The 144,179-nt window shown below is 41.7% G+C and overlaps 2 protein-coding genes and 2 non-coding genes across 5 annotated transcripts; all 4 read right to left on the bottom strand.

The window, feature by feature from the left end:
- Positions 1–14,889: 14,889 nt before the first annotated feature.
- On the bottom strand, positions 14,890–43,613 carry EDN3 (endothelin 3). The gene is made up of 5 exons (XM_029070097.2): positions 42,858–43,613; positions 41,179–41,491; positions 19,758–19,931; positions 17,326–17,413; positions 14,890–16,300 (listed from the first exon to the last, which is right to left on the bottom strand). Exons 1-4 carry the CDS (start codon positions 42,907–42,909, stop codon positions 17,353–17,355), a joined length of 600 nt encoding a protein of 199 aa, XP_028925930.1. The 5' UTR covers positions 42,910–43,613; the 3' UTR covers positions 14,890–16,300; positions 17,326–17,352.
- LOC114813952 lies at positions 31,705–31,842 on the bottom strand. Its single transcript, XR_003761696.1, has one exon. It is a non-coding gene; the product is annotated as a small nucleolar RNA SNORA7 (small nucleolar RNA).
- A 31,187-nt stretch (positions 43,614–74,800) lies between the features above and the next one.
- ZNF831 (zinc finger protein 831) lies at positions 74,801–134,334 on the bottom strand. 2 transcript variants are annotated; one of them, XM_029071155.1, is made up of 6 exons: positions 134,150–134,334; positions 99,355–103,438; positions 97,756–97,880; positions 87,852–88,024; positions 80,337–80,503; positions 74,801–79,626 (listed from the first exon to the last, which is right to left on the bottom strand). In XM_029071155.1, exons 2-6 carry the CDS (start codon positions 103,399–103,401, stop codon positions 78,790–78,792), a joined length of 5,349 nt encoding a protein of 1,782 aa, XP_028926988.1. In that variant the 5' UTR covers positions 103,402–103,438; positions 134,150–134,334; the 3' UTR covers positions 74,801–78,789. The 2 variants fall into 2 exon arrangements, with proteins under 2 accessions (XP_028926988.1, XP_028926989.1); XM_029071156.2 differs by lacking the exon at positions 134,150–134,334 and adding an exon at positions 118,311–118,620.
- Positions 122,682–122,819, bottom strand: LOC114814123. The gene has a single exon (XR_003761860.1). It is a non-coding gene; the product is annotated as a small nucleolar RNA SNORA7 (small nucleolar RNA).
- Positions 134,335–144,179: the final 9,845 nt, after the last annotated feature.

The raw sequence follows: 144,179 nt of genomic DNA, 5'->3' as shown, positions 1-144,179 counted from the left end.
TCTTCTGCTTCAATTGGACCACTGATTATTGCAGCTTTTTAACCTTAATCCTCCATTAGCTGTCATAGCTCCCAGTACTGAATAGAGTCACTTGGAGTGTTACTGAATCAAGAACAGTTGCTTATAGTTTGCAGAGATTTTACTTTATAAAATATTCTCAAAATCCTACTCCTCCAAATATCTTTACCTAAAGAAGCTTGTCACCACTGCAGACACAGTACATTTTATTTTTCGTTCATTTTTGCATCTCTTTATCATACATTTTTGCAACTTCCAGTAAAAGCCCAAATCTCTAGTAAGCATAAATATCCTAATTTTGCTATTGATTCAAAGTTATAAGATGTTGGCGAGGCTTCTTCTATTAGTGTAAGAGCACTGCATGATCCAGCAAGTTGTCTTGATTTCAAAAGCCTGCATCCAAAATGGGCCTCCAAAAATGCCAGCATTCCTAGGTCATGAAGCAACAAGCTTTCTGCTCGATCGTATAGGGCGAATAACTAAAAAAGTTACAATGTAATTTGTCTTCTTCCCTCACTACCTCTCACTTATTGAGGGATATTGGGGTTTGCAGATGGGCAGTCCAAATATTTCCTACCAAAAAATTAAAATTTTTAAAACTCACTTTGAATCACATCATAAAAGGACAATAGTTGGAACAGGTAGGTTAGTAAAATACAGATAAACTGATTTTAGTTATTCACAATTCACAGTTATTCACAACACAATCTGCTCAAACTTGTTTTTTTACATTCCCAAGACAAAGAATGTACATTTTGAAAAGCATGAAACTAACGAAGTATAAGCTTAAATTAAAAGATGGCAGCACTTGCATTTTAAGCATCAGCATGGGGATTTCGGTTGAAAGATCATCTTTGCCACTTGTATCCAGATGAAAAGCATATATCAGAAAAATTAGTTGTAGCCTCAGTTCAATTCATAAGTGCTTGTTATCCACTTCATTAAAACCATTATGAAATTATCAGAAGTTTTGTCACAAATCCCACAACTGAGTGAACTTGGAGATTAAATTCTCCTTCCTCCTTTTTGGTCTTTCTGCCTCCAGCTTGTCCCTTCTTCTGTCCATCCTATAAGATGATGCCTGGACAATCTTCCTAAATTGCCATTCAGAACACATCATTCCCTTTCTCCAAAACTTCCGGTGTTTGCCAGTTACTCTCCACTTCATGCAAAAACTCAATCAATGGTATTTATTGAGGGCTTACTATGTGCAGAGTACTGTATTAAGTGCGTGGGAGAGTCTAATATAGCAGAAATGTCCCCTGCCCATAATGAGCTTACAGTCTAGAGGGGGGAACTCCTGACCATTGGCCTACACCAGAAGTCACTTCCTTACCTCTCTGTTTCCTACTTCCTCTATCTACCACTCAGGTATAATTCTTCACTCTTTCCAAGATAATCTTCTAGTCATCTTCTAGTTTAAACTCTCCTGTCCCTGATGCACTGTATACATCCTTCCCCCTAAAAGGAACTCCTTTGGGTTATGGGTATTTGCTAATAAACCATGCCTAGCACAGTGTAAATTCCCATATGTAGGCCTTAGAATGAACCATAGAAAATGAGATTTGTCATCACTAATTGATTCAGCCAGAGCAGGAAAGTGGGTATTGGAACTTGATTGCCCATCTTCAGCCCTGAGGCATAAACTCAGAAAATAAAAAATCACCCAAACAATAGCCATTGATTCATTAATAAATTGAAGTTTACTATACCTACATGCAGTAGATGATACCTCAAATGAAGATGGGATCAGTAAGATTTTAAATAACATTCAAATACACTAAATACTTGCTACACAAAAATCTATATACTTTAAATGAATTAAAAGCCCCCGGGAAAAATACAGAATTCTAGGATCTAACACTAACGGATTATATCTATAAATCAATGAATGGTAATTATTGAGTGCTTACTATGTGCAGAGTATTGTGCTAAGTGCTTGGGAGAGTACAATACCCCAGAGTTAGCAGATACATTCCCTGTCCCAGGTAAGCTTACAGTCTAGAAAGGGGAGACAGACATTAATATCTCTTATGTGCTCAGAGGCTTCATCTATGTAATTTTTTATCATTTTAAAATGTAAAACTCAATCCCTTTTCATATGAATCTTGGATTTCCGGATTTCAGTTGAAGTATATACATACATGTGTTTATGAGACCCAGGCAAACATGCCAAAGGTGTACTGTGTAGATTTTTAAGATGAGGGAGAAACCGCTCTGTCCAATGTGGTGTAAGAGGATGCCCACCTAGATGTAACAGGATAAATATATGAACTTCAAAGTTTCCCTCCAGCCCAGTTTGTTACTGCTTCCATTGAACATTTGGCTTTCCTGGTATAGAAATGTTGTACCTGCTGGAACATCTACCATATCAAAATGAACGATTTGGAAACCAACAAAATACCTTAAATTGGGTCCTCTAAGAAAGAATTGGCTAATATATTTATATTCCTACTGACATTCAATTGTACACCTTACCTCCACTTGCTCTTTAAAATTTAGAAATCTCCTCAGGGTAGAACTTTATATTGAAGTTGCTGCTGATGGCCCAACAATAAATTCTGATTTTACTTTTCAGGGCCTTTTCCTTCCATTGTAACAAATAAAACAGCTGATATGGCATAAAAGTAATTGAAGAGGCTAATAAACACTGTGAAAAATATATGGGTAATGAATTTCTACCCCCAATCCTTAGGGTCCTGCTGCACTTAATGTAATGTTTGTGATCATCTCCTCTCTTCTGCATTTGGAATAAGGGAACATAACTAACATCCCTCTTTTCAGTAAATCTATCTAAACCCTTCTTGAACCCTAATGTTATGCCCTATTGTAGGTAGCCCATGAATCTATCCAAACCCTTTATGAATCTATTGATATTATTTGTCTACACAATTTCCTGTGGGAATAAATTCCATATGTTTACCATCCACTGTGGAAAGTATTTCCTTTCATTTATCTAGGACCTATCACCTTAGAGCTTCAGTGGGTGCCCTTAGACCTGGAGTTGTGAGATTTGGTAAGCAATAGTTTCGTGTTTGTCCTGATCATCCATGTCATGGTTTTGTAGACTTCTATTATGACCCCTCTGACTTCTTTTCAAGTTAATAAATTGGCATAAGCCACTACATCCCTCTAATTCTCTGAGTAACCCTTTTTTGAACATTTTTTAGTTATGCTATAATCCTTCCTACCTTGCATGCAATATTTAAACTGCAGACATCCCCTGATTTATTTGTTTTAGGGGTTAGATGGTGCCTTTACTCTGCTTTTAAAAACTTTCATGATGATGCTTCAACCTTTTGTTGACTTTCTGATGTTTGCTACATATTTAAGCAGTGATTTGAAGTAACCATCATTAATCCCTTCAAAATATCTTTCCTGATCCATGTCAAAAAGCACAGAGCCCATCATCTGAAGTTGTAGCTGGGATTTTCTTGCACTTGCTCAAATTGAAGCTCATCATAATAGTAATGATACTTGTTAAGCACTATGTGCCAAGCACTGTTCTAAGAACTTGGGTAGATACAAGTTAATCAGGTTGGACACAGTCCCTGTCCCTCACGAGGTTCACTGTCTTAATCCCCATTTTACACATGAGGTAACTTAGGCCCAGAGAAGTTAAGCGACTTGCCCAAGGTCATACAGCAGACAGGGATTGGAACCCAGATCCTTCTGACTCCCAGGCCCGAGCTCTGTCCACTATGCCATTTTCGGCTTTCTCATCCAGTCAATTGAGATTCTTGTGCAGCTTATCTGATCAGCACACTATTCACCATGAAGTCCTTAAGGACATCTGGTAACTTAGAGAAGCAGCGTGGCTCAGTGGAAAGAGCCCGGGCTTGGGAGTCAGAGGTCATGAGTTCGAATCCCGGCTCTGCCACTTGGCAGCTGTGTGACTGTGGGCAAGTCACTTAACTTCTCTGTGCCTCAGTTACCTCATCTGGAAAATGGGGATTACCTGTGAGCCTCACGTGGGACGACCTGATTACCCTGTATCTCCCCCAGTGCTTAGAACAGTGCTCGGCACATAGTAAGCGCTTTACAAATACCAACATTATTAACTTGGAAATTCTCCTACACAAGTATTTTTCCAGACCATTCATAAAAATTCTCTATAAAACTGGTCCTAGCACCAATCAATGAGTCCTTAGGCTACACCACAATGGACTGGCCAGTGATGTCAGAGTTGAAGGTGTGCTACTTGAATCTTTCTCCATCACCATCAGAGTTTGTCAGGGCTGAGGAGGCATCAAGGATTCTGAAAACTGGAGCCAGAGAATCAAGTATTGTTGTATGGTGATGACCATGTTCAAGTTCCTTTCACAGGAAGTCATGTTAATGAAGACTTTCATTATGGTTTGGCAATAATCCTGAAGAAGACCAAGGTTGTTATACTAATTACCGCCCAAGAAACCCTTTATTCAACCTAATATTTTCATCAGCAAAAAGGAGCCCAATAATTGCTACAGATTCTGCTCCCTAGACAATGCAATATCCAATGTTGTTAATGTAGGTATAAAAGTAAAAAGAGTATAAAAAAGGCCACTCGGTCTTTTAATGGAGCTTCAAGCTTTACATCAAGCTGAGTGTCAGTAAAGCTGAAGTAGTGTCCAAACCTCCTTGTAAGACTATGAGACTATAAAAGATACATCCTGTTTCTTGAGCTAGGGATATTAAAAGGAAATCTTAAAAAGCAAAAATAACCCCTGTTTGGGGGAAAGGAACTTCACACTTCATGTAGAAAAGAGTGTTGTCATATCCATCTTTTCAATCACATTTATATATGTGGATAGGGTCTCTCTGGCTGTGGTGTGATTTTTTGAAGGATTAAACCTTCCAGAAACACACAGTGGGGAGGATAGATATGATCTCTGCTATACATCAAATACAGGAGAAATGGAGGGAACACATTGACACCTCTAAACAGTGTTGATAAATTTTTTTAACGTGTTGTGGCACTATCAGTAGATCTAGTCTTTGGTAACTACTGAAAATATTTGGCTGCCCTGAAAAATGTATCATGATCCTTAAATAATTCAATGACGACATAACTGCTGCAGAATTGGAGGGGTCTTCGCATAGCCTTTTCCCATTACTAACAGAATTAACTGGGGCCATGTACTGAAACCAACCTTGTTCAGCCTACAGTATGCTGTCAGGATCGAGGATGTACAATTATGACATTTAAGCACTATAGGTCTAAAGAAACTTACAGAATAATCAGGAAAATAGGCAGAACAAGAATATAACAGGTGGTATTATGAATTTGGATAAAATAGCGGCATAAATAATTAAGATTGGGAGTGAAATGCATAAATTCAGAGGTTTGCCGTTTGGCGTGGATTGGGATAGTCAAAATTAATTATGGAAAAGTTTCTGAGGGAGAAAGGATTTCAAGAGGACTCTAAAGATGAGTAGAGCTTCTGTGGACTGGTGGACTTAAAGGTGGAGGAAGGGGATGAGCAAAGGTTTGGAGTGCCTTAAAGACTGCCTGGAACTCAAAACTGGGTCATGAAATGAGCACAGCTGATGAGCTTTGATTTTGCAAGATTCCCCATAATATGAAAGTGTGGGTCACTCAATGGTCGTTTCCAGCCATATCTACATACAAAACTAGCTTCTCTCTGTTAGTATTATTTTTGAAAATGAACAGTAACTATACATATAGATGACTGTATGACTGGAGAATATGGTCTACCTCCCTTGGCTCAAGGTGAATCATATTGATTAGTGTAAAGTTCATTTTATGACTCTTTTACTTTGCTCTTTGAAATAAATCTCTGTTATAGAAAATCTAGTATATTATAGAATGTCTGTTATTTAGTACCCAACTTTTCTGTGTTTGTGCTATTCTAATGGCTGCAGTCTTCATGTAGCCCACATTTAATTGATGGATTGAAGACCACCCAACAGAGTGTTCTCTGGGGCCCTTATTTATTATGATTGTTTATTTTTTCTTTTATTAGTTTGGGATTAGATAACTAACAGGGATCTAAGAGAGCTATAAAATTGTGCCTTGTGTCATGGATTCTTTCTGAGCTTAGTCATTTTAAAGTAGGGGCTGGAGTAAGGAATTTCAGTAAAGAATAAAAAGTTAACTCAGAAATTGAGGTTTTTTTCATACTTGAGAATTTTATTTATTTGGGAGTCCACTGGAGTCCATTTAAAAGTACGCTTGTTGATTTCTTGTGTCAACTAGTAAATGAGCTAGCCTGTCCAGTGAATTCCTTTGGCTTTTAAGAAAAAGATGCTAATGAATTTATTGTGCATTTAAGTAGTCAGTAACTATATTATAGGACTCTGGCCATTTAACTTTGCCTATTTTGTATTTTCTGATATTAACTCTTCCAATTTAGACAGTGACACCCCTAAATGGCAGGACTGGGGTCTCCGGAATACATTTTTAAAGTTTCATTTTCATAGGCACCACCTACACAAAGCAGAAGTAAGACATTAAAATATATAGGAGCAACCTAACCTTGTGAACCCTTTCTCTAGCTCTCTCCATCCATAATAAATATCTTCAGTCAAACAGAAACTCCCAAGAAGAAAGCCACAAATTTTTTTTTACCTTTTTTTTTTCCCCCTCAGTGGCGACTTGTGGGTGGAAATACTATGTTTGGAGTACGATAATAGTCTGGGTCTGGACATGAGTATGGAGTGAGTTAAAGGCACCGAGGGAAGAAAACATCAAAGAGGAATTTAAAGTATGATGAAGGAGAAAATTTCTATGGGCATTCTTGTTGAAGAAAAGAATGTGGCTCCAATCCTTTAGTCATTATAGTACCTACCCAACAGTCCTACACACCGGTCCCCCTCTTCCTAAGAGAAAGTTCTCTAGGAGTGACACCAGGCAGCTAGAATTTAGGCAAGACTGGGTATCAGCCCAAACTTGGATATCCGCCTCAATGCTGCTTTTCAATTTGGGGGAAGAAAAAAAACAAACAGGAAGGGTCTTCTCACATTTTCTGTGCTGGGCTCTTGTGTAGTAGCCCTGCTAATAATAATTATTGTGGTATTTATCACTTTATCAAACTCCCAGGGAAGTACAACCAAAGTACAAGATACATTCTCCTGCTACTGGCCGGGGGATACATGTGGTGCTTTGCTTAGAGGAGGGGAGCTAGTTCATGTAGCTGGTCTATTCTTTTCTTCAAACACTGTTTTAAAAAGTTTTACTTCTGATTCCAACAAAACACAAGAAAAATGCTCATTTCTTTGACATGCTTAAGGAAAAATCAGCCTCACTCACTCTCTTCAAGTATAAAAAAGACTGGCAAATTTAGAAGAACCCAAAGTGGCTTCTTTAAATTGAGGATGCCAAGAGGCAAACTTGAAAACCAAGACAGGCTATGTGCAGCAGGGATCTATCTTTACTTACAAACATTTCCTTCTATCAAGGACCACCATTTCACTAAATGTTTAGTGATACTCTTGTGACTTGTAAGGATCAATGTGCAGTACTTCTAAAAGTGTTATATTTGGTCTTAGGTCATTTAGTCATGAAGATTGCTGACTCAATTTAAGACAGGTTTATGCAAATTCACCTGTAGTATTGTAATCTTTAAAACTTTTAAAAGAAAATCTATAAACTAAAAATGGTTTTTTTCAAGTAGTTAGAAGATTTAACAGAATGTTGTTTTAAAATGGGATAAAGGGTCAAATTGATTAAGAAATTAACACAAAATGTATTAGATATAGGTATATAGGTATTGGCTAAATATAGGTATTTTAGCAATGCATTAATTGATGGGTAAGGAAAGTTTGGGTGTTTAAGGACATGAAGTAATAGATTTTGTTTAGCGCGTAACTTGGAGAATCTTAAAATGCTAGGCAGCTTGACCTCAAACTGACCCGTAACTTGATGATAAACTGGCACATGAAGGTGTTGAAAGCTTGTTTAAATCCTACGAAGTTAACACACTCCCTGTTTGAGGGAGACCCAGTGAAACAAAATACAGATTAGAAAGGCATGTTAAAGTTTTAGTTTCTGGGTGAACTTTGCCTTCTGCCCGCTCTGGGCACACGAACACAGCACAGAAACCCGATTAGGTTTGTGAATAAATTTTCCCAGGGTGGGGATTTCTAGAAATGCAACAGGCAACATAAACAATTTAAAGTTCTTCCGTTCTTCCCTGAGAAATGGTAAATGCATTAACTTCAACCGTATTTACCTGGATCTCCAAAGCAAAGCACTATTCCATAAGAAGCAAGGCTGTTTCACATCCGACCTTGCACTGCTCTTAGCCTTTTGATAGAATAAGTGACAGGGAAACAATGTAAAGCAGATGTAACAGATTATCCCTAACGATTAAAAAACAGACACCTTGCTTTCATTATGTCTTTCCATTGTATTGTCAGAGCTCTGTTGAGTGACTTTGGGTAGTTTACAACTGTGGCCATTATGATGCCACAGTTTCTGTGCCTAATTAGAAATTCTTGAAAGACATCTCCAGCATCAACAATAAGTCCTATTATTGATTTGCCAAAGAAACTGAAGGATCACGGTGGCCAAACTCTACTGAATATGGAAGCTGCAAAAGATTATCTTGAGAGTGCAATCTGTACTAAGCCCAGCCATTTTACATCTTTGGAGTTGGAGGTGACATATCATGCCCCTTCCACTTCTCTGGGCAATCATTTTCCCTCCCAGCCTCTCCTGACAAAACTCACAATTCTATGTTCACTAGCTTCGTTCCACTCTATTAGTTTTAGAATGATGAATGGACAAAGTTATTTTCAGAGTACAGCAGGGAGGGAGGTGAAGTTGGGAAGTCCATTTGTAGCTATGAATAGGGGAGAAACTAAATGAGAAACTATTAGCAAGCAGGCAAGAAACCTAACGGTTTGTGGCTTCAGAAGAAAGCACGTGGTTAAAATGTCACTGATTAGGCACCCTAGTGGAGTATTTTGCACTTTCTCTAGTGTTCATTCTCTCTCCCACTCTATCTGAAAAGGATTTCGTAGTCCTGGAGCATTCAGTAAAAGCTCATTCTCACTGGACAACCAGGAGCAAGAGTAGAAGAAACAGTGCCCCTAAATTCCTTCCTTGGATTTTCTTCCCTAATGTGTGAACTGTGGGCTGGACCCTCCTTTTGGGGACTTACAATCATTTTCTGAATCAGGAGGTTGCACTGGAATATTATACTATTCAGAGAATTTCCATCCATCAACACTTAACCACACATATGCCTGAATTGGAGGTCCTTATTTCAACCAGCAGGCTGCTGAAGAGGAAATCAATAATAATCCTGTGAGGGATTCACATATCCCTTAACCTCTTAAAAGTTCAAAGTTCACAAATGAAGCATTTTGGAATACCAAAATTACAGAAAAAAATTTTTGCTTAAGAATCAGGATCTGGTCATTCGTGAATCAGCTGAGTGAGATGGAAAGCTGGAGGATACTGATTTTTACTGGAAGCTTAGAAAATCTCCTATGTCTAGGCACCCAAGAGTAAGATGTTGTTTTGCTGTAAGATAAGGTCCCTCCTCACACAAATAAACCTTAACTCTCTGCTTGTCAACATTCCTCTCAAGTTATCTTTCAGCACCCAGTTCCTCATGAAAACTGATTTCAGATACTTTGTCTGTGAAACAGTTCCTGCTAAATTGATGCTCCATAAGCTTTCCCCAGTGACTCTTCCATATCCTGTTTTCATAGAGTTAATATTCTTTTATTCATTCGTTACACCTATGCACACAGCACTGTACCAGTACTTGGGAATATTCAAAGAAGGCAGGATACAAAGTACCAGTCACCAAGGAGTTCATGAAATAAGGGGAAAGAGGTACACCTAATGATGAATCCACAAAGATGGCCTTTTCTCAAACATTGGTATATCAGAGTGGCATCTTCTGTTTTCCTCATCTCCAATTAGGGAAACAGAAAAACATTAACATTTGTTTATAAAATGGGATGAAAATGTCATATAAAAGACTCATTTGGGGAGCAAGACTTGGGTAATCTCATGTTGGGAAGCACTGGAGAGATTTGGAGAGAGACCAAGGCCTCAATTCCCCCAGGCAGCCTGGCTTTAATGCCATTGAGAGGCCATGAACAAATTTAAGAGTCATTGTTGTTCTCCTTATTAATAATAACAATAATAATAATGGTATTTAAGCGCTTACTATGCACCAAGCACTGTACTAAGCACTGGGGTAGTTACAAGTAAATCTTTAATAGAGCTGAACTTCCATTTTGATGGTGTCTCCTCTGATGAGATCCTAGTATGTGTTATTTTGGAGCTGAAAGGGTCAATCTCCTTAACTTTTCTGTGCCTCAGTTTCTTCATGTGTAAAATGAGGATAAATCCTAGTCCTACTTTTATTGGGAGCCTCATGTGGACAAGGGCAAGTATCCAACCTAGTTGTCTTGTAGCTATCCCAGTGTTTAATACAGTTCTTGGGCCATAGTAAACACTTCATAAAGACCATAAATATTACTATAATTTTTTGATGTGACAACCATTGCACCATGTGCACATAAAGAGAGTACTTATTATTATTAAGGTATTGGTTAAGCACTTACTTTGCTTTACTTGTGTTTGTCACATGCAATATCTGTCATTTTCAAATATGCCTTTCTTTAACATAAACATATTGAAGAATCATTTCAAAAAGAGCACTACTTTCATCATTCGCAGATGTCAAGCAAATATGTCTGCTGCTTTGGTTTCTCAACTGTTATGCCACATTAGATGAGACTCTGCTTGATGATGTCTGTAAAATATTTGTTCTTCACTCCTTACTTGTAAATGCCCCCATTGCAGCTTGCCATGTAGCAATTCCTGGGTATCTGGCGATCATTCATTTAATATCTTGTGATCATTCATTTAATTCACTTGTCTGTTATTTAGTATATGACCCATTGTGGCTGCCCAATGTCAATCCTCCAAAGCACATAGTGAGCTTCCTGGTTGCTTCCTAATTTTTTTGTCTAACCATGTGTTGCTGTTCAGTATAGTATTAATGCTGGTGTTTATTAAGCATTTGTGTGCTGCCAGATGCTGGGATAGATGCATGATAGGATGGAAACTCCCTCTCCCACTATCTCACAATCTGAGAGGGAAAACAAGCATTTTATCCCCTTTTTATAGATGAGGAATTACAGATGAAATACAGACAGGTTAAGTGACTTGTCTAAGGTCACGGAGCAGACAAGTGACAGAACTGGGTAAGCCTATACTCTTTCCACTAGGCACATTGCCTCACTTATAGGATTTGATTGCAAAATTTCTAATCCTACTGTGGTGAGATCAGAGAGAGTGAAATAATATTCTTCAGACATAGTGTTTTTATCTTTATTTCAGCCATCACTGCTCCTTACTGCTATGTGATGAACCACATAGAGTATCAGGGACCAGAGAGAAGCAGTTTTGATTAGTGGGTAGAGCACCAGCCTAGGAGTCAGAAGAACCTGGGTTCTAATCGTGGGTCCACCACTTGTCTGCTGTGTGCCCTTGGGCAAGTCACTTCACTTCTCTGTGCCTCAGTTACTTTGCAAAATGGGGAATGACTGTGAGCCCCATGTTTAAATAGACTGTGTCCTCCTGATTATCTTGTATCTACCCCAGTGCTTAGTACAGTGCCTGGCACTAAGTAAGCACTTAACAAATACCATTAAAAAAAGAGCTCATAAGCAGGACTCACCAGACTACTATTATTATGTATACTTGGTGTTTTGAAGGCGCAGAGACTCTGATCTCAGAATGTTGGTTAGTGAAGGCCCAGTTGGAAGTTTTGTTTTTAAGATGTCAAGGCCTTTTTGTTAATTAACCCTGGGGCACAGAGATTTTCAGACTGAAAACCCATAATAACTAAATCCTTCTCACAAATGTTCTCTGTCTCATTTTGCTTCTTTTTACCCAGCAATACCATACAAAGTGTGGAAATCAGGCCTTCTAACAAAGTTAACAAGGATTCTATGGGTGGAGCAGGTGGTACCACCTGTGAGGGTCTCTAATTCCAGACCCACAGCTGCTACCCGGCTGCAGACACCCAAGACCCAGTTTTTTCAGATAATTTTCCCACTGTCTGATCTTTCAGTTCCCCTTGAGTCAAATTTCACAGCTTTCCACTCCTAATGTAACCGATTCCATTGGGAACCCATGTTATACTACTGTTCACTTCCAGAAACATTTTCTTTTCAACATTTCCTGATTTGTCACTCATATGGCGATCATAGGCCGCAGTGATTTCTGGTTGCCCCAGGCACCTTCAAATTGTTCTATCTTCCTCTTTTGTAACATTCACCAAAAGTACAAATCCAGCTGCCCTTTCATGTTGCCTGTAGTTTTACATCACTGTGGGTGAGTAAAAAATTTTCTGCAAACAGAGGTGAGACATTATTTACCCCTTCAAGAGACTTATTTACTAAACCTTTCTATTTTCAGGAGGTTTTTTTAAAATCCTCTGTGTGTCCTCTGCTTTCCAAAGCCCCGTGATAAAGCTGGTATGGATGTATAATGTCTTTGCCTATTGTCTGCATTGGCTGTAAACCTGCATTTTACATAGGTAGAAACGAAGTTGTAATTAGATGTTTGAAACTTCCACTACACCACCTTTTTGCAGAGCTTGTGTTGATGATTGTTGGTTTCTGCAAAAGCTGAAGAAATACAATATGCATTATTCAACGGTTCTAGCGCTTCAACTTTATTTGGGGGAAATCTTTCAGTGTCACCCTAATTCCATCAGACATTAAATATCTGTATAATTTTAAATGAAGTTAACAAAAAATCCATATTGCATAGTCCACTCATGTGTTGCAATGAGAGTATTTATGAAGAACATTTAGAGGAATTACTTTCTATAAATACTCAGTGAAATACTCCCCATTTGGTTGAAATCTCTTGAAAGAACTATTTTCTAACAGAGACAAATTTTGGGAATCTTTTTGCAACATGTTCAAATATTTTCTCATAAAATTATCCACACTTGGCAAACAGATGACCTGAGACCAACCCAACAAAATCAAGCCTGTTTATTCTGCTTACAGTTATGATTACTAATAATGACATTATATGTTTGTATGATATTTTAATGCTTGATCAAAAAAATTATTTGTTTCCAATATGTTCTGAGACTTGCAAAATATTTCATAAACATTAATCTACTATTCCTCAGGTGAAAGTAGGCTTGAGGTATAAATACAATTAAACATGCATGCATACAAAATAGATGTCCTTCATTTTCAGTGATGATGCTACTGAAAGTGAGATACTAACCATGTATATAGATGTAGCTGAAAAGATCTGTATGCAACTAACAATTCATTCCATATCAAGAGAAGTAAATATAATTCCTTGCTGTGCTGTTGCTTTTGAGACATGGAAGACTTTTGCTTTTTTGTGACTATCTCTTGGCATCTTAATATTCCTGTAGGCTTGGGAATCCTGCTTTCATCCATTTTTCTCCTTTGCCTTGTGCAGCAAAGCTGTTTGTACAGGGTGTTATTTCAATATTAGTGAACTAACTACCTCACAGTGTTAATCTCATTCTTCCATTTGATGTCGAAAATGGCTCATGGTGATAATGGTGAAACTGTTTGAGAGTTCAGAGGTGGTATTTTAGGGTGTCCCTGTGGAGAGAGCATGGGTTTAGGAATCAGGAAACCTGGGTTCTAATTCCAATTCTGCCACTTCCTTGACATGTGACTTTAGGCAAGTTTTTTAACTTCTCTGTCTCATTTTCTTTGTCTGTAAAATAGCGATGAAATACCTGTTCTCCCTCCCTTTTAAACTGATCCCCAAGTGAAACTGTCTGACCTGATTATTTTGCATCTATCCCAGAGCTTAGTAAAGTGCTTGGCACAAAGAAAGTGCTTAACAAATACCACAATTATTATTATTATTATTATATGATTCAACATTATAGTTGCTTTTAAAGCTACATCTTGACTCTATGTGAATGCTACACTTTCTAAAACACATCAGTTTCCCAAAGGCCATGCTGGCTTACTTGATTTGGGTTTCTAAAAATTTGGTTTTGATTTAGGACACTAGAAATATTCAGAATTCCTTTAAGAATTGGTCATATTCATGGATATTCCTGGCCTATTTGTGGCTCTGGGAATTTCTAGTAAAAAGGGAAAAAAATGTACAGACCACAGTAGATATCGCACTGTTTTTTCCAATCTCAATCCCCTTTGGATCAAGCACTCCAGGGGATTACCATTATGGATGCCCAACAGCTCTTCATACTTGAAATTCCTACTAATGTTGCTATGGGTGGCAAAGCAAACTCCAAATTGACGTTTGTCAATTCAGCTAGGCCAACAAAAGGTGTGGACTCCATTGCCACTCTGTGCTGTATTTTTGGTCAGAAATGTATATTGGTGAATTCAGCCACGTGATCAAACCATGAATGTGAGCAGGCTTCCTCATTCTCACTGTAAATTGTGGTCCTGAACCACGGATCAGTTAGAGGTTTTTTTCCCCTGCTGAAGATACAGGCCTAAGGTACAGGCAAAATTCTACTGAAATGAATCTGACTAAAGGTAAGTTAGGGAATTGTTCTATAGCTACTAAAGGACCTGGTCCATTTTACTATTAATTTTAACCAGTTGAAAGAAACTTCTTCACTGAGATTTTACCTAAACCATTCATATTAACTGGATTTGGAGCAAAAAGTTCTGAATTATTGGGGGAAAAGGATTTCACAGGGAGACACTTTTCATCTGATTCTGGATGTCTTTGAACAATTTCCTCTACTCTAATGATACTCCTCAATATCTTCCCCAAAAATGAATGATCAGCTGGATAAAACTCTGTAGATAACATATTTTTGGATATTTTTGTTGTATAGTTCACAGATCTGATTTTCTGAGTTTTATCTTTACAGATTTATTTCAAAGATTAATGGTCATGGAGCCTCTTTGTTCATATGCACAAATGATTTTTGATTAATTTTTATTTTGGATTCAAAACAAAAATAGTTTATTAAATATACAATGACTTTACCTTGAAAAAATCCACCAAAAGCAATTGAATAATGACGTTTTCACAATAAATACTTTGCTTCTTTAAAATGTACAAAATCCTGCCAGAAAACCCAAAACTTCTCAGTTTAACCATGATAATGATATTTACTTTTATAACTATAATAACTTATGAAATAATATACAATTTGGATAACAAAACTTCCTTTGTTTATCTTATTGAATTTATCATTCCTTGAGTCGGCCAGTACAAGCTCAAGTTCGGTTGTATTTATTCAGTGGAAGCAGGTAGTTTATTTTTTTATTTTTTGGTCTCAATGACAAAATACCTTCTGTTGCATAATTTATACTTTAAAATACTCACAGTGAAAGAATCCTGCATGAAGATCTCCGCGGGAATAGATTTGTTAATTCAGTGGCTTACAATCCTCATTTTTTAATTAAATAAATTTACATCATATACAAAGTGGGATTTTTTGGCTTTGATAGTTTCTCTCAAAAGATCCATGTTCATTCATGAAATCAAGATTTCAACAGCATCCTTAGGTCTATATGCTTCTCATAGCCAGTTTCTTGAGAGCATCAATGCTGTGTATTCTGTGTAATCTTCCAGTGGGAAAGTTTATTATTTATAGGGTATTTCTTTTAACCTCCAAAATCATCAGTTTCTTCCTTAAATACATTCTTTTTGTGGAAAACCAATAGCATAATCCTAGTTTTCTACTACTGCGAATTTCTAAATCGCAACTTTTCAGGCAGATAAACAGATAGCTAAATTGGGCAAATTACTGAATTGTTCAGTCAGTATACTGTTAGCTCACTACATTTTAAGATACAAATATCAGCCATATATTTTCTGCACAGATACTTGACATTTATTACAGTAAATGGATATTTGTTTACATTGACACATAATTAGTTGGATAGCTATTAATTCCCAATGTGAATTCATGTACAATACAAATTGTTTTCTAACCTGTCATACTTCTTCCAGCACAACTTCTTCCATGAAACCAGAGCTGAAGTTGTTATATCCTGGAAAGCACATCTGGCTATAGTTTACCAAATTGAAAAATATTGGTGTTTTAATTTACTTTTCTCTGGATTTTGATGTATTATCTAGACGATGAAATTTTGGCAGGCTTTCTGGTCCAAATGGTCAGAGCAGTTGGTGTTGAGGAACTGCTGATTCTTCACACCACTTCCCACACCTTCCAGGTGTCATTAATGGAAGCAAAACATAAATGCCAATGAGTAATCCATGGACAGACTGCTCTAAGCATTCTACATATCTTTTATGGAATATATAGTCTAGTTCCCATTGTCTTGACTTCAGTAAATAAACCTTGAAGAAACAAGAGACAAAAAAAATTAAAAAATGAAAGTTTTAAACGATGCTAATTGATTATTTTCTCCAAATGTGGGAGAAAATGTAGTGTGTCAGGAATATTACAGTAAAGCAGACATTTTGAACATTTTGCAATTCTATTCTTCAACTCAGTTTGATTCTGATTTTTGTACATCCAAAGTTAGATCTTGCTGTCTATCCCCAGCTATACAGGGTTGAGCCTCTTTGATTCTTGGAGGGGTGGCAGTTTCTGAAGTGTCAAGGGTTTTAATATTGTAAATACCTCCCCTGATGGTGTATGGAAAATCCCTCAGAATTACAGACACAATTAACATGCTTACCATGTGCAAAGCACTCTACTAAATGCTTGGGAGAGTACAACAGAGTAAGTAGATGATCCCTGCCTCAATAATTCCCTGAAATGCTCCCAAAAGAAACCCTTGTACTTCAAGCGTTTGATATTTGAAAGGAGACAGAAATTTGGAAAGGCTTTCTCCAAAGGAGGATCATTCACCCATTGTTTTATTTCACCCACCTAGTTCTGCTAAATCACTGATTCTTTCTACCTTGCCATAGGGCACTCATGACTTTTAGAAATATGGTTCTTAATTGTCTTTATTACCTGACACATCTTCCTGACTTTTTCCATTTCATGGACCAGATATATATTTTTTTTCCCCAGGAAGGAATGAGTATAGGTTTGAGCATGTTAAGACCAAAAAAAAAGCATAAACTTCTATAAGTAGGACAACTCCTCCACTCTCCATAATCCCCTTTCTTCTTTCCTCCCCCTCAAATCCTTTCCTTAAACAAATGAAATAAGAAACCTGGTACTAGAAACCATAAGCCAGTAAATTGTTATTCACTGGTTTATCTAAGGCTCCAGGTGCAACTGTTATAAGACTAGCCAAGCTTCTACTGAGGGTTCCTTATCTCAAGAAATCCATCAGTTATTTCTAAGAAGAATCAAATGAATTAAAAATGAAAAAAATGAATGAAAGATAAGCTTTTGGCCATTTCACCTTTTTATACCACTTAAGCTGTTAGACCTACTGCAACAGTGTCTTTTGGCTTTTCTTGTCTTGATGTTTCTCTCCCATCCTTGTATTTCTGTAAAGAGAGGATTGGTTTAATTAAAAACCTGTGTTTCAGTATGACATTTTTCTCTTGTGGCCATGGATCAATTGTGGTGAATTTTAGGTATCCAAATGAATACTTTCTTCCTTTCTGATAAATTGATTAGGTGAACTCTAAAATTATCTAGATTTCCATTTCTACTATTTGAACAAATAGGATAAGATTTTTGAGTCAAAACTGCATCTCTATCCTTCTGTCTTGATGAAGAGACAGTTACATTCAGAAAAGGGTACCCATTCAGCATATTGAACCAAACAATGATGGTTATGGTATTTAGCTTTTACTTTGCTAACTGCTGGGTTATAGGAGATTATCAAATTGGACACAGTCTCTGGCCTACTCAGGGCTCACCATCTATTTTATCCCCACTTTACAGATGAGGAAATTGAGGTCTAGAGAGATTGTGACTTGCCCAAGATCCTATAGCAAAGCCAGTGTCACAGTTGGGACTAGAATCTGAATTTCCTCACTCCGAGTCCTGTGCTCTTTTGACTATCCCCACTTTGATTAAATATGAAAAAGAAGATTAAGGGGAAAAGAAGTAGAAAAAAGAAAAAAGGGAACAGAAGATTTTGTCAGAAGGATGACAAAGACCAGAAACAGGAGGAGGGAAAGGAGGAGTAGGAGGGAAGAGGAAAAGAAGGTAGTTACAAGGTGGGTGATAATCAAACACAGAAGTGGGCTATAGCTACGATCCTTCAGAAGCTTCATCCCTTGTCTCTGGAAATCCCACTGATCTAGCTGTGGTGAGCACAGGGACTCCTTGGGGGGAAGCATGAAGCACAGAAGGCATGTATGAGGGACAAAAAGCAACACTCTCCTGTTCCTCTTCACTGGACCTTCAGTGGCATCTGAGGTATAGCAGAAAATCAGTGTTGCCCAGAATTAAGCTCCATCTCCCTCTGAATTTTCCGTTGGCTAATTGTGCCATCCTCTAGATCACCCTTTCCTGTTCAATAAACAGGTATGGGGCAGGAGTACCAACTCTGTTGTATTGTACTCTCCCAAGCACTTACTACAGTGCTCTGCACATCAGTGCTCAATAAATACCAAGAACCATGACTACAGTGGGTTTCCTCATTTCATCCTAAAATGAGGCCAGGAAAGATGATCTCCAGTGTTTCCAAGAGACAAGATGGGGCCACAGACAGGATGTGGAGTTCATACCCTGGGCTAATGACCTCACAAATGCCTGGAACAAAGGAAGCCATCAGTTACCCACCACCTGGGTGATGGTAAAGGTGGAGTGGCAGCATTGTAATCTAAATCTTTTTCCATCCTTCCCTCCTCCCACTCAGGGAAAAGGTACCTAGATATAGATATATGAGGAACCCATGACAGTCTTGTCTATGAGGAATCCATGACAGACTTGGAAATAGACCCTGACTGTGATCTGGCAGATCACAAAGTAAGTGGCTGAAAGTGGCTACAGTTGGGTACATTACCTGGTGCTCACTACTATGGAATATCTCGCTGAACTAGAAAACATCACAAAACAGAGATGCTGGCAGGCCCATTTAATAGAAGATGAAGGCAAATCTCCAGTTAGCCAGGGGTGCTGTGTGACTTTGCCATGCCTCAGTAGTCCGGGGCCCATCTATTCCACCAGAAATTTAAACTTCAAGGATTCTCTGGAGACTCTTGAGTGCTGATGCCAGGACCAAGCATCAAACTCTTACTTTCACAGTGTTTAGGAGTGGGTAATGCCTTAGAGTAATGATTTCTAAGGCAAGCAATGCCCTCCTACATCTGAACCAGAATTCCAGAAGAAGGCTATTCTGGCAGTTTTATAGTCTCCTGAACTAGGATTTGTAATCACAGGATTTCATCCACCCTTCACTCCTAACTGCCCTAAGTTGCCAACTGTGGCCATTCAGGACTGCCTGTTGCCAGGTTCATGGGTGCCATGGCCAGTAGGGTGATTTCTGGGTCTAGACCACTGCTACCTTCTTATAATAAGAATGACAATAATAATAATAGCATTTAAGTATTTAATATTTGCTAAATACTGGTGGGAGAGATACAAGATAAAGTCAGACATCGACCCTGACTCTACCAGATGGGGTTTACAATCTAAATTAGAGGGAGAAGAGGTATTTCATCCCCATTTTACACATGAGGAAACTGGGGCACAGAAAAGGACTTATCTAAGGTCACATGGCAGACAAGAGGCAGAGCCAAAATTAGAACCCAGGTCCTCTGACTCCCAGGCCTGTGCTCTTTCCACTAAGCCATGCTGTTAAGATCCTAAAACAGTAAATTCATAACCCAAGCACTTGGTAACTTTGAAATAAATACAACTAAGGGAAAATCTTACCCTCTGATGTCCTGGATTCTTGTGCAAAAATGCATGCAGGGTTCATCATTTTTCTCCTCACAAGCACACCGAAACAATGGCCTTTCATAAGTCTGTGAACTGTGAAGCTGGCCTGTAGATCTTTTGCCTCTGAAATCTCCCCTGAAGTTGGAGAGCCCATATGGTACAGTCCGTCTGTAAATCATTAAAATAAAGATAACAATGTGTGTAAAGATACAGCTGTGGGTGTGTAGACACAAATATAGCCATCAAGCAAAAAGCAGAAAGTATTGCCAGTCCTAAAACAAGGTGGGTGGGGCAGAACCAAAGGGAAGTGAAAATTAGAATCACTGGAACTGCTCATTAACTCAGTACTAAATGGTAACCAAATGGCATGGAATGAAAACACTGGGAGAAGGTGGACGGATGGATTTTTGAAAGGTGGAGAGGGTTAAATGGCTGTATGTATGAATGCTTGTGTGTGTACACACACAGATTGTTTCATAAACTGAGAGAACATTGCAGACGGTGTCATTTTCCCATGCCTTATATCAGAAGGTGGTAAGTGCTTCAACATAGAAGAAGACTGTCAAGGTGTGAAGACTGTCAGGGTGTGAACGCAGCCTGCATCAAGTCCTTTTTGACAAATATCTTTTGAGACAGAAGTAAAAGTACCAAAAAAATACATGCATTATTTCACCCCTGATCTCTTCACTCTTCCTCTTCACAACTTTCTATAGATTCTTCTCTTCCTCCTTTCTTTCTAAAGCCTCTGCCTGGGGCTTTCACCTATTCTCCCTATGGAACTAGGGAAAAGTAATTAAGAGTAACTGGATAGGGCTGTTTCGCAGTTAGGGACACAAAAGAGGAGGTGAAACAAAAAGCACCTTAAAAACAATTGCAGTTGACAAGTCCACTGAACCCAGATGTGTTCTTTGCCCTTGAAGACCTGTGTAATGGCAGATTCATGCAGGTAAAATTCCTTCAAAATCTGAGACCTATAAGGCATTCTGATATTTGCTATTTAGTTTTTTTTGTTTTGGTTTTCAATATGGAAATGTGTTCTATTTTTTCGCTATTGGTTTGTGTTAAAGATGAAACATGCAATTATAGTAGATAAATATGTATATGAACCTCAAGGTCAACTATACTCACAGAGTAACAAATTATATAATCTTCTTTGTTGCAAATTGCTCAGTTAATAGGTGTCATGGATTTAGTACATGGCTGGGGAATGGATTAGAGAGTTTGAAGAAATCTAAGTAACCTCCTCCCATATCCCTTTACCCATTCCATTTGTACTATGTGTTGTGGGGGAGGGGTGGCAGAGAAGAAAGAGAGTGTGTATAATACAGAGAAATAGTAATTATAGTAATTTATTTAGCATTTATGTACCAAGCGTGCTGAGTAGATAGAGAATAATTAAATCCACCACAGTTCCTGCCCATCGAGGCTGACAATCTGAAAGGTAAGGTGTTTTATTCCCACATTCAACAGTTGGTGAAACTGAGACCCATAGAAGTCAAATAACTTGCCCTTAGTCACACTCCAGGTCAGTGGCAGAGCTAAGATTAGAACCCATTTATCCTGACTCCCAATCCAATGCTTTTTCCACTAGGCCATGCTGCCTAATGGAAATGAAGTGGACAAACTTGAAAGTTATTAATGCTTCAGCCACAGACATTCAAGCATAAGGAAAAAGAGCCATCCCAAACTTTCCAGTCAGAAAAATTTAAAACTACTTGGCTAATGGAAGCTGTGCTGTTACAACCTAAATTTGTAATAGATTGATAATAAATTTAAGATACCAGGACAGCTAAAAGCTATTCTCCAGAAAAACTTTTTCTCTTGCCCTAGACCTAAACTTTACCTGTTGAGCAATTCTATAAACCAAGACCTTTTTATCTGTCCCCTATATACTCATCCCCAAATTGAATCATACTGTAGCACAGGGAAGAGGATATTGTTCACCAATCTTTGGCCATAAAAAGAAGGTAGATAGCAAAACTGTCTATCCTTCAAATGCAGATCAATTACTGAAGCTATACTTCATGAAAAAAATCAAAACAAGGAAGGGAAAGAAAGAGTCCAAGAATTTTAAAAAATGAAGCCATTATGATGAGGTAATATCTTGCTAAAGTTGTGTTTTTTCCATAATGAACTCACATTAAATTTCTACATTTTGACATTAAAACTAAGCTGATTTTCTATATTCATTCATTCATTCAATAGTATTTATTGAGCGCTTACTATGTGCAGAACACTGTACTAAGCACTTGGAATGAACAAGTCGGCAACAGATATATTGCCAAGAAAGCATTATTCTATCAGCAACAGTGCAGATAAATTTTGAATGTTTAGTATAATTTAGAGGGGGAAGAGAGTAGATATGTAAAGAGAGAACTGGTGGAAACCCTTGAAGCCAATAAAACAAAAAACTGCACAGCTTTGGAACATACGGTTTCCACTAGCTATCTGATATCCTCCTACTTAAGGTGACATAAAGTACTTGGGCTGATCATAGTGACCAATTGGTGGAAACAGAACTTTGGACTCAAGACTTTTCTTTCTAATGCAGTTCCAAATTCAGTTCCAAGTTCAGGAGATGCAGCATGGCCTAGTAGATAAAGTCTGGAACTGGGAGTCAGAAGGACTTGGGTTCTAATCCTGGCTCTGCCACTTGTCTGTTGTGTGACTTTGGGCAAGTCACTTCACTTCTCTAGATTTCAATTCACTCATCTGTAAAATGGGGATTGAGTCTGTGAGCTCGACGGTAGGACATGGGTAGTGTCCAACCTGAATAGTATGTATCTACCCCGGCGCTCAGTACAGTGCCAGATATATTGTAAGTGCTTAAAAAATATGATAAAAATAAACAAGCAAACAACAAAACGTTAAAACTTTTACCAAGGAAATTTACTATCAGAAACACTGCTATAAAGAACTACATATCCCCTATGACAAATGCCTTGCTAATACCTTTAAATTTGCATTAGATGACATGTAATTGGTGAGAGTTGGATAGGAAGGAAAGCAGTGTCAATGACATGTGTAAATGATAATGAGTAGAATGGTGAGGAATCTAAGTGTCAATCCCCCCTGGGTTTCTGAGCAATATTATTATTATTATTATTATAATCACAATCATATTTGTTAATCAGTTACTTGGTTTCAAACACTGTTCTAAGCACCGGGGTAGATGCAAGTTAATCAAGTCATTGTCCCTTTAGGGGCTTACAGTCCAAGTAATATCTTCATTTTACAGATGAGGAAACTGAGGCACAGACAACTTTAAATGACTGGCCTAAGGGGGGTCAAACAGCAGGCAAGTGGCAGGGCCAGGATTAGAACCAAGATCCTTTAACTCCCATATCCGTGCTCTTTTCGTTAAGTCACACTGCTCCTCTAAACCTGGATTATGACTCAGAATTCCATGAAAGGAATAAATGGGAAAAAAAGAGTAGGCCTGAATATTATAAGGCAAAATACATAAGCATATAATTATTAACTACCTTTTAAGCATACAATTAACATCTGTATATTGCCTGTCCAATCAATCAGTGGTATTTGAGTGCTTACTATGTACAGAATACTGTACTAAGTGCTTGGGAGAGTACAGTACAAAAGAGTTGGTAGTTACATTCCTTGCCCACAGTGAGCTCTGCCCAGATGGGCACAAATTCAATTTGATGTTGATGATAATAGTGTCAGACCTTAGCTATTGAAAGTTTTAATAACTCATGATTTTCTTTACCCAGAGATCTCTTCAGTATATTTTAAATTTACAAAATCATGTGGTGAAGCCTTTTCTAACCATTCAAGGAGGCTTATTTTGAGAGGTCAATTTTGAAGCTAAGAAAACTACCCTCCCCCCTCCTCCCCCTGGCCCCAACTGTGAAATTGGAAAGCAATCCCAGAATTTTGCCTAAAAACTTAGACAGTTCCTCCAAAAGCAAGACTGAAAGTTACAGGGATAGTATTCTGGCTGATTACCAGCACTCCAGGATATAAGTCAGGTGCCCTTTGCTCCACTGCCACTCCCTAAAATCAAGGTTTTCATTTTCTTTCTCCCAGATACCAAATCCAGGCTAGTCATGTTGTATAATAATTAAACAAGAGCCTGCTATTGCCTTCTTCCTTTCCAGATGCAAATGCAGAAAAAGCCCAAGAGCTAGATGGGTGACAGCCAAAACAAATATGTGTGTTTTTTTCAATCAGGACTTGTGCCAGTCTAACCAACATGAGAGGCCAATCTTCACGGTTGAAATTTGGCAACTTGGCATAAAAGGGAGTAAGCCTCAACTCTCTTCAAGAGCTAATAACATGGAGAGAAGGAAGCCTTATCCAGATTCTCCACTGGTAGAACGTAAGAAGTGGGGAGGAGCTGACAGATAATTGCTGATCTGGGGAACTCATGCTTAATGACTGTCATTTTCAACCTTCTAAAAATTCCAACTCACTCCCAATTTTTATAACAAATTAGATAAGCATCAATTTGCCCCAAATAATTCACTGGTAACTGTCAGAGATAGAGTAAATGGATATGTCTTGCTCTGATGAATACATTAGTATTTATCTACTTTTTTTAGAAGAACTGAGATTTTCTAGGACATTAGATTCCCCCAGGTTTTTTGTCTCTTGGAAGTTATGTATGGAGTCAAGAAGTTATATGGACTGAGGTTCAAGAAGGTGTTGTTGAAACCATAGTCAAGAGGTCTATGATAGGTTACTAGAGGGGATATTGAGGAAGAAGTTAGAACTGTCATATAGTACATCCATACATATTAGGACAATAATAATAATAATAATGTTGGTATTTGTTAAGTGCTTACTATGTGCAGAGCACTGTTTTAAGCGCTGGGGTAGATACAGGGTAATCAGGTTGTCCCACTTGAGGCTCACAGTTAATCCCCAATTTACAGATGAGGTAACTGAGGCACGGAGAAGTTAAGTGACTTGCCCACGATGGATATCATGGTCAATAATCATACTGTTCCTTCAAGCATTCTATTTCCCTTGACATAGTACTGTACCTACAGATCACTGGTCTGATCCATAATAACATCGTTTTGTGTTTTATGGTCGTGGGTATTTATCGTGATCACCCTCGATTCATGTGGTATCTTAGAAGACTAATTCCTCCTTCTAGAACATATATCACTGGGTCTCCTGTCCATGAAGAAACCACAGTTTTGAAGCCTTGGTCAGGAAAGCTAACCTAAATTGGACAGGTATTAAGAGGCACATGCAGAGCATGAGCTTTACACCAGCCATTATTTCTAAGAGTAACCTAAGTTAGCTCAATAATATCGAGGTTTTATTAATAATAATGGTATTTGTTATGCTCTTACTATGTGCCAGGCACTGTACTAAATGCTTGGGGGAATAAAAGCAAATCGGGTTGGACACAGTCCCTGACCCATATTGGGCTCACAGTAACAATCCCCATTTTATAGATGAAGTAACCAAAGCACAGAGAAATAAAATGACTTCCCCAAAGTCACAGCAGACAAGTGGCAGATCTGGGATTATTAGAGCCTATTACTTTCTGACTCCCAAGCCCATGCTCTACCCACTAGACCATGCTGCTTCTCTAGAACTTGGGAACTTGGGTATTGGAGGGAAAAAGAATAAAGGCTCCACCACTAGGAGCCACAATACTGTGTGTTTAGTTTTTAAAGCGTACAGGAGACTTCACCTTATCACAGGTTTTAAAATGTCTTTTATGCTTTGGAAGGCCTAACCTTTTTTTAAAAAAAAATGAAATAGATCACATGGAGCTCACCTGGCTTAGGTCTTTTTGGGTCATGGTAGCACAATGCTAGAACTGGAAGGGCCTCTAAGTGAATATTTGGTCTACCCTCCTCTACCTCCTAGTTAGGTGAAAAAAGGCTGAAACCTCCATGCAGGTTTTTCCTCTCTTAAGGGTTCTCAGAGATAGGAATTCCACAACTTCCATAGGAAGCTCCTCACCATTGGCTTTAAGGTGCTCAATCACCTTGCTCTCTCCTACCTCGCCTTGCCACTCTCCTACTACAACTCAGCCTGCACGCTTTGTTCCTCTAATGCTCACCTTCTCACTGTACCTCGAGCCTTTTTATCTCACCACCGACCTCTCACCCATATCCTACCTCTGGTCTGGAACACCCTCCCTCCTCCTATCAGACAGACAATTTCTCTCCCCCACTTCAAAACCTTATTGAAGGCACATCTTCTCCAAGAAGCCTTCCCTGACTACGCTCTTCTTTCCTCTTCTCCCACTCCCTTCTGCGCCACTCTACCTTGCTTCTTCATTCAACCTCTCTCCCATCCCCACTCTATTGTGTGTGTGTGTGTATATATATATATAGTATATATCTGTAATTTATTTTTCTATTTATATTAAGGTCTCTCTCCTCTTCTAGACTGTGAGCTCATTGTGGGCAGGAATGTATCTGTTCTTATTTTGTACTCTCCCAAGCGCTTAGTACAGTGCTTTGCACACAGTAAGCGCTCAATAATATGGTTGAATGAATGAATGAAAGCTTATTTCAGTATTTTCTACCTTGACATATTAATATCAACATATGTGCCTAATATGAACAGAGCACTGTACTTAAATACTTGGAAGAGTTCAAAATCATTAGAAGACAGCATGATCCCTTCCCTCAAGGAGTTTGACATTCCAAGAAATTCTTCCTTAAGTCTAACCCAAATCGCTTACGTTTTAATTTGTCAGTTGGATGGATGTGGAAGCTTAACTGGTCAGCACATGCCTCACAAAAATCCTTCATATACTTGAAGGCAGTAACTCAAGCACACTTCAAACTTTTCTTCTCCAGTTCTTTCAGTTCTTCCTCACAGGATCTGTTTTCCATCATTTTGATTATTTTAGTCCTTCTCTTTTACTCACCTCCTATTTTCCCACATTATTCTTAAAAGGCAGTGACGACAGTGCTATAATGCATAGCAGAATGCTGCCAGAATACACACTGATCCTGGACAGCAGACTATCACAGTATTCCACCAGTTCCTATATTTAGGCAATGACCATTATAACAATATCTAGAGATGTTTCAACAAGTGTCCTGTGCCAGTACAATGCAATGTAGTGGGAGTAAAAGAATATTTTCCTTTAGCTTTACCTCTAGACCACCCTGCTAGAACACAGTTATGAGAAGCAGCATGGCCTAGTGGAAAAAGCATGGGCTTGGGAGTCAGAGGATCAAGATTCTAATCCTAGTTCTGCCAATTGCTCTGCCAATTTTTTGCTGTGTGACCTTGGGCAAGTCACTTAACTTCTCTGTGCCTGAGTTTCCTCAACTGTAAAATAAGAATCCAATTCCTGTTCTCTCTCCTACTTAAGACTGTGAGCCCCCATGAGGGACATGGACTGTGTCCAACCTAATTAATTTGTACCAATCCTAGCACTTAAAACAATGTTTGACACATAGTAAGTGCTTAGCAAGTACCAAAACACAAACAATTACTCTTTTATTGAGCTTTTTAGATATACTGAACAAGATGACACTCCAAAATGTACCACTGTCATCTCAAAAAAATAAAAGATTTGAGCTTACTGCTTCTTCTCATGCTGAAGAAGAGTTTGAAATCCCAAGAACACATAGGTTCCTTGAAGATGGGGATTTAGTCTACCAACTCTATTGTACTGTACTGTCCCAAGCACTTAGCATGATGCTCTACACACAGTAAGCACTCAATAAATACCATTCATTGATGGATTGGTGTTTCCATAACCTTAACATTGGTGTTAAAAGGAAAAGTGAAAAAAAAAACCTAAAGAGAAATACTTTTACAAGTTCCTTGCTGCAGAAAAAAAATTAGGCCAACAAAACTGTCTCATAAGCAATCTTTTATGGAAATCATCCACCTGGCCTCAGTGGCTTTTATTTCTGAAGAATAATAAAATAGGGTTAAGTAGGGAAGTCCCACTTGTCCCCAACTCTTGTTAATTTTCGTTCAAAGCGTAAACTTCTAAACTGATTTAATGCATCTTTAACTTATGCCATTTACCTGTTGCCCTACGGTTTCTATGAAAAGAGATTGGTTTCAGTCTTGTTTCTTATGGATGAAATATGCAATCCCTTTTCCATAGACTTCACTATTCTTACTGGCAGTATGAGCTGCAAGGTCGAGTGGTTCTGTCAGGTAAAATGGTCTTTTGTGACAATCTAGTTTATGAGAAGACCCTGAATTACCACATTCTGAAGCTAATTAGAGGTCACCAAGCTCAGATATTGCTAACATCTTTCACCATCACAAAATTCACTGAAGAAAATAACTCCAAACTTGATCTTTTTCTCAATCTATAATGTCAATCAAGCCCCTGTTGCCCTTCTAAGGCAATAAAGTCTATACTGAATAGCCCCCAAATAGCCAAATTATTTTGCTAGGAACTATTCCTATCAATAAAATATGTCTAAATATTTTATACTTTTAAACTAGGTCCCTCCCAGGATAGTTGACTAACAAATTCCCTACAAACTATTTATTCATATATTGTTGGAAAATATATAAAACACATGCACACTGGGTGGCAAAATTTGAGAAACAGGACAGGGAATATCAATGACACATGATCACTCCTAAAAATGCTTCTATCTTCTGATAAATTTTTAACATTCTATAGTTATCTTGAAAATAAATTTAAAACTGCCTGAAATATTTAAGCTTCTAGGAGAATGAATTAAAAAGTCAATTTTCCCTCTACTTGCTACAATTCAAATGCAGTCAAATAAATTAAGCTAATGTCTCCCACCTCAACCCCCAGTAACCTTTAAGAATTCCAGGTTGAAATCTAAGCATAAGTTCACTCTCTCTGGTATAACCTCATTATAACTTTATGTAGAGCTGCAGAAAGATGTAGCTCAAAATAGTTTCCAGCACTGGAAACAGAAAATTTAAGAAAAAAAAGAATGTATATGAAACAGTACACCTTACTACATAGAAAACACACATATCTCTGTGGCATTGTTGGATTAAAAGGCTGTGGAATTCCTTATTGAAAAAAAAATCTTTCAACAATCAAGATTGGTGACTGAAGTGCTTCCTATTCTGCTTATGTACACATATAAATGATAATAAAGGCACATTCTTTATCCCACTTTAATACAAAATTCTTAATTTTCTGTCATCTCTCTGGATATTAATCTTCAGGCACATACTTGATAAATTGACTGAACAAATGTTATAACTTCATATTTAAGGAGCAATATTTTCCCACTATTCCCATAAAATAAAACAAAAAAACCCCAAGCATTGAATTACAAAGGAAAACTTCTCTTTGGCTTTCTTCTTTGTAGAAATATAAGATTCCAGCTTCAATCTATTATTTTAGACCCAAATCTGACAGCATTTAGCCATCAACTCCAGAACAAAGGGAATTAAATGACCTGGTTTTGAATCCCCGTTCTTCCTCTTGCCTGCTGTGACTTCGGGCAAATCACTTAACTTCTCTGTGGCTCATCTGTAAAACTGGAATTTAATTTAGGATCCTTCATCCTTCTTAAGAGGGACTGTGTCCAACCTGATTATCTTGTATCTACCCCAGCACTTAGTAAAGGACTTGGTACATAGCAAACTGTTAACAAATAGCACTATTAGCAGCATTACATCATTCTTTACTGAGCAGTTAAGAGAAAGGGAGGCAAGGAATTGATGACTGAGGACAGCCTCAGTGACTTAGTCTCTGTCTCCAGCTTTCTGGTTGGCTCTAGATATCAATCTATTTCTGACTCAATAATTAGTAGTCTGGGGGGGGAGAGCAAGGAGATGGAGAGAAGGACAGTTCTCCTATCTGTCTCTTTCCATAGTTATTTATTGAAAAATCAACCCCCAACTCTATCCCATGCAAGACATAAAAGAAGTAATGATCCCTGCCTCAAGGCTTAGGAGTCATAAAAAGCCCTAAAATTATTTGGATAATATAAAAAACCTAAGGACATAAGATTCTTTATGTGCAAAACCACAGCAGAAGACAAAATAAAAATAAAGGTTTTAATCCCCGCTATGATGGCTCATTCTTGCCATGTGAGTGTTTCTGCACCATACTTTGATTTTGGGTTGTGCGTGTATGCTAGTTCTACTGAAACAACACGTGAGTTTTATGCCCTTACAAAAATACTGAAATAGACTCAAAATGTCTCAAGAATCTCTGAACAGAATAACTTCCCATAATTATTTCAACTCATTTATTTAGTTTAAGATCAATTTATCTAGCACCTGGGTGAATGTGGGGCTGTGAAGATCATCTGATTCAATTAGAGTTGTTTGGTTCCCCGGGGAGAGAGGATGTATTGCTTTTCCTTGTCTGGCATTTTGTGATAGTGTGTATCAGTCGCATGAGAGGAAAAGAAAACTGCCTGGTGCGGTTAAGAACAGTGGATCAAGTGAGCTGGAAGAGTTGTTTGTTTCCCAGTCCCTTTGTTTTAAAATTTCTATGAAACAGTCTGAACAAGGTTTGTCAGAATCCTCCATTTGATCTCAGAATTAAGGCAAAGTTTTTAGAGGCAACTTTCTTTCATCTAGTAGCAATCCAAATTCCCCTTTCAGGGTCACAGAGTTAGCTCTCTACAGTACAAGTTCTAAATAGAAATATGGCACTGAGCCAATATGATCTTTCTAGGCAGTCACACTGGGTGGCAACTCCTAGTAAATTGGGGGGCCTGAATGATGAGTCAATCAATGATTTTTATTAAGTGCTTATTGTGTGCAGAGAGTTGTACTATGCCCTTGGGAGAGTATGATAAAGTAGGCCTCTAAACTGTAAATTCCTTGTGGGCAGGAAGTGTGTCTACCAACTCTGTTGAATTTTAACCTAAGAAGTGCTTAGTACAGTGATCTGCACACAGTAAGTGCTCAATAAATACCATGATTGACAGGATCCCTGCTGTTAAGCAGCTTACAGCTAGCAGATGAAGTTTGGTGCATTCATTATGTGCAAAAATACTAAAGATCAATCTCTCACTCTAGACCGTAACCTCATTACGGGCAGGGAATATGTCTGCTAATGAAGCAGCATGGCATAGTGGATAGAGCACAGGCCTGGGAGTCAGAAGGTCTTGCGTTCTAATCCGGGCTCTGCCACTTGTCTGCTGTGCAACCTTGGGCAAGTCAATTCACTTCTTTGTAAACTGCCCCTCAGTTACTCATCCTGGGGATCGAGACTGTGAGCCCCACGTGGGACAGAGACTCTGTCCAACACAACCTTTTAGTATCCACCCCAGCGCTTAGCCTGGCATATAGTAAGTGCTTAAATACCATAATACTAATTATTATTAATCATTAATTCTGTTGTATTCGCCCATGTGCTTAGAACAGTGCTCTGCACTCAGTGTCAATAAATACCATTGATTGATTGATTTCATTGGTGGGGAAATAAACCTGGGGTAGCAATGGCCAATAAATAGCAAAAGGAATTTTATCATATTTTCTTTCTTTTTTTTCCAAACTGTTATGTAGGCCACCTGTTGTAGTACCCACTAAAGCAATCTGGCTTCTCCATATCCCCTTCCTTCTGCTCCACCCCAAGCACATCTTTGTGTTGGGGCGACCACAGGTAACCATCCAAACCAAAGTGTTCCTTTGAAGAAAACCTTCCAGTGTCTCCCCAGGTGTGCAGCCATGGCCTTGTGTCTCCAGGCTGGCAACAGTGACTATGACTTTATCTGATAATGAACTAGATAATAACTTCTTGTAGTAGCAATTGCTTACTATGTGCCAAGCACCATGCTAAGCACGGAGTCTTGTCTTTTGCTGTCGAGTCTTCTCTGACTCATAGTGATGCGATGGACACATCTCTCCCAGAACACCCCAACTCCATCTGCAATCATTATGGAAGATCCATAGAGTTTTCTTGGTCAAAATATGGAAGTGCTTTACCATTGCCTCCTTTCAGGCAAAGAATTTGAGTATTGCAAACCCCTTGACTCTCTCCCATGCCACTGTTGCCCAGCCCAGATGGATTTTGACTTGTAGCAGATTGCTTTCCACTCGCTAGCCACTGCCCAAGCTAGGAATGGAATGGGTAGGCTTCTGCTTGACTCTCCTTCTCATAGTCAAGACTGGTAGAGTACCAGAAACTCTCCAGGTGCGACCCTGGGAGAGGTGAGCACGGAGTAGATACCTGATAATCAGGTAGGACACAGTCCCTGTCCCACTTGAGGGTCATGATATAAGTATGAGGGAGAGTAGGTACTGAATCCCTATTTTATGCCTGTAAAGAGAAGATAAGTGACAGAGCCAGGATTAGAACCCTGGTCCTCTGACTCCCAAGCTCATGTTCTTTCCAGGCAGCCATGCTGAGGGCAATGTTTCTTATGTCAACTACCTCGTCCCATGTACTGCAAATATTATGGGATTCGCTACCACCTATGCCAGGCTGCAGGGGTACTCCTGTGTTCTGTGTCTAATTTTCTAACATTGTCTTTATCAACTTCAAAGGGATTTATCTAAACAACACAGGGAAAGCAGAAAATAAAAATGTATATTTAAAATATACTGTCCTGAGAATGAGCCTATATTTTAAAAGTGCTTCAAGTTTTGTTGAATATATTCTCTTCTGCATTAAAAAGGAATATATCTGATGTCATTCTGTCAAAAGCCCGAATACCTAGGTGACTGTGACAATGTGGACTCTATTTTCCCATTTCTATAACTTTAAAAGGCTGAATTTCATGCTGATAATAATAGTAATTATAGTATTGTTAAGTGTTTACTATGTGCCAGGGACATAAATGCTGGGGTAGATACAAGCAAATCAGGTTGGACATAGTCCCCTTCCCACGTGGGGCTCACAGTCTTAATTTCCATTTTACTGATGAGGGAACTGAGGCACAGTGAAGTGACTTGCCCAAGGTCATACAGCAGACACGATAGCCAAAAGAGGTTATGTTCCTTCCTCCCAAGTGATGAGCTTTTTTCCTAAAAGAAAAAAATTGGGCTCATTAAAAAGGGCCTATATTAGAAAGCTGATGATCTGAACCTGGGACAGCTGGATGACAAGTTATCCCCATCAAACACTGTGGGTAATTCACTAAGTTAAGTGTGAGTCTGGCCAAGATATTCAAATCCAGTTATTTTCATTCATCTAATCTTTTGATTCTCTGCCCCAAAACTGGTCCCAAGTGGCTGATCATCTTGACACTGAACTAAACAATAAACTTGTATTCATTAAAAATGTCATTTAGAACAAAATTAATAGGCTGAAGCCCAAAACATATTTGCAGGCCACCGTGAAACCACTCTGAGGTGCCATTTAGATAGCCTCATCTTGAAACAGTAAAAGTTTTATCCTAATAATTGTGGTATTTTAAGTGCTTACTATGTGCCAAGCGCTGTATTAAGCACTGGGGTAGATACAAGATAATTAAGAACCATGAGGAGAGAGAACAGATATTAAGAATCCCCATTTTGCAAATGAGGGAATGGAGGCACAGAGAGGATAAGTGACTTCCCCAAGGTCACACAGCAGAAATGTGGCAGAGCCAGGATTACAACCCAGGTCCTCTTAGTCCCAGCCCTGTGCTCTTTCCACTTAGCCCTGCTGCTCATGTTACTTTAATTCTGGGCTAACCCCTCTGCTTTAACTCACCCCCAAATAATTTATCTATTGTATTAAATTGCATGATGATGATGTTGATATTTATTAAATGCTTACTATGTGCAGAGCACTGTTCTAAGCGCTGGGGGAGATACAGGGTAATCAGGTTGTCCTACATGAGGCTCACAGTCTTAGGCCCCATTTTCCAGATGAGGTAACTGAGGCACAGAGAAGTTAAGTGACTTGCCCACAGTCACACAGCTGACAAGTGGCAGAGCTGGAATTCAAACCCATGACCTCTGACTCCCAAGCCCGGGCTCTTTCCACTGAACCACGCTGCTTCTCTAAGCGTGGAGAACTGACCCTAGTAATTCAGTGTAAAGTTGAAAGAAATGAACATACACAGGCCTTAATTGTTTTCAGTGGAAATTCCAGGGAATGCAGTGCAGATACCTCTGATAATGGGAACATGAAAAACTTAATAAATATCGACAGACACTAGACGGGGAACAAACACCTGAGGCTATAAAAAGATAAGGGGCAGGAAGAGACTGCTTTCAAGAACTGCCTTTTCCTTTTGCCACCACCAAACATTGCTGAGGCCCCTTCCAGAAACCATTTCCGTGATCGTCCTTACCTTCACCCATCTCATGGCCAGGCTGGAGCCTGAAGTAGACATTCTGAACTTTTTCTGTAGAAAAAGCTCACATTTCACATACACCCATGCACATGCCCCCAATTACTACAACAGGAAAGTGGCTTTGCAACTTTCCCACTTCTTGCACCTTCTTCCCAGCAGGCTTAAATCACTTTCAGAGAGCTCTTCTTGTCTGTAGGGTGGGATGAAATAAGTGAGGGGCTTTTTCTTCTTTTTTTTTCTTCTTTTTTATGTTTTGAACTGCTCAAAGCTGGCACTGTTTCTGGTTTTATTGAAATCTTGACTATTTCCCTAGGAGGATGCTGAAATGGTTTTGAATATTTTTAAAAGGATTATAGTCTGGGAGGGGCTTACGACAGAAGAGGGATGGGGATGAAAATAACAACAGAGAGACTAAAATGAAGATGCAGAGGCAGTGATAAAGAGAATGAAGTAATGCAGATCAGGAGGGGATAGTAGAAACAGTATAAGGAAAAGTAAAAGGGGAGAGGAAAGCAGGAGAGTGATAATATGGCAGAAGGGAAAAACTGAATGGAAGAAAGAAGAGCATAAGGAGTTGGAAAGAGAAGGTAAATGGAGATTGGATGAAAATGGGACCAGCTAGAGTAACTCTTCCAGAACACTAGGGGTTTAACTTTAATAGTTTAAAAGTTATTCACCTGGATTCCCCCCTATTTTGAAGGGAGTGCAAGTCCAAGTGTCTGTGGGCATAGAAAGTGTCCTAACATTACAGTAATAGTTTTTGGTGAGTGTTTCCAATCCTTTCACTCAATGCAGTACTGCATAACTGAACTTCTATCCCCTTCAAAGGTAGGGAGAGAAGTAAACACCAAGAACTGAGTGAACTAAACAAACACTAACTTTGATGACAACTCTACTCTCCCATATATTAGATTTTGAGGGAAGGAGAAAGGCTTAATGTTCTCCCAAGCATATTGACAAAGGAATAACCAACTACCCAGAAAACTGGCTTTTAGAAAGTTCTATTTAATTTCAAAATGTTTTCAACTCTAGCTAGTGATGCTTTTTCCACACTGATTCCCTTTGTTCTCATCTTTAAGTCAAAATAAAAAGGTAGATCAGATTTTAAAGAAAGTTATAAAATTTGCACTAGATCAGAGAAATTAAAACCTGGTGGGTTGATTTTCTACATCGACCAAGACAATTTGTAGAAGTGAGACAGGATTTCAAAGTGATCGCTGTTTTGTGTGTACGATCTTATCAATGTTATTAAAATAATTACTTCCTTTAGAGAGAGTTATCCGAACTGCGACCCTGGGGTCATTGGTAGCATAACAAAGATTTCAGGTGGCTCTCTCTGCCACTCCCTCAAGCATTCCCTAGTTTAAAGTCTTCAATTCTTTACCAAATACGTGGAATAAGATATTGGGAGCAACAGAAGGAAGAAATGAAAACAATAAGTGAGACGTTCAGGATGGTAGTTACACTTTTAACTGTATTGAATCAGTTATCTTTCTAGAGCATTTACTGTGTTCAGAGCACTGTACTATTTGGGAGAGTATGATACAATGGATCTGGTAGACATGGACCTGCCCCCAAGTAGTGTACAATCGAGTAGGGGAGACCTATATTAAAATAAATTACAAATAGGAGGAAAAACTTGAAAAATGTCCAGAAGTATATATGGCAGGGCCTATGGAATAGGGTGTGGCCCTCTAATTATTTCATGTGCCTGACTGTGACTATCAGGAAGATCCTAGTAGACATCATCATCACCATCATCACAATCACCATTACCGCTCTCCAGGGAGAGTTACTCCGAGAGAACAGGACTGAAAGAGTTTTTGTGCTAGAAAAATAGCACACGATTCTCAGAGTAATTATAGGTTATTGTATTTTAATGAAAAATTATATTTCTTTTTTTAAAAAAACCAACTTATGGTCCTAACGGCCTCCCTACCCATCTGTTTCTACTATTTCTCCTTTTCATATCTCTTTTCTACTCTTCTCTCTGGATCAGTGGGATGTGTTTAAGAGAAGCAGGGGGAGGCTTCAAGTCAGTAACGGTCACTTGGGTTCCCAACCAACGGTAGCACTGAGTTACAGCTGCTCATCTCCCACCCCCAGGCCAGGCCACCTGTTGGTAGGAAAGACATCCATCCTGGAGTCAACAAGGTGGATGCAGCAGCAGTGTGAAGGCTCCACACAATTTGAAACATTGGGAAGGCTGTGGCTAAAGGACTCAATGTTGTGAGGAGCGAGGAGCTCTGCTCCTCTAGCCACAGTGCCCTATTGCTTCTTTTGTTTCCTTTTTTAAAAAGATATATTTCTTTCTCCTTGTCTTTTAGTAGGAATCGTATTTATTAAGCACTTCCTGTGTGTAGAGCACTGGATTAAATTCTGGGAGAGAAGACACAGGTGGGAATTGATACAGTCCCTATCGTGTAGGGGGCTTGCAATGTAATCTTATGTTGTTTCTTTCCCTATACATCTGCTGCCAATTATTTTTTATGGTATTTATTGTTTATTATGTACCAGGCGCCGTACCAGGCAGTGGGGTAGAAACCAGATAATCAGATTGGACATAGTCCATGTCGATGTCCATGTCGCAAATGGGGCTCACAGTCTTAATTCCTATTTTACAGATGAGGTAACGGAGATACAGATAAGTTATTTGCTCAAGGTCACACAGCAGACGAGTGGCAGGGTTGGGATTAGAACCCCAGGCTTCTAGTTCTCAAACCCATACTCTTTCCCCTACTTTTGCTGTTTCTCTATTCAAATTTTGGATTGCTTCTCTATTCACTTAGTGGATTTTGACACCCTTTGGGGAATTAGTACCATATCTAATTCTCTTCTGTGTATATATGCTTAATACAGTGCTTTGCATGCAGTATAAATGCTTAGTAGATTATATCTGTTTCAACTTCATAGTACTTTCTTCAAAGAAGTCCACTCCACTAGTCTCCTTTAAAAATAAGCATGTGCTTAGTGACATATTCAACCTTTTAGTTCTGTATCTGCAACAAAAAAACATTTCCAAGCTAAAACCATGGAGGTTTTCAGAGGAGTTTCAGTGGCCATGGAAAATCTCAGCTACAGTTCCAAGAACTCTGCTCCCCTTCCTGGGCCTCTCTTGCTACCAGTAGAACTGGGATAAACAGGAAAGAGAGTCAGGGGATGAGTGAGAGACCTGATCAACAACTCGGGCTTCAGAGGAGCTACTCCTAACTGGAAATGTGGGCAGTGATCATGTCCATCAACCTTACTGTACTCACCCAATTGCTTAATGCAGTGCTCTGCCCACAGTAAGCACTCAAAAAATACAACTGATTGACTGAAAATGGTGCTGCACCCTGAAAATTCCACTACCATCCTCTGAATGGGTATCAGTGTCCTCAGGGAATCCACAAGCTGGTGAACCATCTGAATAACCATGGCTCGGACATTAGGGGTTGTCTGCTTCATCCGGGTGTAATGATGTTTCATAAAATGCAAGGCCCTGCTCTTGAGCCATTTCTACACTGTTATGCACCCTTGAGGGTGCTCAGTAAATTCCTTTTGACTGATTTGCTTCTACCAAATTACAGAGTAACATAACTCACGTCCATTAAAGAGGTAAATAACCTTAGCTGACCCTCTACCAAGGCAAAAAACGGTTAAGGGTTTAAATGAAAAAAGAAAAAACTGAACTGGGAATATGTAGAAAATGTTTGAGGAAAGTGAATTTCATCGCTAAACAGAAATACTTCATTTGATCTTACTACAGTTTTCTCCACCGACACAGAGTGGAGACAGAGACAGATACTGAGAGTTCTTGCACAGATCATCCAACTCAGCTAACTCTGACCAAGCTTTGGACATCAGAGTCTTAAATTCTTGCTCTGCCAACCTGAATCAATCAATTTAACTTTTCTCTGCCTCAGTGTGCCATCTTTAAAATAAACTTAATAATGTTTGTCACTTCCTTGCCCCATAGAAACTTGTCAAATGTGAAACTAAATTCATGGAGCTTTTATGTCAAAGGATCCTTTAAAAGTAGCTGCATGGAGAAACCCACTGGATTACCAACTCTAAAAACAGCATTATAAATCTTTTTTCACTCAATTTCTTCTCAATTGAATTTCACAATATTAATTAATTATTCTATGAAAATTTGGGAATCAGCAGAGGAGCTTGAGAGAGATGAAGGCTTTTTTGGTTCACAAGCCTTGAGTTTCCAAATCCCCCATGTTGCATTCATGGCCATGATTAATAGGATGATACAAGCAAAACTTCATCCTTTAATTCATAAATTTTCATTGGGGCACACAGACTACTGAGGGCACAGCCACCCCTTAGCTGTACAGCCATAAAGGCCAAAAAAAACACACAAAAAAACCAGAATACAGAAGATAACCTGAACACCAGGCAATCAGTAAGAAAGCAACCTTGCTAAGTATCCCCAGGCTTTGATTAATCTAAGAAGGGTTTTCTTTTATCATTTGTTTTGATTGCTGCTGTTTCTACTCACTCCATTCTGGAGTAGCTCATGTTTGTGTGTGTGTGTGTGTGTGTAGTGTACGCACATGTGCGCATGCACATATGAATGTAGGCAGGTGTAAAAGGCCAGTATATGAAAGGTTGGTATACAAAAGTACTAAGTGCTTAGTACAGTGCTCTGCACCAGTAAGTGCTCAATAAATGCCATCACTTGATAATTGCAGGTGATGTGGAGAGACCGAAGGGACACAGTTTCTAAGAAAAGTTGAAACTTTCTTCCCCAGTGGTTAGAACGTGGGACTGAGAATCAGGAAACCTGGGATCAGGTCGGCTCCTGTCAGTGATTTACTGTGGGACTTCGGCAGGTGACAACCTCTCTGAGCCATAAATTCCATTTCATAAAAATGGGATAAAAGGCATGCGGCTCCTTACCTCATAGGAATACCGTGAGAACCGATCAGAAAACTTTAAAGGGAAGGCACCCGTCAAATTCAAGTTCTTAATAAACAGGGTGTCTTGAAAACCACTGTGGGATTCCAGCCTAAGTGAGCCATTTCCACTCGGATTTCCAATTAGCTTGGATCATCCCCCTTGGCTGGAGTTATGTCCCCCAGTCCAACTCCACACACGGATGGTGGGGTCGTCTTTCAGAGAATTTAAAACGGCTCTGAGCTTCCTTGGGTCAAGAGCAGAGCAGGGGATGCCTACCCACCCCCTGGGGCTGGAGCTACATTTCGGAACTTCCTCTTTCTCAGAAAAGAAGCTCAGAGGGGGTGATCAGGTATCTAATCCCTCCTGCTCCACTGCATTTCAAGGAAGGGGGGTGGTAAATCTCACCCTCCTCCTGGGCCAGAAACAGCCAGATTAGGTTTCCCTTCTTCCACTACCGCTAATAATAGTAATGATAATGATGGTATTTGTTAAACGCTCACTGTGTACAAAGGACTGTTCTAAGCGCTGGAGGGGGGAGAGGGGATACAAGGTGATCAGGTTGTCCTACGTGGAGCTCAGTCTTCATCCCCATTTTACAGATCAGGTAACTGGGGCACAGAGAATAATAATAATAAGGATGGCATTTATTAAGCTCTTACTATGCGCAAAGCACTGTTCTAAGTGCTGGGGAGGATACAAGGTGATCAGGTTGTCCCACGTGAGGCTCACAGTCTTCATCCCCATTTTACAGATGAGGTAAACTGAGGCACAGAGAAGTGAAATGACTTGCCCAAAGTTACCCAGCTGACATGGGATTAGACCCCATGATCTCCGACTCCCAAGCCTGGGCTCTTTCCACTGAGCCATCGCTGCTTCTCCACTCCGGACTTCCCAAATAATGGGGGGGCTAGGGGGCGGGGGGAAGGGGACACCGTGGGTGAGGGACCCGCGCTTGGTCTGGAGAGAGCACCACCCCCCACCCCGTGCCAGGCGAGCAGGGGGTCGGAAAGGCTGGACCAGGGGCGCAGGTACCTGAGGAGGGAGGGAGGAAGAGGCCCCGAATGCAGTTTGGGTGGCAGGCTGGCATTAGCTGCTCACCTCCCTGACTGCAAAAGCTGCCCTCCCCACCCCCCCTCCGAGACACAGACACACACACAAAGAGACACACACACAGAGACACAGACATTCAAAGAGACACAGAACACCCAGAGACATAGACATACAGAGAGACACTGACACAGAGACACACAGACACACAGAGACACAGACACACAGAGACATAGACATACACAGAGACACTGACATACAGAGACACACAGACACAAACACACAGACACTGACATAGAGACACACAGACACAAACACACAGACACACACAGAGACATAGACATAGAGACACAAACACAAACACACAGACACACACAGAGACATAGACATAAACAGAGACACAGACACACACAGAGACATAGACATACAGAGAGACACAGACACACACAGAGACACAGACATACAGAGAGACACTGACACAGAGACGCACAGACACACACAGAGACACAGACACACAGAGACACAGACACACAGAGATATAGACATACACAGAGATATAGACATACACAGAGACACTGACATACACAGAGACACAGACACAAACACACAGACACACACAGAGACATAGACATACAGAGAGCCACAGACACTCACAGAGACACACAGACACACACAGAGACACAAAGACACAAAGACATAGACATACACAGAGACACTGACATACAGAGACACACAGACACAAACACACAGACACACACAGAGACATAGACATACACAGAGACACTGACATACAGAGACGCACAGACACAAACAGACACACCCAGAGACCTAGACATACACAGAGACACAGACACACACAGAGACCCAGACATACACAGAGACACAGACACTCACAGAGACACCCAGACACACCCAGAGATATAGACATACGCAGAGACCCTGACATACAAGGACACACAGACCCACACAGAGACATAGACATACACAGAGACACTGACATACAGAGACACACAGACCCACACAGAGACATAGACATACACAGAGACACTGACATACAGAGACGCGCGGACACAAACAGACACACCCAGAGACCTAGACATACACAGAGACACAGACACACACAGAGACCCAGACATACACAGAGACACAGACACTCACAGAGACACCCAGACACACCCAGAGATATAGACATACGCAGGGACCCTGACATACAGAGACACACAGAGCCACACAGAGACATAGCCATACACAGAGACACTGACACACAGACACACCCAGAGAAACGGCGACACAAGACATCCCAGGCCGGGGCTTGGACTCACTCTGGGGTGTTGATCCAGATGATGTCGAGATGGCAGTAGTAGACGCACTCCTTGTCCTTGTAGGTGTAGCAAGTGCAGCGCTTGGCCCTGGGCCGCGGCTCCGCCCCCGCGGGGTCCTCAACTTGCCGGGCCGGGCGGCCGGAGCCCCCGCCGCCCAGCGCTTCGCTCAGGGCTCCGCTCAGTGCTCCGGCCTCCGCCTCGCCGCCCAGCGCTTCGCTCAGGGCTCCGCTCAGTGCTCCGGCCTCCGCCTCGCCCTCCCGGTCTTCTCCGCCGCCGCCGCCGGGCTGGGGGCTCGGCCCCCCCGGCGAGAGCCCTGCAGGGCCGGGGACAGAAGGGGAGACCCTGCCATTTCAGGACCCGATTCCCCTGACCCCCTTTTTGCCCCTTTAATAATGATATTTGCCACGCGCTACGGGCCGAGCGCTGGGGGAGATGCCAGGTCATCGGCTTGTCCCACGTGGGGCTCCCCCTCCCAATTCCCATTTTACCGAGGAGGGGACGGAGCAGGCAAACGACTTGTCCCCAAGTCACACAGCTGAGCGGGGGCGGAGCCGGGATGGGAACCCACGAGCTCTGCCTCCCAAGCCCGGGCTGCCGCCACCAAGCCACGCTGCTTCCCTCTCTAACCCAACTCCCCCCAAACTTGCCCCAGTCGGCCAAGGGCCCCGGGCAGGCGCCAGGCTCCTTGGCGATTTAGTTCAGCGGCAGGGGTGGGGAAGGTCTCCGCCACCCAGCCCCCTCTCTCTCTCCCCAACCTCCTCTCCCCTCCCCCAACCCCCCCCCGCAAAAATCCCTAGCGTGAACCAGGCACAGCAGCTGTTTCGGCAGCCGAGCTGCTCTGCCCCCGCTCTACGCTGCTCTTCCCCGCTCTACGCTGCTCTGCCCCCCCATCTACGCTGCTCTGCCCCGCTCTACGCTGCTCTGCCCCCCATCTACGCTGCTCTGCCCCGCTCTACGCTGCTCTGCCCCCCATCTACGCTGCTCTGTCCCCCATCTTCGCTGCTCTGCCCCCCTCTACGCTGCTCTGCTCTACGCTGCTCTCCCCCCTCCCCCCACCATATGCTGCTCCGCTCTATGCTGCTCTGCTCCCCGCTCTACGCTGCTCCGCTCTACGCTGCTCCGCTCCCCCATCTACGCTGTTCTGTTCCGCTCTACGCTGCTCTGCTCCCCCAACTAGGCTGCTCTGCCCCGCTCTACGCTGCTCTGTCCCCCATCTTCGCTGTTCTGCCCCCCTCTACGCTGCTCTGCTCCCCGCTCTACGCTGCTCCGCTCTACGCTGCTCTGCCCCGCTCTACGCTGCCCCGCTCTACGCTGCTCCGCTCTACGCTGCTCTGCTCCCCCAACTAGGCTGCTCTGCCCCGCTCTACGCTGCTCTGCCCCGCTCTACGCTGCTCTGTCCCCCATCTTCGCTGCTGTGTCCCCCATCTTCGCTGCTCTGCCCCCCTCTACGCTGCTCTGCCCCGCTCTACGCTGCTCCGCTCCCCGCTCTACGCTGCTCTGCCCCGCTCTGCGCTCGTTGCCCCGCTCGGCTCTGCTGTGCGCCGTCGGTCCCCGCGCCGAACCCCGCTTCTCCTTTCGGGGACCCCCCCACCCCCACCCCGGCAGGACCGCCAGGACCCCCTCCTCCCCCGCCCCCTCTGTCCAGGGCGGAGAAAGGGGGAAACAGCCAAGCCTGTTACCTGCGGACGATGTCACCGTAAGTCCAAAGACGAACCAAAAGCCCAGCTCCATTAACACCAAATGAGGGGCTTGGGGCAGAGGGCTGGCGGCTGCGGGAAAATGGGCCGGCCTCCGGTCGGTCGGTCGGTCGGTCGATCGGTCGATCGGTCGGTCGGTCGGTCGGCAGCGGCGGAGCTGTGCACGGCTGCCTTGCGGCTCCAGATGTGGCCAGAGTCAGCCCCGGAAAGCGCCGGCCTTCGGGGCGCCCTCCGCCGAGAGCCAGCCCAGGAGGGAGCTGGACTTGTCATCGGGAGCCCGCAGGCTCCATTCCTCCCCGGCTGCTTCGCCTTCCTCTTCGCCTTTTCTGCCCCCCCGCCCCCGTCCTCTCCCCCAGGATGGGCTCTCAGAGAAGGGGATCCTCTGCTCTTAGAGGGCGGGGTGCCCGCCGACGCCTCCCTCCCTGATGGCAGCTGCCCTCGGCCTAGCGGGAGCCGGACGCTTTTCCAGGGTCCGGCATGGAGCGAGGCTAGTTCTGCACCCGGGAAAAAGGGGGCGGGGGGCAGAGGCAGCTGCCGGAAGGCCACACACACACACACACACTCACTCACTCACTCACTCCCTCCCACACTCACTCCCACACTCACACCCCCCACTCACTCACGACAACGACCGGTCCTGCCGCGTTCGACCATCACCGCTTCGCTCCGAATGGAAGCCTCCCCGTTCCCTGGGCCTACCAACGGGAGAAAGGTCAAAAGTGCTTCCCTTCAGGAGAGGAACTTCCCAACCGAAGGACGCATCTTGGTGGATGTCTGGAAAGCTTCACCCTGGAAAGGACGAGTTGGGATTACGCAACCCCTTTCGGTGGCGCTCAGAACACTCCACGCGCACCTTTGGGGTCGTCTCGGGACACAGACTGAGAGAAAGTGGACTCTGCTTATCATCAGCATCCTCAGTAATAACAATATTAATTGAGCCCCCTCCGTGATGGCGTTTACTAAGCACGGGCTACGTGCTAAATGCTACGGTTAGGAGATCAGACACAGTCCTTGTCCCGTTTGTCATCATTTTCGACAGTAGCAGCCTGAATCGAACCCCTACTTACTAGCATTTCCTAAGCACACACTATTAAGCACCGTGTTCCAAACGTTGTGGTTACCAGATTAGATGCGGAGCCGGGACCAGGCGAGCGAGGTTTTAGCTTCGTTTTAAAGATGAGGAAACTGAGTTCCAGAGAGGCCAAGTGATTGCCCAAGATTACAAAGGAGGCCAATGGCAGGGTGGGACTCAATCCTGAGTCTCTTGACTCGATCCTGTGCTTTTCCCACTAGATTCTCTTGCCAAAACACTGAAGGAGGCACTCAGGGAAATTCAGAAGAAGACTATGAATTCAGCATCTTACAATCTAAGAGACGTGTAAACAACATCAATCAGTCAATCGGCACACTCTGCTCCTTTAATGCCGACCTACTCTCTGCGCGTCAGTCCCAACTATCTCACTGCCGACCCCTTGCCCATATCGTCTCTCTGCCCTGGAACTCTCTCCTCCTTCATAACTGAGAGTCCACCACAATCTCCCTTCAAAGCCCTACTAAAATCACATCTTTTCCAAAGGATCTACCCTAACTAATCCTTTATTGCCCCTATTCTCTCTCTTATGCATTGTCTATGCACCTTGGCCTGTACCCCCTTAAGCATGTGATATTTGCCCCAGCCCCAGCCCCACTTATGTACATATCCTTATACTCTGCCATTTCTCCTATCTGTAATTTATTTTACTATATATGTCTCCTCTTCTAGAATGTAGAGGCCTTCCCAGACTAAGTACTTTATTTTTCCTATCTGCCCTCTCGTTCTACATCAGCTATGAATTAAGCTGTGTGCCCCTTAAGCACTTTGATACTCACCCCAGCCCCACAGTATTTATGGAGATATAATTATACTCTACTATTTTCTCTATCCCCAATCTCTCTTAAATGTCCATCTTCCCCTGTAAACTGTGAGCTCCTGGTGGGCTGGGGTCCAAGTGCTTAGTACAGTGCTCTGCACACAGTAAGCATTTAATAAATAGCTCTGATGGATTATTGAGTCCTTACGTAGTGAAGAGCACTCTTCTAAGCTCTTGGGAGAGTACAATACAGCAGAGTTGGTAGACAAGTTCCCTGCCCACAGTGAGTTTACATACTTGAGCTTACTAAGGAGTAAATAGAAACAATACCTCCTCTCAGAGAGCTTACAGACTAGTAGGGAAGAGAGACATTAAAATAAATTACACATAAGGGAAACAACCCACAACCCAGTATAAGGATATATATATTCAACCCCACAGCACTTACATACATATCCATAATTTAATAATAATAATGTTGGTATTTGTTAAGCGCTTACTATGTGCCGAGCACTGTTCTAAGCGCTGGGGTAGACACAGGGGAATCAGGTTGTCCCACGTGGGGCTCACAGTCTTAATCCTCATTTTACAGATGAGGTAACTGAGGCACCGAGAAGTTAAGTGACTTGCCTAAAGTCACACAGCTGACAAGTGGCCGAGCCGGGGTTCGAACCTATGACTTCTGACTCCAAAGCCCGTGCTCTTTCCACTGAGCCACACTGCTTCTCATTTATGATTCTATATTAATATCTTCTCCTCCTCTAGACTGTAAGCTCACTGTGTTTTGTGTCTGCTGGCTCTTTTACTGCACTCTCTGAAGGGCTTAGTACAGTGCTCTGTACCCAGTAAGTGCTCAATAAATATGATTGATTGATTGATTGATTGATTGATTATGTACATAAGTACTCTGTGAGGCAGAGTGGGATGAATGCCCAACCACTTGGGGATGGGGTTAAGTGCATGTGTGAGGCAGGAGAGAGGGAAAATAGGATTTGTGGGATGAGAGTTTAGGGAGATATTTTTGTAGGGTTTTGAAGATGGAGAGAGTGGTGATCTGTCAGGTACAAAAGGAGAGGAAGTTCCCAGCAGAAAGAAGGGTGTGAGCAAGGGGTCAAGATGGGTAAGGGGAGAGGAAAGGACACTGAGTAGGGATTGGAGGAGAGAAACATTTGGGTTGGGTTGTAGTGGGAGAGAAACAAGGATAAGTAAGTAGGAGAGAGCTGATTGAGTGACATTGAGGAGTTTCTGCTTGATGCATAGATGGATGGGCAACCACTGGAGAGTCTTGCACAGAATGATTTTTAGAAAAATGATCTAGGCAGCAGAGGGAAGAATGGACTGGAGAGGGAAGAGACTGGAGGCTGAGAGGACAGTGAGGTGACCGATGCAGTAATCAAGATGGGATATGACAAGTTCTTGAATCAGAGTGGTAACAATTTGGACAAAGAAGGAACAAAATCTAGAGGTGTTATGGAGATAGACTCATCAAGATCAGGTGATTGACTAGAATTACAGGTATGAAATACACAATTAGAGAAAGATAAAACAAACAGCCATGGAGCAAAATCAAGAATACAAAGAACATAAATATATACACAAGATTTACAAGGGTACCTATAAATATTTAGGGAGTTGTAGTGAATGGTTAAACTAGGGCAGTGAGATATTCTGGAAAAGGTTTCTTACAGGAAATGGCCTTTTTAATAGAGTTTTGAAAGATAGTTTGGTAGAGCTAAGTGATAAGGGCATTTTAGGTCAGGGAAATGATGGGTGTGCTGGTGTAGACGAATAGGTTTATATGGAGGATGGTGAAGAGGTTTCTTTGGGTGGAGCAGGAACAGAAGAAAATGACATCTAGGTTTTAGGGTGCAAACTGATGGAGTTCTATGAAACCCCGCAGTCAAGAACTTCAGTCTGATTCAATCAATTCATCATATCTATTGAGCTCTTACTGCTTACAGCACACTGTACTAAGTACTTGAGAGAGTACAGTATAACAGTTGATAGACACAACATTTCCTGTCCACAGCAAGCTTGCATTCAAGTGATGATGGAACCATGAAAGCCTTTGAGAACGTCTTGCAGAATAGACTGTTGGTTGTAATGACAGACTGGAGTGGGGAAGAGCTGGAGTTGAAGACCAGCAAGGAGGCTAATCCAGTTGGGAGATAAGAGCTAATATCAAAGTTGTGCTTTAGGCCCAGTAAAGAAAGGGATCATGAAACCCTGCTGAGGAAGAAGCTGCAGGATTTGGTGACCTAAAGGATGTGGAGAAATAAGCTATAGTAATAAAAAATGCCCTCATTCTCCAAGGCTATAAGCATTACACTGTGCAGCTCTGGAAAAGCTAGAGTTAAAGATTTAGGAGGGGAAGATGAGCAGTTCAGTTTTTACCATAAAATATTAACTTTGAAGTGTTGACAAGCAACCAGATGGGTCTGGGTTCCACAAATAGGAGGAAATATAAGAATGAAGACAAGGCAAGAGACATAGACTTCAGAGTCATTTTTCAGGGTATTTTTTAAGTGCTTACTATGTGCCAGGCATCAACCTGTGAGTGCTGGAGGAGATACAAGCTAATCGATATGGACACAGTCCACGTCCCACTTAGGGTCCACAGTCTTGATCCACATTTTGTAGATGAGAAGTTAAATGACTTGCCCAAGGTCACACAGCAGACAAGTGGTGGAGTCAGGATTAGAACATAGAGGGAGGGGGCATTTGAAATTGAGAGTGGATGAGCTCCACAATAGAGTGAATATTTATTAGGAACAGGAAAAACTCCAGAATTTAGGTAGGGCTTCAATTAAAGAGTGAGGAGAGAAGCCAGCCAAAGAGGAAGATAAGGAGCTGTCTGAGAGTAAGACAGAACCAATCTAGGATTGTGCCCTTGAAACCAAGGTGGAGATGATATTGACGGCAGCAAGGCGAATAAAAAAAATTAGCACAAAAATGAGTCCTTTGGATTTGACCAGCAGGAGTTTGAGAGGAGAGTTTCAACAAACTAGAGTGTAAAGCATGACCTTGATCATGTTCTTGAGAGGGGAGTTTTAGCATAGGCAGATGGCTACTTGGCAATTCTTGGTAAGAGATTTTACAATATTCAATCAATCGATGGTATTTATTAAGCACTTACTATGTGCAGAGCACCGTATTAAGCACTTGGGATAGTACAATATAATTATTGTTGGTAGACACATTCCCTGCCCACAATGCACTTACAGTCTATTATTCTTTGGTAACTTGTCCAGGTAATTGATAATCACATTCTTCTGTGGTAGGAGTTGATTTCCCCCTCCGCTGTTTCTAGTTTTCATTAATTTGGGAGGGTGGCTGACATGATTGGCACTGTGCGGTATATTTGGGATATAGAAGATGAATGCTTTATTGCCAAGGTACTTACTATCTCTTCTCAGCTTTCCCTTTCCTTGCCATTCTTTTCATCTTCTGCAAAATAGAAAACAGGGAGTAGCCCACACTGCATTCATAGCAACCGTCCAAGAATTAATGAAAAAAATGGGTAAAAGCGTCAGTCACTCGTATTATTGAGCACTTCCTGTGAGCAGGGCATTGTATTTAGACCTTGGAAGAGTACAATAGAAGAGACACAGTCTCTGCCCACAAGCATTCTATGCTCCTTAAGAGCTAGGAAGACAGCATTTTCTCTTCAAAGACATCATCAGTTGTAGGGTCTGCAGTATTGATATCAATGAACTAAAATCCATTTTAAGATGAATTTTGATAAAAAAAAAATACTGTATGCCTTAAAACTCATGATATGCCCACTCAGTGTGTGAGGTGTGTGTTTCAGAATACACAGCAACAATATATTTGAACTGGAGAGACACTAAAGGAAAGGGTATGACGAGTTTTCTTTCTAATTCGTTGAGATGCATTTTCTCCTTCAATGGATAATACTCATTTAAATAAATGAAAAAGAAGACAATAGATTCTAATTCCACATGTAATAACTAAAATCCTCCTGCAGTCATAAGGAAATTGCATAAGATCTAGCCCTACCCTTTTGTACGTTTGTATATGCGTCTATTGCTTCCATAGATTTTGCAGTTTAGCTGCATTAGTGATTAAAAACACTGAAAGACCTTAAGATTTTACTAATTCATATGGTTTGTCAAAAATTGTCAGAACTTTATGGATCTTTTTATTTATATTTATGAAGAGTAATTATCTTCTCAATCTGCAAACTTCTCTCCCTCCCATAATCTTTGGTGAAAGATCGCATTAAGAAATGGTCCATCACATTCTTTCCCTAGAAGCCATTAATTAATGGGATTCTTCTTTTTTTAAAGCCTCTAAATCATATTTCTGAGCCTCCTTAACTGTTTCCACTATTCACACAGCTGAAAAAGTAATCCGTGTCTCCGTGTAGTTATGTATTTCAGTCTCTCTCTTTTATTTTTTATCAGCTTTAGCCATGTCAGTAGTCGCCTTGTGGATTGTCCACGTTCTCGGATTCCAATTTGAAACAAAGCCCATGAGAATTTTTATTTTACTTTATCTTAGATAACTATCCCCTCATGTTTCCTCTTCACATGCATTATGACTCTTTTGAAGATTTTTTTCAACTTAATTTAGGGGATTTAAGTGGGAGTAATATAATACATTCTGTAGTTTTCCAGCATCTCAGCTGCAGTCTTATTGCAGGAAATGATCTTTTTTTTCAGATTATCATGGCTAGTACCTAAAGTGGGGCCATGGGGTGTTTCAAAGCTGATGACTAATTCTTTCTTAAACCAGTCTTAATGTGATGGCCCTGTCCCATCGAGGTGGCAGGGAGAAACATTAGAGAGGGAGCTGTTGCCATTTCAAATTGGGCCATAATAGAAGCCACTGTCAGAGAGAATTGTCCCAGAGGCATTAGGATGTAGAGAAGCAGGAGGATCTGGATGAGCCTAGACTGAAGGAATTCCAGCTCACTTGACCTAACCTCAGCTTCCCAAAGGCAGGATGTACAAGTTACCATATTAATTCAACACCCATTGGGTGCAATTTATTATACTAAACACACTTGAGTTTCTTCAGCCTCCCTGCCACTACTATCTGGGATTTTGCTAGACAGTTAATTCCTAGACATCCTAACAAATACAGGATTTTCTGATTACCAATCACCAACAGTACCGGGTTAATGCACAAGATAGCTGCATCTTGAAAAGAAGAACTTGATTTCAAAAATTTGTCTCAAACGTAACATCTTCTAACATCCTGAATTTGATTCAATCTAAGGCTCAAAGTAACATGTATTGATTGATTTTCATTTATCTCAGGGCAAGGTTTATGTGCAAGGGATAACTACACTTTTGGCCAAATAGATAGTCACATTCCCATGCACTCATTACTTAAAAGAAATCAGTCTAAGAGCAGGCCAAAGGGATACTAGCACTCTTCCACTTGTTTCGACAACATTTTTAATTTGCTATTGTGATCATTGTTTGTGAGGGAAATCCTGTAGGTGGTGCTTGTGCTCTCTCTGCTTTAGAAGGTGATTTAGGTACAATCAATCAATCAGTCAATGGTATTTGCCTGGGAGAGTACAATACAGTTGGTATACATGATCCCTACCTTCCAGGAACTTGCAGTCTAATGGATCCTCACTAGGAAAGTTGGGAATATTAAGAAGGTATTTCCCTACAGTTGGGATGAAGATGGATTATCCAGTAGGGCAGCTATCACTTTGTTCTTCCCTGAATCCTCTTGCCACAGTCAGAATCAAAATTTTGGGCTGAATGGACCAATAGGCTGCCCCAGGAATTGGCATTTCTTTCACTCTTATTTGAGATGAAAGTGAGCATGCCTGGAAAAGAGATGGGATTAGAAATTGCAGAAGAAACCAAATGCAAATTTTTGATGCTGTCTACAAGATGCCTTCAAGTAGTTCATACTTCAAGTCCCATACCTGGCAGGAATAAGAGACTGGATGAAAAAGGAGAGCAGTCCACCTTCTCTGGCCCCTGGAGAGCAGGTGAATGGGGAGGTCCCACCTTCCCCAGACTGGAGCAATGAGGAGCCTGAGGCTAGTCCCACCCCACAGAATGTTCCACACTTCTTCTTGCTTTGGGAATTGTCATTGCCTTTGCTGAATTTAGCCTGCCATTCTTTAGCTTTGGATCTGTCACTACATCTCCCCTCCTTCTTTCCCCTTCTACCTCTCCCCTTTGATTGGATTTAGGAGCATTTCTAAAGCAGTGTCCTTGTATTTCATCCCAGTGCCGAGAACAAGGTTTCACACATTATAGGTTTTTCCAAATATGCTTGATTCTCCAAATGAAATACCACAAACCCAATTTCTCCAAGTAGGAGTCTTTTCTTTTACAGTCTGTTTTGTAGAATTAGCCATTATTCAGTTGCTGCACTAATGTCTCCTTTCTTCCTCATCTCCTCAATAAGTTTTCATAAAAAGTTATAATAAATTTGTGAATGAGGTGCCTGACTACAAGAGGCAGGTATTCATCTTGGCATTCCTATATGGAATTTGGGCAAAGCAGCATAGCCTAGTGGATAGAGCACCGGCCTGGGAGTTGACCTAGAAGGACCTAGGTTTTACTTCTGGTTCCGCCACTTTTCTGGTGGGTGAACCTGGGCAAGTCACTTCACTTCTCTGTGTCTCAGTTACCTCATCTGTAAAATGGGGATTACGGTTGTGAGCCTCATTTGGGACAGGGACTGTGTCCAACCTGATTAAACTTTAAGTCCGTTGTGGGCAGAGATTGTCTCTCCTTATTGCCTTTACTGCATTTTCCAGATGCTTAGTTCAGTGCTCTGCACACAGTAAGCGCTCAATAAATACCATTGACTGATTATCTTATATCTACTCCACCACTTAGAACAGTAACTGGTACATAGTAAGGGCTTAACAAATACCATAAAAAACCTCCCATGATGTAGTTTTGAAAATCAGGCTACCTTTCTGTTTCCAGGGGTTATGTTGAATATTTTCAGCTTGTTTCTTATCTGGAAGAATTTGTGATCCTCATCTAATAATTACATTTCTTAGGGTTGTAGGAGAAAGGTAATGCCCTTGCATGAATTCTTCAGAGGTATGCATCTCTTCTCTCCACATCCCCAAGTCACCCTCACATCTGTGGAATTCCCTTTGAGGCCAGCATGGTTGAAGGAAGGAAAGAATAAATGTGACACATTTTGGGTCTGGATGAAAGTTTTCATAGTTTGAAACTGAATCTCTCAAACTTCTATTGCTAAGAAAAAGACACGCTCCTGCTTTACGGCAACTTCACAAAAATCTCCTTAATGAGGTCCATATTTTCTCATGTTCACTCATCTCACCTTAAGAGACCAGTGATTCCTTGTCAGCAAAAGGCAAGTTAAACAGAAACAGTAATATAATACTGTATATTTCAAAACTCATTGAGGGCAGGGCTTGGTGCCTTTTCTGAGATGTGGAGAAGGGTAACTAACTGTTGTTTGTGTTGCACAAAGAACACTGAAGCAGTAGTTCAGACACTGTGCATCTTTCTTATATTGCTAGTCTTATTAATATGGGGTTTGAACGAGAGATCATTCATTCCAGTGAAAATATTAATTTGAAGAGTACTAGATAGAGAATTAGAAGTACAGACTAGTCCTGTTCTACCCATGATTAGGTGTGTACTCTTCATTTAATACACACCTTGGATTTCCCAGCTGTGAACTGTTGGCCCAGCTCCTTACCTCATAGTGAGCTTCTAAGATAAATGAAATCCTTGAATGCTTTAAATGCTTTATAGCAAAAATGCAGGATATGATTATCACTATTAAATTTCTGTTACATGGACTGTTTCCTAAAAGACCGATAAAACTGTGAGAGTTGCAGTGAGTTTTTCTAGGTTCTGGAAGACTGTTTCCCCTTCAGGATGTTTCCTGCTTCAAGCTTAACCAACCAGCACGTATTTATATCTAATGAGCTAATGCCTCTGAAAACCATAGAGGAAACAGCTGTTCCACTCAAGGAGGATTTCCAACCATTCCCATACTTTCTGGCACTGAGCCAAAGCAAGGCAACTTGGGAAAAAATGAAAATGATTTGAGTGTGGAAAAGAATGAAGCCATGGCTCTCTGAGTTAATGTCATGCTCATTCCAAAGCTATTGGTGTATTTGTGTCACCATGGTGACCTTTAGCATCTAGGCCATATCAAGAGGTGCTGGAACTTGCCCAGGACTCATTCCTTGATTAGGAAGTTAGTCAGGACTTCCAAAGAGCTCTTGAACCAATTGCATAGGGGCTGTCCAAGAGGAGTGTCCAGCAAAGAATTCTGCCCTTTGATTTTTGTATTTAAGCTCCCATAACTGAAGTCTATAAATGCACTTCCACCTCAATTTTCTGGGCTTTGTAAGTTCCTTGTGGACAGGGAATGTGTCTACCAACTCTGTTGTGCTCTCCCAACCGCTTAATACAGTGGTCTGCACAGAGAGAGTGCTCATTAAATACCACGGATGGATTCAAAAACAAATCTACTTCAATTGTATGATAAATTCGGGCTAAAAAGTGTTTTGGGGACTGAATTTTCTGGGTGATTTGCATTTGTAGATCCAGTCTCTCACTGCAGACCTGCCTCCCGGGAGAGTAGTTCGCGCTTGAAGTGATTCCGAATCTCAAAGAACAATTATATCTATCTCCCTGCCTGCCTGAAATCGAAAAGCTAACATGACACCACCCTGAGGGCTTGGGGCGAGACCACCCATTCATCATTTGATGTAGACAGCAGATATTTGGCAGATTCCATTGGCTCATCTTTTAGGGATTCTCTGAGCACACCATCTTGGCTTCCTTTATTAAAATGTTCATTGAAATCATAGGATCCGTCTGGCCCCTACCTCAGATGTCTCTGAGTTCATTTGTGTAGGTGTAAGGTTGATTGCTCAAACTGCAGCTACATCACAGAGCCCTGCCCCCACCAGACAGTGGGAGAAGGAGTAGGCACAATAACTTGAAAGTCTTTTTTAAGTTTATTGGGTGCTCTGGGCCTTTGCAGCCTTGGCAATGAGATTGGAATTTGGCCAGGAGACAAACCGAAGGTAAATTATTAATTTGGCCAATTAAAAAAAACCATGCATATGTGCACGCATTCACACATACACACATACACTCACACAGAAATGAGATCTTTCTTAGTACTTGTATGTTTCTTGACTCATTCAGTCTCACAAGCAGATGGGTAAGATCAAGAATGCAAGAGCAAAACCAGGGTTCAGTGGGAAGAAGAGAACCAGGAGAGCATAGAACCTTGGAACCCCTAGTACCAAGAGACTGATGCACTTGCAGTGGAGGCTTTAGGGGTTCCCTGGGGAAAAAAAAAAGCAAACCAGTTTTATTAACAGTTGTGCTTTTCTATCTCTCTTTTCACCTAATCCTTCCCCTTCTGCTTTAAACTTTTGGCACATCTCCTAAAAAATGTTCATCCTCCTTAGAAATAAATATTCTATTCCTGGCATAGTGCCTGTTTCTAATTAGTGTCTCAGTGGGCTCTGAAGTGAGTATAACCTTTGCCATCTAGGTGTTCCCTGCCACACTTCACTTTGTGCTTCTTTCGCCATAAACATCTCCTATCACAGCCCAAACCCATCAGTCTAACAACAAACCTGACAGGTGTTTGTTTGGTGACCTTTATTCTCTCTTCCCCCTAATCCATCTCTCCACACTGAAGAAGCTTCCAGCGAAAAATAAATAGGGATCTCTTAACAAGCTTGTTCCGAGCTAACTGAAGACAAAAGGAAGTGACAAATGAACACCTTTACTTAAAGAGATTAGAAAGATGAATTGCAAAGATTTGTCCACACAAATGATTTGGAACTTTTGACCGTGGATTCACGGTACACGAATGCCTGTATGATCCAGAAGCCTCCTCATTTAAACTTCCCCCAATCCCTGGAGGACAACAGCTGCCTGCCTGTAGAATCTCCCACTGCTTTCTATCCTTCCGGGCATGCTGCTGAGCCTCTGTGGAGAAGCAGGGCTAGTGGTGGAGTTGCAGGCAGAGTATGCCTTTCACCTTTGGTCATGCCCACACTCTGGGACCTGGCCAGTTCTTCCCACCAGCACTGTGCTATTGGCTGCTGAACCCATCTTGGGCCCTTGTGGTGCAATAGTGGAGTATGCTCCCGTTCTGTTGAAAACCTGAGAAACAAGAGATGAAATTGCACATGGGACAGATAAGGTAAGAATGATGGCAGAAAAATATGTCACAGCTGTGTTGATTTTGTAAAAGACTGTGAGGCCTCTGCTGTTGTTCTAAATTTTATTTGTTGTTATATTTATGAAATGACTGCAGTCATCATCACGGGAGAAAAAAGATAAAGAAAAAGAAAGTGAATAAAGCACATTGGGAGTAAAAAGAAGGGAAGGAACCACCAAGAGTTGGAATTCAAGCAAAGCATTTGCCCCATCCCTCTACACTCTGCTTCCATTTTTTCTTTAAATCATGGCGAAATCTTCAGAAGGTTTCTCTAAGGGTATGACAAGTGGGAACCTGTCCAGATAGTCATGGATCAACATGTTTCCAATAGAATATCTTATTCTAGCTGAGAAGTTGAGCACACTGATCTTGAATTTTCCACAGACTCCACTTTTACCCCAAGTAAAAGTGATGTATTCGTCTTCTCACACAGCAGTTGAGACATTCTCATCCCACATCTTTGGAAGCAAAGTAATTATTGGGATTTGCTGGTAATAATTCCTGAATTCCATTCTTTTCTTTTTTCCTCTTTCTTTTTTACTATATAGCCAATTACATTTTTGTCCTCTGAACAATATTTATTCTACCCTCCTCATTCCAGATATTTTTGCCTGAAAGAAACATATCACTTAATAATTATATTGTTTAGAATTTTATTACAAAATTTTGTTATCAATAATTTGAAATATCAGTACTAAAGAATATGATTATTTAAATTTTGCAGTTTTAAACTCATTTAAATAGTATCTCTAAGCAGCTCCTCTCAGTTTCCCTTAGAAAATAGCATTACTTTTATTAATGGTATTTGTTAAGCACTAACTACGTGCCAGGCACTGTTCCGAGCACTGAGGTAGACACAAGCTAATCAAGTTGGACAGAATCAGTGTCCTACATGGGGCTCACATTCTTAATCTTCATTGTACAAATGAGGTAACTGAGGCACAGAGAAGTTAAGTGTCTTGCCTAAGGTTACATAATAGGCAAATGGCAGAGATGAGATTAGAACCTGGACCCCCAGGTTGTAATGTAATTGTAATGGGAAGTACAATTAAAACTCCAAGGGTGTGGTAAATTTGGCTAAAAATTCAACCCCTTCAGACTAATTCCACACTCACTCCCCAAAGTGGTTAGCAGTTTCCTAAGGTTCTCACATTTCCAGGATAAAGGAGACAAGAGGATGCATTTCAACCATAAAATCTAAACACCTCCATTTGTGATACAACTACTTTAGAAAAATCTGAGAGCAAACAAACATTTTGTTGGGTATGGTTCTAAATAAATAAGCATGGTGAAATTAAGTAAACTTCCACTCAGTTATGTCCCTTTATTAAAAAAAAATAACAAAAGGGAAAACTTCAGTTTAAAAATTTTAGAAACAAACTAGGGACAAATTGAAGCTGAAGTGTTCAAGGTGTCCAGTTGTTCAGTTAAACTCAAAGGAAAACCAATACAAAAGTGCTTTATATTCACAATTAATTCAGCATTTATTCGGGGGAGGTCATCAAATAATCTGAAGAACTATACTCTATTCAGCTTCATATGTTTGCAAAAGCTGCAACATGATTTCAGGTAAAATGCTTCTAAGATGACATAGTTTTACAGAAAAATATGATGAAGTGTGTAGACAGTCAGGAGTAAGAACTGGGTAGGTTGTGCTTTCATCCCAAACTCAAGAGAAGCAGTACGGCCTAATGGAAAGAGCACAGGCACGGAAGTCAGAGGACCTGGGTTCTATCCTGTCTCCAAATTTATCTGCTGAAGTAACTTAACTTCTCGTGCCTCTGTTTCCTCATCTGTAAAATAGAAAATAAGAGTGTGAGTCCCATGTGGAACAGGGGCTGTGCCCAACCTAACCATCTTGTATCTACCCTGGTGCTTAGTACAGTGTCTGGCACATAGGAAGGACGTAACAAATACCACCGTCATTATTCTTATTTCCTACATTGGTGTGACTACAACTGCTTTTATGAAAACTATATTATGTGTATATATAGATATAGATTTTCCTTTCAAGGTCAAAGATGAAACTACCAATGGTGAGATACTCTCAGTGAGTGTGTGGTTGGGAAAACTAGTATCTGTATGACTGACACCTTCCTAAGGTGTATTTACAGATGTCCCTTTCTCCACTATTTCATTCACAGCATGTTTACATTTCTTCCTTTGCTCTTGATCTTCCTAATTTCTAAACCTCAAGGAGGTCATCCTATTTCTGATTTCAGCATACCACATTGACATGTCTTCTGCTGTTGTCTCCTAAAAATCCACCCCTAGACTACATCATTTAAAGATTTTTTTCATTATACTTTTAAAGTTTTTGTTCTGTCCAACATTATCCAAGAATAGAGCCCATTTCAGCTCACAGTACAAAATCTGCTTGCATGTCCTGTTTGTTGTCAACCATTCTTCTCACAACCAGCACAGGTGAGGTTTACTGAGCATGAAAACTAAAATGAAAAACTGAAAATAGTGGAAAAATTTTCAATTGTCTTGTGCCTTTGATGAGTGCTGCAAACCTTTAATATTTCTGGCATTAAGCAAATTGGGACAATACCTTTATTCCTGCAAAGCTGCAGCTGCTAATTTTTTTAAAATGTTTAATCAATTACATTTATTGAGCTGTATACAATAAACAGTATACTGTACTAAGTGCTTGGGAAAGTACAATATAAAAAAGTTGGTAGACACGTTCCCTGTCCACAATGAGATTATAATCTAGAGGGGACATCATTTTTTGAGCATAACTGTTGTTTTTATGCATCAAGATACCTGCTTTTCCTACACAAGGAAAAAGGAGTCTGAAACACTCTGTCTTTTCCATTGTCTTTAGAGATTTATTCTTCCATCATTTACCATTCTTTTGGATGCTAAATTTTTCTTAAAAAATAGATTTAGCTGGCAACTAATTTGAATACTTCTATATGATATACAATGACAACTTTTAGATATGTTTAATTTTCTGTATACTTTGACAGTCAATGGAAGTATTGCTAATTGCACATTCCAAGCCTTTAAAGAGTTCCTGTACATTTAGGATCAAAAGTGAATGTTGGTTGCCAGGAGGAATCTTCATTTTTATTTTGTAGGTAAGGTGTAGAGGTTAATTTCAGGTTAAGGGAGGCTCAAGTGCTTACATGTTTCAATTGTTTTAGTGGATGATTAGACATTCCTGGAGGAAGCTAGCCTATGTCAATTAAGCCAAAGTGTAATTAGTCAGACTGTACAATTGAACTCTCACTGGAAATAAATGTTGGAGAAAAGGTGTCCAAAATGAAAAATGTCCTTCTTCCTGCAGCCAATTTCTAACAAGCCTACTTACTTAGCTACATCATTGAGTGTAGGATCTTCTCTGGGTAGGCTTCTTAGAAAGTCTAAAATCTATCACTGGAAAATCTCTGAAGCAAATCAGAAATCTGTAACTGTTTGGGTCTCAATTATCCCTAAATTAACCTCACCTACAAAATATAAAAGAAAAAAGTTTCCCTTTGATCTGATCCTATTTTTTTTACAGTAAATGAGAATTTATGTCAATGTCTCTAAGATTGCAGAATGATCTTGTCATTTCAATGAAATGGATTTAGAACAAAGTAATTAAGACTTTAGGATTGAAGTTATCAGGGTGTTAGTTCTTTCATATATGGATTGTGGTCGTGTAAGGGTTTTGGGGGTTTTTTGGATGAAGGTAAATTGCTAGGCACAGAAAGATCCCTTTGGGCGATTCAGCATCCTCATCAAAGGGTGATGGGGAGAAGAGACAGAGAATGAAGGGGAAATGAGGAAGAGAGAAAACTGTCCTTCCTATAATGAAGGCTTAATTGTGAAAATTTTAATTCAAGAAAATGGCTCTTTTAACTGTAATATTTCACTGGGATGCCTCTCTCACCTTGGTGCCTTTGTAGCCAAAGTTGTTGCCCCCTATAGTGATATTAGCATTATGACCAATTAGGCCAGAAATGGCAAATTCTCAATCTGTGTTCCTTTGCACTCTAAATGAGTATGTGTTCTGTCTTTTCTCTTGTGGCTATACTATATTACTATTGGATGCTCTGTTACATAACAACAGGATAAGAAGGATGTAGATGGTACTCTGCTAATCACTAATAGTATATAGTATAATCAATTTCTTCACCCAGACTATTTGTCCCAAAATCTTTGCAACTTTACCAAGGCTCATCCATCATTTACAGTGGGAGACTTCATCGCCTAAGAGGAGGCATGAAAGAAAATACATGTCTGACAGTCTTTTCCATATTTTAGACAAATAACATAGTTCTTTACCCTGCTTATGCATTTGTTGCATAGAGGGTCTGCTCCATTTTTAAGACTTACTATTGTCCTTCCCATCTCTGTGAAGCCTCCATTCAGAAAGAGAAAACTTTCTTCTGATTGTCGTATTTGTTAAGCACTTACTATGTATTGAGCACTATATTAAGCCTTGGGGAGATACAATATGATCAGGCTGACAGACTAAGAAGGAGGGAGAATGAGGATTAAAACCCCATTTTGCAGATGAGGGAACTGAGGCAGAGAGAAGTTAAGTGTCTTCGCCAAGGTCACACAGCAAGTGGCGGAGCCAGGATTAGAGTCCAAGATCTCTGACTCCCAGGACCATGTTCTTTCCTCTTGGCCATGCCGCTTCTCCACTAGGTCATTGCTGCCCTCTTCTCCCCCCCACACACACCCCTGAAGCAGGCTACTCTGTCTGCTGCAATGGGGTGCCAACAGTACATAACAATATCACATTTAACTCCTCACTGGAAAATTATTCCCACCCTCCTGAAGGCCGAGGGGCAGAGAAAGAAAATGGGTTGGTTAACTTCCCAAGGGACACATCAAGCATCACAGAGGCTGGGAAGTCTTGCACAATATTGGAGTTGCCCAAAGCCTCAAAAGGAGTAATTGATTTAGAGGAATGTTAAAACTACCTCCTCTGACCCTCTGTAAATCTTAGCTAAAACTTCATTCCGTCTGGAAGAATTGAAAAATGGTTCTAGGGGGAGCGTATATGTACTGACTAGGACAACAGGAAATAGTCTTAAGGCACCTTTATAATTGCAAAATCCAGAAACAACAACCTTTTCCTACTTCAGAAATTCAAAAAGCCCACAGCTGTATCCAATTATGAGACACGACCTTCCCACCTAACACCCCACATTCTCACACGTTTTCACTACTAACTTGAAAGACAACAGCAGCTCTTCAAACAAATTATATCTTCCAAACACTTACGTGATGAAGAAAACACAGGCTCTCGAAGGATCCTAGATTTGGTATTTGTTCACTCACTACTAGCTTCTCTCTTAATACTGACCCCAGAAAATGTGCTATGTGACCTCCACCAGACCCAATCCAGGCAGGTCCTGACTAAAATCCTAATCCTGTGGAGAGTACCAACTGGGATTAGAGTTGGTAGACATGTTCTATGCCCACGACGGGCTTACACTGTGCTCACTTTGTGTCTCACTGGAAACACCCCTGGTACAGAGAAGGCCCCTGCACTATAATCAATTCCTCTGCACAGGTTCTTCGTCCTGAGGCTCCTCTGTCATTCCTAATAGAAGATTCCTTCATCCATGTTTAAGAGAGGTTTGTCCATGAAAGGTGGGTTCCCTATATTCTGTTATTTCTGGAGTTCCCTTTGCCCTATTTATTCATACAGATGGTACTGCTCAACTAGTCCCTCTGTAATGAACAGTTATTTTCTCAAAATGTCTTTAGCTTTCTCCATCTGGGAACAACTAAGCAATTGCTCTGACTTATCAGTGCATCGTTTTCAGCACTATAATGTTAATGACCTCAAGAAATGAGCTTCTTGGGAAAGATTGTCTTGGAGATATATAACTGGTGACTTTCAATCTAGTCCAATCTTGTGTTTAGACTATTTTGAAAAGGAATCCCCTTTTGTGACATTAAATAATTTGCAAATAGCATTAAGTATTGATTTTATTAGGTCTTCTCTGGGCTCCCAAAGTCATTTTCTTAATTTATGTAATCTAGAACATTGTGCTGTTGAATTTGGGAGAAAGGAGCAATCACCAGGAGTTGCTGAGATGGCAACTATGACAGGCCCAGAAATAATTCATTAAAGAAATTCAATAGCAGATGGGTCAGAGCATGAACAGAATTCAGGAAAACTTTTAGAATTAGCAGAGACCCATGAACACAAATTCTTAGTCTTTACTTGTCATTTTTTTGTTTGTTTTCCTTTCCTGTCTCTTTCTTCCATGATTTTGCGTCTGCCACTGTCCTCCTTCGGCCTGGTACTCCTCTTACTGCACTCTCTTTGTCTCTTGTTTTAAGTGCATATATGTCTCTGTGTTCCTATGCTATTTATAAACTCATTCATTCATCCATTCAGGTGTATTCGTTGAGCCCTCACTGTGTGCAGAACACTGTACTAAGCGCTTGGGAGAGTACAATACAACAGTAAACAGATACATTCCATGCCCATGAGGGAATGAGCTTACAGTCTAGTGAAGGGGGAGACAGGAGTCAGGCTCCTGCTTGAAATTTCTGCCTCTTTATAAAAACACGTCGCTTTATGTCCCTGTATCTGTGTATGTCTCTCTCCACTCTCTTTTAAATTATTCATTCTTTCTTCCCGCTCACATATCTGCATTCTCTAACAGTGAGATATAGCAGTGAAATGTTGGAAGACCATTGCCCGGAAAGAACAGCGTCAGGGGCAGTATTCAGGACAGCAGTTACTCTTCTTGCAGTGTGGCCTAGTGAATAAGGTATGGGCCTGGGAAACAGAGGACCTGGGTTCTAATCCTGGCTCCTCCACTTGCCAGTTGTGTGACCTTAACTTCTCTGTACTTCACTTTCCTCAGCTGTAAAAAGAAAATTAAATACCTGTTCTCATTCCTACTTAGACTGTGAACCTCCTGTCCGATCTGATTAACTTGTATATTCCCCAGCACTTAGTACTTGCTTGACTTCTAGTAAGTGCTTAACAAGTGCCATAAAAAAGAAATATAATACCGGTTTCCTGCTCTGGAAAAGTCCACCAATATGAAAAATTTACAATGATTTAAAAGTATGCAAACTGACAAAGATAACAAGCACAAGATAACTCAAAAGCTAACCAATCAGACAATGGAATTTAAGTGCTTACTATTGTATTTGACCATCCCAAATGCTAAATTCAAAACTTTTACTCAACACTTGAGAGAGTAAAATACACTTAAGTTGGTAGACATCTTCTCTGCCCACCAGGAGCTCAGATATGTAATGCTGAGGGACTGAGAGTGGGATGAATATCAAGTGCTTACAGAGTACAGTCCATGTACATAGGTGATGCAGAATGGAGAAGAAGGAGGAGAAATGAGGGCTTAGCTGGGGAAGGATGCTTGGAGTTGTACTTTTAATCATTGGCCAGTGGTACTTATTAAGCACTTATTGTGTGTAGAACTCTGTAGTAAGCACTTGGGAGAGTATAGTACAACAGAATTGGTAGGCATGTTCTTTGACCACAGTGAGCTTAATGAGGTTTGAAGATGGGGAGAGTGGTGGTCTGTCACATATGAAGGAGGAGGGAGTTCCAGGCCAGAGGATGTGGGCAAGGGATCAGCAGTGAGAAAGATGAGATTGCCTGGCTGGAATGGGGGAAGGATTAAACTAAGGATTCCTCCAGAAGTGGGTGATTTCTTTTTTTTAAAGGCTCTGATATTGAATCAGGAGGTCAATCTAGGTGGAGGCACTAGCATGAGCAATAGACTGGAGGAGGCATAATTGAGTGGAAGGGTCAGGTAGGAGATTACTAGGGAGGGGTGAAAAAACCTAGCTGGAGTGTAGCAGGAGCAGATGGCTTGGGGATGGGGAACACAACTGGTGAGAACCTCGGGGTCAATGGCCAAGAGAGGTTATGATGTTGTCATGCCATCAGGATCATTTGCGTTACCTTTAAAAAATTTGAATCCTTTCAATCAATCATAAATCAGGGCCAAGAAGACCCATTTTGAGAAGGACTCAGATTTTTTTCCAAGTTTAAGGCACATCTGGTTTGAATTGTTTCAAAGAAGGATCATTTTTATGTTTTTCAATCTGGGGGCCAATAACACTGAATATTTTCTTTTACCCAATTATTTTTTTCTATCAATCTAGACCCCTAAATCCTCCTTGCTACAGTCTTGTCTGATCTTTCTTAAAATCATACAGGATGAGAGAAACAGGAAGTTTTCTCCTTCACTCACTGTTTACTTTTTCAGATCTGGTCAACCTTTTCAGAAAGTCTTATACACCTATTGATCTTTCCAAGTTCATTTGCTCCTTTCAGCCTTTAGCTCTGGTTGCATGTAACATGTTTCTATAACACCCACATCAACAGACTTACTTGAACTCTTTCATAAACTGAATAATATGCCTTTGAATGAAAATAAAAAACATTTTTGTCTTCCAGCAAATTCTGCCAAACTGCTCTGTAGTGGTCCAGTTTGGCAATAACAAAGAATGCTGAATGGCAAATCTTCAGCTCACCAAAACCACAGCTCTTTCTCCCACTGTGACTGCCTTCTTTGCACCCACAGAATTACTCAAGACATTAGAATTGCACAAAAATAATTTGTATATGCTGCTGAGTAATAATGAGTGGACTTGGTCACAGAGGCAAACAAAGGTTGAAGTTGTAGCTTTCTACAGATCAATGGGCTGTGTTGATTTAAAAGAGGCTGATATTATTTTTGTAGTTGTATATGGGATGTCTGATTTAGGTAGTATGGCTGCTGGAGGGATTTGTTCATTCATTCATTCATTTGATCATATTTATTAAGTGCTTACTGTGTGCAAAGCATTGTACTAAGCACTTGGGAGGTACAAAATAACAGTAAAGACACATTGCCTGCCCATAATGAGCTTACAATAAATTGATTATTGTGGTGCCTCGTTCAATGATTTCCTCAGAGAATGCTTGCATTACCCATCATACCTCGTAGCTTCTACAGTCTTTGTCACTGATTGCGCGAAGTCTCAGTAGAAATATTACAGTCAAAGGGGGAAGGCTCCATAAACCAGCCTCTTAGTCCCTTGAAATCAGGATTGATTCTCAAAGCAAACAACAACAGTGGGGAGCTCCCGCAGACTGTGGTAGGAGTAGAAGGAAACTGCCATTTTTTCATCACTGATGCCCTCGTATCGACTTCAGTTTTCAGGGGGTTCATTTCAGTCCCTTTCCATGGCACCATATCCTTTGTAAAATAGTAAGTCTCAAAATCTAACTGTCCTCCCCAAGAGACAAGGGCATTGCTCGAGTCTTCTGACCTCAGAGATCATTCGAACAGTTACTGTTGCCATCTGTGATGTTATCAGAAACATCGTTGTTCCTTCTAATTAGGGATGGTTGCACAAGCAGAGATAAAATCAAGCCAAATCTTGCTCAGAGCTCTACTAAGCATAGCCTAACTCTTGAGCCTTGAAAGACTCTGAAAGAATTTTTGGAGGTTTTTTTGTTTACCCACCCTTATTATTATAATTAAAATGCAAGTCCTTTGCTCTCTGAAGACATATCCAGTAGCTCAGGATTTAGAGTTGTCAGAGAGGGCCACCCAAATGCAAATTGAAATAAAATTCCCCCTTGGTGTGCAGTGAATAAACCAAATCTACTAAGGCAAAACACAATGATATTTGTCGACTAAGTCAAAGGAGAAGGTGTTGAAAAAGGATTGAGAATGCCAGAGTGCCAAGAGTTTTCATATCAAAAAGTCTGAGAAAATTACCTACCACACTGACTCCTTTTTGCATCACCTTTGTACTTATTCACCCCACAACACTTAGGTACAGATCCATAATTTATTTATATTAATAAATATAAAACAGGGAATGCTTCTACCAGCTTTGTTATATTGTACTCTCCCTTTTGTTTAGGACAGAGCTCTGCACACAGTAAGTGCTCAATTAATATGATTTATTGATTGATACTGAGTCACTGGGTCTAAGCCAGTTGAGTTACCATTGTTTCCCACAAATTTTCAGCCATCCTTTCGGTCTTACAGGGTCTGAGTTGTGATGTATTAGATAGGATGAGGCATCTGCCTTCTAGCAGTATTGAATCACTACTGCTCTGGAGGATAATTTCACCTTTTATCAAAACTTAGTTCCCCATTGCCTGATTTTTCTTTTTAGGGTTAGTCTGATTTCTTTCAGGTCCTCAACTTCTGGGTTTTTCCAATTTACTAGGTCATAATATATCTTCAAAACTAAACAATTTTTATTTCATTTTAAGCATAATAGCATTCCTGTAGTGAATTGGGTCTTTAAACATAATAATGATGGTATTTGTTAAGTTCTTACTATATGCCAAGCACTGCTTTAAGCGCTGGGATAGATACAAGGTTATCAGGTTGTCCATCTTAGGGCTCACAGTCTTAATCCCCATTTTACAGATGGGGTAACTGAGGCACAGAGAAGTTAAGTGACTCACCCAAAGTCACACAGCTGATAAGTGGCAGAGTGGGATTAGAACCCACGACCTCTGACTCCAAAACCCGTGCTCTCTCACTAAGCCACTTTGCTTCCCTTTACAGAGCAACCAGTCACTGCTCATTTACAGAACTGCTTTCTGGAGCTTACTTTAAGGGATGTAAGCTTTGGGGTTCTCCTGATTCCCCAATCTATTTTTTTCTGTATATAATTCTCTCTCTTTCTACTTTTTTCTCTCTTGCTCACATCCCCCACCCCCGCAACACACACACACACACACACACAAAAATCATTCAGTGCTTTCTTGTTAAAGAAAAACAATGCTAGCTCTCATGTCTGACCCTGGGATAACAAACCAGTGTATTTGTGCACCAGAGGAAGTCACAAGGGAGTTTTAACAGTGTAGATTTCCATTGAAAGCTCCTAGAGAACTGTTATTAATGGTGAATTACAGAAGAGTGAGAAGTCTGTTGTGGATATTCCTCCATGCTATGTAACTTTGCTTTAGGATATTTTGAAACAAACTTTGTTGTTCTGTTTATTCAGACCCTGAAATACCTGCTGCCTAAATTCTGGAATAATCAGTTGAGGCTACTATCCACCATCTTCCCTTTCTTTTGGAGGTTAAAAATAGCTCATGCATCTAAAATTTTTATTTCAGATAAATGACCAATCTATACTAAACAAAAGACCATTTGGAGAAAAAAAATACCCTAGTGTCAAATTTCTTAATAATGGAAATACTCAGGGGCTTGATCTCAACCCAGTTGGGGAGATAATAGAAGGTAGATTTTGTTAGTTACCTGTATCAGCTGAAAGCTTTTGGGATCCATCTAGCTTACTGCGATAATGGTATTTTAAGTTTCCTGATTGGCCCAGGGTGGGTTCTCCAAAATTGACACTTCCTGGGAGAAAGCATTTCTCAATTCTTACCAGTTCTCACTATTATTGACTAGTGGGCCAATTGTTCCCTGACATCAATCAGATTAAGAAAAGAAGTGGTCTTCACAATAAAGCCAGCTCTGAGCAGAGGACCAGGAGCAGGTGTGGGAAGACAATCAGAATAACTATAACTACCATGGACTCAGTGGCCAGTGAGACACTGCTTGACACAAGGGTTCAAGTTCAAGGGAATGGGCAACAGCTGTGGCAGCAGGGTAACGAGGGAGGTGGTGTGGGTAGGGGTCCTAAAAGAAGAAATCACAGCTACCTCTGTTTGCTTTTTCAAGAATCCCTCCCACTTCACCATTTTCTCCTCCCATCCTTGGGGTACTGAAGTGATTGACTACTATTATTGCTTTCTGTAAGTACAGGTATGTAAATGCATCTATGGCAAAAAAAAGGCCTTGTGACACTACTGCCTCTGTCCTTTATTATAATCCTGTTCTATCTGTGAGTATCTATTTTCTTCCTTTGCTTAGACAGAAGTGTCATTCATCTCCCACCATGTTAAGTAACATCTTCTCAGAGATTCTCTCGTATTACCAAAGCATCATGGCTTAGTAGAAAGAATGTGGAGTTGGAGACCTGGCATCTCCCACTTTACCTGCTGTATGACCTTGGACAAGTCGCTTTAATGTCTCTGGACCTCAGTTTCCTCATCTGTGAAAGGGGGATTAAATACCTGTTCTCTCTTTCCCTTACAATGTCAATCTCATGTGGGATAGGGACTGTGACCTGATTATGTTATATCTATGCCAGTTCTTAGTACAGTGATAACTAGCTATCACTGTTACTATTCTGTTTTGTAAACTGCTCAGGACTGCAGTAACAACCAGAGGGATTAGGGAGCAATACTTAAAAGGCAGGTAGAAATCCTTATCTGTCTTTATCAGTTTCAGGGTTTCCTGGCTAGGGTCTGAGGCAGAACTCATGGTCTAAGCTTCCACAGACAAGAATTTCTGTTTGGGGCAAAATGCTTTTTCACTTCAAGTTTCCTCATATGTAAGTTCTTGTTCCATTCAGACTTCTTCCAAATGTTAAGTTCCTACTAAATATATTTCTGGAAATTTAAAGCCCAAAGTGTACTTTGGCCTAAACTACTGATTTCAGGTTAAAAGATATTTTTGGTTCTCTCTGTGAGTGTGAGGAGCCTGGGTTTCAATTGTCCAGCTATTTCCACATTTTTGGATAATTTGGTTCCAAAATACTTGACCTCTATCCATTCATTTTAGGTCAGAAGTATCACTTTAGCTTGAAGAATTTTGATATTTGTAGTTCTGGGATATTCTGGTGAAGCATAGGGTTTTCAGTAGATTATCTAGATAACAGTAGTGTAAATGTAGAGTTATCTCTTGCAGTTCTGGGATATTCTGGTGCAGCATAAGTATTTCAGTGTATTCTAGATAGCATAATAGTATAGATTTAGAGTTTTTCTTGCAGTTCTGGTATATTCTGTTGAAGGGTAAGTATTCCAGCAGACTCTAGGTAGCATACTAGTGTAAATTTAGAGTTGTCTCTTGCCCCAGTGTCCTTCAATACATATTGTCTTCTGCCTGAAAGTCTAGCCTAAAGCACACTAACAAGTCACTTTGAAATATGCACATATGTAGTTGAAAACTACACTTTCTTCGCCTGCATATGAAATAGCTCACCAATGAACAGTGTGATTAATATTGGGCAAATTTGCACCTTCATTCTCTGTTTGCCTTTTTACAAATAATATTCTTGTGATCTTTAATTTTTACCAATGTAGTTATGAGCTTCAGAAAAAAAAATCTACAAAATTTCTATTCTTTCTTAAATGCTTCCCAGGTGAAAGCATGATGGAATTTAAATAATTATGAAAAAGCCCCATTCATCTTTTAATGACATAATCCTATCTTGCTGTTCTCTCCTTGAGTTTTTTTCCAACCTTTCAACTCTGTTGGTAACACTGGTGCAGAGTCTACTTGAAGGGCCCGCAGTTCTACTTTCTTTGCCACTTGTGAAAATTGACTCTTTAAAGCTCATCTGAGTTGATGATAATTTATAAGCTACCCTGCTGTGAAACATTTAGCTTTGGTTCAGCTGCATTGGCCAAGCCAGGTTCTAAGGCAGCTGCACAAACAAACCAACTTTATGGTACAAAGCTGAACCTCATGATTTACATAGTCAGCAGTTGTTTTTAAGATATTTAATGTTCATTTCCAACAATTATACTTAACTTAAGCTTATAAACTTCCCTCTCACACATTCAAAGGCTCAGTACCTTACATTTTCTAGAAATTATTCTTTACTCTCTATGTTACGCCCCATTTTAATTACAGCTATATAATGATATGCATAAAATAAAGCCAACTCATGCAGTATAAATTGCTTATGAAAGTAATTTAGGAACTCGGCACTTATTAAAGTCCTCCTCTGAATGTAGAAGAGGCCTTCTAGTTGTAGACTTTTCTCTATAACTGAAACTGAAAGGCTTCCGTGCTTGAAGAAGCATCTCCAGTAAAACGAGAGAGAAACAGAATGGTTCCCTATTGTGTGATACTATGTTACTAAGCCAAGAAACGGTACTAGTTCTCTGTAATATCCCTAGACAAAATTGGTACAGTTCCAAAGATTTTGTCCGCTACTCTAAAAAGGCCCCCACCTAAAATAATGAAGGATTAAAAACATTTTAAAGGCTCCCCTGATCATGACCAAAAAGATAAGCTACCATTCAGTCTACCAGTCTAAACAATGAATTTATCAACTAATAATGAGAGTGGCTAAACCAAATTTGATGAATGGGGGTGTAGAATTACTTCCTTAACAGGGGAAAAATTACCACAGTTCTCAGATTAATCCAAATCCAAAGAGAATTGAATTTTTATTTTTATACTCATCGCTCAATTGTATTTATTGAGCACTTACTCTGTGCAAAGCACTGTACTAAGAATTTGGGAGAGTACAATAGAACAACAAAAATACACATTCCCTGCCCACAGTGAGCTCAAAGTCTACTCAACTGATCCACTTTGGAAGAATGGCTATCAGATTAAGCAGGGGGTTGAGAATAATAAACCAGCATGAGTCTGTGGGAGCCCTTTGGCTTCTCATGGAGTCATACCAAGAGAAGTGGTTGAAAAGGAGCCACACTGCTGACAACAGAGTCGCAAGTCTTCTAGTGCACTTACCTCATGAGCACTGATGAAGTCTTAGTGGGCCCTTATAACATGCTGGGAATGTTTCCCCTTTACACATGAAAAAGCTAAACCCCTAAAATGGCTAAAGGACAAACTCAGGGTCATGGAATAAAATCTACAAACCTTAACTCACAGCTCTCTGATGAAACCAGCAGGAAATGTCTCCAACCCTAATCCCTCTCTGTTTTTCTTCCAAATGCAGAGACTGGAGGAGAAATTTGGCTATACAGTTCAGCCCTCTACCATCGCTTACCTATAATTACTAGAGTTCACTAAAGAAAGACTCACCCACATTGGATTTTTCATTGTTTTCTTCATGCAAAAAATTCATTAATTCTCATCTTGTGCCATAGATTTGTAATTGAAAACTTTAAATGCTTGGATTCTACAGGATTTGTAGTGGTGTCTCTTGCTATTATTTTTCTTCTTTACTTACTCTTGGGTTAGGTGCTACAATGCTCATATATCAACAGCATAACTGAATAAATTATGGGATTATTTAGGTGTAGTATATTTTTACTTCAGTGCCACAATGCTCATATAACAACAGCATAACTGAATAAATTATGGGATTATTTAGGTGTAGTACATTTTTATTTCAGTTTTAAATTTCTCAGTAATGGAGAAGAGGATTTTCTAGTACAAAATAGATAATTAGGGTATGCCAACTAATCATGATGACTTTCCTTAAAGAAGACATGCCTTTTTATGGTATATAAGTGCTTACTATATGCCAGGCCCTGTACTAAATCCTGGGTTAGCTATACGTAATCAGATTGGACACAGTCCATGTCCTACATGAGGCTCACAGCCTCAATTCCCATTTTACAGATGAGGTAAATGAGGCACAGAGGAGTCAAGTGACCTGTCCAAGGTCATCTGTACAAGGTAGCTGAGCTGGGATTAGAACTCAGTTCCTCCGACTCCCAGATCCATGCTCTTTCCACTAGGCCACCCTGCTTCACAGATTTAAAGGACTAAAACTTTCTACACACCAATTATTCTACTCACAGCCAGGAGAAGATAAAAGAATAGATCGCTAATTGGTCCCGGTCAAGTAGGCTAGGGCTAAAATATTATATACTTTTGTTTAAAATTTGGCAATTCTTGTATCATTGTTTACCATTCAAAGCTTAAAAATGGGCCCCACGTGACACTAAGGAGCCTGGGGACTCCTCCGCTGGCCTTCTGAGGCCTCAAAAATTTTAATGAAATGTAATATCCTACTTTTGAAGAAGGAAATCGTGAGGAGGAGCAAGATATAAATAATGAGTCTGCTATCTGGGTTGGGAGCCTTCAGGTAGGCTCCTTGTCTTTGCATGTATAATACAGCCTAAAATATGCTGTTGGAATTCAGTATCCAATTATATTTGTTATTGTTCAGTAATAATTGGGCTATTAATGTTAGTTCACTTTTTTGTGGTTTAAGCATCAGCTTATTCACCTGCATGAATTAGATATTGGGCCTGGGAATCGCCATGCTCAGTCAGCCAGAACACCTACTGAAGCCATTAGAAGGAAGTGGTGAAAGCAGAGTGGTCTCATCATTAAATCAGCCTTGTCATAAGACTCATAACCATTAATAACCTCTGCCCCATCCCCACACACACTGCCCATTTGTGGATGGGCAGGCCCATAAGAAAGACAGTGGTCCCAGAGAAGGCGAATGAGAGATGAATCCAGAAAATGGGGTGTAAGAGCTGAGTGTGACCAGGGGGAGGGAAAGAAGCAAGGAGAGAGACAGGTTTCAGCCAGGAGTACCATGAGAAGATGGGCTTCCATAAAAACAGCCAAGTAGCCAAGGGAAGAGTAAGGCTGAGGGGTTAAAAGAGTGGTATGGAAGAGTGCAAGGTGGGGAGGAAAGCAGAGATTAGCAATCAGTGAGACTGGTAGGAAAGTAAGTGGTGTGTGTATACTACATATATATGTGTATAATGACAGGTTAAAAACATTTTTAAGAGGTCCCCTCAACATGATCAAAGTAGACAAGCTATCACTTAGTCTACCAACCTGAGCAATGAACTTGTCTAATAGGGTGGCTAACGTAATCTGAAAGGGGGTACAGGCCTACCGACTCCTTTAAAGTAGGGAAAAAATTACCACAGTTCTATTGTGTGCAGAGCTCTGGACTATATATAGTTCTACTTTGTAGTCAGAAATGACACCATTCTCGGTGAAATTCACCTCTGAGCACATGTGTGTCTGAAAGGCAGATGCGAGACCCACAGTCCCAACCACATTATGCACACAAAAAGAGTGTGCTCAGTCGATATTTGCAGTGCCTAGTGCTGTTTACACTATTGCCTCCTGGTCTTTCTGCCTGTACTAATCCCTTGCTCAGGAGTCCTGCTCTTCTCTTGATAGCAGTACGTCAAGCTGGTCTATCTCTGGAAAATGACTACCAGTTCTTGACTAGGATGCAGCATTATCAGAGCTCTGTTGTCCTGTGTACTTAAAATCTTTCCTCTGTCCTCCTTGCTTTTCACATGGGCAATTTGTCAGCACTATGGTATCTAAGAGCAGACATCTTCTAAACAGGCATGAATCTCCTGGAATAGTCTGATTATTTGAGTTTGCCAAGTTCATTTATTCAATCGTATTTATTGAGCGCTTACTATGTGCAGAGCACTATACTAAGCGCTTGGAATAGACAATTTGGCAACAAATAGAGATAATCCCTGCCCAACAACAGGCTCACAGTCTAAACAAAATAGAGTGTGGATAAAAGAGAAGCAGCATGACCTAGTGGAAAGAGCCCAGGCCTAGGAGTCAGAGGACCTGGGTTCTATTCCTGGCTCCTTCACTCATCAGTTGCCTTACCTGGGCAAGTCACTTAAGTTCTCTATGCCTCAGTTTCTTCATTTGGAAAATGGAGAGTCAACACCTACTCTCCCTCCTATTTAGACTGTAAGCCCAATGGGAGACAGTAACTGTGAACATCCTGATTATCTTGGATCTATCGCAGTTCTTAGCACATGAATAAGTATTTCACAATGAAGATATTTTACTGAAATTGACTTGTAGAGCCTAATATCACCTTGAGTGTTCTAGGCCTACCATGAAATAAAAACATAAGGCAACAAGTTTTTCCTTAGGCTTCTGCCCAAACCTAGAGCAGAATTCCAGATGTTACGTTTCCTGAGAAAAAGCCCATTCATTTCCTTAAAGGAGAGCTTTCCTTCATGGGTGTCAAATGAAAAAAAAATCAGGTATTTAGGAATTTAACATGCAACGTAATAGCTCATGCTGATTGATCATGTGTGATGCAAGACCTCTAGGATGCATTTGGGAGATGATGCAGAATAGGCAGCTTTGGCAGTGGAAATTAAGTTCCCAGATGGCTTACGGCGAGAGTTATACATTTCTGGGCAAAGCTTACCACCTCAAAGCAGGCTGCAAAGAACTAGAAGACTTAGGACTTCCTTTCTGAGCTGCTGCTGCTGCTACGCTCTAGACCTCATTTGGTTGTAATCTACGAGGATGGAGGTATGCTCACTGCAAAGATGATGGAAATAGTTTGTAATATAACATGAAACCCTGAGCGCGCTTTCCTGATAGATCGTGTTACACACACTTTAAACAAAACACAAAGTATTCCCCAGGGTCCAGTGGGTTGTATGGTGGTGCTTGCTAGGGCCTGGAATGTTTTCACTAAAGTGCAAGGGTTGGCTGAAAATTGACCTGATTAACCTGCAACCCTACCCAGCACTCCAGCTCTACAGCTCTTGAGGATAAGGAGGAGATTCCAGCAATTGACAGGAATCAAAGCTGGGTTCTGAAAATATCTCCTAATAAAGGGGAAACTGCTGTATTTCTTAGACTTTTAGTTACTGACTAGAAAGTTTGACAGGTTTGTAAATACCTTTTATTCACCAGTGACTAACAAAAAGCTCCATTTTATCCACACCCCTTAAATTTTTAATATGTTCGGGTCTCCGAGTGGCTTCGAGGGGGCTGCCTGACAAGAAGAAAATGTGATTGCGGGGATGGAATTGGATTTAGATTATATGTGTTTGTGTGTGAAATACTTGTTCTCTTTCATTATTGAAACCACCGAGTAAACGCAGAGGAAATCCGAGTTATTCTTTCAAGCAGCTACACTTTTCCACTTTTTAAAGTTACACTATATAGGATATTGGAGATGTTAACGGAGCGGGCATTATCTCTAGTGATTTGAAGCAATATTTGTAGCTGTTGATAGTGCCCTCCTGTGGCTTCAAAGCTCAGGTTCGTTTAGGAATGTGAAATTCCACTTGTGTCATCGAGAGTGTACACTCTTCTCAGGGATTCATGGGGCAACAGCAACCAGGTGCAGAGCTCCACATCTGCCCCATCTCAGTCCCTATTGACATCAGCTACCTCTGCTTCCTTGCTTGCAAGGAACGTGACTACCAACTCTTTTGTTATTTTCTGTTGTTGTTGTTGTTGTTAAGTGCTTACTATGTGTGAAACACCGTTCTAAGCACCAGGGCAGATGCAAGTTAAATAGGTTGGACACAGTCCCTGTCCCACATGGGGCTCACAGTCTGAAGGTTGTATTGTTGTACTGTATTGAGCTCTACCTGTGCACAATAAGAGTTCAGTAAATACCACTGATTAACTGATTATGTATTATTTATATGTATATTTAACTGAATAGTCATTTTTATTCTAAATCCATTGCTTATATTTTGGTCTGTCATTCCTATAATCTCCGTGTGGACAAGGAATGTGTCGGGCTTCTGCAGCATAGTGGATAGAGCACAGGACTGGGAGTCGGAAGGTCATGGGTTCGAATACTGGATCCACCTCTTGTCTGCTGTGTGGCCTTGGACAAGTCACTTAACTTCCCTGGGCCTCAGTTATCGCAACTGTAAAATAGGGATTATTAAGACTTGAGCCCATGTGGAACATGGACTGTGTCCAACCTGATTTGCTTGTATCCACCCCAGCGCTTAGTATGGTTCCTTGCACATAGTAAGCACTTAAAAAATACCAGTTATTATTATTATTCAGTGCATTGCACTGTGTTTAATACATATCATCACTGTTATTACTGCCATTACCACCTAAGCCTCCCTGCTGCAAATCTCACCCCCTGGAAGCTTTTCTTGGTGACCCGATAATGACGGGACAATGCCTAGCTTGCTGGGAGTCTGTCACTTGACTCTGAACCAATACATAAATGACTTCTGGGGACAATGGGGCTGGATGTTCCTTCAGTCAGTCAATCCACCACAGTGCCTGACATACTGTGTACACAGCCCTCTACAAGGGGCTGGGAAGAGTGAAAAAGGTGAAGTTGGGGGTCGCTGAAAAAGGCATCTGATTAACAAAATTGCTGACTTTACTGGGCCTCAACCCTTAACAAGTCACTCAACTTCAGTAGCATTTTAATCTTCCATTTTATTTTTATCAAAACAGAATAATTTAACAATATAAAGAAAAGATAAAATTCCCATAATCTACAAAGAAGACATTTGCTTCCTTGTTGACATTAACAGAACGGTAGGTAATGTACGATATATGGCCCGTTCAGCTCATTTTCCAAGACCCCAGTTAACATACAATTAAGGCTGCTGCCTATTCTGCCTCCTTTTCTTCCAGTGATATAGCAATAATGCGACCGAATTTTAATGTATTTCTTGGGGTCAACACTAGATACTAAAGGGCGGGCTTTCACCCTACAGAAATCTACATATTATGCCAGCAAGAAAGGATGATGGGGGATGAAAATCTAGTAATTGACAATTTTTTCCAAGTCTCATGATAAATATTCCATAAGTTCAGATAAAGGCAATATGATCTTTGAAAATATATCTAGTGTCTCAAGGCATAGACTTCTCCCTCCCCAAAACTAAGGGAATTTACTGAACTCAGGCAAAGCCCAGGTTACAAACCATCTCTGGAGTTATAGCTGTATAGTTTAACATCTCAGCACTCCAGTGGATCACTATCAAAGATGCACTGCATGTCCAGATGAAGAAATGGTGGTCACTCTACCATCAACTAAAATTTGGGGATTAAGAGGTCTTTCATCAATTTTCAAGAAAACAAATAAATTTATAAAAATGACTGACAAAGATCCTGATGGAGAAGGGCGTTCAAAAGTGACAAGAAGTGAACCGAAGGAGTCGGTCCACCTCGAAGCACTTTATGAAGAAAAGAGAAAAGCCGTTGTTCCATCTAGATTGGAAAAATTCTTCACTAAAGTTGCAAGAGCAACTTTTTCAGCCTCCTGCAAAGATTCATAATTATACTTCAATTTCTCATTTAGTTATGCTTTGAATTACTTCAGTGAAGGTTAAACAATAGTTTAGTGATGTTCAATGTAACACTATATAGCACATAGAGGAATTTCATATTTCTCCAGAGGTTTTGGACCAGATCCAACATGTAATTCTATATGTCTGTAAGAAAAATGTCAGGCAAACATTTACTGCAGGAGCGAAAATATAGTAAGAACCAGAGATCTGTAAATAAACCATGTTCCATCCTGCTTTCAGTTATGCTGGGAGAGTTGAGAGCACTAAGACTAGTACCAGTGCCCATGACTGTAAAAACATGATACAGTCTACTTAAATTCAAAATGCTGGGCTCTATGCTGGTGACATAATTGTTCCTCTTCAACCACGGATGTGAATAATGGGATCTAAATTTTGGCAGTAGATCTCAAAGTCATACCTCTGCATCTTCACTGACACTCCAACACAAGCCTAAGTAAGTAGAGGTGGAGACAAACAGGTTAAGCGACTTCTTCAGTGTCCCACAGCTTATATTGACATAGCTGGGATTCAGCTCCCAGGCCTGTGAATTCTCCTTACTAGATTTCTGAGCTGTCTTATTTCCCTGGGCCTCATCCCAAACCATATTTACCGCTTCAAATATCTGAGAGATTACGTGGCTGCTGGTGATGAGCCATTCTTCATCTTAACTGGGAGAGAATAAGAGGAAATAAGTCTAAATTTCAACAAGACTTTAGGATAGCTATCAAAAAAGCTTCAAGGCTTGCAAGAGCCTCTAGACAATGACACAAGTCAACAAGGAAAATTTGGATTTTTTTTTAAGAGGAGAGGTATTCATCTCTCTGGGATGGTTTAGGGGTAGACAGGGAACTGGATGTCCTCTGAACAGCCCTCCTTTTTATACCTTGTAATTAAAGAGTGGCTTGTTGCCAAGGAGTTCGAAGTTCTTCAAAGCATAATCCTATACACTTTATCTGCTCAACCACATTCCTAAGGTGACTCTTATTATGGAAACCATAGGAGTTGGAGGCCTGTGCTCTTGCCTTTCACAGAAATAAACTGACTTTCTCTTCATCTTCTTTACAGTGAAAAATCAGCTGAAGTCATAAGACTAGTAATGTAAAAGATGTATATTTTATGGCCAAAAGCATTCCATTTATTCTGTTTCTACTGCTTGAGGCTTTCTACACTTAGAACATAAGCTCCTAATAGACATGAAACTTGTCTTGGGCTACCATTGCACTTATCTGGTGTTTAGTACAGTGCTGTGTATTCAAGAGACACTCGGTGACTACATTTACTTCTACAACTCCTCATGCTTATATGTAACTGGCCTTCCAGTTATAGTATATGCCTACTGAATGATTCTTGGCCTCACCATTCTTCCTTTTGCCAAGTGATCTACAGGCAGATAAATGAAACTAGACTTCGGGCATAAATTGTTGTTACCCTGAGCAAGTGGCTAGGTACAAGGTTCGTTTAGGGGAGAACAACAATGACTCCATATCCATTCTCAAATGGTTCTATCTGGCAACATGTGATTTGTAGTGTTCAGGTGGTCAACTTCAGTAATGAGCTTGCGCAGCATTATTCTGCTGGTAATTCCTCAAGGAAAAAAATTGGCAACTTTCTACTGGGTTATGTAGCTCTGTGGGAGCCTGGATGTGCTGTGATTCAAAGAGGACTCCAGATGCTGTGGCTTCCTCACTAAATTTACTTCCTAAAAATTGAACATTTCTTAAGCCCAGAGCTTTGGGGACCATTACCTTATAATAAAAAGTCATTTTTCCTCTGAAGTCCTTTGCTATATAAATACCATCTCATCAAAAGACCCTGCATACAAATTTCAAAATTGTACAAAACTAATACCAAAGGTAAATTTAAAAATTGTACTGTAGTACATAAGTGCAAACTCTTTTTAAATTTCTTTGCTATTTGAACAGGAATTCAGGGAGTGAGGTTAATCTGTGGATAACATTCATTTTGTCAACTGACATTTATTTCTCAGCTTTTCCATCCTTCAGAGGATCTCTGGCTAAGGGTAACAGTACCTTGGTACTGTTTGGCACTGTTCAAATTTGCCCAACACAAAAGAACTCATTTAGAATGATATGATACATAGGACAAAGAGACACCAAATCTAGAAAATAAAACTAATACGATCAAATTCCAATTAGTTTTGCCACCTCAGAACTTCTGGAAGAAGATACAAAAACTTTTCAGCTTTAACAGAGAGATTGCTGAAATGTAGCACTCACTGAAATTGCTTAAAGCATAATATGGTAAAAAAGAATCAGAGGAAAGACTGTTTTAAAAAAAAAAGTCATTACAGAGAACAATTCCATTAACTCCCAACACCCGAGCCCATGGAGTAGGGCTAGAAAATCAAAGTGTTTGATGGGTCTTAACAAAAAAGGCACCAGGCACAAAGCAGTGCATTCTTATGTCATATCACAAATAAGCATTGACTACTTGTGCAACATGTTAGAGAAAAGTCAGTATCTCACCACACCTTAGGCATTTGGAGAATATATACAAGTGCCATCAAACCGTTTAGAAATGACAGCCAAACCTGGATTATTTTTTTTCCATGGTCTCTGATGCCACTTTGGCTACTGCAAGCTAACTTGATTATCCAGACTACTCTGCCTACTTACAAACCACGTGCATTTCAGGAGAAGGTACTTGTTGAACACATCTTTAAAGTAAACCCTTAGTCTGTAAGGTGAGGAATCTGGTGAGGGTATTTTACTGGAAAGCAAATACACAGAACCCACTCTAGGGAAGCAGGAATTGTGAAAACTATAAAGGCAGGGAAAAAGGACCTGTAAAGAATTTTTATGCAGCTGGGAGCCAGCGGACAGCATATTTACAGTTGCCATTCAGCAACAACTTAATCCTTTTCCTGCTTTGCACAATGTTATTCATTGACAATAAAGTAGTCTAAGCCTTGCATTGGAAAGCTATAGTCCCTTAGGGAAAATGTTCCTAATGCTCCCTCTATTGACTTTTTTTTCCTGATCTGAACATACTTTCATGAAAAGAGATCAACTGATCCTCAATTCAGTGGCACTTAAACTGGGGGTGGGGCAGACTCTTTCACATATGGAAATCTCTTCCTGAAGAGCCCCTATATTTCTATAACCAACCGGTCTTCATCATCACTGCTTGTATCACTGTACTCCACACAAGATTGTTTCCTCATTCCCTCCAAACTCCTCTTTTTCATTGTCTTTGAAGGCATTCCAGCGATGTCTGTGGCTTCTGCTGGACCAAGATACCCCTGTTCTTTTTTTCCTTGACAATTTCCACTGTTGCTGCTTGAGAGCAAAACCATTCTGTCCATTTCTCCACTTTTGTAGGGGCGGGCGGGAGGAGAGTGTAGCATTGGCCTGACTTCCATGGGATAGAAACTCCTCACACCTGTACCTGAAGCTGGTGTCTCAAGTTGAGTCGTCTCATCTGTCCTCAATGAAGCTGAGTTTAAAATTCTGGTACCAGAAGCAGCATTCTCGATTGAAATCAGATTGGAATTGTCTTCTGCTGCAGGTGGCTTGTTTTTGACATTCAGTGCCAAAGTCTCCGAAGCAGCCAAACCTGGCCCCTGTACCGCTGGTTTCGGAAGGGCCAGTGTCCTTTCCCTTGCCCTCGTCTCTGAAGTGACAGGACTTGTGGTCCCCAAGTTTGCAACATCACGGTGATGAAATATCCCTTTAAAACCAGAAGGTGTGGGCACGGGAAAGGACCCCAAAGGAGTTGAGCAACTGCTGGGATTTGAGTCAATTAGGATATTTTTTGGAAAAGCCAGAGATTGAGTTACTACTGAGCAAATGTTGAGGACACTATCAGATTGGTGAGCGTTGCTCTCAGCTACTGCTAAGCAGGAGACTGTTTGCAGAGATAATCCTGAAGCTGCAGTAGTTTTTTGATAAAGGAGGTCACTACACTCAGAAGACTGAGAAATATCCTGGAAGAAATTTAGGAAGAAATGCAAAAATGTCACTTTTCTTTTTTTTGTTTAAAAATCAGATAATTTTGAAAATAAAATGGTAATGACTTCTTACACTACTCTAATTTCAGTGCTGGGTCTTTGGTATGCGCTTAGACAACTTAATTAACCAAATATTCTTATTGACTTGACAAAGCTGACCAACATTAATGACAGAAGAAACAAATGATCCCTTCAGCTGTTGAAATTAGCATGGCCTAGTGGATAGAGCATGGGCCTGGGAGTCAGAAGGTCATGGGTTCTAATCTGGGATCACCACTTGTCTGTTGTGTGACCCTGGGCAAGTCACTTTACTTCTCTGTGCCTCAATTACCTCAACTGTAAAATGGGGATGGAGACTGTGAGCCCCACATGAGACAGGAACTGTGTCCAACTCGATCTGCTTTATCCATCCAACCTAGGGCTTAGTACAGTACAGGACATATAGTAACTGCTTAACAAATACCATCACTAATTAATTATCTAGGTCATATTTATTTTCTATCTCACCTTGTTATCTGTTAAGTATTCAATTATCCAATGGGTTCTAAGCACTTCAGTATCTAGGTCACTTCCAAATACAAGTCAGTACATACCTTAATTCTTTTGTTCCTTAGGGTATTACTATGGCAATTAACTACATATCTTATAACCAGCAGGAAGAGGAAGCTCACAATTGAAATACCTACTTTCCCATTCAATTTGTCTTTCTCTCTTAAGTTTCTTGAATGTATACTGTGAAAAAAGGTTCCTGAGTTATTTCTGCAGTTCCTCTCTTCATCCTGACAATCATCACCCTGGCAATGGGAAATTTCAGAAGTTGCACAAGGTGGTGGCACTTCCTCTAAGCTTTGTCCTGAAAAACAAACAATTTGATATCAATATAAGTAGTCATCTTGTAAATTTCTCAGAATAGAATTGCTTTCTTCATAAAGATCTTTTTGCTAACTTCCATCACAAACTGCTTAACCAGCCAGTTTATTCCAACAGTCAACGGAATATACTTAGCACCAATTTTTTGCACATTGTACTAAACACATTGGAGAGTACAATAGCCCCAGAAGACAGAGTCCCCAACCTTAAGGAACTTACAATCTAGTAGGGGAGACAGCAGAAACAAAGAAATAAGGACATAATAGGTTAAAAAAGATTATGGAAAATTAAATCTGTGAATAAGTAGTTTATATAGAATGACAAATACCACAAATGTATATATAAATAAATGCCGAAGTGCTGAAAATGAGAATAAATACCTTCTAGCATTGGTCACTGTATAAACACAACTTGAGGACATTGGAATTAGAATAAGCTTTCTGGAGGAGATGGAATTTTTTGGAAGGCTTAAAGATGGGAAGAGTTGCAGTCTGGTAGATCTGGGGTGTGTGTTGGGGTGGGGAGGGACAGTGGGTGAGGGAAAGGAGTTTCAGGCAAGGGGGATGGTATGATGAAGGGGAGAGAGGCAGAAGAGACCAAATTAAGACAGGTGTGCTTGGAAGGAGTGAAGAGGGCAAGACTGGTAAGAAGGTGGTGAAGAGAACCAATACGTAAGAGGAATAAAACTAGAGGAGAGTCTTGAAGTCAATGGTAAGATTTCTATTTGATATGGTGGGAAATTGTCAGCCATTGGAGGGTTTTGAGGAGAGGAGAGGTGAGTACCAAATGACACTTTGTGAGGTTGACTTGAGATACAGCATGTAGTAAGATCTGGAGTGAGGAGAGGTTGGGAGACCAGTGAGGATGCTAATGGTGAGATGACAAAGGCTTGAAGTAGGGTGATAGATGTTTGGTTGGAGTGGAAAGAGCAGATCCAGGAAATATGTGGAGGAAAAATCAGCTGGATTTAGTGATTGACTGAATACAAGAGCTAAAAAACAAAACAAAACAAAAATTTGAAAGTTACACCAAGGCTATAGGTTTTGGAGGCAGGACGGCTGGTCATGTGGCAACGAAGATGGAAAAGTGAGGAGCAGAAGTGGGATTGGCAGAGGAAAAAGGGAAGTTCACTTTTAGACACGTTATTTTGCATTCCTATATAACAAACTTGGTCTATTAGGTTACAGTGTAACTTGGAGGCTTTCTGAATTATTTGTCTTCTCAGCATTTTTCCACCATCTCTAATGTCTCTCCTTATCCTGATCTTGTTTTCCTATTAAAGATTCTGGAAACATTTAAAATTCCAAATCTAAGACAGGGAAAGGAGTGCCTGTCTGCATCTCAAACTGTCAAAGGCACATGAGGTAGAATGAAAGAACCTAGGTAGAAAGACATAATACAGCTAAGCTTTAGATAACTATGGTGTCCAGGATTGGCAGGGATGCACTGAAAGAAAGCACGGTTTCTGAATCTCTCAGACACTGCCTGAGTTCAATGGAAGAACTGGGGTTTGGCAAAGTAAAGGTGAGAGGATAGAAGACAATACTTATTTTCCATTTTTTCAAATGGTACTGGATATTATTCTATTCAATCTCTTTCTAGCACCATCATCACCAATGGTCTTGATTAAGCACCTACTGAATGCAGAGCACTAAACTAAGTTCAGCTGAAGCAAGACATGTGATCACTGCCCTTCAGAAGTTTATCGTTTAATGGTGTGGTGATGTCAGACACTAATAAACCCATGGTTGATGCACTAACCTCTAGAAACATCAGGAGTACTGAAAAGAAGTGGAAGTATTTCTAGGTCTGCAACACCATCTCTAACTTGGAGAGATTGCTCCCAAGACCCATGCCACTCTTCTCGGTGTGTCCTCAACTTTGCAAGGAGCAAAGGCACCATGAGAAAGCTAGGAGAGTGAGAAAAGCCTTGGAACCCATAACCTTGGTACGCTTCGGATCCCGTCATGGACCCAGCTCCCTTCAAGAGTTTGGTAGATGCTATGTCCACTTCTCTCCGATCTCCACCAGAGTTCTCCACCACCATTTAAAATTTTTTGTGCCTGCATTTTGCCACTTAATCCTTCTTTGAAAAGAAAGTCCATCCTATTTTCATAAGTTTTTCATTGTATTTTGAATTTTTTATTTAACATTGCCACTATAGAACATTAGAATTGAATCTCTAAATATGGTTGAAGAGAATAAGCAAACTTCTTCAGCTTTGTAGAAGCCAAAAGAGAATACAGAAGTTACAGAGAGGGTGGTTATAAGAATCTAACCTTCCAGGCCTATTTTTTCAATCTGCATTTGCATGAAATAATAAAGAAAATAATTTAGGAAAATGTATTAATGATCATGAGTTTGTCAAAGTGATGTTGGTGGTATCAACTCTAGGAATGTTCCTCAGATCCTCGTAAAATGGGAATAGAACTCTGCACCTAGCCCCAGATGCACCTGCAATAATTGAATTATTACTGGTACTAATACTGACACGTTGCCCAGGACTCCAATTCATTGTACTTCAGAATTCAGTACAAGAAGGGTAACCATATCCTCCAAAACTGAAGGGGTTGTGAATCCCCACAGCTTCTAATATAGTGACTAGACTAGAAAACCATCTAGGATGATTTTACCTAATTGGCCTTTTTTATACATCTTTTTCCTTGAGTACATACCCTATGCTATATCTAAGACTCATTGTTGAACATTTTGGGAAAGCAATTGCCTTAATCCAGTATTCAGTCACACCAAAGGAGTTAGTTTCTACTGTTAGTCGTTTTCTTCTGCCTTTTCCATCATTTCTCCAGGATTTTAAAACCCAGGTTCATCTCTTGTTGGATTGCTGCTGTTGTTGTTTTGTTTTTGCTTTCCAATAGTTTTTGATGTTCACTTAGGAGCCTACCACCTAAGAACTTGCTTGTGAAACCTACAGAGTGACCTCTATTACATCAAAAAGATTATGATTTTTTGAAAACTGTCCAACAAGAAACAGATAATTCCCTTTGTGGCTATGTATATACCCAAATGCCAAGTCCTCATTTCAGCACCATGGTCAACACTATGTCAACATTCACCTGGATCACAAAAACACCACGTTTGTGGCATTACCAGCACAATTAGTTCTTCTATAGGGCAGGGGTTGCATTTTTGAGAACTCCACATTTAAAGAAACCCTTCAAACAACCCCATGTTTGACATCACTTACATGCACACAACCATTCCTTCCAATGCCCTAGATCCAGGTACATGTTGCCAGATAAATGTTCCCTAAATCTGCTGTGATGTTTGATCCAAAATGCACAGTGAAAACATATTATGGATGAACTGACCATCCCTGGGAAAATGATCAGCAAAACCATTTGTTTTCAGGTTCCAAGGAAAAGTCTCCAAATAGGCGTAAGTCAAAAGGGGCATCCCAGCACATGCTATTCCTGACCTGAACTCATTCTGGTTGCAGTGGTCAGACCACTTGTCTGGACACACAGCTGTTGTTTTTATTATAAATAACCCACTGATACTGTTTGCAGGTGCAGCTCAGAAACTAAACTCCCAATTCAGAAGTCCTTCCCTGTTGCTCTTGTGCTTACCTGTAACCATCCTTTAAAATCTCCATTTTACAGATGAGAAAATGATATGAAGACCCTGGATGATGTGAGCCTCCTTCACAAACCTGAATTCTGGAAATGTTTAGTCATTTATGGAGGTGCCTGCTCTTTCTCCCTTCCATACTCCTCAGGAGTATGACATGAAGGAAGACCAGACAACTCTCTTGTTTAGACTGCTCTGAACAGAACAGAAAGAACGTCTATGCATGTTAGCCAAGAGTCTAAAGCTCTGTGCCTCTAAAAAAAAGCCTGATGTTGTAGTGAGCCTTAGAGTGGAATCTGAAAGCAAAATGACCACCCAGAGGGGAACTCCTCCAGTCTTAATCTTAACCTCAGATCCTAGAAAACCTGACCTCTTCATGGGCATCTCCAGACTTGCCCAGTGAGAAAGTAGAGCATACCAGACAACCCTTAATGCCTCTTAGGTTGAATTGCTGATTAGCTTTAGGTTTGGGGAATAAAGACTTTATTTTTATTTCTAAGTTCCATATAAAAATTGTCAAGCAGAAGCTGGAGTTACTGTCTTTATCCCACAATAACTCCTCTGCTCTTCTGTTTGAGAATGACATCACTCTCAAAGCATCTGTTAATTAAAAAAATTATTTCCATGCCATCTGAGAAGCCCCGTGGAAAGTGGAAGATATTTTCCTCCATAGGCTATCTCTTTTTAATTCTTGAATAAATAGGAAGATCCTTTAAAGATTGTGTTGCTTGGCAATGGGGAAGAAGTCCGTTGTTGGGTCTCTTTCCTGGGCTCCAGCAGGCTGCTCCCAGATTTGGATTTCCAAATGTTTTAGTGAGTTCGGGATTCAAGGCACCAATAGGCTTTCCCTGCTTGTTGGGTAGAGGCTGTTTCTCAGATTGGGAGGCATCAGAACCACGAATCAAGTCAGTGGGAGACACTGGATCTGCTGTTGGGGCTAGCCCTGGTTCTGTCACTCACCAGCTAGCTGCAAGGCCATGGGAAATCATTTCACCTCTCAGTGTCTTGGTTTCCTCAGCTGTGTACATGGAAATAATTATTACTTCCTTTCCCTACCTCATAGTAATGTTGGCAAGATCAGTAGATCATTTTTGTAAAAACACTTTGGAATATAGAAGCAAGATTGTAATTCAAGAGGGAGATGATTATTAGTATGTTATATTATGCCAACAATCTTCTCAGAGTCGACCCTAAATTTTATTTGGCTGAATTTTATCCTGAGTTTCCTAGCTGCAGCCAACTCAGACCACCCAGAACAGCGACCTGGCCTTTTCTTTTCAACAGTTAGTGTATTCCGGTCAGTCATTGGTGTGACAAGCTCCCTCACTTACTTGCTCCCTTTTGGTCTACCCAGACCCCAGTGAGTCAAAATCTTTTGAGAAAGTTGTTTGCAAATTGGTGGAGGACAAAAGCTCATCTTCAAAGTTACTTTGAAGTTACAGCAGTTTGTCTTCCAGAGTACAGCACTTCTCCAGTGCCAATCTCCCAGCTGGGAAATATTGTTGTTGGCTACTGCTACGTAAGAGAAATCAAATTCTCCTTTGCCTTTGATTTTCTTTCCATATTTATCTTGATGTAATCTTTCACCTTCCTTCTGTGCTGTTTCCATCATGGCCTGGAACTTCTGACCTGCTGACTGGGTGACTCCCCGGACCCTGGGAAGGATCATTTACCACAGCAATGTTCCCTCTCCTTGCTCTGACACAACAGGATGGAATGGTCTGTGATTGATAGAAGCTGGGCCAGCACGTAAACTAGATCAGATGGCTCCACACCTGCCTTTCATTGGATATTTCCCAGCCTCTTCCTTACTGGTGGGGGGGAAGAGAGAAAAGGAGGGAGGAATGGTGCCTCTATCAACTGCATTCACTTTGAACAACCACTAGAATAACAAACATGAAAGCAGAGCCCTTCCCAACAGTTCATAAGTCGCAAGAAATTACAAATGAGAATCCTAAGACACATTACTTCGGGAAAATGCAGATGGTCAAAATGTGAACTACAGGCATTGATCTTGAGTCTGTCTGGTAGATCGTTATTTTTTAAATGTAATTTGTCCTCACAATTTGTTTTCCTTCACTAGGTTCTCTCATCACTCGCTGTACTCGCAACTCTACAGAAGACCCTCTGTACACATTTCAGCCTATTCTGTGCTTACATTTGAACTTAGATCTCAAAGTTTTGCGTTTGGAGGTTAAAGAAATGATGGTGTCCATTTTCTATCCTTTATAGCTTATGTGGATGGGTTTTGGCTGCTGTCCATGATGGAAGGTATCAGGGATTTCCTTGGCAACAAGGAGGAATAGCTGGCATGGATATTTATAGGAGAAAGTCCCTGGCATAGGAGGAAGAGAGAAAAACAGGATCCTGAAGACACCGGGCAGCTCTGTTCAGGTGCTTATGTGAAATGCCAAAAATGAAACTTTCTACTTCAAAATGCACTTGCCCCACCCACACAATTACTGTGGTGATAAGGAAATATTGACTAAAAATATGAAGGCCGGGTATTAAAAAGGGAAGAGGTTTTTGAAATTGTCAGATGCCGCGTATGTCACTGGCACAAATGTTTTGGGTACCACTTGTTTAAGGCCACTTGGAGCCAGGGGGTTGAAATTATGCTTCCCTCTCCCTTCCTTTCATGGTTCATTGTTAGAAACTGGGACAAGAGAAACCTGTAGAAAAGCATTCTGCCTTTTGTCTGTGCTTTCAGGTATCAGTCCCTAAAATACAGGCCTTGCCCATTGTTTTTCCCAATAGGACTGCCATTTGGTGTTTTGCTAGTGAACTCAAGGAAGGTGTCTTATTTATCTTCAATATTTGTGATCATTTCTGAATCACCGCATAAGTAGAATGTGGAAAATTTGGAAAATTCCCTGACACCACCTGGCATTTTAGGATTGGTAGTGTGTAACCTTCTCAGGCAATGTTAATTCCCAACCACTTCCAGCTCCTGTTTGAAAAACCCAATGAGTCAGACAGAGAAGCCCCAGACAGGTAATCTGAATTTAGATTTGATTAATTCTCAAACTCTATTGTATTTCCATATTGCAGATTTCTGTGGCCATTGGCACTGGGGATTTTAGAGGAAAATGTCTCAATAAGACCCCAGCTGCTACATCAAATTAATTCACAGAGATATTTGTTGAGCTACAAACAAAGTATCTGTAAAGCAGGAAGTTTCATTTGTCCTCTGCCCTTTTTTTTACTGCTCTACAAGTAAAGAGCTTGGAACATTCCTCAGGAATGTGGAGAGCATGCATTCTGTCTAGAGATAAATTCTGGGAGAAGGAGACAAGGGAGAGAAGGAAAAAGAGAAGGAGGAGGAAGGGAAGAAGGTGGGGAGAAATAGAAAAGGAAAGAGGAAAAAGAGGACGGGAAGGAGGAGCAATATATTGATGATGGAGGAAGGAGGAGAATTTAGCATGCAGTTACTAAGTACTGAAAAGTACTGTCAATGGAACCAGCCAGTCTGTACCTCTGTTTACTTGAAATATGCATACCAAGGCCTATGTCAGGGGTTGGGATTATTAGGCCCATTTCACAGAGTTGGGGAAAAGGAGCCCTCCAGCACAGAGAGGTGAAGGAGGTCTGGTGAATCAAGAATACACATGAGAGAACTGAGAGAAGCACTCAGTCCTGCCTCCATGATACATTGCTGACTAGGCTGAGTCCTTTATGCAGGATAAACATGGAAAATGGAGAGAAGAGCATTTCTACCTCTTGGCAGGTAATGGAGGAGTTACCTGACAGGCCACTCAGAGGAGGGTGGCAGTCCCTGCTCTGTCCAAGGCCATCCTGTGTATAGGGAAGACGGGGCTTTTTGGGGGCCTCAGGAGTTTTTCTTAGGGCAAAGTGCTGTTTGCGCTGTTTACTTATCTTCAGCTGAGCATGTCCCTGCAGCTGACCTCCTTTGGGCCTGTAGGAAAGAGAAGAAAGAAAGTAGGAAAGTTGGATTTTTTTTTGACGATCTTCTAGCCCACAATGTCTTCACAGCCTTCCTCATATATGTACCAAGAGACCTAGTCACAATCTATAAAAGGGCATGGAACACCAGTGGCCTAGCAAATAATATATCAATGTTGTTTATCTCATTTCACTTTTTACTAAATTTCATATTTTGCCCCAAGTCTGATTTATTTTAGGCTCTTGTTAGGTTGAAAGGGTTATTTCATCTTTGGGTGTATTGAGTACCCAGGGCAGAGGAGGTTTGGTCTCCCTTAGAACTAGCATCCTCCCTTCACTGTGCTCCTATTCAAGCATGTGCCTCATATCCCCCAAATTCTCACCTTCAAGGTGCTCTTACTTTAGGTTCTAAACTGGAGCCTGATCTAACATGATCCCATCTCCCTCCCTGCTAAGACATTCTGTGCTTTTTTTTAATGTTATTTGTTAAGCACTTATTATGGGTCGAACACCATTCTAAGTCCTGGAGTAAATAGACGTTCACTAGGTTGGACACAGTCCCTGTCCCGCATGGAGCTCACAGGCTAAGTAAGAAGAAGAACAGGTGAACTGAGGCACAGAGAAAGTGTTTTGCCCAAAGTCACACAGCAAGCTTTGGCAAAGGCAGGATTAGAAATCAGGTCTTCTGACTCCCAGGGCCATCCTCTTTTCACTAGGCCAAGCTGCTTCCTTGTTGATGCTTCATTTGGGCCCAAGGGACCCAAGTATGGAGTGATACTGGCAGAATTACCCTACTTCATTATCCTACACATGAACAAACATGACCAGCGGCCATGCGGTCCACCCTGACAGTTTCTTCTTCAGCAACAAAGAATGACATCCTCTGGAATCCGATGATTGCTATGATGCTTTCATTCTCAGTCCATTTGTGGCTTTACCAGTGCTAAAGAGAATGTAGAATTAGATATAATCCCCTAATCTTGCAATGAATTTGCCACATTTTAAATATACTTACCATTCACCATTCTTCTGAGTTCAGACTTAACTGGCCACAACAATTGGATATAAAGGCCACAACAAATGACATTTGTCAGTGATTAGCATCGCTTCAGGCATATTGATGCAGTAAAGATGGTCATGAGTCCTGTAGGAGAATTCGGCTCTAAGTGGCCATCACAAATTTCAAAGGAACAATTCATTCGTGCAAAGCACTGTACTAAACACTTGGGAGAGTACAATTTAACCACAGACACATTCCTGCCCACAAGGAGCTCACAGGCTAGAGGGGGAGACAGATATTAATATAAATAAATAAATTACAGACATATACACATGTGCTCTGGGGATGGGAGTGAGGATGAATGAAGGAGCAAGTACAAGCAACGCAGAAGGGAGTGGGAGGAGAGGAGAGGAAGCTTAGTCAGGGAAGGCTTCTTGGAGGAGATGTACCTTCCATAAGGTTTTGAAGGAGGGGACAGCAATTATCTGTCTGATATGAGGAGGGAGGGTGTTCCAGGCCAGAGGTAGGATGTGGGCGAGAGGTCGGCGGTGAGATAGACAAGATCAAGGTACAGTGAAAAGGTTAGTATTAAAGGAATGAAGTGTGCGGGCTGGGTTGTAGTAGGAAAGTAGCGAGGTGAGGTAGGAGCGGGCAAGGTGATTAAGTGCTTTAAACTATGGGTTTAAATCTAAACCCTGGGTTTTGAGAAGGCTCTGGGAATTTGGATGGCTGCTTCACAAATTGAAGCAGTGAGCAAATGGGGCCTCCTGCCATGGCTCATTCAGAGTGTGATTTCAAAGTACAGAGATTGGCGTAAACAAAAAAGGTGTGGCTTCATGGAAATGATGGTTTTATGTGGGGTCCAAGACCACCTTTGCCCCCTTTCAAATGAGACCTTGCAGGTGGTGAGAAAAGCTGGACAGCTGCAAGTGTGGTGCTGTTCTACTTTATAAAACCTGCCAAGCTACAAGCGCTATTACAGAGGCCTAGATAAGGAGGAAATTCCTTAACCTTCAGTTCCACCAAGTTTATACACTATTGCTTATGAGTTGTTGTGAAGTTGGCAGCAATCGTACGGACTTTGGCCTGCCTTAAGGATTTCCCTGTGGTTTTTGTGTTATTATTTTGCTGTCAGGATACTGTTACTGTAAGATAGCTGCTTAGTCTTCACCTCCTGGTGGAGCTTCCTTGTTACCAGAGACCATAGGGTAGAGGAACATGATACAGAAATAGTTTTCTTGTCCCATTCCCAACAACACTTTATCGTAACTGTGAGTCATGATGCCAGAAGGGGACAGGTCACTTGATGTCAATTTTTTCGAAGGGGAATCAACCTTTGGCCATTTTATAATCTGGCACCTCCTGCTTTTTGTGTACTCTTAGTGGCCTAAATTCTTATGCACTGAAATAAAACACTAAAATGTAATGACCCTAGGATAAGAGCACATCACTCCCAATACAATTTAGCATGCTTTAACTTTATTTCACTTTTCTTGCAAAAGGAAAAATTCAGATCAGAGGCACATGAGCCCTTTTACATCTTACGGTAGCCAGGATTTCTGACCTGAGAGACAAGTATGTCCAAGTCTTCCCCCTCCTTCTTCTTCTTCTTCTCACCCCACCCACTGCAGTAGAGAACCAGCTGATAGAAACTCTCTCTGGGATTCTCATCACATGCTGATGCAGGGAGAAGAATGGCTTCTCCACAGCACACAAGCAGTTGACTGTAGCTTCAAGGAATCACCCTGCACCTCCGGCTTTGATAGGAGGGGAGGCCAGGGTATGTCAGGGTTTCAGGACCGATCATGTAAACTTGGCCATCCAAATAGTAGTCAATGCTGTGTCCCCAACAGGAGTTTTGTTACTCCCACTGATAATTATGGCATTTTTAAAACTCTTACTATGTGCAAAGCGCTGTGGTAGATACAAGGTTAAGGGATCGGATGTAGTTCCTGTTCCACTTGAGGCACACAACCAATATTATTTCCATTTTACAGAGGAGGAAATTGAAAGCCAGAGAGATGTGCCCAAGATCATATAGTTGACAAGCAACTTGAGCTAGGTCTCCTGACTGCAATCTGGTGCTCGTTCCACAAACCCACTCTGCCTTCCCCCGGGGACCTCTTACTCCTGGGGAGTTGAGCCCACCTAAAGAGGAGGCAAGAGGAGTGTAGCAGAGAAAGCAGTATGGTGTAGCAGAAAGAGCACAGGCCCAGGAGTGACAAGATGTGGGTTCTAATCCCAGTTCTGCCACTTGCTGCTGTGTGACCTTGGGTGAATCACTTAACTTCCCTTTGCCTCAGTTTCCTCCACTGTAAAATGAGTATTTAATACCTGATCTTCCTCCTACTTAGACTGTGATCTCAGGTGGCACAGGGACTGTGTCCAACCTGATTAACTTGTATCTATCCAAGTGCTTAAAATGGTGCTTGACACATAGTAAGCACTTAACAAATACCATTTTTAAAAAAGGAAAGCTTTCTTGTCTTTATTCAGCCTGTCCAAATCTGACAGGAACCAAGCCCAAAAGGAAGATATAAGACTACCTCAGAAAAAGAAATCAGGTAAAGTTGGGGAAGTATCTTATCAATATTTCATTCTACCATTTTCATAGATTTGCAACCTGACCTTTAAATTATTATATGCCATCTGCTAAGGCACAGTGGAAGCCTCTTCCCGCTGTAAGGATTCTGTGATCTACAGTCTAATGGTTCTCACCTCAAAAGTTGCCCTCTTTTCACTTAATTTACTTAGTCCTACTATGATGTTGAAGAATTAAAAAGAACTGTGACTAACATGATTAACTCCATATTCCAAATTAATATCAACCTTATCAATATCTAGCAAGGAAATGGGTTAATAGATTCTCATTTATGGTGTTTTATTCTGACAACAGTTGCTCTTCTTTTCTCCTCCTCTTTCTTTACAGGTCACTTCATTTCTGCCATGCAACCTTCTTATTCTTCATTATTCATTTCATTAACAATTATTCAGCAAGTATCTCAGGATTTATCTCTATTTGCCTGTTTCATGGTTGGTCCAGCATTTTGTATACTTATAATAAATAATAATAATCCATCTCTGCACACAGTAAGTGCTTAATAAGTATGATTGATACTATGATCTAATGATTCCTTAATATAAAAATGTTATCTTACCTAGTACCTAGGGTTACTTAGACAACATAGGAAGAATTAAGTCATTGAATTTATTTTTCATTTGCTCTATCCCCTCCTGAGGCCTGACCCTGGAATTCTCATTTCTACCTTGATTTTTTCATGAGACTTTCTTATAGAAATATAACACCCATGAAAGTTTACTAAACTAGTGGACCAGAGAGAGGAGGAGGGAAATACTGCACTGATATTTCACTTCCTGAAAAAAACATAAAAATGTCTGGTAAACGGGAACTGAAAATGAACAAGTGAACTTCCATAAATGTATTTCTTGCTCAGAAAAAAGATAGTACAGTGTACAGTTATTCTGACCCTCCGATATCTCCACCATTGATATTTCAGCCTCTTCATATTGAAGGCTGTTTCCTGATCTGCTTACTGTTTTACAATAGACACGTTCTTGGTACTTTGATTAAATCAATCCTGGTTAAAAGCACCACCAATTGTCCAGAGTTTCTGCTCAATATGGAAGGGAATGGGCAGTCATTGGAGGTCTCTGAGGCCTGGGGAGACCTGTGCAGAATGATGTTTTAGAAAAGTGATCCGGACAGCAAAGTGAAGTATGGACTGGGAAATGGGAGATTGAAGAGAGAAGGTCTACAAGGAGGCTGATGGAGTAGTCAAGTCAGAATATGACAAGTGCCTGGACCAGCATTCAGAGAAAGGGGTGGATTCTGTAAATCTTATAGAGGATGAACTGACAGGATATGGTGTGACAGACTGAATATGGGTATTCAAAGAGAGTGAGGAGTCAAGGATAATACCAAGGATATGAGTTGAGAAGTTGGGGGGTGTTGGTTTTTCTCAGCTGTGATGGGAAGTTAGGTAAAGGAGAGAATTTGGGAAAAAGAGGAGGAGTTCAGTCTTGAGGATGATGAACTTGAGCTGCCAGTCCTGTCATCATGTAGAGATGTCCTGAAGGTAGAAGGAGATGAGAGAATGCAGAGAATGAGGGAAGTGGGGGCTAACGAGGTAGATTTGGGAGTCAGCTAAGAGAAGAAGTGGTAATTGAAGCCATGGAAGCAGGTGAGCTTCCATGATGCTTCTTCCATCACATTCCAACTCAGACTTCATTCTTCTCAAGGTAACCTACTCACTGTGCCTTGTTTTCATCTCTCCTGCTGCTGACCTCTTTCCTGCTCTTCTGCCTGGAACTCCCTCCCCATTCACAGCTATCAGACTACTCTCTTCCCCTCTTCAATGCCCTTCTGAAATCACATCTTCACTAGTGGGCCTTCCCTAGTTAATCTCTCATTCTCCCTCAATTGCCACTTGGCCACTTCCACATCACCTAAATAATACACACTCCTGCAACACTTATTTACATATCTTTATACTCTACTCCCTATAGACTCTCTTCTGGCCAACTCATTCCCCATCGACTCACTCCCTGACGGCCCACTCCCTTTTGAATCCCTCCCTGTCGGCTCACTCCCTGTCAGCTCACTCCGTCAGCTCATTCCCTGTCGACTCCTTCCCTGTCAACTCACTCCCACTCGAATCATTCCCTAATGGCCCACTCCTTGTTGACTCATCCCTGTCGGCTTACTCCCGGTTGGCTCCCTCCCGGTTGGCTCCCTCCCTGTCGGCCCATTCACTGTCGACGCGCTCCCTGTCGGCTCACTCCCCATCGACTCCCTCCCTGTCGGCTCACTTCCAGACGGCCCACTCCTCTTGACTCATTCCCTGTCCCAGTCGGCTCCTTCACTATCGACTTATTCTTTGTCAGTTCACTCCCAGTCGATTCATTCTCTGTCGCCTCACTCCCTGTCCACTTATTCTGTCGATCCCCTCCCTATTGACTCCCTCCACCCAACCCCCCTTCTCTAAGTCAGTTTTGTGCCTTCTATGTGTATCATTCAACAATAGTTTATGGGCTGGTTAAGCATTGATTCTGTATGAACTGTATCTGCTGATCAAAGATGGCTGGTGTGAGGAAATAATTCTCCCACTGTAGAGAGCCTGACTTTTTTTTAAGACTAGGCCTCATCTCTGGCCATGGAGACTGTTTCTGATGTTTTATAAGTCTGACAACAGAACCAAGTACATATAGATTCTCCAAACCTTCTTCCCTCAGGTGATGCCTTGACTCCTAAACTGTGAGCCCCAATGTGTCCTTTTATTGTTTATTGTTGTAGTGCTTTGTACAGTGCTCTGCCCAAGGTAAGCACTCAATAAATACACTTGACTGACAAGGACTATGTCCAATCTGCTTACACTGTATTTACCCCAGCACTTAGCACTTAACAAATACCATAATTATTATTATAAAAAGAAAAAGAGACAGCATAAGTTCATTAGGCAAGCAGTGTGGCTCAGTGGAAAGAGCTCAGGCTTCAGAGTCAGAGGTCATGGATTTGAATTCCGGCTCTGCCACTCGTCAGCTGTGTGACTATGGGCAAGTCACTTAACTTCTCTGTGCCTCAGTTACCTCATCTGTAAAATGGGAATTAATTGTGAGCCTCAGGTGGGACAACCTGATTACCCTGTATCTAGAACAGTGCTCTGCACATAGTAAGCGCTTAACAAATATCAACATTATTATTAAACAATGAAGCCAGGGTCTGATCCTTGTAGAACGGAGGTGATCCTGGATTGGTCAGCTCTATTTATCAGGCTGAAACTCCCCTCGCCATTCACCTCTGTTCCATTGCACTGTCCAATGGTAAACAACCATTAACAGAAACACTCTAAAAGCCCACATTGGCTCTATTTGTTCTGGGGCTCTCTACTCAGCAGCAGAGACATTGGAGAACAATCCACATGATTCCACAAGACTCAGAAATAAACTGGGGAAAAGATGACAATGAAAAATACTTATTGACTAGGCTAGGGCTAGTGACAAAGGTGAAAATAGAGACTGATAAAATCAGACTTGGCTTCAAATAGGAGGAGAAACTAATCGGTAGTGTTTAGTTGGCATGTACTACATATAGTGTATTGACCTAAGCACTGTGCTAGAGGTAAAAGGCCCAATCTTTGTACCCAGGGAGTTTAAAATCTAACATGGGTATCAACATACCTAGCATTCCTTGGAAGCAAACTGCTACCACATGAATGCAAGCACTTATCCTATCCCGCCTTGATTATTTTATCAGCCTCCTCGCTGACCTCCCTCTCTCCTGTCTCTCCCCACTCCAGTCTATACTCCACTCGGCTCCCCGGATCATTTTCCTTCAAAAATGTTCAGACCATGTTTTCCCATTCCTCAAGAAACTCCATTGGTTACCCACCCATTTCCTTAACAAACAAAAACTCCTCACTATCAGCTGTAAGGTATTCAATAACCTTGCCCCCTCCTAGCTCACCTCGCTGTTCTCCTACCACAATCCGGCCCTCACACTTTGCTCCTCTAAAGCTAACCTTCTCACTGTACTTCGATCTCGTCTACCTCACCACTGACCTCTGGCCCATATCCTACCTCTGGCCTGGAATGCCCTCCCTTCTCATATCAGACAGATAATTGCTTTCCCCCACTTCAAAGCCTTATTGGAGGCACATCTCCAAGAAGCCTTCCCTAACTAAGCCCTTCTCTCCTCTTCTCCCACTCTCTTCTTCATTGCTCTGACTTGCTCCCGTCATTCATCTTCCCTCCATCCCTGCAGCCCATATATATATAACTGTAATTTATTTATTTACATGTATTAATGTCTGTCTCCCCCTCTAGGCGGTGAGCTCGTTGTGGGCAGGGAATGTGTCTCTTTGTTGCTGTACTGTTCTCTCCCAAGCGCTTAGCACAGTGCTTTACACACAGTAAGCGCTCAATAAATATGACAATGAATTAACGAATAATGCTCCTTCCTATGTCCAGTTATTTTAGTTCTGGCTTCCCATCTAGGCTGTAAACTCCATAAGGACCTGGATCATGTCAGGAAAGAGGATGGCCTAGTGGATACAGCAAAGGCCTGGGAATCCAAATGATCTGGTTTCTAATCCCAGCTCCGCCACTTGTCTGCTATATGTGACTTTTGCAAATCATTTAACTTCTCTGTGCCTCAGTTACCTCATCTGTAAAATGGGGATTAAGAATGTGAGCCCCACATAGGATAGGGACTGTGTCCAACCTGATTAGCTTGAATCTCCCCCAACACTTAGAACAGTGCTTGGCATAAAGTAAGTGCTTAACAAACACCACTATTCTTATTATTATTATTACTACATACACTGCACTCTTCCAAGTGCATAATTTAGTGCTATGCACAAAGTAGGTGCTTAATAAATACAACTGATTAATTGGTTGGATGGTTCTCCAAGGCAGAAACAGTTCCTAGGAAAGGAAACAGAAGTTTTGACAGTTTTAGGGCTAGTGGATTCGTTCCAGAATGTCAACAGCCAGCACCTGCCCACACAGTAACATTCTGGTCTCACTTCAGTGGGATTCAATAATTACTAATTGTGACAATTGATTCCCCTATGTCAAGTATTTGCAGCTCAAGGTGGTTGGAATGTACAGTGAGATCCTATTCTTGGACTTAGAGGGGCTCTTCACTGACCCATTGCAATCACAATACTGCAGTCTTAAATCAAATGGAGCTGAGTAAAAAGATGTTTACCCATTCTCTGGATTTTCTTTAAGAGAGTATTTGTTCTTCGTGCCACAACCAGCCTCATAGACTTCGAAGTCTGTGTTTTGACTTCAGCTATTCTTCCCAACAGGAGCAGGTGTTTGAGACCCAAATTGGCCCTATAGACGACACCTACCACAAGCCAGGAAAAACAATAGACAAAGAAAGCTGAGTGATGCCAACTAATAATTTTCCTGGTCTTTGTAGTGGTGAAGCATTTTGTCAGCTGCCTAAAGAATGTGTCCCTCAAAGCAGCGACTTTCAAAGTATGATCTGTTCCTGAGGAAAGCCCACATTCCTAGCCTTTTGGAGAGGGGGGTGTGTGAAAAAAATAGCCTGGTTATAGCAGAAGGGTTTAAAACCCTTATCCATTCCATGGCTCCTACCCACTGCCCAGATTCCACACCAGCATTGATTTTGTCGGATCAAAACGGCCATACAGAAAGACTATAAGCACCAAAAGTTTGCAAACATCTGTCTCAAGGCAGGACAAATGGGCTTTTCCTTTTAAAATGCCAAAAGCACTCCCTGCATTTCACCCCACCCCCTTCCAAACACTGATCTGTGCTTTGAGGATTCAGGTCAGTTATTTCCTCTGGAAATCAAACACGGTCAAGGAAGCTTCCATAACAGTTCAGTGATACTTTACGAGATGCTATGTCACAGGTTGAAGTTCTGGTTCCTTTTCCTTTATATCGGGTACCATTCTGGGATAAACCGAAGAGGGGAGTTGGCTGTTGGCTGGAGGAAAGGAGTCTAGATGCAGGATCATCACTGTTTTTTAAATTAACCATTAAAACCTTGAGACCTTGGATTGAAAGCCTTTTTCTCCAGAGTGTGCCTTCCATCTTGTGAATCACTGATTCTGAGCATGGATATATTAACAGATTTTAGCTATGTTAAAATGAAAACTTCTGTGCCAAGTGAGGAAAGTGGAAATGGTGGAAGTGTATAAATGAGAACTAGAAACTTCATCATCACCATCAGCAACAGTTTTCCCTACCTTTTGGGACCGATCTTCAGTTTTTTCTGCTTGTTGCTCCTGCCAGATTGATTTGTGATCATTTTTCCCCTTCTGGAGGATGTTCCTTGTTTCTCTTCTTGTTCTGCAGCTAATGAACAGGCCTGCTGAAAGCATCAGTCATAATGTCAGCCTACTCTGTTCAAACCAGAGGAGTTCTCCTGACTTGAGTTGGAGAAATTAAACATAAGCTTAAATAAGACTAACAGCACCTTTGGCAAGGGGCAGCCAGTAATAGCAGCACGGGTCAAGCAAGGAGAAATGGCAGCTGATCCCACCCCCATTGAGCTTCACCCTGCCTCTATCACTGTGACCAAGCTCACTGTTCCTGCCCCAGCCATAGCTGTTATTAAGAGGTTCCCTCCAGGACTCTCCTTCACACCTCTCTGACTCAGATGTAAGCCCCAGGGGGACAGCCTGCAGTGGAGGCAGCTATACACATATCGGCAGCAGCGGGGAATTGGAGGGGATTCGGGAAGCTGTGTTTGGCTACCCTTTCTCTATAGTTACCTGCTACTGTTGCTGCTGCTGCTTCTGCTGTGATGGATGCCCTATTCTAACCTATCCACCACCACTGCCTCCATGGTGACCATCTCTATGGACATTTATCACTTAAGCTAAAAGTAGGACTTGAGGATCCCCATGGCCATCTTTTGAGCGGCCAGTGCTATCCTGACGTCTTATTTACAGACAAAACATTTAAACCCATCATACAATCTGGATACTCAAGGCACAGGAATGATCCATCACAGGCCTACTGGGTGGACTCTCTCTTCTCAACTCTGTGTCAAGTAAGCAACATCATACGATCCATCCCATATGGGTCCTGAGCACTGCTCTGGGACCTGCAGGGAGTTGGTTACACTCCACCACCCTAGAACACTGGAATTTCTTTATGAAATCCTCTCATAAGAATCCCAAATGGAAATTAAGTTACATGAAACAGTTTTCAGAAAGTATGGCCAACCTCCCAATAAACACTTCCTGAACAGTCCTCTCCCTGTTCCTGCTCACACTTCCTAATTGGTCTGAGAATACAAGAGGGTAAGTGGGGAAGCCAGATGGGTTGTTTTCCAAACCCTTCAATGCTAACAGTCATCCAGCCATTTGGGCAGAGGTTTGGGGCTCTTTGTTAGGGTCAGTCCTGAAAGCCTTGTCTGCTAGAGAATGAGATTCTGTTGCTTTATCAATCAATCAATGGTATTTACTGAGCATTTACTGTGTGCACAGCACTGTACTAAGCACTTGGGAGAGTATAACTTAACAGAGTTGGTACTCACATTCCCTGCCCAGAGTGAATGGAGGGCCATCTGCATAAACTCCCAAGATATGACCATAAGCCACCTGCATGTTAGGACTCCCTCTGCCTCCTCCCCAACCATTTGATTCCTTGCTCCAAAGAAGATTTTTCCACTGGCTTTTCACTCAAGGCTTTCACTTGCCCTGGAAGCCGCTGGAGAAACATGCTAACTTTCCAACCCCCTGGAATGAGACTGCCCCCTCACCTTCACGCTCCCTTTCTTTCAATTAAAATGCTTGCCTGAATAATTATACTCCCTAGGCCCAAGAAACAAGTGGTACCTTTTGTTTTGGCTGTCCCCAGGAAAGGGATGAAGCCAGGGTTTTCAGGCTTCCGCTCGTCAAGCTGTAGGTCACTGTCTTGGTCACATTTTTCATGTCGAGTAAAGAAAAGTCACATCTTGACCCCGAACCTTTTTCCTCTGGGTTATTGTGACAGATGTGCAGGGAGGAGTAAGCTGAGTAAGCTTTCTCCTTCTGCTCTGCAGGCAGAGGGAGGCTCCGGGAGAGACAACACCAGGTCAGCCTAGGCTCAGCACTTAAGGATGGGAAGGAGCCCTTTGCCTCTGAACTTCTTGGGTATCCTGAGTGTGGGATCAGACAGGTTTGGGGCTGTGCGGGGTGGCCTCCATGCTGAACAGTGATCGCATGACAGTAAAAAGTGCCAAAGGAATGGCAGCTGCTGGTATCTTCTGGTGACCTAACAGGATGCCGAAAGAGCTGGGAAGTCCAGGCTTGGCCATCTGAAGAATCCCTGTATCTCTCCCACCCCTGGCTCAGTTGATCAGCACTATCCCAAGATGACATCCCTTTTCCTGATGAGGACGTCACTAATACAGCAGTACTTCCTGAGTGAAGGTGGCTTAAGATCTTACTCTCACCTTTGATGTCGGTCGCTACGAAAAACCCGCTTGTGTACATGGAAGTGAAGGTTAATTTTTTCCCTGAGGTTTGCACAGAGCAGGTACTTCTCAGGGACGTCCTCTCAGTTATTCGTGTTTTATCGTCCACTCTACATTCACTGTCCATCTTATCCTGAGACCCCTTTGTCATCTCTTCTTTCCCTAAATGATTGTTGTTTTCCATGGTGGAGCCTGATCCTGGGGACAGACATGGTTTCAAAGCTTTCTGGGGTGAGGGACCGTCCCACTTTGGCCCCACTCCTCTATCTTGGCATTTCGCATCCAATTCTAATTCTCCGTGCCCTCTGCAGTCACCACAAAATCGCTTTTCTTGCTCTTTGCCTCGTACAACTGGTAATTCAGGGCAAGTCTTTTCTGGTGGTAATTTGAGGATATACTTTGGAGAAAGAGAGGTCCCTGATTCAGAAACCTGGGGTGGCATTGCAGGCAACATACTGCTTTCTGCTGGGGTCCCGGGACACTGCCCGACCACTGCATCTGCAGGTTTATGCAGAGTGAACCCAATGGGGTCTCTTTCCTCTGATGAGCCAAGCCTGGGTCCTGCAGCAAATGATGTTGAGTTGATGGTCGCTGAATCTGAAGTGTTAGCTCTCCCATCATCACCTCTCTCTCCCTGGTAAGGTTTCCCTCTCTCACATTCCGTGCCATCCATATGTCGAGTGGATTCATTGAATCTTTTGTCCCAGTTCCCCTCTTCTTTTTGAGCACTGTGTTTCCCAGATGGAGGGGAGTTAGCATCAGAATAACCATGTAGTGTTTCAGGGCCCTCGCTACATCCTTCACTCCTCCGAGTCTTCAAATCTATGGGGTTTTCTCTGCTCTGCATCTCTTCGACCTTGAGTTTTTTTCGCTCTGATGGTAACTTTTCAACCTCTTTCATGGATTTGCTAGCGCTGCACTTGTGAAGCCGAGGAATCATCTGTGCTCTCTGATGCTGCTCCTGGCTATCACCATCGTTACAGGGGATGCTCTCCAATTCCAAGGCAAGACTGAGAGAGTCTTGATTTGCAGCTGTTTCCTGAAGCTCGGGCTTCTGATTAGGCCTATGGTTTGGGGGCAATAAAGGGTTTGTGCTCTCCACATCTTTCCCCCGACTGGATGTAATGCAACAGTTCAGTGTAGAAGTGGCCGTGCTTTCTACTGAATGTGATGTTCCCATCACTTCTGCCAGAGTGTCTGATTCTGCTGGCAAGGAAACCACCTGAGATACCTGCTTAGCTGGAGGGTGGGAATCCACAGCTTTGCGTCCTCTGGGAGAAATGGCTGGTGGGGAGGAAATGGGGCTTCCACATGTGAAGCTCCTGCTGCTGCTGCCTCTTCGCTGCACCATCCCCTCTCCCCTTGCTGCCTCCTTTTGATCAGGAATCGAGTCTTTCATGTCTAGCACCAGGGTCTCCTTTTGCTTCAGTTTCTTGGTGTTTTGGCTGGTTTTGGCTTTCTGATAGATTTTCTTAAATGTGTCATCCCCATATATTTGCCACTTCTCCTGCGAGAACATCTTCAGCTTCCTTTGACTGCATTTTTTGCCCCCAGCTGCACATTTAGCTTGCAGCCCTTCCTCCGCAGGCTTTTTACTGTCATTCATCTCCTCAAGTGAGACCTGTTTGTCCACAACGTTAGTCTGGGGCAAGTCATCCACTGCCCCTTGACGGACGAGCATCCGCGGGTGGCTGTTGGGAAAATCCACTGTACGCAGAGCGTGGCTGGTGGCGAGGGGCAGCTTGGCTAAATAGGCGGCCTGGGCATTAGCCCGCTTCTCCTGCCAAGACTTTGTGCTCTCAATGAAGGGAAGAGAATTGCTCCTTGTGACGGGGACACAGTCTATGGTGGTGGAGAACTGAGTCGGGACTGAGTGAAAGAATATTGGCTTGGATTTGTCAAGGGGATTGTAGGTGGATTTGGCCGAGCAGAATGTGATGTTTTTCTTCCTGGTGGCATCAAGAGACCTGATGTCAAAATGAAAGGAGTCCTTGTACGTATAAGGCATTGGCAGGTCGATACTTCCCTGCTTTGAAAGGTTGGTTTTCCGGGGTCTCACGTTGTCTAGCTGTGTGTCATCCACCACTGCCTTATTGTGGGAAATCAACTTGGAGATGTGTTCTTCCAGGTTCTTCTTCTCTAGAGTTAATGTAGTTGCTTTCTCCCCAGGCTCCAGGTTAGAAATGTTGATCACCGGGCCCTTTGAAAGACTGGGTGGGGTTTCATTTTCAGCTTCCAGGCTGTGTTCAGACAGGCTGTTGAGGGGGCTGGAAGACAGCATCTGCTGCTCTATACTATCAGAGCGTGAGAGATAGCCAGAATCAGTACTCTCACACTTCTTTAGTTTACACTCTGAGGTTCTAAAGTCCCAGTGTTTGTCTGTGAGCGTTGCTTGCTGCCTTTGCAACTGCATGTGCTTGGTTGCTGTGGGGGATCTTTGCTCCTGCATCTTCCATCTCTGGTGCACATTTGCTGGTAGAAGTCCTGGTGAAGATGTGTTCTCAGGATTCAGGGTGGCCTCCCTGTCTAGGCCACTGAGAGTAGGCTCCTGACTATGAGAAAGCTCAGGTTTAGTCCCCATACCTTGGGATGTAAGAGAATGTAATGACTTCTGCCCAGGACTCTGAAGCATTCTTGCAGCGTCCAGTGAGGAAGAGCTCTCCAAAGCCTGATCTTCCATTCCCATCGCCTCTTTTTCACCAACACTACCATGTGACTTGAGAGTCTGCCCCGAGACTGGGTTTTCTGCTGTTTTTTCCATATCCTCCTGAAGGCCGCTGCCATTGCCATCTGATTCCAGGGACTGCCTGGCATTGTTGATATGCGTCTGGGTCCTCCGGTGTTTGTACAAGTTGCTCTGGGTCTTGAAAGCGATGCCACAGGTTGTGCAGGGAAACGGTCGTTCTCCTGTGTGAGAGCGGATGTGTTTTTCCAGGACACTTGGCTTCAGGCAGTCCCGCCCACAGTGCTTGCAAAGATATTTTCCTGCATTTTTTGACTTCCCTACAGTGGCTAGGGCTACATTGGAACACAAGCCACCCGGGGACAGAACTGGTAAACTCCCCACTATATTCACTGTCAAGGTCTGGCCCGGCTGGCTCTGAGAATGAGATGGGTCCATCTTCTCCGAATGCAGTAGGGGACTCAGGATTAAAGGGAAGTTGCTGCTTTCCAGGCTCAAGCCACTGCTGCTGGTGGTGACCACTTGGTGGCATGATTGAAAGCCCCCGGGCTGGATCGGGTGGAACAGAGGGATGGTGAGGGTCTTCAGGTATACGGTGGGAGGCAGACCTTGATCGGGCTGAACGATCGCAGAGGTCGGGTTCAGCTGGGGTGAGTGCTGCACGTTAGCAACTTGAAGGCAGGAGATGTGGACTGACGGATCTGTTCTCGGCGCTGCGGAACAGGCAGGCCGTCGGGCCTCCATCTCACATGGTTTGGGTCAGCTCCACGTGCAGAGTAATCTGTGGGACAAAAGCACAGAGTCATGAGGTGACTGGAGATTATTCTGCTTCCCCCACAAGCAGCTGCACAAATGACCATTAAACCACTATCACATCTGCTTTTCTTCGGAGAGAATCCCAACACACCTGACCTACTTTTCATAGAGGAGAATCACTTCCCTATCTCACTGCCTCTACAGTGGAGAGCAGCAGCTGCCTAAGAACAGCCCAGTCCCTCTATTCAGCTACATCAATCCGGAGTATCAAAATCTATTGCCATCCGAGGGAAGGAGTCTGAGCCATTCAAAGCTGCTCTGTAGTCCATCCATCAAACCGGCTGGAAAGTTGAAATTAAAGTAAAGTGAGGCTCAGAATCATATACTGAAGTTCTAGCCAAAGAACAGGCTCAGAAGAGGGAGAGGAGGGGTGGGAAAAAGGTCACATGTGCTCCAATATGTCACTGAACCTGAACATCATAGAGAACCTTTGATTAGCAAAAATGTCTCCCAGGCCTACTTCCACGTCTCTGGGATCAGGATCCTGGTATGTTTGGGGAGGTTTATAGCATATTTATCTAGGACTGACTCCACTGACATTTTCATTTTCCAGTTAAGGCAAACAAGGTGCAGTATGTTTGTGCAAGTTAAAAGATTCACAGGAAAGGTTCTAAGTAAATCTTAATCCAAGGTATGTTATTAATCTCACTCTGATAGCCTCTATTTTTCTATCACTCTACCTCAAAAACTAAAGGTGAAAAGAAAATAATCCTGGGTTAAATTTAAAAATGAAATGGTATGTTTCTAGAACTGACAAATGGAGATGTTAGATGATTATGCTATCTTGGATTTATTTAGCACTTTTCTTTTGACTAGGTCAAGTGCTTCCATTCTATTCCACTTCATTCCATGGTTGGGAAGAAGGGAGTTGGCAGGGATTATTAAAGCCATTTTATAAATAGGCAAATTGAGGCAAAAAGCAGTTAAGTGGCTTGATTCACATAGTAAACCAGTAGAGTACATGCAATTAGACTCTCCTTACTGACTCCAGAGATCTTTCAATGAGACTATACTTCGAATGACCATGAAGTGTGAGATTGTCAAGGTGGAAGTAGGAGGGTTAATGAATTCTTATTTTCAGTTTTTTTATCCCCCAGTGAAAATAACTAGTGAGGATTTAAATGGAGAAATGAGCACTTCCAGGCCACATATCATCTTTCAGTGGCCCCACCAAAATAGTAACTCAATTCCCACAACTGGGTTCTTTCAGTTGAAAATCCAATTTAATGTTTGAAATTTAGACTGAAAAATCCCTTGCAGTTTCACATGCCCGGACCTCCAATCAGCTCACTCAGGCGCTCACTCTCCAAAGTTTGGCTGCAGCACAAAGTAATGGTTGGGTTACAATTTAATCAGCACCTGCTACTTGTGAAGGCGTCTAGCACAGGCAGAGCATAACTGAAAAAGAAACCTGAGTAATTACAGACATGTTGATTCTAATAATCAGTTTTCTGCAGAAGTAAAAAAAAAAAAAAAGGCAATGCCTGGTTGGCGTTAACTTGGGCTCAACACACCTCAAAGATTAAGTACCACATTTAAGTATAAAGAAACCAAATTGAAAGGCTTTCAATTTAATAAATATTGGCCATTTAATAAATATTTTTGAGGATGATAAGACTGCACATAGGAGGTTTGAACTAAACAAATTTGGTAATGTGTCAAAGGAAACCACACATAAGAGAAAAAAATAAAACAAAGAATCCCCAGACTGGGAGATCTCAGCTTGACCAAGCATATAACTATGTGTTTGCAAAATTGGGGTAAAGTTCTACCCAATCACTTAATTTGCATGCACAAATTTCCAGGTCTATCTCCAGATGGCAGTTGAGATCACCTGACCATCATTTTCATTTTCATCTACCGCCCTCCCGGTCCCACCTCCGACTTCTTCAACCACCTTGACCCCTTTCTCACCTTCCTTCTCTCCTTCTCTCTGCCCACTCTGATCCTTGGAGACTTCAACATCCATACGGATGTACCCGATGACTCCTCTGCCGCCCGCCTGCTATCCCTCCTCGACTCTGCCGACCTCCTCCTCCACCATACCGCGCCCACTCACCGACTCGGTCACACCCTCGATCTCGTCATCTCCTACCGCTGCACTATCTCCTCACTCACCAACTCTGAAATCCCTCTCTCGGACCATAACCTTCTCACCTGCCTCATCTCTCACACTCCCTCCCCCTGCAAATCTTCGCTACTGCCCCACAGAGACCTCCGCTCTCTCGATCCCATCTGTCTTTCCAATAGCATCTCTCCTCACCTTGCCGCCCTGTCCTCTCTTCCCACTCTCGACGAGCGGGTCTCCGCTCTCAACTCCACCCTCTCTACTCATCTCGACTCTCTCGCCCCCCTTTCCCTCCGCTGCTCTCGCTCCACTAACCCACAGCCCTGGATCACCTCCTCCGTCCGCCTTCTACGCTCCTATGCCCGAGCTGCTGAGCGCTGCTGGCGAAAGTCCAAGCACCAAGCCGACCTCACACACTTCAAATTTATCCTTTCCTGCCTTAACTCTGCCCTCTCCTCCGCCAGGCAAAGCTTCTTCTCCTCCCTCATCGACACCCATGCCCGTCACCCCCCCCTGATTGTTCTGGACCTTTAACTCTCTCCTTAGGCCCCCTGTTCCTCCCCCTCCCCATCTCTCACCCCCAATGATCTGGCCACCTATTTCCTCACGAAAATCAACACGATCAGGTCTGAGCTCCCCAAAGTCACCCCTCCGCCTCTCCCCTCCCCCCCACCAACCCCCTCCCCTACTTTCCCATCCTTCCCTGCAGTATCCTCAGAGGAGATCTCCTCCCTCCTCGCAAGTGCCACCCCCTCCACCTGCACCTTGGACCCCATTCCCTCTCACCTTCTTAAAACCATCGCCCCTGCCCTCCTCCCTTTCTTAACTTCTATTTTTAACCGCTCAATCTCCAAGGGCTCCTTCCCCTCTGCCTTCAAACATGCCCACATCTCCCCCATCCTAAAAAAACCCGCTCTTGACCCCACTTCCCCCTCCAGTTATCGTCCTATCTCCCTACTACCCTTCCTTTCCAAAATCCTAGAACGAGTCGTCTACAATCGATGCCTAGAATTCCTTAACTCCCATTCTCTCCTAGACCCCCTCCAATCTGGCTTCCGTCCCCTCCACTCTACCGAGACTGCTCTCTCTAAGGTCACCCGTGACCTCCTTCTTGCCAAATCCAATGGCTCCTACTCCATTCTGATCCTCCTTGACCTCTCTGCTGCCTTTGACACTGTCGACCATCCCCTCCTCCTCCATACCTTATCTCACCTTGGCTTCACGGACTCTGTCCTCTCCTGGTTCTCCTCTTACCTCTCTGGCCGATCATTCTCGGTCTCCTACACTGGAGCCTCCTCCCCCTCCCATCCTTTAACTGTTGGAGTTCCTCAAGGGTCAGTTCTTGGCCCTCTTCTGTTCTCCATTTACACTCACTCCCTCGGTGAACTCATCCACTCTCACGGCTTTGACTACCATCTCTACGCAGATGACACGCAGATCTACATCTCCGCCCCTGTCCTCTCCCCCTCCCTTCAGGCTCGCATCTCCTCCTGCCTCCGGGACGTCTCCACCTGGATGTCGGCCCGCCACCTAAAACTCAACATGAGCAAGACTGAGCTCCTCATCTTCCCTCCCAAACCCGGTCCGCTCCCAGACTTCTCTATCACCGTGGATGGCACGACCATCCTTCCCGTCCTGCAGGCCCGCAATCTCGGTGTCATCCTTGACTCGTCCCTCTCGTTCACCCCACACATCCTATCCGTTACCAAGACCTGCCGGTTTCACCTCTACAATATCACCAAGATCCGCCCTTTCCTCTCCACCCAAACGGCTACCTTACTATTACGGGCTCTCGTTATATCCCGGCTAGACTACTGTGTCAGCCTTCTCTCTGACCTCCCTACCTCCTCTCTCGCCCCGCTCCGGTCTATTCTTCACTCCGCTGCCCGGCTCATCTTCCTGCAGAAACGATCTGGGCATGTCACTCCCCTTCTTAAACAACTCCAGTGGTTGCCTATCGACCTCCGCTCCAAACGAAAACTCCTCACTCTAGGCTTCGAGGCTCTCCATCACCTTGCTCCTTCCTACCTCTCCTCCCTTCTCTCTTTCTACCGCCCACCCCGCACGCTCCGCTCCTCCGCCGCCCACCTCCTCACCGTCCCTCGGTCTCGCCTATCCCGCCGTCGACCCCTGGGTCACGTCCTCCCGCGGTCCTGGAACGCCCTCCCTCCTCACCTCCGCCAAACTGATTCTCTTTCCCTCTTCAAAACCTTACTTAAAAATCACCTCCTCCAAGAGGCATTCCCAGACTGACCTCCTCTTCCCCCTCTACTCCCTCTGCCATTCCCCCTTTATGTCTCCGCAGCTAAAGCCTCATTTTCCCCTTTTCCCTCTGCTCCTCCACCTCTCCCTTCCCATCCCCACAGCACTGTACTTGTCCGCTCAACTGTATATATTTTCGTTACCCTATTTATTTTGTTAATGAATTGTACATCACCTTGATTCTATTTAGTTGCCATTGTTTTTACGAGATGTTCTTCCCCTTGACGCTGTTTAGTGCCATTGTTCTTGTCTGTCCGTCTCCCCCAATTAGACTGTAAGCCCGTCAAACGGCAGGGACTGTCTCTATCTGTTGCCGACTTGTTCATCCCAAGCACTTAGTACAGTGCTCTGCACATAGTAAGCGCTCAATAAATACTATTGAATGAATTTTCACCATAAGCATTTGTTGACCTCCATTACCTAAGCACTTAACTACTCACCACCTCCAGTAGTGTTCATTCAATAGTATTTATTGAGCGCTTACTATGTGCAGAGCACTGTACTAAGCGCTTGGGATGAACAAGTCGGCAACAGATAGAGACAGTCCCTGCCGTTTGACGGGCTTACAGTCTAATCGGGGGAGACGGACAGACAAGAACAATGGCACTAAACAGCGTCAAGGGGAAGAACATCTCGTAAAAACAATGGCAACTAAATAGAATCAAGGTGATGTACAATTCATTAACAAAATAAATAGGGTAACGAAAATATATACAGTTGAGCGGACGGGTACAGTGCTGTGGGGATGGGAAGGGAGAGGTGGAGGAGCAGAGGGAAAAGGGGAAAATGAGGCTTTAGCTGCGGAGAGGTAAAGGGGGGATGGCAGAGGGAGTAGAGGGGGAAGAGGAGCTCAGTCTGGGAAGGCCTCTTGGAGGAGGTGATTTTTAAGTAAGGTTTTGAAGAGGGAAAGAGAATCAGTTTGGCGGAGGTGAGGAGGGAGGGCGTTCCAGGACCGCGGGAGGACGTGACCCAGGGGTCGACGGCGGGATAGGCGAGACCGAGGGACGGCGAGGAGGTGGGCGGCAGAGGAGCGGAGCGTGCGGGGTGGGCGGTAGAAAGAGAGAAGGGAGGAGAGGTAGGAAGGAGCAAGGTGATGGAGAGCCTTGAAGCCTAGAGTGAGGAGTTTTTGTTTGGAGCGGAGGTCGATAGGCAACCACTGGAGTTGTTTAAGAAGGGGAGTGACATGCCCAGATCGTTTCTGCAGGAAGATGAGCCGGGCAGCGGAGTGAAGAATAGACCGGAGCGGGGCGAGAGAGGAGGAAGGGAGGTCAGAGAGAAGGCTGACACAGTAGTCTAGCCGGGATATAACGAGAGCCCGTAATAGTAAGGTAGCCGTTTGGGTGGAGAGGAAAGGGCGGATCTTGGCGATATTGTAGAGGTGAAACCGGCAGGTCTTGGTAACGGATAGGATGTGTGGGGTGAACGAGAGGGACGAGTCAAGGATGACACCGAGATTGCGGGCCTGCGGGACGGGAAGGATGGTCGTGCCATCCACGGTGATGGAGAAGTCTGGGAGCGGACCGGGCTTGGGAGGGAAGATGAGGAGCTCAGTCTTGCTCATGTTGAGTTTAGGTGGCGGGCAGACATCCAGGTGGAGACGTCCCGGAGGCAGGAGGAGATGCGAGCCTGAAGGGAGGGGGAGAGGACAGGGGCGGAGATGTAGATCTGCGTGTCATCTGCGTAGAGATGGTAGTCAAAGCCGTGAGAGCGAATGAGTTCACCGAGGGAGTGAGTGTAAATGGAGAACAGAAGAGGGCCAAGAACTGACCCTTGAGGAACTCCAACAGTTAAAGGATGGGAGGTGGAGGAGGCTCCAGCGTAGGAGACCGAGAATGATCGGCCAGAGAGGTAAGAGGAGAACCAGGAGAGGACAGAGTCCGTGAAGCCAAGGTGAGATAAGGTACGGAGGAGGAGGGGATGGTCGACAGTGTCAAAGGCAGCAGAGAGGTCAAGGAGGATCAGAATGGAGTAGGAGCCATTGGATTTGGCAAGAAGGAGGTCATGGGTGACCTTAGAGAGAGCAGTCTCGGTAGAGTGGAGGGGACGGAAGCCAGATTGGAGGGGGTCTAGGAGAGAATGGGAGTTAAGGAATTCTAGGCATCGATTGTAGACGACTCGTTCTAGGATTTTGGAAAGGAAGGGTAGTAGGGAGATAGGACGATAACTGGAGGGGGAAGTGGGGTCAAGAGCGGGTTTTTTTAGGATGGGGGAGACGTGGGCGTGTTTGAAGGCAGAGGGGAAGGAGCCCTTGGAGATTGAGTGGTTAAAAATAGAAGTTAAGGAAGGGAGGAGGGCAGGGGCGATGGTTTTAAGAAGGTGAGAGGGAATGGGGTCCGAGGCGCAGGTGGAGGGGGTGGCACTTGCGAGGAGGGAGGAGATCTCCTCTGAGGATACTGCAGGGAAGGATGGGAAAGTAGGGGAGGGGGTTGGTGGGGGGGAGGGGAGAGGCGGAGGGGTGACTTTGGGGAGCTCAGACCTGATCGTGTTGATTTTCGTGAGGAAATAGGTGGCCAGATCATTAGGGGTGAGAGATGGGGGAGGGGGAGGAACAGGGGGCCTAAGGAGAGAGTTAAAGGTCCAGAACAATCAGCGGGGGTGACGGGCATGGGTGTCGATGAGGGAGGAGAAGAAGCTTTGCCTGGCGGAGGAGAGGGCAGAGTTAAGGCAGGAAAGGATAAATTTGAAGTGTGTGAGGTCGGCTTGGTGCTTGGACTTTCGCCAGCGGCGCTCAGCAGCTCGAGCATAGGAGCGTAGGAGGCGGACGGAGGAGGTGATCCAGGGCTGTGGGTTAGTGGCGCGAGAGCGGCGGAGGGAAAGGGGGGCGAGAGAGTCGAGATGAGTAGTGAGGGTGGAGTTGAGAGCGGAGACCTGATCGTCGAGAGTGGGAAGAGAGGACAGGGCGGCAAGGTGAGGCGAGATGCTATTGGAAAGACGGATGGGATCGAGAGAGCGGAGGTCTCTGTGGGGCAGTAGCGAAGATTTGCAGGGGGAGGGAGTGTGAGAGATGAGGCAGGTGAGAAGGTTATGGTCCGAGAGAGGGATTTCAGAGTTGGTGAGTGAGGAGATAGTGCAGCGGTAGGAGATGACAAGATCGAGGGTGTGACCGAGTCGGTGAGTGGGCGCGGTATGGTGGAGGAGGAGGTCGGCAGAGTCGAGGAGGGATAGCAGGCGGGCGGCAGAGGAGTCGTCGGGTACATCCGTATGGATGTTGAAGTCTCCAAGGATCAGAGTGGGCAGAGAGAAGGAGAGAAGGAAGGTGAGAAAGGGGTCAAGGTGGTTGAAGAAGTCGGAGGTGGGACCGGGAGGGCGGTAGATGACGGCGACAAGTAACTGGAGTGGGTGGTAGAGGCGAATGATATGGGCTTCGAAGGAGGGGAAGGAGAGGGAGGGGGGAGGAGGGATAGTGCGGAAGCGGCATCGGGGCGAGAGGAGGAAGCCGACGCCTCCTCCCTTACCGGTGAGTCTGGGGGAGTGGGAGAAGGAGAGGCCTCCGCTGGAGAGAGCGGCGGCGGAGACCGTGTCTTCGGGAGAGCCACGTTTCCGAAAGGGCGAGGAGGAGGAGAGAGCGGGAGAGGAAAAGGTCATGGATGAAAGGTAGCTTGCCTGTAACAGAGCGGGGGTTCCAGAGGCCACACTTGAAAGTAGCTGTGGGTGCAAGGGGAGGAGGGGGGGAGGGGCGGGGGGAGGGGAGGGTTTGGATGGGAAGGAGGTGGCGGGGCCCTGGACGAGGAGAGGGGGATGAGGGGATAGTGTTTATGCATGTATCTTCATATTCTATTACTTCCTCCTACCTGCAATTTATCTTACACTCTGTCTTCCCAACTAGACTGGAAGGTCATGTCTACTAATTCCATTGTTACTCTCTGTAACATATTTTGTATGGTACTTGCTAAGTGCTTACAACATGTTAAGCACCAGGATGAATACAAGTTATCAGGCCAGATACAGTCCCTGTCCCACATGGGGGTCACAACCTAAGTGGGAGGAAGAACAGGTACTGAATTTCCATTTTGCAGTTGAGGAAACTGAGGCACAGAGAAGTTAAGTGACTTGCCCAAAATCACATAGCAGGCAAGTGACAGAGCTGGGATTAGAACTCATGTCCTCTGTCTCCCAGGTCCGTGCTCTATCCACTAGGTCACACTGCTGCCCTTTAGTATAGTTAGTACAATACTCTTCACTCAGGCACTTTAATAACTATGTTTGATTGAGCTCCCACAGAGTACATTCATATAGGGGATAAAATTTCCAGCCCAGGCGAGTCCTATTCTGGATCCTAATGACACAGTTTAGCCAATCCCAGGAAATCTGATCAACTTGTGTCCAGATAGCAGTGCTTGACACATAGTAAGCTTAACAAATACCATAAGTGTTATTAATTTATTATTACCAAATCCCAGGTTACCTGAGTCTAACTTGCCTCCTACCAAACTAGAAGTGGGTTCAGACGGGCCCATGCTTCAGATGGTCTCTAGGTTTTCTTCTGAGTAGTCCTAGTACAACTTTTTTTATGGAAGCATTATGGCCTAATGGAAGAGAACTAAGTTGTAATCCTGCCTTTGCCAAGAATTATGAGTTATGCAAGTCCTGAGTTAAGCCTGATCAAACTTAAGTTTGCGCCCATTGAACCCTCACCACCTTTAGGGTGGGGACCCAAGGAGTGTGCAGGCTGGCAGTGCCCAAACACACAATTCGTAGCACTGAACTAGAGCAGTGCTTCCCATGAGATTGTTCACTGGTTTGCAGATGGTAACAGCCAATGTCTGAAAAATCCAACTCAAAAATCTCACATGCCTGAAATCTGTTTCAGGACTCGCTGCTTTTTCTTATAAGAGAAATGGGCCAGGAAGGTCCATTCTGGCAGGATTATTCTGCTCCCCACAAGAAGCTTAAAGCCAAAATGAAGGACTGTGATAAGGGTTTTTACGCTCCTAAAAAGCCTCATCTTGTCTTCCTGCTGGAACCTGCCACAGGACCTGTAGGAGGAGCCCCAGGACTGGTGCTTGAACCTGATACCTCTAAGATATGAATGTACACTAAAGGGGCACAAAGAAATCACAAGGTCCTGGGGGAGCCTCAGAAAGGGCTTGTCTCACTTTTACACGGTCCAGTGTTTCTCCAGCTGAGAGTTATATTTTGTGAGGAAAGTTGGGGATTTTTTGCTTCTCACCTGTCATTCCCTCTCCCTTCTCTTCACTCTCCCTGAGTCTTCCCTCTGGGAAACAGTTCATTGGCATCAGCGACTGGGAGAGGAGAGTGGAACAACTCAGCACCCCAGCACCTCTCCTAGTAAAAGCTAAGCACTGCTTCCAAGCTAGCTTACGGTGGGAATTGGGAACAGCCTTCATCTTTCTGGCTGTTCTCTTTAAAATAAAAAGCCTGGGAATAGTCTTCTGACTAAGGACAAAAATCAATTTACTACTTCCATGCCAATCTGTACTAGAAGATGAGTTTGTACGAAAACTTACGGGACATGCAGTCACTGTATTGACTGAACAGTTGATATGGAGTCAATTGGATCTATCACAGTTTATGTTCAATAGGAACACCTGGGGAATGGCCCCGGATTTTTATCCATTTAGCAAGACCTGAATCGTTGCAATGTTTCTTTGATTTATTCTAATTGAAACCCTGGGAAGCACCTTCCCGAGACCCCAGAGAAATTAAGTAAATGTAACAGCTCCTTTGGAGTTGTACAGAGTGCTTCGGCCAAACCACTGATATCTTTGTGAATCCGGATTTCAACAGCCACTGATCAACCCAAAAGGATCAAACTCTAGTCTATATGCCTGAAACTTTCTGATTAACTTACTGGGAAGATGTTCTGCATTTTCCTCCCTTGTTCCACATAAAGTATACAGTCCATATTATAAAACGATTACAAAGACCTCATCATTTAATAGAAGTCAAGCCATGCTGAGCTTTGGGATTTTATATCTAATTATTGAATTTGGTTTCCTCTTAGAATATCAGGATGTTTCATAAATAGATATTGAATTGGCCCTCATCTTGCTGTAGGTATTAGTGTATCATATTGTCTATAGGGAAAGTACAGCAGAGAAGAGATTAATGGTCTAGTTTCTGGGGAAGTCTGATAGAAACTAGGAATACAATGAGTTGAATTGACTCCCAATCAGATCTATGCTCTCACAGTCTTCTTTCTAGCAAAATATAATCATTTACAGGGGCATCTGTGCTCCCCTAGAAAGACAATAAATAATGCATGATGCCCGTAAGCCCAAGTCAAATCTGATTCTTTGGAGCTCATAAAATCATAAAATAAAATGGCACACTTCACTTACGTTCTCAGTGGCCTAACCAACTTCAAACTTTCAGTCATTCATTCAATTCAGTCCTACCTATTGAGCACTTACTGTGTGCAGAGCACTGTACTAAGCACTACACTAACAATTGACTTGTTTGTTTATGGTGAGACGTAATGAATATTGCATGTGTAAACATTTGTTTTATGTTAAGTATCTGCAATATTTAACCAAGTAAAGCTAAAGACATCAACCTTATGCAAAGTGAGGAGTAGGAAGTGGAAGTGGAATAAATATGAATAGTCTATTGGTGCTGAAGAAAATATTCAAAATCATCCTGTTTCCCTTTATATCAGACATGTATATCTTCTTGGGAGGTGGGCTTCTACAGTTCAGTCATCAGTACCTAGGAACTCTTATGAGAGTCATTCAAGGCCTTTGGATGATACTTTCAAAACATCGCTAAAATCTGTTCAATCCTCTCCATCCTAACTGCTACCATGTAAATACAATCACTTATCATCTCCCACCTTGATTATTGTATCAGCCTCCTGGCTGATCTCCCTGCCTCCTGTCTCTACCTACTCCAGTCCATACTTCACTCTGCTGCCCAGATCATTTTCCTACAAAAACATTTAGGCTATGTTTCCCCACTTCTCAAGAATCCCAAGTGGTTGCTCATCCACCTTCTTATCAAACAGAAACTCCTTACCACAGGTTTCAAGGCGTTCAATCTCTTTGCCCCCTCCTACCTCTTCTCACTACTCTCATACTACAACCCAGGCTGAATACTTCACTCTTCTAATGCTCACCTTCTCACTGTACCTGGATCTTGTCTATCTCACCGCCAAACTCTCGCCTATATCCTGGAATGCCCTCCCTCTCCATCTATGACAATTACTCTCCCCCACCTTAAAAATCTTATTGAAGGCATATCTTTTCCAAGAGGTCTTCCCTGACTAAGCCCCTCCTTTCCCCTTCGCAAACACCCTTCTGCATCACCCTGACTGGCCCCCTTTATTCATCCCTTCTCCCAGTCCCACAGCACTTACATACATATCTGTTATTTTATTTATTTATATTAATATCTGCCTCCCCCGTAGACTTATATGGTTGTGGACAGGGTATGTGTGTTTTATATTGTTATATTGTACTCTCCCAAGCGATTACTATATGTTCTGTACACAGTAAGTGCTCAGTAAATGCAACTGAGTTTCTGCCTGTTCAGAGTTTACCAGAATAATCAGAATCATAGTCTCACAGCAGCTTTTTTATTATTTAGTGGCATTTGTTAAGTGCTTACTATGTGCCAGGCACTGTACTAAGTGCTGGGGTAATAACAAGCAAATCAGGTTGAATATAGTCCCTGTCCCCATTTTACAGATGAGGTAACTGAGGCACAGAGAAGTGAAGTGATTTGCCCAAGGTCACACTGCAGACATGAGGTGGAGCCAGGATTAGAACCCAGTTCCTTCTGACTCCCAGGCCCATGCTCTATTCATTAGGCTGTGTTGCTTCTCCCAAGTAAAATCTTTCCAAGAACTTCTTCAGGTTTGGCAGCTTTGCCATTGTTCATCTAATTGCAACATGTTGGTAATTAATTATTCTTCATGGAGTGTCATTCTCAATGGAGGATGGTGATTACTGAAGTATATATATTCTCCAATGACAACTAAGGGAATAAATATTGGTTCACAGACTTTGCTGCGTCACGGAGCCCATGCCCGTCTATTGTAAGATCTCACAATTTTTTTATGGTATTTGTGAAGTGCTTACTATGTGCCAGGCACTAATTGTTTGTGTCACACATAATCTTTGTAGACCCCCTCAAATCTGCTCAGTCTATAGTTCCCTTGAACTAACTCTGCCATATTAGTAAATCCAGTGGACATTAGTAAATCCAATTCCTAAGCAAATATCCAGAATGCTTTAAAAAACAATTTCCCAAGGAAACACTATATGTAAAATGTATCTGTGGCTGTCTTAATGAGATAAACCGCATGGAGGTTGGAATTTATTTTTTAAAAAGTTAATGGGTCTTTCACGATTTTTAAGGAGTATAAATGTTAGCAACTTAGTTTTCAAATTAATGAAAAACTGTTTGTAACTTGGGCTTTTTGTTGCATTTCAACATGGTTCCCAAAGTAAATTCTAAGTGGAACTCATGAAGATTGGGCAGTCTTCCAATAGGATTGATTCCTTGAGCCACATAACTGACCTGGGCCTGGGGAATTCACTCAGTAGAGAGCAGCTACCCAGTGGGGTGGGTTTAGTGCAGCACTAAACCCCACCTCCCACTCTGTCACTAGCCTTCCCGAATTCTGGGGTGGGTTTTTTTATGGTATTTATTAAGCACTTATTATGTATCAGACACTTGGGGTAGGTACAAGTTAATTAGATCAGCCACAGTCCCTGTCCCATATGGGACTCATAGTGTAAGTAGGAGGGAGAATGGACATTTAATCCCCATTTTACAGTTGAGGGAACTGAGGTATTGGGAAGTTGAGTGACTTGCCCAAGAGTCACACAGCAAGCAATTAGCAGACCCAGGATTACACCCCAAGGCCCCAATAAAATCACACTTTCAGAAGACTTCTGATTCCCAGGCCTGTGCTCTTTCCACTAGGCCATGCTGCTCCTAAGGACTCCCTGGTTTGCAGCAGAGTGGATGCACAAGGTTATGGGGGTTGAAAAATCCAAGAATGAGGGGTGAGGGAGTCAAGTTGGGCAGAAAAAGTGGTGTTGAGAGGGTGGAATTGTGCATTAAGACGGGAGAGGCTAGCAGGGCAGCCAAATGAGACATAATGGACTGGGGTAAGTGGAGGCATTCTAGAGATCAGGGGTCTTTGCAAAGGGAGTGAGGTAGGTGGATGAGAAGGCAGCTTAATTGAGGTTGTGGTCAAAAGTGGGATTTCAGAATTGGCAGGATTAGAAATCGTATAACTATCCTAATTTAGCATTCAGGCTTCTATAGTCACCGATATGCATTTAGAGGACTGCATTTAGCCTTTTCATTAACCCATCTTGGAAATTACCTCTACAGAATCATGCAGGTCCGTACCGTAGATGACTGCGCAATCACCTGGTGACCTCCATACCAGGGTTGCCCAAATTAGTTGAGGTTGCTGTGCCCCTCAAGGGCTTTACCAAGGAAGCAGAACCTCTGTGTGTGTCTTGAATGTTTCTTTGCATTTAGTTCTAGAAATTCTTGGAGCATGTAAGTACATTTCCCTCTCACCTGCTACTTGCCTTCTTTCATCCCCTGTTCCCTTGTCCATTCTGAGTCCCCCATAGGAAAGAAGAGGTGAGGAGGGAGGTCCTCGACACCTTCCCCAGCTATGGATTCCTAAGGCTGGATGTTTCATTCACAGAAACATTTATTTTGTAAAATTATTCAGAAGCACCATGCAGTTTTTTTGATTTCAGCATTATTTAGAAGTATGTTTCAATTAATATAAATGATTTGAATATACAAGAAATATTTACTTTAAGACTAAATCTGATTTAAGAATTATTCTTTCTAATTGGCAGTGACATTCTATTTTCAACACTAAACTGATAGCATCATTTTTCTTTCAGAGTTGCATCCTGTCTACATTTTAAATTTATCAGATAAGATCTACCAACTCATTTTCGTATACAGAATTGCTATAGGCAGGCAAGGCTTGTTAGTGTCTTTGATTAGCGTCTGCTTCGGCAGCTTTCTAGAATAGTCTCTGACTTATGGTTGATTTTTGATACGGATGTAGCAAATCTATAAAAGAATATATATTTCATTTTTCCACTTAAGTGAAAAAACCTGCTCTCATGCAAAATGCTTGTACCTTTGTTAAATACTTCTTTTAGCTTGCATTATAAATGCTGCTTTTAGATGGTTTACTAATATAGGTGACTTTACAGCCAATCTAAGGCTACCATTAAGAGAGAAATGTTTGATACAACTTCACTTGAGTTAGTACATCAATTGCTCCTTTAACACAGACTATAGATTATGTATATGACTTTTGTAAACTATCATGAATTATATGAATTATTATATGAATATAATGTAAGTTTGCTCATTATGAGTTAACATGAAATACATTATACGTTTTATTTTAGTAAAGAATGATAATAATTATATTTCAATAAAGACAATAATATATCACATGGGGGCAGAATAGCAAGTGAAGACAAATGTAAATGATTTAAAAATACAAACTTCTATGAAAAGATATCCCCCTTCATTAACATTTGTTACCTACCTTTTTGAAGAGCAGAGCAGTCGCCAATAAGAGCTCCTGTAACAGAGCACCCAGCTTCCTGATTTGAACAATAGGTACAATCCATAGGCACCAAAAAGACAACTCTCTTTTGCCCAAAGGAAAAAAGTTTCCTGGATTCTATACACACCGTATGACGCTCACTACTTTCTACTGCTAGGATACTTTACAAAAAAGCTTCCGACCATTCTTATTTCACACAGAGCATTGGCAAATATAGTCAAATAAAGCAAAGTAGTGCATATAAACTTAGAATTTAACCCTCGCTGTGCCCTCGCTGTGGTAATCTCTGAAAAAGGCCGGAGAGAGAAAGAGATAGAGCAAGCACACCAACAGGGATGAAACTTAGAACAGATCAGAAATAGGAAGTGAATCATTTTCGATTCATTAGTATCACGGTGACAACCTTTAGAAAACAGGAAGAGGTAAAAACTGAAAATGAGGTAGCATTTCAACATTTTTCTGTAATTGTGATTATTTCTCTAACAGCTCATAAACAAACTCAGCTGTCTAGAAATGTAGGTGTTTTATACAGTGAATTATGGATAATGTTAAGTAAAAGAGTTCAAGACAGTGAGATGGTAGTTTTCCTCACATGTGACTGAAACAAATTATTCCTTCTGCTTTTAAAACCTCCAGAGTTGAGTCTAAAATCCTACAGTAAGTCTGGTATATTTGAAATGAACAAGGAAATGTTTTTTCCGTGGTCACTGTTATCATTGTAGGATGATGCATACATAACCCAAGAGGTTCAACCAGGTACACTAAACCTTGAAAGAAAATTGTAAGTGGAGGAAGATTAAAACAAAGCTTATATTCAAAAAATACCATTTTTCTAAGTAATGTAAGATGCAAAAGAGACTTCTGGAAATTAATGCAGTGGAAGCTACTAATAAAGTGTGAGAATGAATAGGTTAAAATTGAAACTGGGTACGGCGACAAATAAAACTCATCAAAGTGACCACATGCCACGATGTTGTTTTCCTTTCATCTACAAGTTAGTTGAAAGGGTGGCTTTTTTCCTACTTTGCCATTATAAAAGAAGGAAATTGGATTTGGGTCATACACCTCAAATTCACGAATTTGCCAAAAATAAAAATCATTCCTAGGAATGTTAGACCTCAAAGTGGAGTTGGGGGTTGAATGATATAGACCAGCTGTCTACACTGATATCTACCAACTCTCTATTTTGCTTAGTGCTGTGTAGATCTACTCCAAGTGGACTTCACAGACTGTACTCTCCATACAACATAGCAGATGCATAACAAACAACTGTATAGAAGGAGAGCTGGATAGCCTTTCAGCCATGGCAGTGACAGGTTAGAATCTGCAGGCATGTGTAAAACAGGAGTTAATGCTGTTTCATAAAATGAACAGATGAAAAGAGTTTCACTTGAGGACCTGCTTTCTTAAAAGACAAGTTATCACTTGGGGAGGTAGTTCCAAAAACCCTGTATTTTTCTAAACATCCTGCTAGATACAAAATCTGTGGGGTGGGTTACTCCTAACTGACAAACTCCAAACATAATAGAAAGGATCTGAAAAAAATCATTCCAGAGCAATAACTTCTTTTCCTCCTATCCTTGTCTTTTAAGAGGACAAATCGTACTTGCTTTTATCTTGCAAGTAGAGAATGTAATTACATTTGACCAGAAAACAGCGGTATTCATAAATGGAAGTTTAAAATTGAGTTATTTCGTGCAGGCAGAATAAAAGCAGTGAAACTAGAATAAAATCCAATATTCCAGAAATAAATCTCTCATATGGGTCACGATTTCATTCGTGCTGCACATATGGGTAATCATCACATCAATAAAAGGTAATATCTTCTATCAACACCATCAAGTTCACAGTCCTGACACAGCCCAGTTCTGACTTTACAGATGAAGAAGCAAAAACAAGCTTCATTTGGAAAAAAAAAGACCAAAAACAGAAATTTAATTGTATTGCTAACAATAATAATAATAATAGTAGTAGTAATAATAATAATAATAATGAAATTTGTATAGTGCTTACAATGTGCCAAGCATTGTACTAACTGCTGGGTTAGATACAAGATAAGCAGGTTGGACACAGGTCTTTATCTTTCATGGGACTCACAGACTAAGTAGAAAACAACCAGGTATTAATCCCCATTTTACAGATAAGGAAACTGAGGCACAAAGAAGTTAAGGGACTTGCCCAAGTTCACACAGCAGGCAAGTGATGGAGCCAGGATTAAAATCCAAGTACCCTTATTCCCAGATCTGTGCTCTTTTCAGTAGGCCTACATTTTTCAGTGGTACAAACCAAAAACAGGCTCATCTTCAAACCTGCAAAAGGGGAATTTGCAAAGAGTAATTTATGCCTACAATTACAAGGAGGAGCTGAAAAGCCATTAGATGAAAGTCATTCATACAGGATTTTAGTTTGATTACTGGAACTCAGTTCCGATATAAGAAAACATTTTGGGACAGGTACTTCAGAGTAGCAGCATGACCCAGTGGATAGAGCATAGGCCTGGGAGTCAGACGGTCATGGTTTCTAATCCCGTCTTGGCCACTTATCTACTGTGTGACCTAGGCAAGTCACTTTACTTCTTTGTGCCTCAGTAATCTCATCTTTAAAATGGGGATTAAGACTATGAGCCCAATGTGGGACAAGGACTGTGCCTAACCCTATTTGCTTGTATTCCAACCCCCACCCCCAGCACTTAATACAGTGCCTGACACATAGTAAGCACTTAACAAATACCAAAATTATTATTATTATTATTAGGGAAGTGGGAATGGGGGAAGGTGGTAAAGGGATGGCAGGAGCTGTGCCCCCACATACATGCAGCTGGACTGGGGAGGGGCCTTGTTGTCTGGCTCCATCCCCAACTTTGCTCTCTCTCTGAGCAGCAGTGTAGCCTAGTGGAAAGAGCACAGGCTTGCTAGTCAGATGATTAGTTTCCTCATCTGTAAAATGGGGATTCTATACCTCTTCTCTGTTCACTTTAGACTGTGAGCTCCATGCAAGAGAGGGACTGTGTCTAACCTGGTTATATGGTATCTAACCTGGTACTTAGTACAGGACTTGGCAAGGTAAAGCACACTTAACAAATATACCACAATTAAATGGTCACCAACAACCACAGCCCTGACTCTCCTATTTTTTTCCGCTCTCCCTCTCACCTCCTGAGGCCCAGGTCTGCACGCCTAAGGTCCTCCTCAGTGGCTGGATGGCCATTCTCCTGTCCTCCCTCCACCAAAAGCCCACTCACTACCTGGGCAGGAGGCCTGACAACAGCCACTAGTGTTCAGGTTAAAAACATTTTTTACTTTCGGTATGGTCCTAATGAGGCGTCATTGGACAGAGTAGGAACTGTGAGACTTTTCCCATCCTAGCCATGTAAATGACTGGGGGGTTGGATTTTTACAGATACTGTAGCCAGGTCTGGGTCTGTTAGGGGGACATTTCATCTTCATAGATTTTCTGTGAGAGGTGGAGAATGTGGGAAGAGAAGAGAGGATTTGCAGTGGATCATAAATGCATAGAAGGCAGGGCATATTTGTTTGGAGCCTATGGTACATTCCGAAACACTTAGTTGAGTGTTTGGACTCAGGTGTTCAATAAAGGTCATTAATTTAATCGATTGAGAGAAGGGTGAAAAAAGGGTCACTACTTCCTTCCTGCTCTTTGGTGTCTTTTCCCAGAACATAAAAACCTCAGTTTCATAAACAGCCCTTTTAGATACAAAATGACCAGGTGGTTTAGAGATCACTCCAAGAGTTCAGATCATTACTCTGTGGGTTTGGGTACCTGATTCAGTGCAGGGCTTCCCTGAGTTCCCCAAACAGCCCATCCTGTTCCCCTAACTCACCCTAACAATCCAGATCATTGGGATTTGAGCTCTAGGCTAATCCCGACCCATTAGGGGTCAGGACTGATCTAACTCCCCTGAATTGGTAATAATCTGATTCATTCAGGGTGAAGCGGGAGAAGTCTGGGGAACCAGACCTTGTGTGGGATCCCCAGGAAGGAAATAGCAGCTGAATATCATTTCACTGTTGTTTCTAGCCAGAAAACCTCAAAGGGGTCTCTTCCTTATGACCATTTCCTGCAAGCTCTCACCACCTGCCTTCAACAGTTCATCCCAAAAGATCTTGTCTTGTCTTATGCTGTCGAGTCATTTCTGACCCTTAAGGACTCCATGGACATCCCTCCCAAAATGCCCCACCTCCATCTGCAATCGTTCAGGTAGTGTATCCGTAGAGTTTTCTTGGTAAAAGTATGGAAATGATTTACCATTGCATCCTTCTGCACAGTAAATTTGAGTCTCTGCTCTCGACTCTCTCCCATGCTGCTGCTGCCCAAAACAGGTGAGTTTTGACTTGTAGAAGACTGCCTTCCACTTGCTAGCCACTGCCCAAGCTAGGAATGGAATGGGTATGACTCTGCTTGACTCTCCCTCCTGTAGCCAAGGCTGGTAGAGTACTGGAAACTCTCCAGGTGTGATCATGAGAGGGTTCCAAAAGGATATCCACCTTTTTAAGCAGTATCTCTATAAGATATGGAGCTGAGAGTGGCCCATTTCCAATGGGGGATGAAAAGATTGATACTCCATGAAAGGATCTAAAATGTCTGCCCTCTAGACCAGCTTCCAGCTCTGAAAAATGAGGGCTGTAATTCTTGACCCTCTATTTCTTTCAGGATGGTAAAGGGGAGGCTAGAGAATTAATATCTATGAAGGAATTTGGAATTCTGTGAACTGGTAAGCTATGTGCTATTGTAAAACTGAATTTTCTGGATTAATTTGAAGATGAAACAATCAAGTTTGCTATCAAGTGGCACACTCCAATCCTTCCTACAAAGGAAGCCCAGATCTGGCCCACTCCTTGATTTAAAAGTGGGATTTCTAACACCAGAAGCACACTGACCCCCCACTTCTTTTTGGAGGGTCTCAGCTTCATGATAGAACTGAGCTTGTCTGGATCGTCTCAGGAAGGCTGCTTTGGGCCTTTGCTTTGAAGGAAAAATTTCAGGGTTTTTCAACCATCCAGTCCCTAGCCTCATCTCCAAATGGCCCCATGAATTATCCCAGATGAGCAGAGCCCCCCTCCCTCCCCCACCCCCATGCACAGGCATAGTGCCTGAGACCCTTTGCTTGGTAAGAAAGGGAAGGAAGACAGGGGAGCAGAAACCTCTCCCAGGGAAAAGGGCCTAAATCTAAAGGAACAATCATCATGAGTTTAACACTTTTATGCAGCCCTGTTTGCTCCCAGGAGAATAGGATTCATTTATTACTTCTGGGCAACAGGAGAATCTGGCCCAGTGTAATTATGCATTTGAAAAGTGTCTTTATTACTCAACATAATATATTCCTCACTCTATTTTCCATGATAGTATGCGATCTGGCAAACTGTTGACTAGAATCATCAAATAATTTTTAAAAATCATTCTAGTTGTTGTTTTGAGCATTCTTCCTCCCCAAACGTTTTTACCCGAACTACTAACAAGAAGTAAAATAGACTGATGTGAGCTCATTTCATTTATCTGCTCCTATTCAACCTCTGGAAGAACTTCTGACAAACAATAAATTGGATTAAAAAGTGCATAGCAAGCAGAAGGAGGATAAGCAGCAGGAAGTAGTGTGGCCTGGGTATCAGATGACCTGGGTTCTAATCCCGGCTCTACTACTTGTCTGCTGTGTGACTCTGGGCAAGTCACTTAGCTTCTCTGTTCCCCAGTTACCTCATCTGTAAAGTGGGGATTAAGATTGAGAGCCCCATATGGGACACGGACTTTGTCCAACCTGATTAGCTTGTATCTAACCCAGTGCTTAATACGGGGCCTGGAGCTTAACAAATACAATTAAAAAAAATAGTAAGGACCCTGGAAAAATCCACATACTGCAAAAGCAGCTCCTAAATATTAGAGAATATGTAATAATCGAGTGTTTTGGTCTTGTATAGTGAGATCCAGGGCTACTAGGTTCAGAAAAGTCTTAACAATCAATCAATCAATCGTTATGTACTGAGTGTTTTCTCTGTGCAGAGCTCTATATTACACACTTGGAAGGCTACAGAATAACAGAGTTGGTCGACCTGTTCCCTGCCCTCAACAAGTTTACAATCTAAAGGAACACTAATAATCCTTCATTCCAAGTAATTACTCATTCCATAGTCTCATCTTCTTCTGGTTTTTGGTCTGGGGGGTGTGGGTGGGGGGTTGAGGCCAGGATTTACTGCTAATTATAACACTCTGCCTCACTTCAACTTAGTTTGCCTCTGTAAGATTTCATGGGTACTCACTGACTTGGTAAATATAGCATATTATATTGTGCTATTCCCCCTAATGAGGCTGGTCTCATCACACTTGTTTCAGATGAACATAAGGCTGTGTGATTCTGAAGATTCATTCCAAGGTGCAAAACCTAACAGTTCTCCCTTCTACCACATGTCCTTCTGTTCTTAGTTGCCAGGATCCTTATGCAATTAATTCCACTGAATCACCATTTCCAAATGTAATATAACTGCATCAGAGATAACAAAAGCTACCCAGTACAAAAATAACTACCAAGGAAGGTTGTTATTGCTGTTGTTATTTTTCTAAAACTTGTACCACAGAAACACAGCAAGAAAAAGCAAGATTATCACACCTTGAGCTTTAAAATGAAATTTTGAGAAGGTAAATAAGAATTTTTCCCCCAAAGGCCTGTATTGTTCTTGTAGATTAAAAATAAAACAAGCACTAAAGGACTTATGTGTGGTGACTCAGACCAAAAAAAGGCTACAAATTTTAATAATCCATTGCAAGACATAAGATGTCTGCACAGGAAGAGTTTGCTGGCCTAAAACAAACCTAAAGGAAACCCGTGGGTGCTGAAAAACTCTACTCTACCTAGGTCTTCCCTTAAAGAATCCATGTTCTTCTGGATTCTCAAGGGATGCAGCTTTATTTACAAAAGCAAAGTATTGAAACATTTCAATAAACGTATTATACAACAGATTTGTCTGTCGTCCTCTGCCAGATGATTACCAAAGCCAGAAATACTTCGATCATTTTAAAAATGAACATTACAGTTTCTTCTTTGAGCTAGTTTCATCCTGGCTACCTCAGGTACTCTGAACCATCATACCCATGCTACCTGGGCCAATTTGTTTCTCTCCAGGAATGTTAATCAGCAGGCAGAGTCATAAAGTCTTCCAAAGTGAGAATCTCTTCAGTCAACTTTACTCTACTTGGTAATGAAGTGTCATTTGCCACATGTTCCATCTGTTTTAGATGTTAGGGTGGAATAGTATTACACTGCCCCTTTTATAGGGTGGTGATACTAAAGCATGCTTCGCCAAGATTATTTTTCCCCTTTAAGTGTATTCTCATTCATTCTGTAAGCATTCACTATTCAAATGGCAATATTTATTTATACTGATATCTGTTTCTCCTAGATTGTGACCTCGTTGTGGGCAGGGAATGTGTCTACCAACTCTGTTGTACTCTCCTAAGTGCTTAGTACAGTGCTCTGCAGATGGTAAGCTCTCAGTAAATATAATTGATTGATTGATACTGATTGACCCCTCACTGGGTGGAGAGCCCTGTACAGGGCATTATGGTGGGCTACAAAGAAAAGACTAGGCACAATCCCTGACCACAAGGAATTTACAAGATATGTGGCAAGATAGACAATTCTACAAATGAACATAAAAACAGAACAGAAAAATGTACAAAAGCATGTAAAGAAATAATTAACAGAGATGACTTCTCCAGACTAGGAGTCCTTGTGCCTCAAGTTTCATTCCTATCACTTTTTAACCAAAATCATTTAACTGTTCCTCATCTTCTTTTCTCCATTTGTAAAAATGGGGATGTACCTGCCTATTCCTACTTTCCTGGGATGTGGTGTGACAGGATAATACGCAGGTAAGTACTATGAGCTCTTTGTAAGAAAAGTATAAGGAAATTCAAAGCAGAGTCACTATGCATTTTATCTTAGTCCCATGTGCCTAGTTCCAGTACTTACTGCAGCGCTTTATAGTCTCCTTTAGAGTCTCTTGAGGGTAGTCAGTCATGCGTCCTTCTTCTCCAATTACTCCCAGCTCTTCATGTTCTCTTCCTTCCTCTCTCCCTTTTCCTCTCTTTTCTTGTCTCCCTCTCTCTCACTCACTTTCTTGCTCTTTCAGCAGGCGTTGGAGTGTTCCAGTCTTGTGGAAAACGTAGGATACTGAGATCTGCACTATTCCTGACTCATCTTCATCAGGTACTGTTCCCCAGTCCATTGTTCAGATTTAACATATTTTCTCTTTAAATCTGATATTGGCAGCAATTTGCACGAGAGCAACCTGGACAGGGGTCAGGCAATTAACCACTTACCCATGTGGATATTGACTCATATTATTATAGAGCAACTCTTTTTCTATCCAATCTTCTTTCTCCACAAGATCACAGGCATGAAATAAACTAGCCATGAAACTAAGCAATGGTCCAGGATCTAAAAGAAATCAGGGCAAGCATAGAATAAATGAGGTAGAGAACCAGCTGGAAATCACATTGTGAGTCTATGGGAAATGTAGTTTCCTAGGTATCTAAGGCTACTGGTGCAGCTGATGCTTAGGTGGTTTAGCCTTGCTGGAGGATAGTAGGGAAATTAATAAGACTAAAAAAAGGAGAGAGAACGTTTAAATGTGGGTGAAGAAAATGCAACTTTTGCAGGACAGTGGAATTTTCATGAGCTTAATTATATTTTAAATTAGAAGATTGAAATAAATTTTTGCTTCATTTCTCCTTCCATTTCTGGTCTTTTTACTCAAAAATACTTGCTCTTGGGTGAATTGTTCTCACTTCACACTTCTCTGGCTTAATTACCGGTCTTACCCCCAGACATGATTTTAACCATTGTGGTTTTTTACCCTCTTTAGTGTTTGCATATTCCCTTCTTACCACGAGAATTAAAATTCAAAGCAGAGTTCTAATGTTCTAAAATGCAACCATGCAAAGTTCCCTGTAGGTATAAAGTGAAAATGTGATGAAGATGTGAAAATCACTGAGGCTGCTGACTATCTTCTCATATGCAACTGAGCATTGTCATAAGCATATTCCAGAAGGATGTATTTGGTTTTCACATCAACCCCATAGAAATCCCATAGCCCCATGGTCTAGTGGCAAGAACATGGGTTTGGGAGTCAGAGGTCGTGGGTTCTAATCCTGGATCCACCACTTGTCTGCTGTGTGACCTTGGGCAAGTCACTTAACTTCTCTGTGCCTCAGTTTTCTCATCTGGAAAATGGGGATTGAGACTATGAGGCCCTTTTGGGACAGGGACTGTGTCCAACCTGATTGCATTGTATCTACCCCAGCACCTAGAACAGTGTTTGGCACATAGTAAGCGCTTAGCAAACACCATAATAATCATTATTGTTATTATCATTATTAAATCAATTCATCTTGAAATGATTGCCTCTTGGATTTTCACCTTTGGGTCTTTGCTGAGGAAATAACCCCATCCCCCACTTTCTGCTCCAACACCCATAACCTAGCCTTCCCCAGTTCCTGGCTCTTGGCTTTTGTCTCCCCAGTCCCTGGAACCCAACTTTGCTCCTGTTTCCCTGATCCTCCCAACACATTCAATTTTTTTAACTTATTTTTGAACAACTCCAGTGCTACATGGTTCCATTGGAGATCTTGGCACTGTGACCTCCACCACTCCTGCTGCTTCCTCCACTTTCTGGGCCTGTAAACCTGGGAGCCTGGGGCAGACGAGGGTATGATAGGAGGAGGCCAAGCAGCAGGGGAGAAGGTCTGAACAACTCCATAAAACCCCTCTTCCACCACCGTGAACCTTATCCCCAGCTGCCGCTGACACCTCCTCCACCCCCTCCTTCTTGTCCTTCACCCCCATGACTCCCACCACTCCAATCAAGTAGTGATTCATTAATGTAGTTTTGATGGCTTCTGAACAAGACGTAACTCTGCGGTCACCATATTCAGATTTACGCAGTCTGGAGGTTTATGCATTCCACAGTGCCTTCCCCTTTTCGCACGTTAGTTTAACAGTATTTTTGAGGACTCACTGGACATTTAGTGTCACATTTATTATAGGTAGTTGCCAGGGAAAAATAAAATATGGACCCTGCCTTCAAGTAATAATTTAAGGGTTGAGAACCACGTAAATACGTTTGAGCAGGTGTAAAGTATACGTGCCAGGGATAGTACTTGAATGATCCAAAGAATAAAAACTGGAACATACAAACATACTTCATAAATCAAGTGCCCTAAGCACTCACTGGTGTTCAGCTGGGTCACAATCTAGCATACTGAGCTGATTGATAAAATTTCAACAACCCTTTCCAATATATCTGGAGGACTTTAACTGTGCAATGCCACATAATATATTAGTCTGGAAGTAATCAGAATTGGAATCAGAAGATTATAAATGTTATCTCAATAAGTGACTAGTCCCTAGTCTAATTTTATAGAACGGTTTAATTCTTCGAAGAGTACAGTACCTTTATATGCTACTTATTTCACTGATACCTTTTGACTTTGAGTTCCACAGCTTTAATGATGAGTTGGATTTAAAGTATTTGGGTGTGGTTTTGTGAGTTTTTTTTAATCTTTTAAAAAAATCTGTTCCTCTTCTGGTTTAACTGAGTCAAGGACTTATCACAACAAACATGAGGTTGTGTTTTCCGTGTTAAGGCACATGTGTGTTTATATAAATAGTGGTGATGTTTCCAGGACTCCTGGCTGTTTAGGTGGTATATTAATGATGTGAGAATTGACACTTGTCACATAAAAAAGGTGTGTTCTAACAGCGAGGATAGATCAAAAACAATAGCCCACAGTTGCAATTTTATACCCAAGACCTCTCTCTCTGATATCTTGAGATATTTATGATACCTCCTCCCACCATAAGTGACAGCTGACTAAAATTAGAGGCCTTTACATGGAAGCAATTTGCCTATTGGGGAGATCTGAGCTTCCTCAATGATTAGCAACATATTACCCACCTTATTTCACTGACAATATGCAAATATTAATCAACTATATATCTTGAGCACTATATCTGCCCACATTTAGTATGTGCAGAGCACTAAACTAATCACTTGGAAGAGTATAGTATGACAGAGTTGGTAAACATATTCCCTGCCCACAACGAGTTTAGAATCTGTTGGTTAGGTGATCCCCTTTTGGAATGATTTTAAATGGCATTGTTGTGTTCTTGTCTGACTTTACATGGTGCAGGTGAATTTTTGAGAGGATTTTCAGTGAGATATCCATTTTTATCTGAATCTGCATGGGGCCAATATACAACTTGCATCAAATCCAAGTTTGAGGGAATGCAGTATGAGGTAATAAGTCTAGACCCGGCTCCAAGAGCCCAGCTAGGAGCCCATAGTCACATATCTGCGGACTGACCGTCTGCATTTGGGGTTTTCCAGGCTCCAATCCTGTTCCCACTCCACTGGAAGCCTGTGGAACACTGAAGCACTCCCCAGAATTTAGGTAAACTGGCAGAATGGGAGAGGGAAGGAACACAGAGTCCAAGGACTTCCAGAGAGCAACTCTTTGTAGGCAAACTTCTGGGCCAATACTGGCCAAAAATCTATGCCTACATAGGTTAGAGTCAAACAGGTTTCAGATAATCTGGAAAAACTATTACAAAAATAATTAGATGCAAATCCTCCATTCACTGGATTGAAAATGTGCCTTGGAGGTGCTTTGCTTTGTTCCTTTCAAACAAGCTTTGGTTTTGTTCTGGGCAATATCAACCATTTAGTCATTGAACAAACAGTTGGACAAATACCCTTTTGTCTGTGTTCGGGATGTATTCAGCATGAGAGAATTTGCCACAACAAGTGCACCACTGGATATAGCTTTTACTGAAGTCAAATTAAGGTAATCAGTTTTGTTCTGAAGAAAGTGGACAATAATCTGTAAAATTTGTCCTATGACTCACAAGTGCTCTCTTCCTATAAATATCTCCCTATTAATGTACTGTGTCCCTATTCATTTCCAGCCAGACTATCGTGAAACGGCTAAAAGGTATTGGTAATTTACAGATACAAAATGACAAGGAATACTGTATACCTTGAACTCACTTCTTCAATAAAGAAAGCAAATGCAAGTTTTACCCAAGCCATTCTAGTTCTCCAGAATGTCAGGAGAGTCGTCCCCTGAGCCCAGAATAAGGCTCACTCATCCTCTCCTTTCCTATCTGAGGTTCCTTTTGGAGCATTTAGAAGGTCATATCTCCTCCAAGAGGCCTTCCGCAATTAAGCCCTCTTGTCCCTCTCCCTTCTAAGTCATCTAGGCACTTGGCTCTGTGCCCTTCAAGCATTTGATATTCACCCCACCCCCAACCCCACAGCATTTATGTACATATCTTTAAATTATAGATTATAAATTATTTATTTACTCATGTTAATGTCTGTCTCCCCACCTAGACGGGAACATTTCTGCTACTTTTGTTGTATTGTACTCTCCCAAGCACTTAGTACAGTGTTCTGCACATAGTAAGCATGCAGTAAATACCATGGATTGATGAACTGATTGGGTGAGAGAAGGGGATATCGAAACCTTGAGTGATTCTTGGGTTGTCAGAAAGGACCCTTGTGATAACAATACGAAAATATATGACTGGGAATTATAATGTAATAATAATACTAGTGGCACTTGTTAAGTATTTACTATGTGCCAAGTACTGTTCTAAATCCCGGGGCAGATATTATGTAAATCAGGTTGGACATGGTCCCTGTCCCACATAAGATTCACAAAGTAATAAGGCATAGGATTTAATCCCAATTTTCCAGATGAGGTAATTGAGGCATAGAGAAGTTAAGTGCCTTCCCCCAGGTCATACAACAGACACGTGGAAGAGCCAGGATTAGAAACTTGGCCCTGTCTTTCAGGCCTTCTGTCTCCCAGGCCCATGCTCTTGTCGCTAGACCATGCTGCCCGTAATTATCAGCCAGAAATCCCTGCTGGATCAGAAATAATATTACAGTTTAACAGTTCATGATTTATGAACTAAAGCCAAAATTTTCACAATTCATGCTGCCATCATTTTTATCTATCATTTCACCAAAGGTATATTTACCAAGTAAGGCCAATATCCTGTCTGAACTTATATTCGTATTTAGTGTAAATTCAAAAAAGTGGCATGACTACACCATTAAGAAGATTTAATACTTTAAACCAAATTAAAATAAGAACTGAAATAAAATAAACCAGAGTCCGGGACCTGTTTTCACCCTGTGAACATCCAGAAGTTAGACCAATACCTATGAACTGGAACAGAAATGTTCTAAGAGGAAGCATTGCCAATATTTTGCTGGGTCACCGCAGGCAAGTTATTTAACCTTTTTGTGCATCAATTTCCCCAAGTATAAAATCAGGATAATTATATCTACTTCTTGGGAATGTGGACAGAAGAAATGAAGTGTTTGAAAAAGCACTCCACAAGTCGCAGCATAAATGAAAATCCTTGGGAAACAGTAACATTCTCATAAACATCAGCTTGGGAATAGAATGAACAGGGAATCTTCAAGGAGAAACTGCTGAATGTGTCGCAGTGTGTAGAGAAGGTCACTCAGAATAGATTATGAAATGGACACTGGAATGATCACTTTCTTTCTGCTTTTTCTGAAAGTCTTCAAACCATTCTTAAGAAATACTCTAGATCAACTGATTATGAATTCCCCTATGTTTATGGCTAAATCACTTTCCAACTCTCACCTTTAACTTCAGCTCCCAAAATGGCAAAAGCATCATCTGACTCCTGGCTAGTAAAGTAAGTTGGAAGCCTTGTTTGCCAAGCTCAGACTTCTGAGGAGGAGCTGAAGTGGCACCCTGTGCTGCTGCTGCACATTCCAGAAATTACTTACAAAAATGACTAAGACTTCAGAAATGGTATAATAAAATGGTTAAATAATTAACAAATTATCAAAGGAAAGATAAATAGCACAAGGGTGGTTATTTTAGGGAGCATCTAAAGGACCTTGCTTTCCAGTTGCCTATTCTAAACAGCAATTCTGTTGAGTCAGAAATTATTACAGATTTCTCACAAGGCACTTGTTCTATTAAACAGCTACTCTGCTTCCCCTACAGCCCATTCCTCATTCTTACCTCTTGCTTTTAACTGGATGCTGTCCCCTGCTATCTCCTATGAACAAAAAGGGCTGTAGATACGACAGCTCCTGCATCTTGATTGCAGTGGTGATTCACAGTCTCTTCTCCGAAACATGAATAATCATCTTTCTCACAACAATTAGCCTGGCCCATAATTTCAGTAGAGATATAATCTTAGTCTCTATAACATAATTAGTCCTTGCAAAAGTTTACACTTTGCCTTAACTATACTGAAATGTCCTAATCAGTTATAAAATCGATTCTGTAGTAATCAAAAAGATTTTGAGATTAGGCAACTTTCAGGTTTACTTCTCTGGTTTTGTACTACCAAAAGTCACTCTACTTAAGTTTATGTCATGCTCCAGTTTTTAAATTTAACAATTGTAATTTTTTTGGCTTTTTCCCCAAATGTCATAAAATATTTTCTCCAAATGTCATAAATTGTCTTAAGTAGCCAAACAGAGATATGTTTGAGCCCAGAATACATGTTGATCCCTGGTGCCTGAGGAAAAGGGAGGGCTGGAACAGCCAGGTTTCCACTACATTCTGGAGCTGCCTACTCAGATAGGGAGCAGCAGCCCCCTGGTGTCACGTGACACTTCCCCAGCCAGTGTGGTTTGGGAATGCTGGACTCTGCCATATTGAATTTACTGCACGATGGCACCCCCAAGTTTGACACAGATGAACAAGGAGCACTCACGATCCCTGTTCCCATAAACTTTGAGGAAGGTGAGATAGAATTGATAGACTCCCAGAAAACTCCTCCTGGGATTAGTGATCCTCATAATGAAAAATATTGAAAAGAACTGTTCCAGAGAAATGGAGATTCTTCAATTTGACTGGACAGTAAGATCTTTCAGAATATGTGAATGAAAAGTCTCCATGAAATAAATTAATGCCAGAAAAAAATGTAGCAGTAGATCTTTTTAATTCCAAAAATAGAAATATGCCAATATGATTCATTCCATGCAGCCCAAAATTCAGAGACTTTTCATCTTATTGGTTACTAAATATACAGAGAATCTGTTCTTTCTTTCTTTCCCTCTTGACACTCAAAGGTGTGACTTGCCCAGGCGTTATATCTGTAATTTAGTAAACTAAAAGCTACAAGCATATTTAATAGGCAATGAAATCATTTGGCTTTCTATCCATTAATGTTATAGACAATATAATGTGTATGTTAATATTTTCCATTCCAATGCCCTTGCCTGTTGAATCATTCAGAGCACTCTTCAGTTTCCAATTACAGTGCTTCTAATTTAAACTTTGTTTATTTTCAGTAGGAAAGAAACATATTTAGCGCACATCAGTTGGAAACCTCTCTGGCTACTTATTACCAAATATAAAACCCCAAGAGAAATAAAATTGCAACTTCCCGAAAGGTACAGGAAGTTTTCATCCTATCCCAAATAAATTGCCCAGGGTTTTCCATATGAGGAAAGAGTTAACAGTCTCTCAGCCAACAGCCGGCAATCAACAGGTTGGGTAGAACAGAAAAATACCTTCATCTGGCATTTAAAGTTTAGCAAGCTGTCAAAAAACCTGACTAAAAAACTCCTATTTCAGGGGTGTTAAGATGCTGGGTATGTTCTGAAGGAAAGCTTCCATCATGCCTGTTTGATCTAATCACTCAGTAGCAACAGGCACGACTTGATTTATATCCCTCTTATGTTGTGTTGAATTTCCTCAAACCTCTATCTACATAAAGAAATGACAAAACACTCGCTCACCTTTAGGTGGCCAGTCCACAGGCAGGTGGGGGAATCCTTTTCTCCACGGAATCCTGGTGAATCAAAAGAAGCAGCATCCTGAGTCTTACTCCCATTTCTTGCTTGCTGGCTGTTTCTTTTCCTTTTTTCCTTTTTTTTTTAAACAAAACTGATCATTGAATGGGTTTTGTTGTTGTTGTTTGGAGTGCAGGGTGGTGGGAAGAGGAAAGAGGGAAGCGGGGGAAGATTTTCAGCCTACACTGGTGTGGGAAGAGGCTTAATGGCCGTTGCTGGTAATACGGTTTGCCTGCTACAACGTCTGCACTACTGCAGCTCTGTGTGGGCGTAAGCAATGACACGGCTGGGTTTCAAACCATTACACTGAACATTTGCAAACAGATAAAAAAAACAAAACCATCAGGTACAAATGAAAGGTTCTTTTTTCCTTTCATCTGTTCATTTACCTCCCCTTGATTTATGATAAGGGATCATTTTTTTCCTGAGGCCAGCAAAACCCCATGCCCTTCTCCTACATTTAAATCTCTTCTTGGGCCTTTAAAATGGGTCTGGTTTCCAGACTATGCCACACCCTCAGCAGTTCTATCTGAGGAATATTTCAACATCAAGTTATCATATTTCCCCTCAGCCATCTTATAATGTGTACTGCTTGGCACAGGGTGTTTAGTTGAGAATGTGTTGTTTTTTCACCACAATCCATCCCCACTACTACAAAATACAACTCAAGTAAATGTCCAGCAGGTGGTAGATCACACATTTCCCCTCTTAACCAACAGTGTCCAAGAAAGGCACATCTTGAATGGCTAGGAGCCAGAAAAGGTGCACTGAAGTATTTCATGGCCACGGAGATTTTTAGTGTGACACTCACCTCCATGGATAAAATCTCACTGGAAGATTTTTCATCCTACAGACTCACAAATGGTAAGCTCTACCCTTTTCCAAAGCACCTTAAACTACATCCTGGGCTGAATCTTAACCCTCTGTATCTTTGAACAGTATCTCTCCAAACCAATGTGATCACAGCCTTGTCTCCAACCCTGGATTCAGATCCATTTTATGAGAGGTCAGTGACACAGACTGTTGAATTTAATCATTTTATCGCCTGCACGGTGCAGATTGCACTGCTTTGGCAGAGGTTGGGCTGGTAAAGCATTTTATGGGCAGGGAAATGTTTTATATTTCTACACAAGGTTATTTTAATTCACTCATTGAGACCCAAGTGAATACAGATAGGTAATGTGACTGGCCACACTGGCAAGTCAGAAGCACAAGTTAAAGCTCATACTAGAAATAAAACTCTGGCTTCATGAGACTTACTCCAAGGCCAAAATACCAAAATCACTCAAATAATATTCACCTGGAGCTGAACTAAATACCGTACAAAGCAAGATAAACTCACCTTAGCTCTGCCCTCTTGAAGTGCTAAACTAAAATGAGTGGATCAATCAATGGTATTAAGCATTTACTATGTGCAGAGCACTGTACTGAGCACTTGGGAGAGTACAGTGCACAGGATAGAAGTAGATACACATATAAAATAGACAATTATACAAATATCAACAAGACAATAATATATGACATCTTTACCCTTTATACATGAATAAATACCAGTGGGAATAATGTACAGTGGGAAGAGGAGGGTCGATGGCATGTCGGAAGGCAGAGTAGTAATAGCAGTCGTAATTATCGGGTGCCTATTTGGTGTGGGGCGCTGTACTAGGTGCTTGGGAAATACAGAATAGCAAAGTGGCAAAGAGCCAACTGTAGGAAGTTACACCATCTATTCAATTTGCTGTTATGTTCAGAGGCTGGTCCAGTCCTGCTGAGTCTCACGTGTTTAATGTCCAGATGGCCTAGACCATGATGGGCTAAACAGGTTGACTCAGCATTGCATCAGGGAGGAGCAGACAGACCCTGAGTCATATTAAATCCTGATAAATTAGAGAGACCAGGTTTATATGAGGGTTCAGGCTGCTATTAAGGGACTAAAAGCGACTCAGCTCAAACCAGATCCAAGCCCCCTTTAATCCCCAGTTCCCACATAAAGGAACTCAAACTTTACACGGAGGACAACAGAAACAACCCCGTTTCCATAGGATTGGAGGACCAGGGCCAATTTGTGAAGCCTGAGTTTGTTCCCCACGGAACTTGTGGGCAAGTCACTTCACTTCTCTGCGCCTCAGTTCCCTCATCTGTAAAATGGGGATTAAGACTGTGAGTCCCACGTGGGACAACCTGATTCCCCTATGTCTACCCCAGCGCTTAGAACAGTGCTCGGCACATAGTAAGCGCTTAACAAATACCAACATTATTATTATTATTAACCTAAATCCAGTGGGCTTGGCCAAATGTTAACCAATCTCAGGCTGACCAGGTAGTTTGGCAGGAGGTTGTGAAAAGAAGTAGTCACTTTCTCTGCTAGATTTCCTGATTCTCTTTTCTGGATTAACAATACAGGGCAGATCTGGCTTTGAGGCAAAGTCCAAAGAAAGAAAGAAAAACAAAGACAGGGCTTGGCCTACTCTTCCTGAGTTGTACAGCAGTTTGCTTTGCAAAAGTAAATTATGCAAAGTTTGGTTAAGTGCTAATTCATTTCTTTTGCAGCAAAGGAAGTATAAGCAGAGTGAAATCAAGGTGTGTTTTTGAAATAGATTAATCAATCAATCAGTGGTATTTATTGAGCTCTTAATGTGTGCAGAGCACTGTACTAAACCCTTGGGAGAGTACAAGATGAGGAAAGAAAGTATCTTAATATTTCTTTAAACTGACAGCAGCATGTAAAAGATATGGCCTAGCATGTAAACCCTGGAGAAATCTTGATGTTTGGCAGAGTTGGAAGGGTCAGCCGTTCTGAGGATCAAAGTTCCTTTGAAATACAAGAACCACGGATTATAGGCAGCTCCAGGCAGAGTCGCAGAAAGCCCAAGTCCTGAAAGAGAGGAAAACCCCTTTGGAAGATGTTAAAAAAAATCAGTGACACCGCAAGTGCCCTGTGACCCTATACAGAGCTTCCTGGCAGAGCAGTTGGTGCCTAACATATGAATGAGAGGTTGGACTTAATGATGTGGACTCTGCTCTAAGGCAGCTTAAGTTAGTTTGCTGAAGGGGGCAGATTTTTCTGGCAGGCACTAGGAGTGCACACTCTGTCCAAGTGCCAAAAGCAGGTCAACCTTTTCCTGAAGGCTTATCTGTCCTTTGTGGCCCTAAAAAGAATGCCCTTCCTGTTCAATAACAATACCTCTGGCCTATTAGCCACTCAGTGTCCTGCCCAGCCAAAAATGAAAGGAGTAGCATTCTTTACAGAATCATTCATCCAAATCAAGTCCTAGTTCAATTTGCAATAGAAAAAATCTTGTCAGCTGTTCTAATCAACTGATCATGTAAGGTGATTGAACTGAGAAGGTATACCTGTTTGGTGCAAAAAGCCCACATTTGGTGATTCTGCACACCAAGACCAGCATGCAAATAAAATGACAACTGACAAGTGTACAGAAAAAGTTAAAATGTTTTCTGGGTTCAACTGTTTCTCTTGGTTTTGCAAAATGCTTTCTAATGTGGTTTTCAAGGGGCAAAGGACTCCAGGCATTACTTGGATTGAAGAATTGAGGGACCATAGAACACACTTATTTCTAATAAATTTGCCAAATAACCTGCCCCTCCAAAGAATATTTCTTGGCCCCTAATCAGAGCCAAATTTCAGCATAGGCAATAAAGACGTTTGTCTCAGTCATGGGATTTGGATGGTACAGATTTACTAACTACAGGCTAGAGATAGTCACGTTGCAGTCATTACTAATGTTATCGATGGGATGGAAAAATCCAGTGCTATTTCTAAGATTCTTTCAGCCACCCTGCGCCTGGTAGTGTTCATTTCAGGGCTGGCCCTCCATGTGCAGGTGTAGAAGGAAGAGGAGAGGTGCTGTCTAGGACAAGGAAGCTGATAAGAAATCTTTCATGCTCGCAGAGAGTATGCCCCTTGCCAGAAGGTTTCCAACTCCTTTGGTGTAATTCCATCTACATTCTGTGTGTTACCATTACTTTAGTCAGCGCAGGCTGGGTGTGCAATGGATAGTCATTAAGAATTTCCTTCAGCCAAGATTCATTTTCATTTGAGATGGCTTGTAATTTAAACTGTGCTTGCTGTACAGAATCAAACATTGTTTTTGATGCTACTTTAGGGGTGTGTAAGCAACAAGAGAGGGTAGGTTCTAGATGCAATATTATAGTGCTTTCTCATTGTTTCATTGCCTGACACTGCCTCTCAGTTCCTGCCAAATCCTCCCTACAACTTGAACAGCATCCCACTTACCAGATGCCAGTGAACACCCTCTCATTGACACCAGTGAAATCCTAACATTCCTCCCTTAAGTCCAGTAAGTCTTTAATAACAGAAAAGAGATTAATCTATCTGAGTCTAGACTAATCTCAGAGCTATCTCAATCTTTCTGAGAGCTAGACTAATTGACCTTTCATGATCCTTTCCGGCCCCAAAATCTACAGCACCGGATCTCCTTCAAACATGTGACCTTTCCCTTGCAGTCTTTATATATATTTATCAAGAATGTAACAAGTATACTATGTGCAAATCACTATGGTAAGTGCTGCAATAGATACAAGATAATCTGATTGGAAATAGTCCATATCCCATGCAGGGATCATAGTCTAAGGGAGAGGAAGAGCAAGTATTTTTTTCCTCTTTTATTGTGAAGAAGCTGATGCTTAGGGAGGTTAAATGACTTGGCGAAGGTGACAGAGTGGTGGTCAGTGGCAGAACTAAGACTAGAACTCCAGAACTCCTGAATTCCCAGTCCCATACCTTTTCCATCAACCCACAGCATCTTTACTTAGAGAAATAATAAGTAGATACCTACAAGTAATCCTGTTTCATACAGTGAGAATGGTATTCACACTGTATAAAAGAAAATGCAAGGTTCTGAAAGACAGGGATGGTACATTATTTAAACACAGTGTTTATATTCAGTAAATACTAAATAAAATCTAGTAACAGCCTCATCTCCAATCAAAACCTTAGATTATTATAGAGTTAAATTAATTACATAATGGGTAATTGAACTGAACCTAATTTCCACAAAGGCTTTTGCTGAAAAAACATGGGATTATCAGAAAGCAGCTTTCAGACATTAAATTAGGATTCTAAAATGGTCTAAAACCAGTTTTAATCACAGTTTCAAAAGTATATTTGATGTGACAAATACATTACCCTCTATCAAAATTAATCCCATGTTAATAGATAAGCACTGAACATCTTCACAGTACTAAAAAATGAGCAGATTTAAGGATCCAGTTGCCTAAAAGCTGAGTTTCAGAGGTTTTTGAGAGCAAAGTGCAGTGTTTAGTTTGTCTTAGGTGCTGTGTGCTAACAGAAGTTGCACCCTTAAATTTTCCCCAGGATAATCCTCCCTGTGCCTAGCAAATCTCTAGCAGGGCCAGGACAACTCTCCTTAGCAAGGTCAATCTGCTTCCAAAAGGCAGAATCTAGAAAGTTGCTGCTTGGGATAGGAGAAAAGCCCATTTTTCCTCCTTTGGCCCTCATCACACTACAAGACTTACAAAGTCAGTGCTTGGCTCTCTGTTCTCCAGGCAAAACAACCCTGTTTCTAACCTTTTCTAGGATTTATTTTCTGTTCTGTTGATCATTTTTTTCCACCCTTGCCAGATCCTCATTAGTTTTTCTCAACTCTTTTAAATTAAATTTCAATAATTACAACTTGACTAAATATAGGGACAGTAATAATGATGATGACAATAACAATGATAATAATGGCATTTGTTAAGCACTTACTATGTGTCAAGCACTGTTCTTAGCACTGGGGTAGATACAAGTTCATCAGGGTGCCCATCTTAAGGGTTTACAATTTAATAATAATAATAATCTAATAATCTAATGAGGTTCTAGTCCACAGAAACTATAGTAAAACTATTACTTCTCAGGCTTTGCATATCACACTTCAGTTAACTTTTGGATTTTTGGTGGGGATTTTTGTTTTTGTTGTTTTGTTTTTTAAATAGCAGTAACACTGCTGACTCACACTTGATTTGCGGTCAATTATTACTCTCTCAGGTCTTTTCTTGCTTTTTCCTATTTGCCAATTGAATGGTATTATAATACTAATAATTTGACCTAAAATGCTACTTTAGAATAATACACTCCCTTTGTGAAAGGTCTATACATGTGTTTAACTTTATATAGAACTAAAATAGGTTCAAAGAAACCAGATGAGATATCCAACCCACTCTGATAGTTGTGTTTTATATTAAACATAACCAACTACTCTCCCACCGGTCTTCTCCCTCTTCCCACTCTCCCATCTACTTTCCAACCCACACATGGTCTTATTCACCACATTATGCTTTCCTCACCTCAGGTTTCAAGGGTATATTATGGAATACACATAAGGGAAGAAATTCAACAATGATCATTTGTAAGGGCTAGAATAGAGTGGGCGGTAATGGCAAATCGAGAGGCCTTTTGAGGATGATGGAACTTCTCATTTCTTACTGACTTTCAGGATCTATTCTTTGGAAAGGTATACTGGAGTATGTACCTCTGATTGTATCTGGTGACAGAAAATCTCATTTCTTCACATCATAAAAAAAAAGTACTGCAACATTCAGCTCTAGGAAGACAGAAAAGTAGAGAAATTAAACCAAGATTAAATTTAATTATTCCTAATCAAAGTCTCAGAGGTTGCAGCAATTAACTGTTAAATTCACAGAGGCAATAAATAAAATTCTAAGAGAAACAATGAAATGATTTGAATGAGAGGCAGCTTTCATCATCCATGATCAATTTGTCCAAAGCCTAAAAGAAATCAAAGCAAGGCTAATAATAAAAAATTGTGGCCATAGCTAAAGGAAGTTTAGTGTTTTTGCTGCTCCTTGATAATCCTTTTAGTTCTGTGTTTTGGGAAGTCTGTATTTGTGGGAGAATTTTGCATTTGCTGAAGGCAGACCCTCGTGTTCTCCTAATTATTAACATGGGGGTAGTCAAACACAGTAGGAAGAGCTAGGCAGGAAAGTAAGGGGATTGAGAAATGGGGGTAATCCAAGGCAAATTTCAGAGATCAAATGATTTTTGGAAAACACTGTACGATTGTAAAAGTGGTTCCATTTCTCAGGGCTATCTTGGTTATTTTCTTTGTTTCTTCTACTCAAGGCTAACTCAAATTTGCTCATCTACTTGTTATCTTAGATCTCAAATTATTTTTTCAATAAGGCCGACTTCTGAATTCTTGAAAACTGAAATGCCATCCCTGTTTTTATTATTTTTTTTTGTCCTTTTAGGGGAAGTGATGTCAATTCAGGGGGAAAAAAACATCGGGTGAATGTAATTGTGGAGACCAGGCAGTCTCAATTCCTTTAAATATCTAAAATTTACTTAAGCCTGACAGTAACTTGTCACTTATTATTTTATCAGTTGAAATCATCTTACTGAATTAAATTATTTTAAAAAGTATGATGTAAAATAAACCTAAGAAGTCTTCACTAGAGTGAAGAATATGTAGATCACCTTAATCTCTATTATGAAGTATCATGAGAATTCCATTTTGACTCCCAGTTTGTACTGAACAACCTCCCATTGGAATTCAACAATTCCCCTCAGTCTACCCATTTAAGTAACCTCCTCAAATTACATTAATTCCAAGAGTCACCCTGGACATTTTCAGATTCCTTGGTGCCACAAAGAATTTTTCAGTTTTCCTGAGAATTTTTAATCTCTTAATGAATTTGGTCCCCTTCCTGGCACTACGGCTGCTCACCTTTATTTCCTCTGTTTGGAAAAAGCCTCTTATTTCATGTAAAATGTAAATCCCAAAGACAGAAGGGGGAGCAAATTCTATCTTGAATATACTTTAATCCAAAAATGATAGTAACATTTATTTCACTTAGTTGTTAACTGTATAATGTGAATTTACTTTAGAGCTAAAGATGTTGCCAGAGGACTTTAAACTTGGAACAGCTAACATTATTAAAAAGAAAACAAGGAAAACAAGTCAAAGACTAGATTGAATATTACAAAAGAAAAAAGGACCAGAGGATCAATAGGGGGTAAGAAAAGCAGCAAACTCAACTCCTGCTAGATGGGGTTGGACTGAAGGTGTCCAGCCCAAGACCTTCAATGATACTGTTTCTAATGTTTTACTGAGCACCAAGTGCTGAGAGAACAAAGGTCTCTCTTCTAAACCAATTAATTTAAAGGAATGTCTGCATAAAAACCTATTAGATTGGGGCTAGGTGAAGAAGAGCAAAATACTGGATGGGGAAGAGGTAAAAGTCAACTTAATAACTCCATCAATTCTTCTAATTAAGAGTTTCTCAAGAACTGGATTCCTCAAGCATCTTAAACCAAGAGCGGGAACCTGCCCCTTCAGGGCTCCAGTGCCCATCTGTTTTGCGCAGTAAACCAGACTTGTAGGAAAGTTCTAAAATTTCATCACTCCTTTAATGTATTCAATCAATCAACAGGTACTAACAGGAAATGAGTAAAGCAAAACAGTCTACTTCCCCATATGAAATACAGGTCAAAACTGTACGGACTGAATTTCATGTCGATGTCAAATTTGACCAGAGAAAATATTGGAGAGATCAGCTAGTTTGGAAGAGCTGAAGTATACAAACCTGGGGAAGCTAAAGTATACAATCAAGAAGCTACATGGCAAATTCCAGCATAAAACTTGAGCTTACTTTTTCCTCTCTTATAAGACATCTCCCTCAGCAACGTGAGGAATAAAAGTAGTCATTTGATGCTGCTGTTTGATTATTCAAAATGTAAATTCCACAATGGTCAATAGAAGCCTAAATGTCATAAAAATAAAAGAGGAGGTGTTAACAGCCAGATTTAAAAAATAAAAAGGCTTGTATAACTTGGGTGACTGAAGGCTAGTGAAAACTTCATTGCTGCGCATGATTTCAGGCATAAATAAATAACTGCTTATTAACACCATCCATTCTGATTGGAAAAAATGATGATAGCAGAAATGCTAATTCCATAGGAGCTGAGCTCCCAATATGACTTATTTCTAAGTCTCCCTACAAGACTTGAGAGTTTCCAATTAGGGTTGAATAGGGTGTTTTTTCTGGCCTGTTAGCTCTTTGAAGCCGTTCTCCTCAAAACCCTGTCCCCTCTCCAACCCTGCATTCAAAATGAAAGTTGGCACCAAGGGATGATAGATAACCCAGACTCTAAGAAAAATAAACATCTAAATGATTAATTCTTCAAAACAGTAATCTTCCTGGACTCAATCCCCTACTATCCTGCCCTTTCTTTATGGACCCTTTATCACATCTTGAATTGCCATTAGGTAGTGTGAGAAAGAAAACAAGGCAGTTGTGTGCATACTTCAACATGCTTGCCCGTTGATACCCATTAATATCGGGTATTCACAATCATGATCCTCCATCCAAAGACCCAGACAAATGTTTTGTTCAGTTAATGCTAAAAAAGTCAGAGCTACAACCTCAGAAATGGTACATCCTGTACAATACAGTCCACATCCTACATTGGGCTTAGTCTTAATCCCCATTTTACAGATGCGATAACTGAGACACAGAGAAGTAAAGTGACCTTAGAGTCAAAGAGCAGACAAGTTGGGGAACTAGAATTAGAACCCAGGACCTTCTGACTTCCATGCCCAGGCTCTATCCACTAGGGCATGGAATGAGCTGACCCTCTCTGAGTCCCTTCCCCATTTGGTGAGTTAGCACACATGGTAAATAGAAAAAACTCCTATCTTTTTAAAATTAATATAACAGATCATCAGATGAAAACATAAGTCTTAGGGGGAAGGGAGACCTGTTAATATTTAGGTCACCTCTTCATCCCCACTGGGGACTCAGTGAAGAGGAAGGTATGGATCCAAAGTCTTACCACAGATGAAAAGGTCCAACAGAATATAATGTATAAATGTATGTGCGCTCATAATATATTGATATTAGACACAAGTAATATTGCTATGAAAGTTGCAAAAAGAGAACAGAGTGTCCCCCAGCTGCTAAGATTTATATAAAGACT

This window comes from Ornithorhynchus anatinus, chromosome 8, assembly GCF_004115215.2.
Source record: "Ornithorhynchus anatinus isolate Pmale09 chromosome 8, mOrnAna1.pri.v4, whole genome shotgun sequence".
In the NCBI taxonomy this organism is placed as follows: domain Eukaryota; kingdom Metazoa; phylum Chordata; class Mammalia; order Monotremata; family Ornithorhynchidae; genus Ornithorhynchus; species Ornithorhynchus anatinus.
This window is presented reverse-complemented; position numbering and strand designations above follow the sequence as displayed.

What these genes read in the sequence shown, in the direction of transcription:
- EDN3 (XM_029070097.2), bottom strand. Translation starts at nt 42,909, where the DNA reads ATGGAGCTGGGCTTTTGGTTCGTCTTTGGACTTACGGTGACATCGTCC. An exon ending in TACGGTGACATCGTCCGCAG is followed by an intron (nt 41,492 to 42,857) that starts GTAACAGGCTTG and finishes CCGGCCCTGCAG; the next exon opens with GGCTCTCGCCGGGGGGGCCG. An exon ending in ATCTGGATCAACACCCCAGA is followed by an intron (nt 19,932 to 41,178) that starts GTGAGTCCAAGC and finishes AATGATTTACAG; the next exon opens with ACGGACTGTACCATATGGGC.
- ZNF831 (XM_029071155.1), bottom strand. Translation starts at nt 103,401, where the DNA reads ATGGAGGCCCGACGGCCTGCCTGTTCCGCAGCGCCGAGAACAGATCCG. An exon ending in CTGAAGATCGGTCCCAAAAG is followed by an intron (nt 88,025 to 97,755) that starts GTAGGGAAAACT and finishes TCTTTCCTACAG; the next exon opens with GCCCAAAGGAGGTCAGCTGC. An exon ending in AAGACAAATTGAATGGGAAA is followed by an intron (nt 79,627 to 80,336) that starts GTAGGTATTTCA and finishes AATTTCTTCCAG; the next exon opens with GATATTTCTCAGTCTTCTGA.